Genomic DNA, 140189 nt, shown 5'->3' on the forward strand with positions numbered 1-140189 from the left:
AATGAGATTAACCCTATAAGAAAATGTCCAACATGTTATTCATTGTCCATATAACTTTATATCTGCTTAAGTAACAGTAATATGATAATTTTGTAGTGAGAAATACTATAAACCTTCTCACTTCTGATTGGTTCTAGTTTTTCAATCTCAATTTAGTGCCATTCTTAATAACATTTTAATGATTTTTCGAAGTTCTAAAATATGAAAAGTAATAGTATTATTATTTACCTATTAGCTAGTTATTTGGTGTTAATTTGTTTAATCATTGTTTAAACTAGTACATGCTTGCCACAATGATTTCGGCAAAAGCAAATCGACTATATATGGAAGATTAAAGACTGTCATTAATCTCTTCAGGCGAGGGGCTCGAAGAATAAATAATTATCATATCGACTTTTACATTATGTTTGGATGAAGTAATTTAATATTACTAAAGAATTTTAAAATTATGAAAATTGAAATGACGGGATTATAATTTTTAGAATTTGTGAATTTCCTTGTTTGGTTAACCTAAAAGAACATTATAATTGAATACAAAATTGTTATTTTTAAACTCTCAATCATAGAAATTAGGAAATGACATCTATTTACATAGAATTTAAACTTGAGAATTAGAGGTCTCAAATTCCAAGTTTTTTTTTTCACACAGAAATTCTAAATTTCTATATTTATGAATCCAAACAAGGCAATTGATGCATATCAATTTATAAATTCTGACTTTTACCCAAATTCAAAATTTATTTCTCTCATCCAAACATAGTGTTATCTTGTAGAATATTACATATAAATTTAAAAGAGTAATATTCTCTTAACAAATAGTGCGATTATATGCCACTTAGTACTATGAACTAATAGTAATTTTTTTTACTTGTAAGTGAGAGGTCTTAGGTTTATTTCTGGCTAAAAGTGAATTTAAACCACATTATTGTCATCATTTAGTGTAAATAATATCATGTGTTAAAAAAAAAAAAACAGTTCGATCACTATATCATTTAATTTAAGATCATGTCACATCTGTCACTCAGTTTTACGGTCTAGTGATATTTCTCTTCATTCGGAAGTGAGAGATCTTAGGTTCGAATCTCGTAGATGGCGAATTTGATACCAAATTAGGCTTCTTATGGTGTGGTTTAACTGAACTCTCCATCATTTTAGTATAAAAATATCGATGTACTTAAAAAAAAAAAATCATGTCACGTCCACGTTCAAATAAGAATCATCTGTGATGGTTTTTGCACGCATCAGACCTTATGATATATCAGTGTTTTAGTCTTTTGCTTCTGCTTTTCTGACAGAGGATTATAAAATTCAAGAATTCATCTCCACATGTAATGGAGAGTATTAGGTTCAACTAACGGGTTGAGTACTAAATTATTCCTGGTAAACTGTAAGGGTTAACCCAATTTCCTTCTCTAATATCGTTGTGAATAAAATTCAAATATAATTTTCTTATTTAAAATTTATCATCGTCAATACTAGGGTCTATAGTATTCTTTTTCAGTTACAAATGTAAGTTCTTAAATTCGTTTCATAAATAATAAGTTCGATACATATTATTATGGCAGTTTCATTGTGTGACTTAGATCAAATCCCTCCAACTTTTTAATGAAAAATATATTTGTATGCAAAATAAAACTAAAAAACTCTTTTTCACAAACAATTTGGCATTGTACCATATGCATATATACATATAAATATATATGCTTTCTCTGGCAAATGGCATCTCTAAATTTTCTCTGCAAAAGTGAAGAAAGAGAGGAAAAGAGAAAAAATTTTGCTCATTCGATGAATGGTAGTGGTAGTTCCGAAATCTATAAATTCTTATTGGTTGGTTAGCATCATAGCATGAACCTGATATGGGTTGAGATTGGGCTATATGATGTATGTATGTGTAAAGTGTCAAGTTTGGCCTCTAAAATAACAACAAACTCATTCAATTAATTAAAGAAATCCCAAACCCTAATGAACGTGTCAGTTACTTAATTTCGATGATAGTGTTTCCCAAAGGCAATATACCAAAAAGTTTGTCTGGAATATGATAATTAACTTACCTAACGATGTGGGTGTAAACTGGCACACGGTTTAAAAATAAAATGAAATACTAAGAAGACTCTATCAGAAGTGAGATTTTCTTCACGAATTCTCAATCACCTCATGTTTTTTGCATAATATTTTATGATATTGACATGAGAAATATTCAAAAATAAAATTTCAATTCTAATTTTACAGGAGGAATGCTAAGGGACTTTATCAAAAGTACCATGGACTCTCTGTCACTTGACAATTTAACATCAATTCTCATACTAACATTATGAAATATCGTTCCAAACTTATAAAGTGACAAAAGTCCCTTTGAGAGAGTCTTTCACATTGCTCTTCCTCTTTTTGTGGCAAACCAATAATTAGGGCATGCACCATGTCCACATATTTTGCTTTTTATAATAATCGAATGCCCTTTTATGCATGTCAATTGCACCTAATAGCACTACCGTTTGACAACCAGAAAAAAATTGCACCTAAAAGCTTGAAAGGGCTTGAAAGTTGGTATTGGTAATAATTCAGTCTATAAAAGTCTATGCTCGCTATTTGGAATTAAAAAAAGTTTAGGGTCATCATTTGCTAAGTAAGGTTTCTAGCCAAGGGATTTTAGTGAACCACTCAGGGATTTGGATCCTCTCCTAAGCCAATGGAAAGGATCCTCCTGACCAAGTATTGTAGACCGTTGAATTTTCATCCAACAATTATAATTATTATAACTTTAAAGGGACATCCCTGTTTGTAGCCGTAGGATAAAAAATTTAACGACCTACAATACTTGATCAGGAGGATCCTTTCCACTGGCTCATGAGAGGATCCAAATCCACCACTCAGTGCTAACACACTCGTTTTCTCATTTAGCACGTACATATTTATCTTTGTTATATAATTCTCGTTTCATTTGCTCAATCTAAATCCCAAGAAAAAGTGTACAGAATTTTTTATTTTTTTTTGGGTAAAAATCGCATCTTTTTCCTAAACCATATTTACCATAAAAATAAAAATTTAGTAGTAATACTATCAGCCCAACTTTTTCATCAAGTTTAGTTGAGTAATGTTACAGTTACTACATATTTGTACAATCTCTCTAATAGTAATAGAGGTAGGATCCATCAACATATGTGGATCTTGTACAATCTCTCTAGTAGATGTAGGACTCACCAACACATATGCGTCACATCTCTATCAGAGATGATACAAATAATTGTACAAATATGCAGTAAGAGTGCATTTTTAAGTTTATTTACTAAATGACGTGTTTGTATACATGTTAGAGTCTTATTTTGAAAATAAATCAAGTCTAAAATGAGTACTCCACATATGAATAAATACCATACTCACTCATCACTTGTGTAACAAAATTTGGTGTGTTTTACATAACTTTTTTTTTTGAATAACCGATATTGTCTACATTAAGGGGGTGACTTAAGCTTCACAAATGGTTAGTAATAATGTGATTCAAATTCACCTTTAATAAAAATCAGATCTAAAACTTTTCACTTCTTAATAAATAATAATATCATTAAATAAGTAACTTTAGATTAGAGAAAATAGATAGAAAAATGTATGGATTGCTTTTGCACGAGAGAGCATGTGTCAATGTCATTGGCTACCCCACCCTACCTTCTTTATGTTGTCATGACCATGTGCTATAGGATAGTAACGGAAATCCCTTTAATCATTATATGTGAAGGTAAGTTCTGACAACAACTGAGATATCTGGTGGGATGGAATGTTGTCAATTTTTGGTCTTTAAATGGTTGCCAACTCTCCATACCTCATTCAATACTTCTCAGCAGCTTTTGTTACTCTGTTATCTTGCTTGAGTAGTTTCTAAGGCAAAGGACAATGCTGGTACAAATTTAACAGTCTATCGCAGAAAAAGCTAGTTTGAAAGTACTTTTAAAATAATTGAAAATATTTTTTAATAAAATAGTTTTAGATCCAAAAGTATTTAAGCATCACTGCATCAGTTATGTGTTTCTTGTAGAGAGCAAGTGTTTTTCTCAAATTTACTTGTATTTTTACCAACGATTTGACTAAAAAATGTTTTCACTAATAACGTTTTCAATCATTTTAAAAACATTTCCAAACGAGTATCAAATTTATTAATAAATTAGAAAGCCCTAATAACGCAACAGTACGACTAGGGGTGGATTTTTTTGCCAAATTGCCGTGCCAACCGAATTGCCAACCGTGCCATACCGATTTTGTGCCAAATTTTTTGTACCAATCGATAATGGTACAGTATTGTACCGTACCGAAATTTCATGGTACGGTATTGGTAATGGATACCATTACCACGGTATTACCGTACCATACCGAAAATACAATATAATATATAATTTAGAAATTATATAATAGATAATTATATAACACATATTTATAATATTACAATAATTTGAAAATAAAACCCTACTTATATTAGCATTGTTGTTGGTGACTTTGATCTCTTGAAATTGTGGAAATCAAACACAAAAGAGTTCCTAATTCTTTCACAAATAGCCAAAATATCTTTGTAACCCCCACTTCTACTTTTGCTAGTGAAAATGCATTTAGCCTAGGGAGGAGGGTTGTGGACCCTTTAGGATATCCTTGACTCCTAAAATAATGGAGGCACTAGTGCGTACTAGTGGTTGGCTTAGGGTAGATGAAGTAAACTTCTACAAGGAACCAAAGGAAGATATGCTTCAATTTTACAAGGAAATGGAAGAAGAGAAAACAAGAAAGATATGCTTTAATTTTTTTAGTAAATTTGTTATTAAATGGTTTTCAACTTTAATTCTTCTTGCTATTAATTAATATGTTTTTTTTGTTTGTAATGTAGACTTGACACAAACTCAATCTTCTACAAGTTCAATGCCTTCCCCAAAAAGCTTTGACATCTTAAGCTTGAATAACTGATCAATGAATTCTCATTTTTGAAGTTTACTTCCAATTTTCATTTGGTTTGAAACTTTAATTTATATTTGGATTGTTAACTTCTATTTGTTTTGATTCGTAACTTCTATTTGGATTGTAAGCTTAATTTTCATGATGAATCTTGATGCATCATTTGAATTATTATGTGTGTGAATTGTGAATGATGAATAATAGATGAATTTAATCTATAATGTATGAGATAAAGGTACAAAAAAAAAGTTTTGCCCTTGAATTGGGTTAAAAAAACAAAAACAGATTTTGTTCCAAAACAAAATGGCAATTACCATTGCCATACCATGCCAACCGAACTTTGGTATACCGAAAGTTTGGTACGGTAATGGTAATAGATTTTACCAAACCGAAAGTTCGGTATGGTAATTGGTACAAGGGGTTTGGTACGGTAACCGTACCGAACCCACCCCTAGGTACGACAGAGGATCGAAAAATGTCAACTCCGAGAGCAAGAGTCCATAATTAAATGTTCTTGAGTATATTGCAGGGGCCAAAAGTGAGATTTGGCCGTATAAAATTATTTAAGAATATCAAACTTTCCTAAAATCTCCATCAATCGAATGTTAATTATTTAGACAGGGATGTCGACCGCGTTTATTGCAAACTAATGAGTCTTCTAGATCTTATTGTTCCTTTCAAATTCATATAAATCGACACGTCAAACCAAAATTAATTGCGAGTCCGAACAACCTGAAAAGTCGAGAACGTCAATTCATCAATTTATCTGAATCAAAGTCTAATTATATGAGGGAAAAAGAAAAGAAAGGCATGGGAGTCTAATTATATGATTGTAGATTAGGTTGATACCATTATATTATATGGTCTGATTAAAGTGGGCAACAACTGGCTGGTTACTCTTTGCAACTTTGTTGGTTGATTGTTCTGTTCTTGTTGGCCCTCTTGGGCTTCTTGTTCGGTACAATACGAACCCAATCGATCATTATGTAACAAGTCATGGCCCATTTGAAATTACAAAATATAAAGTGCCAAAAACCAAAAACTAAAAACCAAAAACCAAACTTGTAGAGCTGGGTACTTCATCGAAGTCAATAATGTGCGGCCATATGTGGTGGGGTGAGCATGGATTGAAGACTGATCTGATCTATAAGATTGTTTGGGACAGCATGCCCGAAGGTGATAACATGTTATCAAGTTGCATTATGTCATTTGTGTTAGGCAGTATTATTTCAAGGCGCCGTGAATCACATATTCATTTTCTCCTTCAGTACATCTTTGTTTATTTATAGTCTTTCGATTGAACACAATCAAAACAACATTTGAAGGAAAAATATATATGTACAAGAGTGTGCAAAAGAAAAAAAAAATTGTGTGAGGAATTTTGTTTTCTATATATTTCAAGTAGTGGCTTTAACTTGACACTTATTTGCATCGGGGCATAAGTAATTAGCTTTTTATTGAATCTTTCGAAATTGTTTGTTAATCAAATATGGATATCAACTAACTCTTGATCTACATATATTTTTTTTCCTATTTCTGGACCTCTTTCCCCTATCATAAACAAACTCGAATACGTTACAAATTACAATCAATGTTTGACACAACAATGAAAACTTTTCGAAGGATCATCATCTGGATTATGAGGCTCAAAATGAAAATGATCGACTGATTTTAAGCAAAGGTGCAACTAAAGCCAGAGTTTGGAAAACTCGACCTGATTTTGGCCTTGAGATTAGTGTTGGATTTTTGCTAATAAGATTAGTAATCAAGTGTGCCAAGTGGCAAGAATATATAAAGGAGTATGGTGAGGGGTGATTAATACCGGAAGGGGATCCTCACTGATCTACTTTGTCGGGATCCTGTTAATCCCCACATCCTAGCCGTTCATCGTACATCATGCGGCTAGTTTTCGTCAGGTATTATTTGTGTTTAATTTTAAATAAAAAAAGTCAAATGATTTCTGACCGCATGATGCACGATGAATGACTAGGATGTGATGATGCCTAGGATCCCAACAATTTGGATCCAGATGGGATCCAAATCCATTAATACCGGTCCAACCAACTTAGGGGCACGATTAGTGGAACGTATTGTATTTCGGATTGGTTAGGGTTTAATTATTAGAGTGGATAGGTTGAGCTTTTTGTCCACTATTTAGTGTAGATTATCTCAATTGGTTTAGGATTGTAGTAGATTTTCTGGTTTAAAGTTTCAATGTATATTTCATGTATGTTTGTACAAGAGTGAATTCGGGTATATATGAGAAAAGAGAGGGAAAAGAGATGGGAATGATGGCTGTAGCAAGCAGCCGACAAGAAAGAATAAGGCTTGTTGCCTACCTAATCTAAACCTTACACAAAGACATTACCCAAATCAGTCTCCTCCCTTAAATCAAGGGAAAGGTGATTTACATACCCTTATCCTAAAGATTACAATGAGCCTTACCCTAGAGATTTACCCTAGGGGTCACCTTGGTAGTAGACTCCATATGCAGCATCACACCAATTATATTGACATTTCAAAATGTCAAATAAAACAGAGAACGATCAATGGTGTAATCCGGGAAAGCGAAGCATATCAATTTAATAAATTGTTCCTTCCGTCTCCTTGTTGTCAAATGCTCTGTTAATTTGCCACTTCTGTTAAGTTGTTTTCGAACATTAGTACAATATTTGGAAAGAGAATCAAGATTAAAGTTTACAGAAGGATCATAAAAACAAATCGTGCATGTAAATTAAATGACGGAAACATGAGTTTTTTTTTTTTTTTTAATGGAAAATCAACTACTTGATCAAAAAACAGACGGTGGTTCCTGTGCTTTCTTCAGACTTGATTCTTGTCTATCGGAGATGTTAGAAGAAAAGATATCACAGTTAGTCAATAAATCTTGAAAAATTATGGATGATAAAGCTTGATTTTTGGTATGATTGAGAATATTAACTCTTAAATATATCGTATAATCCCAAGAATTTCGTGTGCTAGAGTTCGGCATGAGTCTTCAACCTAGCAAAAGACTCATGCCAGACTTTAACGTGTCTGGTCCCTTCTGCCTCCCAAGAATTTGGCATGAAATTACAAAAGAGCAAACAGAAAAGAATCTTAGTTCTAATAGATCCTTCGTGAGCTATAGAGCAAATCCCAAAACTTCATCTATAAATACTTTGTAGCAGGTTCATCATACAAGAAATTAAGAACAAGTAGGTAAAGGAAAAAGGCTGCTGTCTACAACCCAGCAGTGTTCCACAATTCAAATATATATTCAATCGACCGAAAGGCATATCATAGCATGCATTACCTTAGCTAGAGCTGGTGGATCAGATGAAGCAGCCTTTATTGTTCTGATTTGAAGCTTTCCTTCCGAAACAATTCGGTGAAATGCCACTGAAACAATATACACCAGTCTAGCTCAATGAAACTGACAAGAAAAAGAAAAGAGAGAGAGAGTTGCATGCATGAATTACCTTTATCGCCAGCCCGCCACTGGTAACCGTTTAGTCCTTCTAACACATACATGACGGTCATGCCATTTCTCCAGCAGACGTAGGTGAATCTCCACTCTCGTCCTGTGCTATCCCGCATTGCAATGGGGAGCCTCTATTTTCTCTTATTGCTGGAAAATGGGCCTGTGTCATTCACACAAACATATATATATATATATTAATCTTAATTTAATTACTAGCAACAGATAAATACTCAAGTACTGGTACTAGAAATCAAATACTGTACTACTTTTGAGAACCGGACTCACCTCTGCCGCTCTCTTTGGTATGATAAGACGTGCATTATTGCGATGAGTATCAGTTGCGGTTATTGTCTTTCAAACAAAAGAATAACCTCCGAGCTTGAACTTGGATTAGGTCAAGGACTCACAGATTCAAAAATATAAACATCAATTAAATATAAAATGTAGGGCGCTACATTGCGCTATTATTTGGACATACTAAACTAACACACTTTCTCTAATACAAGTGGGATCTACGTGAAATTGTAGGATCCACATCATTAGAGAGAACAAGCATGTCAGCTTTGTAAATAGTTTTATGGTAATATGTAATGATTGTTGCATGAAGTGATTTCAATTGCAGTTGAAATGAACTCAATGCAATGAAAGAAAAAACACTTATAACATACAAATTCATTCATTCAACATCTATACGACATATGACACAAAAAATTAGTGGATACTTTCCAGAGATTTCCGGGAGCTGCTGCTCATTGCTCGTCGTCCTTGGCAGATTTTGAGGATGTAAATGGCTCTCTGTAGAAGCATCCACTCGGGGTATTTGACTGCTTACATCCTCACCATCAGTTGCAGGTGCTGGTGCAGGTGCAGATGCAGGTGAAGTTGCAGATGCAGATGCAGGTGCAGGTGCAGGTGCAGGTGCAGGTGCAGGTGCAGGTGCAGGATATCTCCGGTTGCTCGCACCAGCAGCTGAAAAAAATAGAGGACTGGCATTTTCCTGAATCATTAACTTTTCCGCTACTTATTCAATTGTTTGGTTTATTGGTTGTTAGCATGTAGCAGGCCATAAACTCTAAGAGATGAACAAATATGCAGAAATTCACAAACTCCTACGCGCCACTTATCACTTCACCTGACTGAATGATAAATGCATTAAAACACTCTGAGCACCCGACTCCTCCGAAATCGAGTTCGGTGTACAAGTGGCGCGATATAACGCACCCACAATGCAGTGGCTGAATAAGGAAACAAATTATTAGTTCATTAGAAAAATAAAGGATAAATAAAGAAAATTATCTGGAGTTGAAGTCCTTAATTATGTAATTAATCAACCTCTAATAAAAATCTTGTTCATCGGCATGAGAAGCAGATGACCAAAAAATAATAAGTGTGAAGTTTGAAGCTCACCTTGCCACACAGAGTACAATTTACCCATCCATCATGGCCAATGTGAAAGGTTTCACAAAGTTTTCCATTCAAATAATCAGAACTAGATTTGCAAAGCATCTAGTTAGGGCTGGTTTGGTATTGCTGTGCTTTGAAAAAAAGCTGCTGTAAGAATAAGCGGCTGTGCTGTGAGAATAAGCGGCTGTGAAATAAAGCCAGTAGAGTGTTTGGTAAACTTTTTTGTGAAAGTGCTTTTGGAAAAAAAAGCAGGATGATAGTGTGTCTTTTCATTAAAGGAGCACTGTAGCTCCGTGTGCTTTGAAAAAACTGGCTTTTTTTCAAAGCAGCAAATAGCAGCTTCAGCTTTTCCTTTGATTTTCAGCTTATTCTCACAGCAGCTTCCAAAATAAGCCCTTTTTTTTCAGTTTACCAAACACAAAAATGACCCTCAGCTTTTTTTCACAGTGGCTTTTTTTAAAATCACCTCAATCCCAAACGGGGCCTTAGTAACCAAAAGCTATGAAGAATACTGAGATAATGATATAATTTACACTTTTAAGTACAACCAAGTAAATGCATACTAAAAATTAATGAAAAGGATGTTGATTAAGTGATCGAAGTAACCCAATATACTATATACCTGTTAGAAATTTTAAATGGCTGGTCAAGATAACTATATAATGCTCAATGATAACATAACCTAACTGGAAAAGCATATAACACTCAGAAATTCAAACACACACACAATTCAAACTGTCAAAATTAACCTTGTTAATTAGATTGAGAATCTGATTGCACGATACACACTAGTTACCTATTTTAAACCCCAATAAACCTTATAGAAGTAATTCTTGCACTTAATTATTGACAAAAAAAATTCTTGCACTTAATTGTATCTTCCAAAGAAGTTGTTTAGTGTTCTCCTTGTGATAATGTTTTTCTCGGTAAATATTGTGTAAAAGTTGTTCCTAACAATAAAAATACCTTATTAACAAGTGAGGCATTGTTGTCAGAGTATTAGATGGATTGAGTAAGACCTTTATTCACTAGTAGAAAAACATGTTTGCGCGACGGAGCAAATTTCGTCGCTCAAAGTATGTTTGTGCGACCCAAAACACAAAACGTCGCGCAAATGGCCTTTGCGCAACGGCACTTTGCGCGACGTAGTGTGGCGTCGCGCAAAACATCTTTGCACGACGTCTCAGTTTCTGCGTCGCGCAAAGATGTTTTGCGCGACGCCAACTTACGTCGCGCAAAATGTCATCGCTCAAAAGATGTTTGCGTGACGTTTTGTGCGTCGCGCAAGATCTTGGTGCCAAACAAAGAATATTGTACCACTTTTTTCCAACTTTGCACGACGCAGGTGCACTTGCGTCGCGCAAAACATCTTTGCGCGACGCAGTTGTACCTATGCCACGCAAAGTCCCTTTTTTTTTTTTTTTGGCCTTTTTGCTTATGGATACAAAATAAATAAATTAAAATCTACTTAGTAAATACATATACCATTGAATTTGATGGGAAACGCATTGTACGAAATTAGTTTCAACAATCCAACCGTCAAAAATCGCAAAGTCCTTTTTTTTTTCTTTTGCTTTTCTTTTGGGATTCTTGCATTGCCTTTTTCTTTTATGGTATCCACTTGTGTAAATGTTTTAAATCAACGATCAAATTAGTTCATTGTATTCATATAGGGTTAAAGAGTGTAGCTGTAAAAAATCATCAAAATCGGAGTTAAAATAACCATTAAATCATGATTTTTCGTTTATAGCCGTCCCGTTACTTAATCTTTGCCTGTTTATTTCTTGTGATTTTTGGCTTATGTGATCTCGAAGCATATACAAACAAGTTTGACGGTTGGATCTTTGAAATTAGTTTCGTACAATGCGTATCCCATCAAAACGTTAGTTTCACTAACACTTGGAGTTTATTTATACTTTGATTAAGTATAACATAAGATTTTGTGGTATCCACTTGTGTAAATATTTTAAATTGACGATCGAATGAGTTTATTGTATTCATATAGGATCAAGGAGTGTAACTGTAAAAAATCATCAAAATCGGAGTTAAAATAACCGTTAAATCGTGCTTTTTTCGTTTATAACCGTTGAAAGGTTTTATCTCGTTACTTGATCTCTGCATGTTTTTTTTTAAAGATTTTTGGCGTATGTGATCTCGAAACATATACAAACAAGTTTGATGGTTCGATCGTTGAAACTAATTGCGTATAATGTGTTTCCCATCAAATTCAATGGTATATGTATTTACTAAGTAGATTTTACATCTTTGCGCGACGCAGTTGTACCTACGTCGCGCAAATTCATCTTTTTTTTGTCCTTTTGCTTTTCTTTTGGTGTTCTTGCATTGCCTTTTTCTTTTGTCGTATTCACTTGTGTAAATGTTTTAAATTGACAATCGAATTAGTTCATTATATTCATATACGTTTAAAGAGTGTAGCTGTAAAAAATCATCAAAATCAGAGTTAAAACAACTGTTAAATCGTGATTTTTCGTTTGTAGTCGTCAAAAAGGTTTGTCCCATTACTTGATATCTGAATGTTTGTTTTTTTCGATTTTTGGCGTATGCGATCTCGAAGTATATACAAACAGGTTTGATGGTTGGATCGTTGAAATTAGTTTTGTACAATGCGTATCCCATCAAAACGATAGATTCCCTAACACTTGAGTTTATTAATACTTTCATCAAGTATAACATAAGATTTTGTGGTATCCACTATTTTAAATTGACGATCGAATTAGTTCGTTGTATTCATATAGGGTCAAGGAGGGTAGTTGTAAAAAATCATCAAAATCGGAGTTCAAATAGCCGTTAAATTGTGATTTTCGTTTATAAACAAGTATATACAAACAAGTTTGACGGTTCGATCGTTAAAACTAATTGCGTACAATGCGTTTCCCATCAAATTCAATGGTATATGTATTTACTAAGTAGATTTTGATTTATTTATTTTGTACCCATAAGCAAAAGGGAAAAAAAAGGGACTTTGCGCGACGTAGCTGCAACGGCGTCACGCAAAATAGCTTTGCGGGACGCATATGCACCTACGTCGCGCAAAGTCCTTTTTTTTTAGTTTTTTGTTTTTACTTTTCTTTTGGGGTTCTTGCATTGCCTTTTTCTTTTGTGGTATCCACTTGTGTAAATGTTTTAAATTGACGATCGAATTAGTTCATTGTATTCATATAGGGTTAAAGAGTGTAGCTGTAAAAAATCATCAAAATCAGAGTTAAAATAACCATTAAAACGTGATTTTTCGTTTCTAGCCGTCGAAAAGGTTTGTCCCGTTACTTGATATCTGAATGTTTTTTTTTTGCGATTTTTGGTCTATGTGATCTCAAAGTATATATAAACAAGTTTGACGGTTGGATTGTTGAAATTAGTTTCATACAATGCCTATCCCATCAAAACGATAGATTCCCCAACACTTGAGTTTATTAATACTTTCATCAAGTATAACATAAGATTTTGTGGTATCCACTTGTGATTTCAGCCTTTTGTGATGCCTCTTATGTGAAAAGTTAAAAGTATTTTGGAGGTAGGGGAGGGGTTTGGTGCTTGGGGCATGCTGTTTCAGAAATTGTCATGGTAGTTTGTCTGGAAAGCAATAGAAGAATTTTATAGGTGGAGCTTTTTCACATGAGTTCGCTTCAGTTTTCTCTGAGTTAAAGGATTGGTAGTCATGCTATTTTCTTTGACTGGAATGCTGTCATCTTTTACTACAACTTTTTTTTTCTTCCTTTGGAAAAGCAACAATTATTAAAAAAAAAAATGCAACCAGTGAACAATAAGTCCATCGGAATCCAGTTACAATAAAGGGGCATTTGGATGAGAGACTTTGAAGTTCCATTGAACCTAGGCTAAAATAGTTAGGAATGTGCTAAAAAAATATGTGTAAGGGAATTGAAAATGACTAAATGCTAAACATTTGAGAGAAGGTGTCATTTTGAAATTCATTTGTTTAGTCTCTTTGTAGTGCATTGTAGTGTTTGAGTATTTCACTTCTTGTAGTGCTTCTTTAAGAATAAAGTCTGAAGTTCTTCGGGACATTGAAAGTCCCTTGTCTTAACATAGCATAAGTAAATTAACAAAGATCTACAACAGCCACATAAATAAAAGCTATGAAAGTAATATCACCCTATAATTTATTAGTTTCAAATGCAAGAAAGGATTAGTTTCTAATGTTATAATTTTATGGTTCAAAAAGTGTATAGATGTTGCGGTTGATCACTCGTCGTCGGAGTGTTACCGCAATCCAAAGCAAGCAGATGAGGGCCCAGGGCGAGGAGATGAAGGCCTATGCCGGGCACATGAGAGACCTTGTACGAGCTATACAGATGTCTGACCTCCAAATCTTGCTACCAGTACCTGATCTTGCTACACTTTCGACCTCCGAGCCACTTCACCCTGCCGATGCCCAGTAGCCACTTCACCTAGAAGACTTTCATATATTATATAATTAATTATTGTTTGGATATTTTGTATGTACATTTTTATATATTATATAATTAAATACTTTTCTTTGGTTAATTAATTATTGTTCAGAATTTAATTGCAATATTATTAAAAATTAAAAAAATAATATTTTTGACCAACCAAAAAAGGGGTATATATATATAAATATAATCCACTTTGCGCGACGTAGCCTGCGTCGCGCAAAGAGGCCCAGGGACATGCGTCGTGCAAAGACTATTTGCGCGACGCAAGCTACGTTGTGCAAAGTGGATTTGCGCGACGCAGCCTAAGTCGTGCAAAGAGGCTTTGCGCGACGCATGTCCCTGGGTCGCGCAAAGACTCTTTGCGCGACGTAGCTTCTTCTTCGTCGCGCAAAGTCTTCCGTCACTGCTTGCCGCGACGGTTAAAGCGCGACGAAGGTTCGTTAGGCTAAGTTTTGCGCGACGTTTTTTGACTTTGCGCGACGAAGGACCTGCGTCGCGCAAAGTGTTTTTTGTACTAGTGATTCTAAGGGGGATCTTGCACCAAACCATTTCGAAATTTTAAAATCAACAACATTGTTTTTGGAGACTTTTAGGGGCAATTTGATAACCATATCGTTTTCAATTTTCACCTTTTTGAAAACTGAAAATTCAAACCTTATTTAATAACTACTTTCAGTTTTCGAAAATTGAAAGTAGTTACCATACAAGATTTCAAATTTCGTTTAAAAAAGAATGAAAACAAAAAGTAAAAACAAAATGGTTATTACGACACTGGATCAATCTTATCTCTAAGGCTTAGAAGTCGTGATCCCCTTTTGGTGGGATTTGATTACGGTTACTTAATACTACGGTCTAGTGATATTTCTCTTCACTTGTAAGTGAGTGGTCTTAGGTTCGATTCTTGCCAAAGGCGAATTTGACCACATTATTGCTAGCACATTATGAGGCTAATGGCGAAAGAGAAGGTAAAACTTAAAATGTGTTTTACGAGCCACTTAGTACTACGGTCTAGTGGTATTCCTCTTCACTTGTAAGTGAGAGGTCTTAGGTCCGATTCTCGTCAAAGGCGAATTCGACCACATTATTGCTAGCTCATTGTGAGACTAAGCTCACCCCCTCCCCCTTAGTGTAGATAATGTCGGTTGTTAAAAAAAAAAAAAAAAAAAACTCTCCCTCAAGTTGAAAAGTGAGTAGCATGAAGTCCCAACTTGTCTCGCAGTGCCACAAATTGATCTTTTCCCAAAACCTTTGTAAATACATTTGCTAATTGTAAGCACGTAGGTATATTTGAAGGACCAACCATTCCGGCTTGTAGTTTTTCTTGAACTATGTGGCAATTTATTTCAATGTGCTTCGTCGCTCATGAAAAATAGGATTTGCTGCAATGTATAAAGCCGCATGATTATCACAATACAATAGCGCATGAACTATCTGTGGGACTTTTAAATCTTGTAATATATAGCACAACCAAGTCAGCTCCAAACATGTATTAACCATAGATCGATATTCGACTTCAGTCGATGATCTATGAACATAACCAATGTTTCCTTGGATTTCCATGAGATGAGAGAATTTCCTAGAAAAAATACAATATCTTGTAACTGACATCCTTGTAGCACAACAGTTTCCTCAATCTGAACCACAACAGGTTTCCAAGATAAGATTGTTAGACGCAGCAAATAGCAAACCGACAAGATTGTTGGAGAAATAAAAGACACCGTAATATATGGAATTTACTGGGGTGACAAATTAAGAAAACAAAGATGAATTATAATATTTAGAGAGACATTCCACATTTGAGATTGTTATGGGGTTCACAATTGGGAATTTTATGTTTTAATGAATTATTGAGGTGCTTTTCCGGAAAAAAGTTCTTTACTGGGAGAAAAAATAAACTTCTTGAAAAAAACTGACGTCAAGTACTGATGTAGATTAGTTGGCCAGTGCATTTATGGAGTGTGAGGATAAATTGAACACTTAACATCAATCGGTAGCGCTCAATAAATTTAATAACATCTAGAGGGCATTTTTTTGGCTAATCATAACAGCCAGGGCCTTTTTTTAATTTCCGAATGTATGTGATCTAAAACCCACTTCTTCCTGGAAGGTGAGCAGATTAGACGTTTTTTGAATGAAACAAATATGCATAGTGTTTTCTCTATGTTTTTGTGCCTTTCACTTGTGAGATTGTTCAACTTTTGTTTCCAGGTCTTTGTGTTTGTAGGGTGGTACTAGAACAGGCTCTTCGGGGTTTTCAGATTTCTCCTCGCACTAGGTGATAACGAACACAAAATTTTAGTTCTCATTTCATTTTATTTCGTTTCTTTTTGCTGAGCCTTGCATCAGTTGGTAATCAAAGCTTCAGATGATTTTTGGGTTACCATGTAACTGCTGCCAATTTTTTTTGAAACTGATAATTTAGTTGATTGGAATTCTCTGTCAATTTATGATGAGTATGCTGAAGATTACATTGATGGGAGAGAAAATAGAAACTTCATAACGGACTTTTCCCAAATATACACTGCTGTCAGTTTTTGGGTTATCATGTCACTGCTGTCAGTTTTTTACAAAATCGATAATTTAGTTGATTGGAATGCTTTGCCAATTTATGATGAGTATGATGAAGATTACATTGATAGGGGAGAAAAAAGAAACTTCATAAAGGATTTTTTCCGAGTATGATGAATATACATCAATTCTCAATTGTTGTATGATGAAGATACAACAATTGAGATTGATCTTTTAATGAATCATTTAGGTACGTTTTCGATAAAAAAAAAGTCCTTTAATCTGTTGATGGGGGCGAAAACAAAAACTTCTTGAAAAAAAACAAACGTCCAAGTTCCACAACGCTGAAGATACACATGCCAAACTTCTGGGGAAAGCTCGAGCGGCCTTCAACTAAAGCATACTTGTGGATGCAAATTTCTTCCTCCTTGATCTTGGACAATTTTGCACGTACAAAACAATTAACACCTTAGGTTAAGGCCAAGAGCCTCACGCGCCCACGATGAATGGGGGGGGCTTTGGCCGAAGAACCTCCGATGCCAAAGTTAGAATTTAGAGAGAAAGAGTGTTTAGAGAATTTTGAGATTTTTGCCAAAATGTTGGAATTTCCTCCTTGGTGAAAATAGGTACCTATTTATAGGGCTAGGTAGGTTAACTTTAGGGAGAAAATGTGGCCGGCTACTAGGTGGGAATTTTAGGTTTTATTTTTTGGTTTAATTAGCCAATTAATTGGCTAATTAAATATGAAAGGAAATGTTTTGGTAATTATGGTATTGATTGGCTAATAAAAAGGAAGAAATGGTGGGAAAAGGTAGAAAAAAGGTAATGGATTAGGTTTTGAATGGGATAGCCGGCCCTTTAGTATTTTTAGGTTTGAGTGGATGTTTCAAATTGATAATTAAGGGATTGATTAGGTAATTAATCCCTTAATTAGTCAATTATTATGATTTTAGGAAATATGAAAGGAATAAGTATATTTTTTAGCTAAATAATGAAATGGGAAATATATGAATAAATTAGGTTTTAAGTTGATACCTATTTTGGGCACTTTTGACTTGGTTGAAAAATGATTGCCCACTGCTCGCGCGTAGGAATCCCGGTATGCCTCAAGGGTATTTTTGTCCTCTTATGTCCAAAAGTCCACGTGTCGCCTAGTGAATATTTTTGGCTCCACAAATGCCCCCACACCTGTTGGGCTGCTCGTAGGAAAGGGCAGCAGGTGTAGAGATCTTCTTGCTTTAGGAAACGTATGATTGCTTCTTATTTTGATGTTGATTCTCTCTTTAATTGGAAATTAGGCCCTTCTAGGAAAGGGAAATAAATTTCTCTCAAAGCCTATTTAAATCCACCTTAAGTGGGTTATTAAATCAACTTTGGAGAGCGATTTATTCTACCCTACAAGAGAGAGATGGCTTAGAGGATATTTGTTCCCTCTCCTTTAGCAATCTTCTACATCTTACCCGTGCAAAGGACCATCTTTCGTTGATTTCTTTGTCTTCTTCGTGGATGGTGCTACCGCGGGGCAGCCGTCGGGGTGGTGCGGCACGTCAGCTGGCATAGGCCAGGAGTTGACTCGGCATGGGTCGAGGAGGTATTGTGGCAGGGACCACTGCTTTAAGCTGCTCGACTTGGCTAGAACCAAGGGCAGCTTGTGTGGCTGGGGCCTCGGATTGAGGCACTGGGGCGCAGTGCTAGGCAAGTCACATGGCTTATGTCCTTTTAGGCTTTTGGACATGACGCGAGCTAGGCCGGTGATTGAGAGAAAATGAAGAGGTTGCGGTCCTCATGAGCTGCTAGAATGTTGGGTTGAACTTCCCTGCTAGGTACCACGAATGACATTGGCTACTTTAACTCTTTTCGTCAGGAGAAACGTGGGATGCTCCAAAAAAAAAGAGGTGAATAGGATCAAAGTGGATGCACTGGCTCGTCCAATCACCGTTGTGGATCCTGCTGCAACTGAAGGTGGGAGAATGGATCTTCTCTGCTTGCTCAAGAGATGCCGGCTGAGAAAAAACCAAAGACTTCTTTCGCTGCTCGAGCTGGTTTACCGACTACCTCCAGGCTTGTGATTGACTTGACTTTTTTCAAGGGGACGAAAAATGAGGCTGCTAGATCTGAGCATGTGGCGCCTGCCATGTCAAGAATGGCTAGTACGATTGCTGATAGGATTGTTCGGCATAAAGGTCTTGTCATGCCCTTAGTGCCGAATTTTGTACCAAGACGTCTGTTGGGAGCTAAGTCCAGTTCACCTTTGGAGAGGCTTGCTATTATGAAAAGTGAGAAGGTGGACTCTACTGTTAAAGTGGCGCCAAGGCCCATTCCTTAGCTGCTGAAACTGATTCGCCTGTTGGGAATGAGGAGACTGATCGCGTAGGCAGCTGTGAGAAATCCATTAAACCTGCTTCTGGGGAGGCTGCTGAGATCTATGTGCTTTTGAAACCAGATCTCTTGAAAACATGGATGCTTGTGCCAAGTTTGTTGATGGCGTCAGAAAGGTTGTTTGCCCAAGCTCGTTTGCGAAACATACGACTCAATATAGAAGGACCGCTCTGCTTGCTATGATGCAAATATAGCAAGGCTGCTAAGGAGATGGCAAATACTATGGCAGATTCTGAGCTCGTTGCTTTGAAGGGGTCTAATATTTATGCCCCCACTTCTCTCATATTCAAGATCTTAAGTTTGCAGTTTCTGAGCTTCGTTTCGTTGCTTATGCTAAAAATTGAGTGGATGAGCTGCAACGCATCCGTGTTAGTCTGCTTAAGAAGAATGAGCAGCTGAAGGGTGAGAAGGATGGGCTTGAGGTTTTAAGACCTTCTCCATTTCTCCGGAAGACTTGCTTGCTTTTACTTTTAAGGCTTCCATTGGTGAAGTAGTTGGAGAAGTTAGTGTCCAGGCTGGGGCAGCCGGGGGTGAAGCGTCGGATGATGCCGCTGCTAAGAGCGTTAATGCTGCTGAAGGTGTGGCGACCGAGTAGTCGCGGGATGTCCAAGCTGCTGTAGTGTAGTATTCTAGGTAGCCTTTAGGATTTTCTTTGTTTTTCCTTGTAGCTCTTGTTTTGCTTGAACTCCTTTGGCCTTTGCTAGTTATTTATAAACATGTTTTCCTTCGTTTTTCTTCATCTTCGCTTCTTTTGTTCATGCCCTAACCTTTAGACTTGATAGACCAGTGGCAGGCATGCTACTTTTTTATAAGCAGACAAGCTCGCGTAGCCTATGCAGCCGTAGGTGTTGGTGTAGAACTTTGCAAAGTTGTTAGCCATAGGGTTGGTAGCCGGATGCCTTACTTACAGAAGCAGACAAGTCCGCGTAACCACTAGGCTGTTAACCTTGACTTTTCAATTCTGTAGGTTGCGTAGCAAGTATCACAACACTTTAGGACTTGGTGTAGGTTGTTCCACGCTTGGCAGAGGTGAAGCTTATCGACTACGTAGCATGTTGGCAGTGGATAAAACTTCGTATATGCGCGCTAGCTTGTTTAACCTTTCACAAGAATGTGTGGTTGTATAAGTCTAGCGCTGCTTTACTGCTCGAAGGCCAAGCCGTAGGCAGTCTTCCGGAATCCGTAGGCTACCTTAGTGCACTCGGTAGCAGCTTTAGGGTTCCAGAGCAGCCGTCTATAGGGCGTACTGCGTAATGTGCCCCCTCCGTCTCTAGGGCCCAGTTCCCCGCGGATTAGGCCAAGAGACCCAAAATCCTTTAGTTAGCTAAGCCTTGAAAAATACCATTGTGGCTACTTCTAGGAATCCCGGCGCAAGTCATCGTGCATCTAGTTACACTAGGGCAGCCAGGCTCATCCACGTCTGGATATTCGGAGTGTAAAATTTATCCTCTCGTCTTGGAGAGCTAAACCATATGGGTGTCGGGGAATTGGTTTACCCTCTCGTACTGGAGAGCATGGTTGGTCCCTCGGGGGGCGCAATTCCTGCGATGAGTCCCTAAGAAGGGCGCAGTCTTCTTTTGAAGTGCATGAGTGATTAGTTGTTGTAAGCATGCAGCCGAGCCAAGTTGTGATTACTTCTAAATTCCTCATTGAAAAACGAGTGAAACGAACGAGAACTTAGCTGTAAGGTAGGAATTGCATAACAACTGGATAGTCCTCAGCTTGTGAGGTGGTGCCCGTCGACCTTTTTGAGCCTTCGGGCTTTTATGTAGTGGGAGGTCACACACGGTACTTCTTCAGATTGTAGGCGCTCCACTACTTTTCGATCATTTTATCGTTTCATGGTGACGAGGGTGTAATTACTCTTGCCGCCTACTCTGCTGATTTTGTACGGACCTTCTCTATGGGCAATGATGAAGGCTTTTCTTAGGACTAGATCTCTGGGCTGGAATTTCTGCTGGTAAGCTGCGATGCGAGTGAAGTCTACTCGCACTTCTCCTCTGCCAGATTTAAGCTTGTGGCCATCTCATTTCGGTTGCTCGTCTTTTGGTGGTGCGATATGCCCATAGACATCTAGGGAGTTCATCTGGCCATTTTCTTTTCTTACTAGTGGGGGATTTCCTGTGACAGTCGAGGATCATCTTGGTGGATACTTTGGCCTGCCTATTGCCTTGAGAATATCTTGGCGTAGACATGTGCTGCTTGATGCCATATTTTTGGAAGAATTTCACCAAATCTTTGCCCATGAATTGCGGGCCGTTGTCGGTGACGATGGATTAAAGGATGCCATATTGACAAATGATGTTCCTCCATATGAAACGCTCTATGTCCGTCTGAATCGTGGTCATCATGGGTTTTGTTTCTACCTATTTGGTGAAGTAATCGGTTGCCACGATCGTCATGCCTTTGCCCCTAATAGTCTGGCTGGTGATTAGCTGGGAATCGGAATAAATTGAAAGCTTTTCACCGCCAAGTCTTTTGTCATTCGAAGGCCTGCTAGTAGGGCTTTGTACTCTGCTTCGTTGTTAGATGCTTTGAAGCTTAGAGTGATCGCCTGCTCGAGCATTGAAACGTCTGGGGTGGCAAGAACCACGGCTGCTCACGAGCTTTTGTAGTTGGATGCGTCATCGACATGCAAACGCTAGAAATCTCCATTGAGGGAGCAGGTGTGGCTAAAGTGTGCTCAGCTGCCTTCGGGGCGCCGTTGGGCCGTTCTGTTGCGTTGTCAAGGCTAGGGTTGAAGGCGCGGTAGGGAGCCGTGGAGCTGGGGCCATGTTACATGTAGCAGGAGACGCTCAACTTCCAGTATTAGGCCACTCTAGAGTTAAATCTTCTGGGGCGACGAGAATAAAACTTGCTTTTGAGTGTTCCTTCTAGTGTTCGTCTGCCATTGGCGTGTCTTTTGGGCCGAGTTGTTGTGTTCGTTAGAAAACTTTGCATCTGCCAGGGTCTATGCCTTTATCGTCGCATGTTTGGATTAGGCGGAATAATGCGTCATGATGATGACTGCGTGCGTTTGAAGGTAAAACTTAAGCTTTTGAGTTACAACAACTATCGCCAAAGTTAGCTTTTGAATTTTTAATAGCATCGAGAAGAGCTTTTGAACTGTAGAATACAGGTAACTATAGAATACAGGTAGTCGGGCCCCCAGCTTTTCTCGCATGATGGTAGAGCTTATTGCTACTTTAGATACCATCAACATGCGAATAAGTCCTCCGTTGCTACTATGGAGGTGATGTCGGGTACTTCTTCAAGTCCTTGAATGTGCATTGGCGAGCCTCATCCCAGAGTGCATGCTTCTCTGCCAAAGCAAAAGAGTCTGCCAGAGTTAGATCTTCTTTCATGATCAATTTTCTGAATAGCGGGTGGTCTGTTGGAAGTCCTTTTTGGAAGGCTGCTCTAGCTATCGAGTCGTTGCATCCGACTATTTTTGCCTTCTCTACTTTGAACCTCCTCGCATAGTCGCGAAGCGACTCCTTTGGGTTCTTCTTGACGTCGAACAAATGGTCAGACTTCTTTTTTATCGAGCGATATGATGAATATTCTTTGGTGAAAACCAAAGAAAGTTCATAGAAATTTCAGATGGATTGTGGCGGCAGGGTGTAGAACCAATCTTGCGCCTCGCCTTGTAGAGTGGTGGCGAATATCTTGCACATGAGATCATCGTTGTTTCGATAAAGGATCATTGCGCTTCGGTAGCGCTTTAAGTGTCTCTCCGGGTCTTCATCCCCTTTGAAAGATGTGAAATGTGGCATGCTGAAATCGCGTGGAGGCTCTGCCTGCTCGATCTCGTCCGTGAAGGGTGACCTGCTTATGTTGGTCATGTTCCGTCGTAGTGCCTCGTCGGTGACCTCATTGCGTTGGAAATCATGCAATCGCTTGGTCAAAAGTCTCTATACTTTTTCCTGAATTTGCCTTTGTTGGGGTAGCGGAGCTCTCGGCTGCCCCCAGCCATGACTTGCTGGTCTAGGCTGCTCTTCCATGTGTTTGGCTCGTCTATGCCGCGGATGCAGTGCATATGGTGCGTTCCTAGCAGGCGAACGAGTTCTTCGCAAGTTGCTGGTTGAACTTGAGCTGGATTGAGTGACTGCTTCTCTCCGTCCATCGGGCTGCCTACTCCGATGTGAGGTGGATGATGCTCCTTGCGGGCTTAGCCGCAAATGAACACTTCGCCTGGAAGGCTGCTCATGTTAACTATCGGAGTGTGACCCTAACCATGAATGTATGCTCGTTTGTGGGCCTAGTCGAAAGTGCACGCTCCTCCACGCTCTAAGACGGGAGTATACGCTATCTCGGGGGCCCAATCGGGAGTGTATACTGCCTGAACGCTCCGTTCATGGCTGGTCAAGTGGCTGCTTACCGGGACGCTGCTTGAGAGGTTCTTTGTCTGCCCTTGTCCTACTTCGGAACATCTCGTCTGGGGCACGTTGCATCTCGGTGCGTTGCAAGAGCCGGTTCACCAAGGTCGTCTGCTGTGCGAGGACGCTTGTCAACTCTATGACCTGTCGTGACAAGTGTTGTTCTCCATTTGGGTTGGAAGAGCTTGGAAGGAATGTGTCTTCTTGGGCAATGGAAGGGTGGTAGACTCCGGGCGCGAGATTTGAGTTGGGAAATGTCAAATCCGTGAAAAAATATGGTGAGAATGTCCCCGGCTCGATGGTAGGTCCAGATGGTTAAGATAGTCTTGGGCCGACTTGGGTTGCTTGGAAAGCCACGGGAGCAGACTGGGCCGCATGAGCAGGCTGGGCCTCGAGAGCAAGATGGGCTGCGAGAGTAGGCTGCTCGGCGGAAGCAGGCTGGGCCACGGGAGTGGGCTGCTCGGCGGAAGCAGGCTGGGCCACGGGAGTGGGCTGCTCGGCTGGAACAGGCTGGACCACGGGAGTAGGCTGCTCGTCGAGAGCAGGCTGGGCCACGAGAGCAGGCTGGGCTGTGAGAGCAGGTTGGGCCACGAGAGTGGGCTGCTCGATTGGAGCAGGCTGCTCGGAGTGTGATGCACATGGGTGCGAGGTTTGGGCTTGGCTTGGCAACGCGTTGAATTCACGTTGGGCTTGGAGTGACATGGATTTGGTCGAGGCCTTGGTGCCGTGAGCCTTGGATGGCACGGCTCGGGCCGTGGTGAAGGCACCATGGACCTCGCCACGGGTGACTACCGAGGTAGCCACCGCGGTGGTTCCCATGGTGGAAACTCGTGGTGGTGGTGCCGCTCCACTTATTGTCGCATTTAGCCTCACGGATCTCCGCAATCCCATTTCTTGAATATTAGAATTTTCACTTGTGGAATTTTCTAAATTTCTAGCCATTATATTTTTCTTATACGTTTTATCAAAGAAACTTTGCAAGTAAAAAAAAAATCTAATAATAAGAACGTATGAAAAATATTCAAATGGACTAGAAAATAGAGAAAAAACCTTTTTGTGCGAGGGTCCTCTACGAGTATGGATTTCAACTCTCAATGAAAGCACTAATTTGTGGATGCAAATTTCTTCCTCCTTGATCTTGGACAATTTTGCACCTACAAAACAATTAACACCTTAGGTTAAGGCCAAGAGCCTCACGCGCCCACGATGAATGGGGGGGGCTTTGGCCGAAGAACCTCCGATGCCAAAGTTAGAATTTAGAGAGAAAGAGTGTTTAGAGAATTTTGAGATTTTTGCCAAAATGTTGGAATTTCCTCCTTGGTGAAAATAGGTACCTATTTATAGGGCTAGGTAGGTTAACTTTAGGCAGAAAATGTGGCCGGCTACTAGGTGGGAATTTTAGGTTTTATTTTTTGGTTTAATTAGCCAATTAATTGGCTAATTAAATATGAAAGGAAATGTTTTGGTAATTATGGTATTGATTGGCTAATAAAAAGGAAGAAATGGTGGGAAAAGGTAGAAAAAAGGTAATGGATTAGGTTTTGAATGGGATAGCCGGCCCTTTAGTATTTTTAGGTTTGAGTGGATGTTTCAAATTGATAATTAAGGGATTGATTAGGTAATTAATCCCTTAATTAGTCAATTATTATGATTTTAGGAAATATGAAAGGAATAAGTATATTATTTAGCTAATTGATTAGCTAAATAATGAAATGGGAAATATATGAATAAATTAGGTTTTAAGTTGATACCTATTTTGGGCACTTTTGACTTGGTTGAAAAATGATTGCCCACTGCTCGCGCGTAGGAATCCCGGTATGCCTCAAGGGTATTTTTGTCCTCTTATGTCCAAAAGTCCACGTGTCGCCTAGTGAATATTTTTTGCTCCACAATACTTGTACATGAAACCAATACAACGGGTAGCGACATTCTAGAGAATATCCCTTGTAGTTAGTCCTCTTGCTTGTAAGTCAGGCTTAAGGTAAAGCCTTGGAGCTAAAGGACTTCCAACTAACATGTCAACACCTTAAAGCCAGTAGTTGGATTCGGAGTAGAGCGACCAAAGATTTATATGGAAGACACCAACAATTCCGAGTTTGAAGATCAATGTCCTGTATCGAAAATCTAAGGTAGCATTGGCTTCACGGGATATGAAATTCCAGGAACCATAGCCGTTCCATTTAAGGATTACTCCATTCCACGGAAAACTGTAGCATTCCTGGTCAACTGTTTTGAACCTTTTCGGGAATGAGGATGGTGTTATCAGGACACCAATAGGCTAGGATACTATTTCTGGTGCAAAATTGGCTGATATAAACTACTTCTACTTGCTCAATATTCCATGCATGAACCTCAAATGTAATCCTTGGTTTTGTTCGAACCAATAGTTCTTGCATAAAGAAATGAAACATTTTCTTCAAATAATTTCATATATACCTAACCTAATGATCAAGGGCTAAAGACAGATTTGAAATGACCATACCATGCCCTAATAAGTCTCAAATTTTTTGTTTATTAAAAGTGATATTCCTTATATCTCTAAGCTACACTAAGAGCAGGTGAGGAATTTTAATTCAGAGCTCTATGGTTAAAGAGGAAACCCCTTCCACCATGACGATCCACCACTTGCATGCATCAAGCCTCAGCTTAGAAATCTTAGGTGATTACGCTAGCTGTTTTTATGTCAATCCATTAGAATAAATAATCCAAAATTATCACAAAAAGATCAACAATTTTTCTCCAAATTAAGAGTAAACAACGTTACAACATCATGACAATTAACAACCCAACATATCTAGCATCAAATCATGTTCAACCTGGAGACCACATATATCACCCTATCAAAAAGCACAGATCCAAAACTTTCAACCCATTCCCCTCCCCCAAACAAAAAAAAAATCTAATTTAACGAAACAGAACAAAAAAAGAACAAGAAAGAAAGCCTTTAGACAAACAGAAATGTAAAAGGAAGAATGGCCTCACCCGCATCTGATGCACAGAGCGGCGGTTGAGCCGTTTCTCAGCCGCCATCCCCTTATGAAATCCTCCGTCCTGCCCATGCAGAAAAAGCACCGACCAGAAAACGATGATGATGCCATTTGAGAGAGAGAGAGAAAGAGAGAGAGAGAGAGGTAAAGATGCAGTGAGAGCGAGAGTGACAGAAAGAGTGGTGAAAGATAAGGACAGTGAGTATATATATGAGTGAGAGCCATTTTAATGACAACAAGGGCGATACGAGGAGAATGGTAGGGTGTGGTCGCCCGGACAAGAGACGAAATTAAAGGGGCTTTGGTGTTTCGGGAGCCGTTGATATTCTAATGAGTTGAACGTGGCAGCGTTTGGGGTGCGGTGTTGGTGGGGGTGGGGTGTCCTCAAGTGTATCATCCATGTTTAAATCCCGCGCGCATGTGGGTGGTGATATTTCATTATTTCTTCCACAGTTTGTGGTGGTGATCTTTCCCCGCCATCGCTTGCGAGCTTGCTTTGACTGTTGCTGTGTGAACCAAATACGAAAAAGTTGAGGTAAAGGCAAAAAGTTTGAGACTCTGCTAAAATCCTCTAATGATTGAAAATATAGCCGAACAATTTTCTGGGTGCCCGCTCATATCTTTCAGTGTTTCATTTTAGCGTTCTATCTTTTGTATACTAATTATTGTTTGTGCAGATGAATTTGGCTATCAATCATTGCGGCAGTCATGGCATTATTTATTTCACTATTTCAAGCTGCAAGCATGGCAGTATTGTAACATAATTGTTTCTCAAATTTGTGTGTTGAAGGTAAAAAATATATGGTACCCACCAGAATGCTGAAGGGACCTGCTTCTAGTTGTACACCTCAGAATGCTTGCCAAGATCTGGCATCATTGGCAAATACTGATACAAGTAGCAGCTTCCCATTTATGACATTGGTAAATTCCATGGCAGGTAACAAGCCTTTCTCTTTCACAGCTCCGCTTAATATGGATTAACTTATCTTTCTATTGCATCTGTTTTTTTTTTTCTCTTCCAAAGAAGTGAACCAATGAACTTTCATATCTATAATGAAAGGGTCTAACTTCAAATGTAGAGACATAGGAGCTTTTTTAATTCCTTTGTCTTCTGGATACCGTATAGAATTTGTGAATATTTATACTCTTCAAACTGTGTGAAATTAGCTGTTATTCAGCGCACCGTGTTACTGTTGATATTTAGTTTATTCATTGCGATTCCATGAACTCTATAAACTTGCTTGTAACTGTGATAATTTTTTATGATATTTGTTTCAGCGGCGAATTTGATCTCCACAGACATGGCAAAGGCTAGCACGGAGAAAATAACGGTGAGAATGTGCTTCCTTATAGTTTTTTTAGTTCTGCTGTTTTATGATAATTGTTTAGATTTAACGATCCAAAAATTAAACATTTGTCTGTGTATTGGTCAAGCTATTATTAAAATTTGTATAAAAAAATTCCCAATTTTACCTATCATATATAATCTCAGGAATTAGAATTCACTTCCGAGTCAGGAAGGTGCTGTTTCAATGTATACCTTAGCTGATGGAGGCCCTGGAGAATGGTTTGGAGGATTCCTATTTTCTGCTGGACAGGAAGCTAATGAAGCTGTTCAAGACCAGCTATCAGCCCTCAGTTTCTCTAGGTTCACTCCCACAATCACGTCTTCATTCACATTTGTATTTTTGATGATTCAGTTGTTAGACCTACAACTTATTAGTCTTTGCCAAGGATCACAATTAACATTCACATATACATATATATATTTGAGGAGTCTGAGTATGATCATACCTGAGGACGTCATGATACAAGCAACAAAACAGCAACACATAGAGTCTTCTACTCACTGAGGAACCTGATATCAAAACCCTAGCGATAGTTCTAGATCTTGTTTTTGATGTAATCTTCCCGTGAGCAGGGACACCTCCTGTATAGGCTTATAAACCCAACTGCATCCCAACTATCGTGGGATCGTCTAACCCTAAAAAATCTCCACGTTTGTCAGTTGTTAAACCACAACTGAAGCGCGCATTTAGTGTCCTACAAATAAGGGATTTTATCCTTTAAATGGTTTTGACTTTAAATAATTAATTCCACGTATGATAGTCCTTATTATGCCCAATGATAATTCAATAGAGTCCTAACATTCTCCCACTTGAATTATCACTGATCATATCCTTTATCAACGTATTAATCCCTTAGTGATCACTTTTGTCAACACAACCATTAATCCCTTTGCATATCTGCCATAAATTATTTCAAAGAAATGAACCTTAGAAAATCTTATACATCAACTCGTACAAGCACCCTAAGATCACATCACCCAAAATAATTTATGCATGATATAATTACCGAAACAAATTCAAAACTTTGTTTCCATGCTCCCACTGATCAGAGCAGTCCACCATTGTCAAGCTTTTGTTTAGCTCCAATGGAATGCTTATAATACCAAGCACATTTAGTCCGAATCTTTCATCAGTCCACAACATTTCAATATATTGCATACATATATTTGTACATATATACAATAGCTGAAATGAAACCTCAACCATTAACATGGTCAAATTCAAGAGTACATGAATTCAAGCTTTATTTATTTCATTTTATTTTTATTTTTTTTAACAAAAGATGAAATCAAATGAAAGATAACCCTTACTTCCATACGGTAGCTGAATCAAAGGATTCAACCACGCCCATGTTTGCCACATGATTCTTGAAAACTCCCACTGCCAACGGTTTTGTAAGGGGATCAGCCAACATTAAAGTAGTGTCAATGTGTTCTATAGACACCATTCCCGCCTTCACCTTCTCCTTGACTGATTGATACTTGACATCCATTAATCGAGCTGCATAAGATTTCTTGTTGTTTTTAGAGAAGAACACAACAGCTTTATTGTCACAATATATTACAAGTGGCTTCGCAATTGTGTCAACTATCCTCATTTCTGAAATAAGATTCTTCAACATCATGGCTTGTTGGGTTGCTTCAAAACATGAAATATATTCTGCCTGCATTGTTGAAGTAGCCAAAGTTTTCTGCTTTGCACTTCTCCAAGAAATAGCACCTCCAGCCATTAGAAAAACATACCCACTCGTTGATCTTCGATCATCCTCACATCCCGCAAAATCTGAGTCACAATGACCAATCACTTCCAACCTTTCAATCCTACCATATACTAACATGTAGGATTTGGTCCTTTGCAAGTATCGAACAACCTTCTTGGCGGCAGTCCAATGATATTCCCCTGGGTTTGCTTGGAATCTCCCAAGCACACTAACTGCAAAAGCCAAATCCGGCCTCGTGCAAACTTGTGCATACATTAAACTTCCAACAAGTGAAGCATGGGGTCTGTTGGACATGCTTTGCTTTTCAATATCATTCTGAGGACATTGAGATTTGTTAAACTTGTCTCCTTTGCTCATTGGGGCTTCACCTTTTGCACAACTCTCCATATTGAATCTTTTCAGGACCTTTTCTATGTAAGATTTCTGCGAGATCCCTAGTAAGCACCTTTTCCTGTCCCTAATTATTTCTATTCCAAGCACGAAAGTAGCATCACCCATGTCTTTCATTTCGAAAGTATTTGACAGCAACCTTTTGGTATCTATCAGCAAGTTTAGATCATTACTTGCTAACAAAATATCATCGACATACAAGACAAGGAAAATAAACTTGGAACCACACACTTTGAGATACAAACAGTCATCGATTTTGTTCTCAACAAATCCAAAACCAGTGAATTTTTCATCAAACTTCATAAACCATTGTCTCGATGCTTGTTTCAACCCGTAGATCGATTTCCTTAGTTTGCATACCATGTGCTCATTGTTCTCTTTAACGAAACCAGGTGGTTGTACCATGTGAATATTTTCATCGAGAACTCCATTAAGGAACGCCGTTTTAACGTCCATTTGGTGAAGCTCAAGATCAAAATGTGCAACTAGGGCAAGAATGACTCGGAGTGAGTCTTTTGATGAAACTGGGGAGAATGTGTCCGAGTAATCCAAACCCTCCTTTTGTGTGTAACCCTTTGCAACCAGCCTCGCTTTATACCTTTCAACTGCCCCACTAGAGTCCCTTTTTGTCTTAAAAACCCATTTGCATCCTATGGGTTTTATATATTCGTCTCTTTCCACCAATTCCCAAACTTCATTGAAGTACATCGAATCCATTTCGTCCTTCATTGCAGCCTTCCAGTCATTAGCTTTATCACAATTAATTGCTTGATTGTACGTGATTGGATCATTGTCAATTCCTTCCTCATGCTCAACCTCTCCCACATATACTAAGTAGTCATTCGAGAATGGAGACCTTCTACTTCTTTGTGACTGCCTCCTTTGCACTGGAACTTGCTGCATGGTGATTTGTTGAGCATTATCTTGCATTTCTAATATTTGTGGCTGCACGTCTACCAATTCATGCTGATCCATGCAATCAACATGGCTTAGAATTCCCACGTCCCCAAAATCAATTGTGTCAGCATGCATTGGAGTTTCTTTGAAAGATGACGAACTAATCAAATCTTCTTCTTCAAAAACCACTTCTTTCAAACCTTCATTGCTAGATTGTTGATCTTCAATGAACCTAGCATTATTAGTTTCAAAAATCCTTGTGGATAAACTCGGTGAGAAGAATCTGTACCCTTTTGATTTTTCTGGAAAACCAATGAAATGGCAAGTCACTGTTCTTGAATCAAGCTTCCTTTCTGTTGGATTATACATTTTTGCCTCTGCCAAACAGCCCCACACATGAAGATGGTTGAGGCTTGGCTTCCTCGATGTCCACAACTCAAAAGGAGTTTTATTCACTGATTTGCTCGGTACACGGTTTGAAATATAGTTTGCCATCTTAAGTGCTTCTCCCCACAAGAACATTGGAAGATTGGTCCTGCTCATCATGCATCTTACCATTTCTTTCAAAGTTCTATTCCTTCTCTCGGCCACACCGTTTTGTTGTGGTGTGCCGGGAGTAGTGTACTGAGCTTGTATGCCATTTTCCTCCAAGTATCTTGCCATTGGACCTTTTGTTGCCCTTCCTCAGTGTACCTGCCATAATACTCTCCACCACGGTCCGACCTCAAAATTTTAATTGATGTTTCTAGTTGCTTTTCTACCTCATTTTGATATGTTTTAAAACAACTAGCCACTTCATTTTTCTCGGATATTAAGTAAACATAAGCATACCGAGAAAAATCATCAATAAAAGTCACAAAATAGACATTTTTGCAAATGGTTTTAGTGGGGAAAGGACCACAAACATCTGAATGAATTATTTCCAAGAGTTTTTTACTCCTTGTTGATCCAATTTTCTTTGTGTTTGTTAATTTACCCTTCCAACAATCAACACAGTTTTGCAGGTCAATAAAGTTTAACCTTGGCAGTATGTTCTCTTTAACTAGAAGTTCCAATCTCTTTTGACTTATGTGTCCGAGCCTCCTATGCCAAAGCATAGAGGACTTTTCATTAACCAAAGATCTTTTACTTTTAAGAACTGTTGACACTTGCATGCAATTTGGAATTGTAACAACATCACAATGTAATCTCCATAAATCATTTTCCAACAAACAAATACCAAGTAAAAGATTGAGATTACATTTCTTGAAAATCCTTATACTTTCATCGTCGCCAATGAAAGCATAACCAGTCTTTACAAGCTTGGAAGCTGAAATTAAATTTCTAGTTAAACTAGGAACATAAAGAACATCTAACAATTCTAATTCGAAATTAGTTGACAACTTGAGCTTTAGAGTGCCTATTGCCTCCACAGCCACTTTATTTCCATTTCCTACGTGAACTTCATAGACTTCATTTCTTGCAAATTCCCTTCTTGTGAATCCCTGCAATGAATTGGTAATATGCACCGAACAACCAGTGTCAAACCACCAAGAATTTGGAGGGACTTCAACAAGATTGATATTAACACAAACAAAAACATTTTCAGTTTTATTACCTGTTTTATTTCCCCACTTCTTACGTTTTGGACAGTCCCTTTTGAAATGACCATATTCCTTGCAAAAATAACACTTAACCTTTTCCATATCCACCCTAAAACCTTGAGGTCCCTTTGAGGAGAGAGTATTATTTCCAGCAGAGTGAGAAAAGTTAAAGGGTTTGCTTGGCTTACCAGAAAACACATCGTGCTTCTTTCCTTTGTCTGTGCTCACCACATTGACAACCTCTTGTTTTCCTCGTTTCATCCTTGCCTCCTCTTGGACACAGATTGAAATCAAATCATTCAAACTCCATTTTTCTTTCTGAGCATTGTAGGATGTCTTCAACTGCTCATAACTCTCAGGAAGAGAGTTAAGAGCCATATGAACCACAAAAGAGTCATCAATAGGCACTTCAAGATCACTGAGCTTTGCCGCTGCCTCCACCATTTTCAGTATGTGCTCCCTAACTGTGTGACTTTCATCAAATTTCAGAGTAGTCAGGATTGTCATGAGGTTTCCTATCTCTCCTTTCTCAGAGACCTTGAACTTTGCCTCAATGCCTTCAAGGAAATTCTTTGCTTTGTCACTGGCAGGTAGTCCCCCTCTCACAGCTTCCCCAATTGATCTTTTTATCACAAGTAATGCCATGCGATTAGCTTTTTCCCATTTTTCAAATTTCAACCTTTGAGCAGCTGTGCTAGTTGCATCCACTGGTGCTGGCTCATCTTCTCTAAGTGCCAAATAGTAGTCCATCAGTCCCAAAATAATCTCAACATCTTGTCTCCATTTTTTGTAATTTCCTCCATTGAGCGGCTCGATAGAGGAAAAATTCAGGGACATGGGATTCACTGAGGACGTCATTAATTTGTTAGTGAAACAAACAATGAAAATTGCATGCAGTACAAGGTAACACCTTTGGGCAAGAAACTCTTTACTACAAGTTTCATTGACATAGCTACTTAATTTAATATTAAACATCTTCATAACTCGAGTCTTTGGACAAGAATTAGATCAATTTAATATCAAAATAACCACTATGCCCTAATTCACTTAATCGAACCATTCATATATTCCCTTTTTGAAGAGAGCAGTATGTATGTTATGATAAATGAATTACAATGTCCTGCGACCTAATTCATGCAACAATGCTTGACAAAATCCCATTTTGATGTGATCTTCTAAGCATTTGTGCATCGGTGCAAAGTCTTGTTCCCTTAAAAATCTTCAACTGAGGATTATATGTGATATGTTTAAACTAAAAAACAGTTTTGAATCCAAGTAGACTAACCTTGCTCTGATACCAAATGTTAGACCTACAACTTATTAGTCTTTGCCAAGGATCACAATTAACATTCACATATACATATATATATTTGAGGAGTCTGAGTATGATCATACCTGAGGACGTCATGATACAAGCAACAAAACAGCAACACATAGAGTCTTCTACTCACTGAGGAACCTGATATCAAAACCCTAGCGATAGTTCTAGATCTTGTTTTTGATGTAATCTTCCCGTGAGCAGGGACACCTCCTGTATAGGCTTATAAACCCAACTGCATCCCAACTATCGTGGGATCGTCTAAGCCTAAAAAATCTCCACGTTTGTCAGTTGTTAAACCACAACTGAAGCACGCATTTAGTGTCCTACAAATAAGGGATTTTATCCTTTAAATGGTTTTGACTTTAAATAATTAATTCCACGTATGATAGTCCTTATTATGCCCAATGATAATTCAATAGAGTCCTTTCAGTGTCTTGGAATATGCACTGTTTCTCATTGCTTGTTCGTCTTTACAGTTTGGCAATTATTGTTGGGGCTGGGCTTGTGACCGGCCTTTCTCCTTGTACGCTTGACCCTAGGTTACATAGGTAAGCATATCTTTTATCTCATGGATATGGAGACAAATGAGGGGAAAGGGGCTGTCTTTGCGTGGAGATGGACGGTTGCTCTTTTGCATGTATCATGTGTAAAGATATGAATTTATTGGAATCATACAGGACCATTTGGCTCAGGGAAAAGCAAGGCAGGGGTGATAACTTGCTACTTTTGATTTCCTTTGTTACTCTCTCTCTCTCTCTCTCTCTCTCTCTCTGACAGATTGACACACACGCACGAACACATTTCTAACAACCGCATGATGTTAATGTTCCTTTTTGGTCAGGTTCTTGGGAATTCAATTGCGTTCTCATTAGGATTGGCAACTACCACTTGCACTCTTAGGCATAGGAGCGTCATTCGCTGGAAAGGCATATGGACAAACAGGGCAGGGGTTCCCTTTGACCGATTCAGGTTTAGCTATTATTATAGGCTTGAATTTGCTTGAGATATTCATTCATGTGCCAACGTTGTTCTATTCCGCCTAGAATGTGTATTGGATATTATCTATCACTTTGATTGACCAGGTCTTTCTGATTTTCTGCTAACCCTTATTCTATGCCATCATCTTATGGGTTGACGTTACAGGTAATTGAACTACAGCTCCCCTCATTTTTTAGCAATTTTGATCCCCGGGCTGCTGCTGCTGCTAATTTCCCTTCAAGTAATTACCCACCATAAATTTTTAGAATTTTGTGGTTTAGATAAAACTGGTTGTCCAAATGATCTTACAAGTTTCAACTTGGACGTATTAGGTGTGCAAGCATATCTAGATGGGCTTACATTTGCTTTAGCTGCCTCACCGTGCAGTACGCCAGTGCTGGCCACTCTGCTTGGATATGTTGCTACATCTAAGGTAAACTCAAATGTTTGACATTTCCCTTGAGCTTTCAGTTTTCTTCAGATTACTGATAGAAAAAGCAGTATTTTTACCTTTGTGAACGCTCTAATAGCCTGGGTTGTAGGAGGGTCATTCTACATTCCTTCAGTGTTGCTTATTGGTCTCAATCAATCATCTCCAGTATTTCATATATATATATATATATATATGTATGTATATTTCTTATTCATTCTGGTATCATCTTACAGCATGCAAATTCAAAACAGTTAGCAAAAATAATAATAATAATAACAGAGAGCATATCGGAGCGTTGGGAGTCATTTATCAAAAGTTGATGCTTTCAGTACTTTTTGTTTTTGTTAACTTGCTCTCAGTACTCTTTGCCAGCTCAAGTTTTCCCTTTCTGTAGTTTGTTTACATTGCAAATGTTATTAATTGAAGTTGGCAAACTTTATTGCAGAACCCCGTTAAAGGAGGCAGCTTACTTTTGACGTACACAAGTGGTTATGTTGCTCCTCTACTTCTCGCTGCTTCTTTTGCTGGAGCACTGCACGTAAGTTCCGTAGAAAAGAACCGGGACTGAAAGCTTCCGCCATATTTCTTTGTTGTTCTGTTCGTCTGCCCTCTGGTGACTGGCCTCATATTAAATATTTCATGACTTGTTGAAAATCTGCCTAGCAATGCTGGCAACTTTAAATCGTAGTTGTTTCTGTGTGAACCAGTGCATTCAATATTTTGTTTCAAATTCTTGATTAAACCGTAGTTGTTCACATTCCGCTTCAAAGTTTTGTTTTTCGTTTTCCTGAGCAAAACCCTTGCATATGCAGAGCCTGCTTTCATTTCGCAAATTTTCAGCATGGATCAATCCAATCAGGTAAGTTCTCAATACCTTAGTTTCCGCTTTTTAATTCTTCGAAACTTGTTAGTACATTTCAGTCCCCCGTGGAACAGAAAAGCATTCACCCCCATCATCGATGCCCTTCCTAATGAGCACTTGGCGATTCTCTGGCCATCGCAAGGCAACTAGGACATCGTATGAGCTATTTTCTCATTTCTCAACTACCTGAGAGGTCGCTGCACGGCTTTCACTAACATGTTTGAATTTTGTTGTCTTAACAGCGTGCAGTTTTGTTAGGAGGGGGTGTATATACTTTCTTGCATAGGCTTTTCCCAGTTACAATGGCAATGTAGAGATTTGCTTGATGAAAATAAACGTCGAAACACTTCCAGAATGGCAGCATTACGTTCTTCTTTGAACCCTGTCTGCTCGCAGTTTCACATGTACATGACGTAATAGATCTAGTTATGTGTAAATGTACGATGGCAAGAGTGAAAAGAATGTGAATCTTGTAAGGAAGAGACCCATCAGCATTCAACGTCATATTTGACCAAACCAGGTTTTTGTGTTTTGGTCGCAATCGACCAAACCAATGTCTCATTCGTTTAACTAACTTTTTGTTGTTATCTTTAGTGGCATTGCGGTTAGGTTCTGGATGTTAGCCATTAGCCAATGGTTCCGTACGCTGCAAGCTTGTCGACTCATTCTATTATTGCATTGGCCGATGGTAGCCATTTTCTTTTATTATTGACATAAATGAAAGTAAAAACAATACCTAAATAGTTCAGGTACGACATAAACATATTTTCTCCAATAACATAACCTTCATGTTAGGAATTGAAAGAATGACGTTCTCGAAGTTTTTTCTTAGAGTCTCTTTCAAAATCTTCCAAAATCTTCCTCTACCCAACCGGCCACAGTTTTCGGACATCATTAAAACTAGCCGTTGATTTTTACCCAACAAATTAACTCTGTATTTTCACCACCCCCTATCACTTTACCCAAACAAAAAATGGATAAATATATAAACAAAAAAATAATAATTAAACTAGTGAGATAATGGGGGCTGGGCCCCACGGCTAACCATCTCCTGGTACTGATTCAACGACTCCTGCCTCTGCAGCCTCATTTCCTCGTTAAACTTTTTTATGAACGCCTCCACTCGCCGGTTCAACTCGTCCTGACTCAGCGATGGCTCCTTCCTCAGTCGCCCCGACGCGGACGACCGAGCCAGCGACGGCGAGTTCCCGCTGCTCCGCTCCTGGAACGTCTCCGACTTGTTCACCTTCGACTTCGGAGGCGGCGTGTTCTCGTCATTCCTCCTCACGTGCGTCTCCCACGTGTCCGACTTCTTCAGGTGTCTCGTCAACGGCATCGACCGCCCGTCCGTTATCGTCCTCCATGTGCTCTCCAGCGTGTCGTGCCGTTTCGGCTTCGACACTCCCAGCGACTTCCCCCCTGCCAAAACAAACCCATTAATTTGCCATTTCCACATCGTGTGAAATTATACTTCTGCCCCCACGAGACGAGGTCAATTTCGACCTTTTCAACTCCGGAAATAAATTTGAAATTTACATGATAATTAAATAAAAAATAAAAAAAATCGGGCGGCGCTTTGACCACCGAAAGGTTAGGGGGTCCGGTCCGGCCACTCCAGTTCTTTCTTCCTATCCGAATATTCAAAAACGTATACGACAAGTCGTACAGAGGGGGGGGGGGGAGAGAGAGAGAATGGTACCTTCAGGGCTAGCTTTAACTGATTTTCTGTGACCGATACGAGCGGAAACCGGCGGTTTCTGATTCTCGTTCAACCAGAACTCCATAGAGCCCTTCCTTTGCAAACTCGTCTTTACAGGCGTCGATACCAAGGCGTTCTCATCGCCGCCGTCAATCGCCGCCCTATCTTCTCTGTTCTCCTTCTTCTTCACTGCCTCCGAGACCCAAACCTTCTCTTCCAGCACTACTCCTCCAGTCCCTCCTCCATACGAATCCGAAATCTTTGGTAGCACATTCGCATCGTAACCGTACTCGCTCAGAATCACGCCGTCGTACGCCGCGTAGTCGGATTGTATTTGTGTGGAGATCTTCTCCGTCGTCAGAGGAGGGACCATCACCAGCTCCGGCTCCGTTTCCGGATGAGAATCTTCGGGTTTTGGGTGGAGCTTGGAGGAGGCGACGATGCTGATGATGATACAGTTAATGAGTATGTAGAGATACGGCGGTCTGAGCCAGGAGATGGCGGAGCTCCAGAGAGAAGGAACTTGGGAGGTGACGGCGTCGGCGACCAATGGAGATGAGAGTTTCAGCCCAACGGCCATGGAGACCACGCCAGTGGAGATCAGCGCAACCTTAAGAGTGAGTAACCAGTTGTTGCTCGAGCTCGTCGACATTTTTTTTCCGGCGATTAATGTTGCGAATTGATCAGAATCTTTACCTTTTCCGGCTAGAGTTTTATTTAGGAAGTTTAAGTAATGAGTAAATGGGGGAGGAGGTGGGTTATATATAGCGGCGGAGGGGGGAGTGGGTTTTGCGATAAAACATGAGCCGTTGGATCAGGAGGTAGCGTTACCGTTTTGAAGAAGTGGAAATGATGTTATAAGAGGTGACACGTGAATGATGGTATAAGAGGTGACACGTGAATGATGATGCTTTAATAGTATACGTTCATTTCATTGTAAATCGTGCAATCAGTTTTCATTAAGAACTATTTATTTTCAATTTTAAATAAAAAATTTAAAATGATTTCTGATTACACGATAGACGATAAAAGAACACAACTAGAAGATCTCTGAAATCCTCACAAAGAGGATTCGAAAAGGATCCCCATTTGTAACACTTAGGCATATTACATGGCGTGTCTTAATTTAATAATATATAACATTAAATGTTGATAATAAAAAAAAAACCAGTTGGACTTTGGAACAATGTAAAATGTTAAGGTTGTAACATTCACAAGGTTGCTCTAGTCACCTAGTAAGGGTAGTATGTCAAGAGATAGAGATATGAAGCGAAAATCAGATGTAAGTGGTTCTTCCTAAGTTGGGCTACGTCCACGAAGGTAGATGAGTTCTCATTAATAGTGAAGAGTTTACATAGTATAAAGCCTTCAAGCATAATCATCATTACGATCTAGTGATATTCCTTTCCATTTGTAAGTTAGAAGTCTTTGGTTTGATTATCATCAAATACGAATTTAACCCCATTATTGTTAGCCCATTGTGAGGCTAAACTCACTCTCTTTCCCTCAGAGTAGATAATATCAATTCATAATGTCATTAGATGTAGGAAAATGGTCTCCTTTTATAGGTGAGGAGTCGCACGCTTTCGTCCCCGGTCAATATGAGACTCTAGGAGTTTTTATTTTGATATTGACACGTGTCACTGTCACGTTGTGATTGGTCTCTTAGTTGGAGAAAAACTATTGTGCTTTGATAGGTGTGCCTTAACGCGAATCCTTTAGCAGGTCCGTGAAGGTATGACCCTTCTCTCTACTGTCCCACTCTACTCTCTCTCGAATATTATTTACAACATAAATAAAATTCATCAAGGCTTCTTAGAACTATGGTCTAGTTGTATTCTTCTTTATTTGTAAGTGAAATGTTTTATGTTCGATTCTCGTCAAAGACGAATTTGAACCAATTATTATGGTTAATCTCAATGTGAAGCTTAGCCTACTCTCCCACCCTTTTAATGTAAATAATATCATTTGTTAAACAAAAACAAATTACTTCCAATGACGTTTGGTAGAAAAAGTTCGAAGTGTTCTTGAGTTTCTACTAAAAGCACTTATAACTAAAGCACTCATCAGCAGAATATTTCTCAAATAATTAGTTAAGCAAATTAAACTATTGATCTTGGAAATTTAAATGAGATTTTAGCTGCCATTTCTTGGATTAGGAACCTTCTCTCTCTCTTTCTGAAAAATACTGTCATTTCTTGGATGAGAAGCTCAGAAATCTCGTGTCTGTAAATAACCAGTTTCTACATCTCCGGATCATTCTGGCGTTGGGAGGTCGGACATTGTTCTTTTTTTTTCTTTTTCATTTATTTATTTATTTATCTATTTACTTAATTATCATTTAATCATAAAAAGTAAATCACAAAGGATACTAATTTTTTAATCTTTGTACAACATTAGAGAACTTTAGAGCATCTTCAAAGGAGATGTCAAATATAATATGTTAAAATTTTATTTAATGGCTGATGTGGCAAATCGAATACAAGTGCTAAATTCTTTTCTTTTCCAATGGATGTGTCAAATATTTATTTTATTATTTTATTAGACCTAGAGTTACATTAACTATTAAAAAATAATCAAAATTAGATTAAGTTTAGTGGGAAAAGGCTTTGTTGTTGTTGTTGTTGTTGTGGTTGTTAATGAGACCTATGCATTAAAAATTAAATTAAATATATTTGACTTCTTCTTTGTTTGCTGTCAAAAAAGGCAACTAGAAAGTAAGAAGTTAAATGACTTACATGACACATCATATATAACATATTAATTGGAGAACACTTAAATGTCTTTTAATCCTATTTGGCATATTTAACATCCCCTTTAAAGATGGTCTTACATGTATTGTCACGGACAGGAAGAATTGAATATTTACAAGGTACCGCTACCCCATCTCAACGGCTATATTTATATGAAAGTGACCGTTAACTCCGGCGGTGTGTTGAACATGCAGGATCCTAAATGTCCGGGCCATTGGGCACTGGGTAATGCCTTTACCCTTTTTTAATTAATCTTGAGCTTCCCGACATGTTTATCGTCATACTTAATTAACCGACCAAGATTAGGAGCTAATTAAAAAAGATTCCTCACTCACTCAATGACAGTAGGTAAATCGGGAGTTTTAATACAAGGGAAGGGTCAAATGTGGTACCATAACCAAATTTAGCATGCAACGAAAACCATTAGCCATGCAAGATGCATTAGGAAAAATTTGGACATATTGTCATTCGATGTTATCAATACTTGTGTTGTAAAATGAATGAATAGATATTTAGAAGCTTATCGTATAATATAATTCATGTATTGTTAGAGGCAGATCCTGAACTTTAATCTTGTAGGATCCCGGTGCAAAAGATTCATTTGCGCACAATACAAAATTTTGTCGTTCAAGTTTTTTTTTTTTTTATTGAGACATTTGGTTGAACACTTGGTGAGATATGTTATGCCTATATTTGTCGACAACTTCCAAGGCCTGATGACAAGGCTTGTCGAGCATCGCTGCCGAAGAGACATCATCGAACTGAGCATTTTCAAGATCCATACCAAATGGTTGGTTGAACACTTGGTGAGATATGTTATGCCTATATTTGTCGACGACTTCCAAGGCCTGATGACAAGGCTTGTCGAGCATCGCTGCCGAAGAGACATCATCGAACAGAGCATTTTCAAGATCCATACCAAATGGTTATTAAGGGTCATCCAGCAACTGTGTTCCCCTATATTTTCTGACTTCGATAAGGTCCGGGACCTAGGGGACCCCATCTTGGATCGGCCTCTGCGCATTGTAATACATGCTAGTACTTAGTAACAATGTATGACGATGTAGAGATTACGATAAGAAAATTTCTTACGTACGGAGTTTTTCACTTCTAGTTCTCACTTATGAAACGATCACTTATCAACATTGTGAGTCACACACAAGTTCTTTCCTACTAAATAAGACATGACAACACACACGAGTTCTCTTCTCAAAAGAGGGTCTGTTGCCTGACTGTAAATTTAGCAATGATGCCCAAATATGCAGATTAGAATTCTCTATCATCCTATTCTCATTCTCTTCCCTCCCTCCTCTCTCATTTTCCTTTTTATCTTTATCTTTCAATAAAAAATTAATGTAAAATGATGACGTGATTTAATCGTAACTATTTAAATAGAAAGAGAGACAATGAAAGAAAAATTAAGAGAGAAGAGAATCCTCCTCCTGTATACAGCCCCGGATTAGAATACATACAAAGTCAACGACCGAGTAAACACAGTGAACATGTGATTTGGGTTTACCAAAGCCAAAAAATGAAATGAAATACTAATAAATTACACGTGGGTTTGCCATGCCACGTTCTTGCGCTAACCCAGATTAATTAACAATCAAACTAACCATTTTCTTCAAACCTACACTACCAGTGAGCAACCGCATTCACGTTAAGGATAACGTTAGATAAATCACATTGTACTATAGCAAGTTAATTAGCGGTGGATCTAATTAGCTTATAATAAAACATTAATTCATGTGCTAAGATGGCCGACCAACCAATAAGCACCAAGCTAGCTTAATTATAACACACCTGTTAGTCTGAATCTTCTTAGTCTTAATGTTCTTGTTCATTTTTGTTTTTTCATTTGGATGAAAAGTCCAAATAACGAATATAATCTTGAGATGCATGTTTTATCAATTAGATAGGCAATGTGTGTACGTAAAGAGCCTTAATTTGTCTGTGGTCAATATAGGCATGCATGTTTTCCTAACAGAAACTTGCAATGCAATAGTACGACGCAAAATATTTAGCCCTAGCTAGCAAGAGATTTTTCAATGTGTCAGGAACACAGTCTCGTACATTAAGTGTCATGTTACAAATGGTTAGATACTTCTAAAAAAAATCAAACTCACTTGTATTATGACACTTGACATACCGGATTGTGTTCTGGTATATTAAAAAATTTCTCCTAGCTAGCTAGCTATCTATTGCTACCGCAACTATACACAAGTCAGAGACAATAATCAAGTTGCTTTTTTGAAGTCGACATGCCCTGCATATTAAGGCTGCATCCATATATATCCAAGAAAAATGGTCATAAAAGTCAATTGGATGGTATCATCCAAGAGATTGTCGAGCATGCAAAAGTCGATGTGATTTATATCGGCAAACTTCGTTGAATGTAATGGAGGAGGACTTTACAAGATGTAGGACGGAGTCGACTATAATAAGATAAGAGCAAATCCCATTGCAAAATGATTTTGAATATCGCGTAAATGTCCTCAAGTCAAAATTGTTTGACAAGTTACGCTAATCGAATCAATACGTTAAATTATCTGGCAAGAGAACATTATTAATTCACAATATCAACACGTTAAATTATTTGGCAAGAAAACATTATTAATTCATATACATGCCATGATATGATTTCCCTTAAAACTACAAGTCTCCAAATGAACTTTAAATTAGCTAGAGTGAGAAGATATATAAGCGTATAAAGTTTGTTTATGCTAAACCTTTGTAGACCATCTTCATGTTTGTGGCTAGATGACACGTTGAAACGTGAACAAAGATTAGAAGGGAAGAAGGGGAGAGTTTGTGGCCCTTATTGGGTGGTTGTGCCCACCTAATAGGCCGAAACAACTACAGGGATTATATAAACACTATCAACTACATGGTAGGAGAATTTGAATTTCAATTTTGCATGCATAGCGACATTTCAACAATTTTGTCCGACTATAATTTAGTCTAATGACATTTTTTATTTTATTAGTAGAATCTTAAGTTTGAATCTCATCAACTATTGTTTCAAACTATTTATACTTTTGCAAGTATAATTTGTAGGCGGTTCATGCATAAGTTAGGATATGTTTATAATTTGCTTTTGGAAAGGACACAAAACTAAAATCACCTTTCATTGCTTTTGCCAAAAAAAAAAAAAAGTGCTTAGATACACATAATTACGCTTGCTTGAGAAGACCATATGCTATTTCATGAAGCACTAGAGTTTTTACTAAAAAAAATCAATATTCTTTCATTGAAAATACTTTTAACATAAACACTTATAGAGAAGAAATGATTTTTACACAAACAATCCCAATCAGTCCTTAAACTTGTCAAATTAAAATCATATACGCGAAACTTCCCGCCGATGCCATCAGTGGTCCTACACTGGGAGGGTGCTTTTCATGGTTTGCCCCATTCCTCAGCCCCACACCAGGCTCTCCTGGATCTTATACAAAGAGAAATGCCAAGTAAGGAGTCTCTCTCTCTAAGAGCGAGGTTATATGAATTTTTTGATACCTTATATTTTTAGTACAATTATTATGTTAACATAATATAATACCATGTCAAAAACATAAAATTATAAAAAATTCATAAAAAATCTCAATTTAAAAAAAAAAAGGTCTTTTTAACGCTCCTAAGCAGAAAGCAAAGTATATGGAGCGCATTTGCAAGTTACTTGGCTCATCACCGTAAGTGGGCACCTCAAAACCCATGCTTGCAGTCGACACGTGATGGTTTTGTATTGGTCGATTGTGGCCTAATAAAATTGGACTCCTGGTTGGTACAAGTGAGTGAAAGATGAAGAATATTCGGGAGGGTTTGGAGCTGTAGCTGATGGCCTTGTACTATTACCGTCTCAATCAATCTACATGTGTTCTCGTGCCACCGTCCACTTGTTGGGTAATTGACACGTGTTCGTCATCTACTGGTACTGTATTTCTGGTTGGTTATCCAGTTAGAACAACTACCACTACAATGTCGGAAAAGGATCCTCACAGGATTCATTTCCTGAAGATCTGAGAGATCATGTGATCATAACCGTTCATCCTACATTATACAGTTAGTTTTTGTTAAGTACTATTTATATTTAATTTAAAGTTTAAAATTTAAAATGATTACTGATCGTAAAATGTACGATGAATGATAATGATCACAGGATCATTCGGATTTCCAGGCGAGTATCCTTTTCCTACAAAGTCTAACAACCATTGCAGGGGACTTCGATTTGGGGTTTTTTCTAAGTCCAAAATTTTGTACCTAATTGTGGTAAGGAAATTTCAAGAAGGTACCCAAAGGAGTAAAGCTGTTGGCTCACTTGGCCAAGTACACAAAAGCTCTTCTGATTGGCAGGGAACAACACATGCTGCCATGTGAATTCTGAGCTCATTTTTTACCACAAATTTTATTGTCGTCTTATAATGTGTCGTGTGATGAAAGAGATAATATGCGGGTTAGTTTTGGTGGCATACAAGAATTTCTCTCTAAAAAGCCATCAAAGTATCTTGAAAAAGAGCCACGTTAGAAAATTTTCTAAGAGGCTGAATTTCATTGGGACATGATGAACTGGTTCTCAATTACTTGATACAAAACCACAAGAGAAAGAATTATGCTAAAGAATGAAGGGGCATTTATGATTACAAATTGTCCATGAATTATTGTGGTTCTCACTCATGAGAAAACTTTTAGTAGGGTAGCCTGATCACGTAACTGGTAAGGCCACTCTCACAAAAGAATTGGTTATATCCTGTAATTTGATTTCATTCAACCCAACTCTTGTTTGACCCAGTATGAAAGATGCCCTAATTAGGTAATTCTATTGAAGTTTCTCTCATTAGTGTACGAAAAAAGACTTCAAACTACCATCACCTATCATGATTCTCTCATAAAAGCGCTGGATCCTAATCAGGCTACCTATAGAAGTTTCTCTTTAGGGTAGGCGAGGGTTCAAACCACCATCTTATCCTGATTGCAGCAACCTGAAATGATAAGCATCATTTCATTGCTTGTAGCAAAACCAAGAGGATTTGGAATACAACATTTTCCTAGTGTGCTTATCCGAAAATTGTATGGTCGTGTAATTGACCGTAAAATAGTGGACTTCAAAAGGAACTTGCTGAGAGTTTGGTTAGAACTTGCTGGTGTTGGGGCAGTCATCCATCCTTGTCACCCAAAAAATAAACAAAAAAACAGAACACACTAATAACGAAATGGTGGTGCTAATCCATACCCCTTTTTATGTCTCACACCCTTTCAATTTTCGACCGTCGGATCGAATGAATTAAAAAATATCAACAGACAAAAATTAACAAGGATGGTGGGAGATAAAAACTGGTAGCGAAAAACGGTAGCATTGTTCTTGAGGTTCCTTTAGTTAAAAAAATATTCATCCAAAGAACACAATAAAACTCGAAAGGAAATAGTTTTGATCAATCTAAACCCATCTTATTACTCAAAATAGCCCTAATCATACAAATGATCACCCATAGAAAAGCTAAATAGTGGTACTGCCTCTACAAACAGTTTACAACCCCAGTACAGGAGGAAGGTCGTCGTACCCAGTGCACAAGGCTCCCGCTTTACGCAGGGTCTGGGAGAGGTGAATGTCGGCTAACCTTACCCCCATTTTATGGAGAGGCTGCTCCCAAGTCTCGAACCCGAGACCTACCGCTCATGGGCGAAGGCACTTGCCAGTACAGGAGGAACGACGGGAAAAAAAAGTATTATCTTTCTGTAATTCGACTGTTTTTGTATGGTATAACAAGGCCGGGATTGCCAACCCCAAACACTCTTCACGGTTTTGCGAACATCAATTGTGTTAAAGATGAGAAATCATAATCTTTTCCTGACTGTGCTGAAGTTGAAGATAATACGGGAGATGGTGATTGAGTCTTGTTCGCCCCATCGTTTGTCACGCCATTAACTGGGGTAACTTGAGCCATACTGTAAAAGCTGCAAAAGAGAAGCAGTAGTATGGTGATTTCAGTACATATAAAGACCTGGTAAAAGGTGCATTATTATGCTAATGAAGTAAAACTATAAGTAGCATTAGCATGAAATGATGGATATTTGATGCTTTACGTTCCCCTTTCTCCAGTGTAAGCTCGTCCATTTGGTATAATAATCTAAGCCAATGTGTTTTAAGGATAGTGTTTGCAGACACATACATCCGGTATATTATTCCCCACAAAAAAAGGTGTGGTCCTGGATTCATAACGGAAATTGGGAAAAACAATTCATGGTAAATCTTAAGGTTTTGAGCTCAATGTTCACATCGTGCTCGTATCTCTTCCTTTATCTGTAGGTGTTGGGTTTTGGAGGGTGGGGTTTGACATGGCAGTTAACGATTCACCACCAATTCAGTTAGAGAGGAGCCTATTGCATAACAGCAGCAATCAAGGTTGTGAAATATGAACCACAAGGACCAAGATGTATACTAATATGTCCAAGAGCTCAATTTGCTTAAAATCCTTTTCCATTTGATTAACCATTTCAAGGTATACAAAAACACGGCTCAATAGCAGCTTAGAAAATCCCATCACATTTGTGCCAACTCAAAATAGATGCTAAATATGGAACACAGATTTATGACATACCTAGATGCTGAATACGGAACAGAGGTCCCCAGTGGATGTGCCTGTCCCATGGTCTTTGTCTGACTCTGATTCAAAAGGAAATATACAAAATGAATATTTCACTCGATGTTGATCAATGAAATAACATTCATAATGAACCCTTACTATGGACTCCACCTGTGAAACATTCTGTAGAGCAGCCTGCCCATCTACAGGCATCACCAATCCAGGAAACTGGTAGCCAACGTTTGGCCAACTTTGGGAGGGTAAATTGCTTCCACTGGACACAGGTTGTTGAATAATACCAGGAAACTTTTGATCCGCGCCAGATTTAGCTGCCGCGGCCATGAGAAGAGACTGTTGCTGAGCCAGCATTGCTAGTTGCTGCTGATGCATAGAGAAGGGTGACACCATGTTCGACTGCAGATATTCAAATTGTTAAATAATATAATGTGCATTTACAAACCATGTTATGCAATGGAACAAGAAAACGATAATTCAATTCAGTAAAAAACAAAGTAATATTTTAAAAGACCATTTTAATAATAATTATGGCTTATTTTAATTAAATAAATCAAACTTGTATAATGGATTATAGAGCAAAAGCCAGAACATTTTTGTCCAACTAACAAAAACAATCCATTTATCAAACCAATGATATATTTTCCAAACAAAAATTCTGATTTGCATGATAATCCAGCACATACCTTCTCAAAAAGACTCATAATATCATTTTTTAAGTCTTTCTGGGGTTTCTCTGAAACGGGTGTTAATGAAGGTGCATCTTTAAATAGATCCTCAATTCCTGATGAAGATTGGACATTGTTCTCTGCTGCCTTTGATGGACCAGTTTTCTCAGCTGTCGATGCCTTTTCAGCAGCTGCAGATTAAAGACAACCATATCTCTTAACCCCGATACAATGGAAAAAGGCCAGAACCAAACTTATATAGGATGATCCCAGTACAGGAAAACGTATTAGAATGATGGGAGGGGAGTAAAGACATACACTGAAAACCAGCCCAATCATTATCCTCAGCTGATGCTGCATCCGACCCATTCTCACTTGGACCATCCACTGAAAGCATGTTGAAAAGGTCAGTAGCATAATCAACTTTTGGAGGGGCAGGCGGAGCAGTATCAATGGCTTGTTTTGTTGCTTCAGCTGGCGGAACTGCTGGTTCTATTTTCTGAACATCTTGTGGTCTTGAGACATGTACAACCTGTTAAAATTTGGATACAACATGAATCCAAGCTTTTAGGTCTACGACTCTTTACAAAATAAACAAGGTAACAAATACTAAGGAAACAACTATAAAAAATAGGAAATGAGCCAATAAAAGTAAACTTAAGTACACAAATTTTTTACAGGAAAAATATTGAGAGAGAAGAGGATTAATAAAGACAAAGTGGATCAATTGATACACTTAAATAGAAAAGGTGAAAGCAACAAGGAACCACACAAGAAGCAAATTAAAAATGACCATGTAAAACATTTCACCAAAGAGATAGCAGCCTCACAATCCAAGTTTAGAATGAAGAGAATGACATTTTCTTAATTCAGATGACACCGACGCTCAAACCAAGCGAAAAACATCTCAAAAATAAAGAATCACCAGAAGGAAAGAAACACCCAACTCATGTAGCTATCTGAAAAGGTTTATACTACATTCTCAACACAGCCCAATGAAGGAAAAGGTGGTTGATACTGTCAAGTGCTCTTTTGCACATAGTACACCATTGAAGGGAAAACAACCATAAGGCCTTTTTCTCTGGAGGTACTTTAGCCTTCCATAGTAATGGGATCAAAAGCGAGGACAGTGTGATAAGAAACTCTAGAGGAATAAATAAATAAATCTACAACAAAAGGTGCCTGACAACTCCAGGAGCCAAGCCATCCTGGCTATATTCTCGAAGGGGAAAAGGAAATGCTGCCAATCGAAAAGAAGAGTGGAAATCTTGACAATTTCCTGATCTCTCATATCCCCGAAGAAATTGAAGTTACACCACAAAAGATGAAACAGAGGAAACATCCAAACTAGCTATTAATGTATTATGAGACACGGGAAGCCAGTATGGTCACGGAAAAGTGATGCAGAAGGAGGAATCCTCATAGCAGAAATATTCGCAGAAATGAATCTTCTCCCTACTACCCAATATGAAACACAGGTTAGAAAATAACTCAATATGTCTCTCTATGACACCTACTTGAACCTCTAACTACCACTTTAGTGCCCCGCCAAAATCAACACTCTTGATTACTGAATGCCAAAGACGGTTCTATATTTATATGACACCATTGATACTTGATTTTAGCATGCTTTCTGCATGCCAGCAATGGTATGACGAATTGCCGATCTGTTATCTCCAACATACCCAATGTTTTTGTCCATTCTAGGACCGATTATCAAACATAAGTTAGTTCAACAATGCTTTTTCTTTTTAAGGAAGATGATTCCATGAAAAGCAGGGTAACATAGTAGCACACCTTCTTAAATGAAACTTTTCATTTTAGTTTCCCTATTTCCCTTTTATTTATTGCCATGTTTGTTGCTCTAACTTGTTATTAACTCTCTTATTGAGAATATTTTCTGCCAATCATATCTTTTCTGGTTTCTTAAAAAATATAGTTCATACAAAACAATTGGTAATTCGATATAAATATCATTAACACCGAGTTTGCCAACCCGAACCACAATTAATCTATGATAAGAAATCAATAAGGCACAACGACATGAAAACAAACAGAAAAAAACATAAGCTATCAGGGAAACACCATATTAATTAAATACCTGTTCAGGACCTTTCGGAGGAACAGGAAGACTAATTCTTGCAGCAGGAACACTTTCTTTTGTACGAGTTGTTTGAATTTTCTTCCTTTCCTCAACCATCTTTTCAGAATTTCCAACATAACCATGCCCACTTTTCTCTCCAGGTTGAGGCCAATGTAAGTTAGTCCTTTCTTCCCATACTTTAGGAGGTGGCTTTGTTTGTCCGTCCCTAGGAATCCATCTCTTATCTTCATACCTGAAGAGAATGCCAGAAGCAATTTTAAAGAGTTTACCTAAATCAATATAATAAAACCTGGCGAAAGACAGTAACTATATCTCGACAAATAGATACTAGTTGTAAGGGATACCGTCAGACACGCACTTTGCACGAATAAAATTTTCAATTCCAACTCTGTCATAGTTTGGAGGTAGTTCTGCTTCCCAGTAACTATTTGACTTCTCATTTCCCATTGCTGTATAAAATAAAACAAAATTTAAGAAAATCAACACCAATCAACAGAGAAACAAGCTAGAGGCCCAGGTCCCAGGACCAGCTTACATTGAATAAAAGCAACCTGCTCTGGAAGCCATGTGTCCAAAGTAGCAGACCGCACCTGCAGCAAAAGTAAATAACACTCAGACGAGCCCATTGCAACTGCAGTACATGGGTTGTTCTTGGATTTTATATCAAATCCTGTTAATTTAAAAGATTAGTTGTTTAATGTTCTACCCTCATGATATTAAATTATTGTTTATTAGAAATCTTGTTAACCAAGGGGATTTTATGGGTTTTTAAAGGTTTTTTGGAGCCTCTCCATGTAAATATATAGATAAGAATGAAAGGCATGAAAATACATGACAGTGCTGTTTGCCACCAATAGGGGGCAGTTTTTGAAATAGAATTTCAGGATATTTTTCAATAAACCAAGAGGTAATATTATGTGGATCCATCCGTTATTGTAATTTGCTGGACCTTAATGTTACTGTCAAAAAATTTTAAAGAAACACACCAAGAGAAATTTTAAACAGCCCTAACATTTAGTTCACCAAATTCTTGTACATGAGTCACATATAAGATGAAAATCACCTTGGATATGTGTACCCCAAGACTTCTGTGGATCCCAGAACACTGCATGCATACAAAAATACCTAAATTCACGCTAGCCCATCTTGGACCCCTGTAAAGAAATCAATTCATCATTCAAAACTCATAATGTGATTAAGAGGCATAGCTGTTAAGAGCTAAATCATTTTTCATTCTCTATGATTGGTTATTCACCATCATGATATGAAAATCATCTCTTTCGGATGCTTACGTACTTGGCTTTGCAGTCAGCGCATTCTCTATTCTCTGGCAATTTAAGAAGTCCTTCCAGTATCTGCACATGTTTAAAAAAAAATTATAAATAAATCAAACCACTGAATATAATAAAAAAAGGGACAAAGGCAATACAAGATACTGATTCAGGAACTTTGAAATTGAACGGTACTTAAAGTGTGCAAATCACATAAAGAAAGTGTAAATATTTAAAGAGATGTCAACGAATAGTAGCACAAATACAGCATCAGGTGAGTTAACACTCAGTAGGATCATATTCATAATGTTCCAAACTCAAAGCAGAAAATGATTTTGAAATCACACATAAACAGAAATGACATAGATGCTTCGAAAGGATCTTCTTCAAAACTAATTTCTCCAAGCTTCGAAATTTACATATTAACTAATAACCGCATACACGGATAATTATAGATAACTGTCGATGAAGATTTAGACTAAACACCGTTCGATCATCATATTACCGCCCATTTCGATAGTTCATCACTAAAACCAAATTTCATACACTTTGGAAGAAGAAAAAGTACAGCTATCGGCGAATCGAAACAAATTCAGATAAATCGAATCATGACCCAGAACTATAGATCAAATCCCATCAAACCAATCAAATCCAACACATCAAGAATTGCCTTTCATATCCACAAATCCAAATTGAAATGTACAAAACTAATTAAATCCAATCAAACTCCGGCCATGCACAAATTCCCAAACATTTTCCTGTCAATTTCTCGGCAACCAAACACAAAAACAAAAATCAAATCCCACAATCGACAGCGAAGAATCCGAAAGAATATGCACGGAAATGAACAAGATCGGGGACAAATTTCGAATTCTGAAAAATGTACATAAATTGGAAAGGGGGAAAAAGATGAGACCTTTCTGTGCTTGGCGTTGAGCTCCTTGGTGACGTTGGCCTTTTCGTTCATGGTGACGCGACCGTACAACAGCAAAACTAGCAGACGCGACGAAAGACGAAGAGAAAAAGCAGCAGCAGCTCCGCGGGCGGACGAAGGTCAAATTGGTCTTTTTGCGCTCTTTCTCCCTCCCCTTTCTCTCTCTGGATTATTATGCAACCACGAAAGAGAAACGAAAGAAAGAGACGAGAGAGATCGAAGCACAGTCGCTCTTGACTTTGTTTTTGTGCCTTTGCTATTATCTCCCTGCTTTTTTCACCTTTTCACATTTCTTTGTTTTTTTCCTTTTCTTTTTATACCCAAAATTACATTGTGACTAGAGGTGGGGGAGACATCAATCTGGACTAAATCGATCAAAATTGATTTTACACTATTGTAAATCGAATTGACAATGAAAAATGTCTGCCAAGTCAAGTAATGTTTTTAGAAATTAACTTGGCTTCTCAACAATGTCACGTTTCTGCACAGTTATCGTCAAATCAAGCGTCATCGTCACACTTTAACAGAGCCCCTGACGCTTAGGCTACGGAAGAATGAATCTGAAAGCACAACATAACTTTAGATATGGAAGTGAGACGAAAATAACTAAGGTCATCTCCAACCGAAGGCTGACCAGATGGCTCGTTTTAGCCATCTGGCCCTCCAAGATATTAATATTTTAATGAACAGTACATGGTCACATTTGCCTCCGTCTCCAACCGAGGGCCAAAGGGTCTAGGGCTCGTTTTAGCCCTGTCACAAAAAAATCGTCTCCAATCGAAGGTCAAACATAATTTATTATTTAAAAACTACAACTTAAATTCAAATCCAATGACTACATAACGTTGGCTAGCCGTTGGATTTGAATTTTTTTTTTGCTATAAATAGGGTGGATATTGGGCTATAATTCACACAACTTTGAATTCAATCTCTTTCAATTCAATCACTTTTAATTCAATCTTTTTCAATTCAAGTTTGCAATGAATTCCAACAAATTTTGTGAAATAGAAGTTATAGGAAAAAATGGAATTTAAAAAAAATATATGAAACAAATTTTGTAAAATAAAAGTTATAGAAAAAAAATGAAAAATAAAAGTTATAGGAAAAATTTTGTAAATAAAAAATAATAATAAAACTGTGTAAAAAAAAAAAATCAAATGCAACGGCTATCTGACGTCAGCTAGCTGTTGCATTTAAATTTTAACTTAAGCATTCATGTCGGTTATAACCGACATGATTAATGTTTTTTCTGGCCAGTTCTTTGGACCTTTCAGATTCTGTGGGGCCCTCTCAGATTCCACGAGCCATCTGGCTTAGCCCTCGGTTGGAGACGATTTTCGGACTATTTTCGGCCCTCTGGCCCTCTAGACCCTTCGGTTGGAGATGGCCTAAGGGTAGCAAAAATACGAATTTCACAATATTTGAGAGTAGTAAAATGAGAATTAATGGGCCAACATCATGCCACGTCATCAGTTAATAGAAAATCTAACAACTACACTAACTAAAGTATTAAAGTGGCAAAAAAAATCAGACTTTAGGTATAAAAGTAATACAAAGAAAAGTAATTGTAGTAAACTGCGATTTTGATAAAACTTGATAATAATACAGTGAAAACTATCCCTAAACTCTTGAATGATGAAATTAAAAGAAACAAAGAAAGACGCGTTGAAGAAGTTGAAGCAGAAGAGCCAAACCTATTGAATGAGAAGGAGGAAGTGAAATTGTTGGCAGACAAAAGAATTTGCAAATGTCAATTGTTATTTGGAAGTGGGGTTGGGGGGAGCAGGTTTTTTGAGTGTTGAAGGTCGTGAGTTGTAATGGGTGGTCACAAAAGGTGGAAGAATTATTTGGTGGGAATCTATCCATCCATCCCACTAATAAAATCAAGCTGACCATGTGACCGGATTCCTTCCGGTGTACAAGAATTAAAATATCCAATTCTATCTCTATTGACATGTCTTCATCATTGATTTTTATTTCAAATTTGTATGATTGGTTAGTTTGATATTTCAAGCTATTCACCTTTTAACTCTGATGTTGAGCCCAAAAGGTTTTTAAACCAAATTTAGGATTCGTTTGATATCTTACTAAACAATTTTCGTCATCTTTACAATATTTTTTTTAAAGATCAATTGTTAAGAATGATTTTTATTAATACTTTAAAACTTGTTTGGTATAAAATTTAAAATTATTTTTAAGTAAAATTATAAAGAAAAAGAAGGCAACCGAGGAGCTGAAGAAGGTAAGAGAGAGAAAGAAAAGAGATTTGATCAGAGAATTTGGTGTGAGAGTAAAGAGAGGAGGGAGATAAGATGGGAATAGATCAGAAGAGAGGACGAATAGAAGAGAGAATCGAGATTAGAAAGGAGAGATAGGATGGTGAGAAAAAAAAAAGAGATAAAATAGATTGAAGTGGTATATTTCTTCACTTGTAAGTTGTAAGTAGATCTTAGATTTGATTTTCACTAAGGGCGAAGTTAGAACCACATTATTATGGCAATCTCATCTTAAAACTTGAAACTTAAAAAACAGTTATTAATTGGTTTTGAGCTCAATTTATGCAAATAATCCTACCATAACTGTTATTATTTTGTAGTCCTTTATTTTCAAATTGTTGATTATTTTATTTTTTTGTTGAAAAAACGAGGCTAAAAATCCAAAACAAAATTATTGAATAATAAATTTAGCCAAGACATTCTAAATCGATCTTCACAAACTAAATTAACAGCAGAAATTACTAAAATACAAATTGCTAAACCTAGCATTTTGCTGATATTTACATACAGGTTTAGTTGATATTAACAAACGACAACGCATTTTGATCAATCAATAAAATCAAAGAAAAACTAATGAAAATATCTTCAAATCTTTGTATTTTAATAAAAAATTATTAACTAACTTTATTTAATGATAAGAGACAAAATAATAAATAAAAAAACATAAAAAACACCACATGGGCTGGTTCACATACACCCCACCCCACACCTCATTTCCACTATGTTTTCTCTCCATTGTCAGCTATCATTAAAACATTATTATTATTATTTTCTTAGAATAAGAGAAAGACTTCAAATTGAATTACATTTTCCTAGTTTTATTTTTGTGGTATTGTTTCCCAATAGTAGTCAAGATGATGAGATATTTTTTAAAGTGCCCGAAACACAGAGTGATACACCATATCTCTATATAAGTTGTGAGTTTCTTGTGTTAAAAAATAAAATTCCCACCACTTACATAATAACACGTGGTGTATAAAGTTAAGATTGTTGGTGGAGAAGAAGAGGAAGCCGCATATGGGCGAACAATAGAAGAAAATTAAGTAATTGATGTAGAAAGTTAAGAAATTGAAGAGATACATAGAAAATTTGATGAGCATCGAAGAAAATTAGAAGAAGAAAATGTGTTTGGAAAGTGAGAATGTGCCAAGAAAATTCAAGAAGAGGAGAGAGAAGAATATAGTATCGTTAAATTTTATAAACAGTGTAGTACCGTTAAATTTTCTAAACAGTGTACTACCGTTAAATTTCATAAACAGTGTAGTACATTTAAGTTTTCTAAACAGTGTCGTAAGTTTTCATAAACAGTGTAGTAAGTTTCATAAATAGTGTCGTAAGTTTTCATAAACAATGTAGTAAGTTTCATAAACAGTGTAGTAAGTTTCATAAACAGTGTCGTAAGTTTTCATAAACAATGTAGTAAGTTTCATAAACAGTGTCGTAAATTTCATAAAGAGTGTAGTACCTTTAAGTTTCATAAATAGTATAAAAAATTTCATAAACAGTTTGTGTGAGGACACGTGGCTGTGCACGTCAATTTTTTTTTAATATTAAAATTATGTATTTTTCATTAAAATTTAAGATTTTTTGTCATTTTTATTAAAATTTACATTTTTTTATTATTAAAACTTAAGAATTTTTAATTAAATAAAATTATATCATGATTTTTTATTTAAATAAACTTAACCCATACATTTTTCTTTCTCTTCCCCAACGCGAAAAAGTCTGTTATTGCGTCTTTGTTTTAGGGTTTTGGGTTTTCATCTCGTTGTCCTACATCTTTTCCGAATCGTCATCTTGTTTGCTTCCCAAGATAATCAGTGAAATACGTTTCTAATCTACAGGGCAAACGGTGAGAAATTGGGGGTTTTCAATTGAATTTTCAATTTTGTGGGTTCGCCCAATACCCCAGATTTGCTTTCCAAAGAATATCGATTTCGAGGGATTTCTTGAAAATTGATCCATCAAAGAAATGAGTACGCTTGATGTGACCATGGGAGATGGCGGCGGCGCCCAACCGGAATCTCGATGGAAGCAAATGGGGCATGGGGAGAAGGAGGCGTCCGTGCACGAAGAAATGAAGAGAATGCAGAAGTTGCCTGCAAACAGCACTTACGTCACTCACCGGTTGCGGGTTCTCAACAAAATTCTCCAGCTTTTGTCCATTCAGGTGCACAAGCATTGAATTTTCAGTACTATATATAGCATAATTTAGCTGTTAACTTTAGCCTGCTATCCAATGGGTGTATTGTTTAGGCCAATGAGAATCAACTAAACCGAACACCCACACGAAAAATTCATTTAGGGTCCGTTTGATAACCATTTCATTTCGAGTTTTCGGTTTTCATTTTTTGTATTAGAGATGGAGGGAAAAGTATGTGGGAGAAATGAGGAATGCAGAAGGACGAAGAAGATTAAATGAAAACAAAAACTTGAACGTCGTTTTGGTTTTTAGTTTTGATTTTGTGGGTCAAAAGATGAAAACTAAAACCGATATGGTTATCAAATGGGCCCTTACTCGACTACTTTTTTGGTTAATTACTAGTTTGCTTTGCTATGCAATATGGAATTTTGTGTTTTGTATATGATTCTGGTTAGAGTTAGAAGACAAATGAATTTGATATCATCTTGCTCCATTGTATGCCAGAGAACCGCATCACAAGAACAGGAGTTGGAGTTGCTTTTCGCCGGGCTGTCTATGTGAACTCAACCTTTCATGGTAGTGGTCAGGTCCAGTTTATGTTATATCTTGTGGGGTTAGATATTGTAATTACTTTTGCAGTGGAGTATATGTAACGACTAGGGTTACCTTATGTGCAGTGTTCTGTTCGAAGCTGGTTGACAAATAGTTTAACTGTTTGTTGTGTTTGATGCGTCTAGAATGATGTATACACTGTTAAATCATGACTTTTACTAGCTCCTTATGTATTAAAAGGTCCTTTTGTTTTAAACCATTCACTTGAATCTCATACGTTTCATAGATTTTTCAGGGAGCCTCACGTTCTTCCCAATGAGGGATAGGGGTAAACTCTGCATGAAATTAGAAATGTAATCACGGTCTTGATGTAAAGACTGCTTTAAAAAATTGTTTAGGTTGTTCCGGCAAATATAGGCATGACTTTACTGTTCGTTCTAGGCAGAAAACCCTTATTCAAACTAGCAACTTTGCGTAGGAGCACACCCTGTTCTGCCATTGTGCTTTGTCTGGGGACCTTCTTATGTTTGTTAGAAGACATCCTCGTATTACGACCGTCCTTGCCTTTTTGGATCGCTTAATACTGTGTCCATATATGCTTATACCATTTGCATTGTATATTTGTTCTCAACCTCATGCAGTATTTGTAGAGCAGTTTCTGTTGATCTTCTGATTTTGTTAATCAACTGCACTGCAGAATCTCAAATCATGAATATATTGTATCTGTGTTTATAAGAAGACATGAGTTCAGGTCTTTTCCGTCACACACTGAAGATTGTACGCTTTTGGCACGCTAATACTCTTGACATGGTGGAAGTGTATGATAGTGATACTGGAGATTATATCATCAGGTTGGCATTTCCATTTCCCTTTCTTTTGGAGTTAATTACTTGGAGCAATCTTTGGTTTCATATGGATGCAATTCTCAGAGAGCAGAATCGGCGCGATGAACTTTTGACCTCTTTTCTTGACGTCCCCGATTTTTGTAACATCATCGTCATTTTTTCTGTGTTTCTCATAATATTCATCTTGTTACTTTATCCGTTGAGACTATACGTCTTAAACCATGCTTTATTTTTGTTTGTTCGGGAAATTAAAGTAGAAGTGCCTCCCTACTTTGAATAAAGCAAGTGGCCAAAAAGTGCTTTTTGTAAAAGCAGCTTAATCTCTTAAGCTATTACATGCACGAATATACTGTAACCATGTCGTTTCATTATAATGAATCAAACAATTTATATTATTCGTATGAAACGTCGCAAATCTCAAAGTATAATAATGGCTTTAAAACCGAGTCCCAAACTTCCTTCCCCAAAAGTAAGAATTCTTAAAGCGACCGAGACGAAAAGGAAAGCCTGAAGCCTTGAGCTACAGAAAAAAATGGGGATTTCCGATTACATCTCCGGGACAACCGATTCGCTGAAACGGAACGCTCCGGGTCTAACGGCCGTCAAAAACTTGTGCTCCACAGCTTACGGTTACGGGTCGGGTGCCGTTACCCAAATCGACAACGCCGTCAGGGGTAACTTGAACCAGTATTTGGGGGACGCGGAAGGCCGGGCCAAGATCGTCCGGTTCAGCTCCAGCATCGCTAAACACACAGCGTTGGAGAGCCTCAAAACCGTCCCAGGTTTTGTTTCCTCGTCATTTTCAAATTTTTTATTGTTTTGGAAAATTGATTATGTCGAGTTCTTGGGTAAGTATCTGAATACTGCTATAGATATGTTAAAAAATTTATTTATTTTTTGGTCAAACAATAAACTATATTATTTGGATAGTTGAGATTGACATAACTCTTGAACTTTATTTTTTGAGTTTTAAAATCGATGGAAATGGTTACTTACATTGTTTATTGTCAATTATTTTGGTTATTCGTAAAAAATATGTGGTAAATTGATGTATGTTTGTCAAATCAACCCCGTCATTTGAGCTGGTGGTTTCTTCAGCCTAGAAGATAATTGTGAAGGATGACCAAAATGACTGGGCGTGGACAATCTCAGAATCACTTCTATCGATTTTAAATTTCAGGGAATTTCAGTGACCATTTTGGCTAAGCCTTAAAAAATTGGGGGAAAAATCCATAAAGAATTTGCTGAAATTTACTTGACCGGTTTTCCTTGCGCCAATGTAGTTATGCGAAACCCGAATTCTTGGAAATTTACATATTCGTGCCCTAGTTACTCTACATTGTTGATTTTTTAACACGCTCAGTGTTTATGTCGTCTTAAACACGATGGATGTGCCGTTACAGTCATGTAACATTCCTCCACGCTTGTAAGTGGGGAGGTTTTAGGTTTGACTCACTGGAATGTGCCGCTAAACTGCAGTCATGTAGCATTCCTCCCCACCCACTGGGTCATTAGCCATAATTCATTATTTTGGATAATTTTTCATGCACGAGTTGGTGCGAGTAACGGTTCACAAATCCGTTTTGTTTATGTCCTTACTTATATAGAGTTGTGCCGATATAAGTAAACTTTTGTTCAAACTTTCGGAAGTTTGGGTTTGATGAAGCTTCAGAACTCTGGTGTAACATGTTGATTTGGGTTTCTTGACTAGTCTAGCTGCAGTTGTTATCGACTAATTTGCAGTTGGATGTGTAGGTTACAAAATTGTTAAGAGATCAATCAGTGACTTAAATGAGACCGATGAACAAGAAGTGAATGGGAAGGCAATGCAGGCTGATCTACGCAGATTGAAGAAAGAACTCAGTGAATACAGGAAAGTACATGAGCTAGAAGTGGATGTGAAGGCATTGCAGACCGATATACTCAGATTGGAGAAAGAACTCAGCGAATACAGGAAATCACACAAGCAAGTTCAGCTAGATAAGCCAAGTGCGGATTTGAAGTTACCAAACACAGCCAACATTCATTCAGTTGCAAATTGGAAACCAGAAGACGTGATCGGAGTCTTTATGATGAAGGAGGTCATGGGCAGGAAATTCTTGGATGATCTAATGGCTTTTCGCGGGGGACCTACAAAGAAGTAGAAAAGTGTCAGGTACTAAGTGGAGCGATGATCGTTATCTGTCATGAATATTTGCCTTGTTTGAAGCTTTGTGAATAGGTTTGCATGCTCTGTGTGATGATTCCCTCTGTGTGCTTCTGCATTCGTTTTGTAACTTTTGTTTGGGGTCTCGCCCTTGACTTGAGATGTGGTCCATTGGATGTGGCGCATTCGAGATGATATGTGCTGCTAATGTACTAGTAAGAAAGCAGCCTTTTGCATTTTCAAATCCAGTGGCCTTGTCTTGTTTGTAAATTGAGGGCACTGTCAAGTACGTTCATAAATTGAAGCTAACTGGTTCTATATCGCTGTTTAACGGTTCTCGTAAACTCCTACCCCAATAGATGTTTAAAAACCCTACTTGACTCGAACCCCAGGGCTAGCCAATTGGTAAGGGAGGAGAGATTTTTCATTGTACTGGGAACACGACTCGATACACAAAGTTGCGTAATACAATTGGACATAAATTTTTTTTTTCTTCAAGTTTTCAACTGTTTGTGTTATTACACTTGGTGTACCGGGCTGTGTTTCTGGCACATTGAGAAAAATTTCTTGTGAGAGGAGTGGAGGTAAATGATTGATAAAAATAGGGAATTACTATTGGCACTTTAAAAATCTCAATTAGCACTCCAAACTTTCTATAATTAGAAAGAAAAATACACTTGTGAGGAGTGTAGAATGAGATTTTTGGAGTGCTAATAATAATTCCCTAAAAATATCATAAGTGTACCAAAGAAAGAAAAAATGTTCTACTTACAAAAGTAACAGGATTGATAAGTTTTGCATACGTATATAGTACAATTAATAATATGGAATGTGGGAGAGAATCTGCAAAATGAGGTCACAACTTTGTGTTTAAAGACTTAGTTGTTGATTTTGGATCCAAAATATTGTTATCTGAAAATTGGTCTAAAATTTCTGAAAAACTAGCATTTTATGATTACATCAGCAATAATCCGGCAAGGGGGGTTATTCAGAGTGGGCTCAATAGACAACCGGGATGGAATAGCTGTTTGGTGGTTAGGACATCCTAGTTTTAGAGATAAAGAGGGGCGCGAACTTTTTGTACGTTGTACGCCTACTTTGTTTGGAAACACTGCCCTCATATTACAATATTTTTGTAAATGAAAATAAACTTTTGTAATACAAGGTTCTTATAAACAGATCTTTCTCCTCACGTCCGAAAGAAAATGTAACCAAATCAATTCATTGCGGTTCGGTTTTTATAAACGTATTTGTAATACAAGGTTCAGTTTTTATAAACATATTTGTTCTTGCCGTTGTTTCAAGAAAAGGCCTAGCATCAGAAAGTGATTTTTTAAAAGCACTTTGAATCTCAGAAAGTGCTTATCCAAGATTATAACAGTGCCATTTCATCCGGTGCTTTGCTTCCCCAAGCACCAAAGCCAGCAGATACTTTGCTTCAGTAACACTCACTGTTTAAGTTTTCAGTTCTCTTATAAAGGGCTTAGCCTTTCAAGGCAATCCTTTGCACATGTAAGTTACTTTTAATTGTCACTGGTTTTCGTTTTCTTTTCATAGAGGGCGCGGCATTTAGCGGAAGAAAGATTTTGGTGTTTTGGCAGTCAGTGAAGCCAGGTACACAATCTTTTTTTTTTTTTCTGAAAATTATCTAATAGTTTCTTTTATGTTACAAATTTTTGTATATGTTAGGAAATATTTAACCACAGTAGTTTCATCGAATTGCTTGTTGAAAAATATGTGGATCGAGACACCGTATATTCAGAGTAAAATTATCTTGCATTGTTCTGGTGATGTGTAGGAAAAGGCTTTGTTGGGAAAAGGCTTTGTTGTTGTTGTTGTTGTTCTGGTGATGTGTAGGAAGTAAAAATTCAGCTATGGGAATTCTGACGCGGATTTGTGAACGAATAATGTTCATATGGTATCTGATTAGGCGATGGATTAAGTATCAACAAAACTTTGAAGTTATTAATATGAACACTCTCAGAAGAATGTTGGAAGAGCTAATTAGCCAAACTGAATGTATAGTCGAAAAATTAGATGCCGAGCCTCTTGTTCCAGTTATACAACAAAGAGATGAAGTCTATGATTGGTTAGAGAACGCGGAAAGGATCAAAACTCAAATACTAACTATCGAAAAGCTCGGTGAAAGGAAATTTATCTCGCGTGTACATCTTGCAAAGCTCGTTGATGAAAAAATCGGAGAAGTTGAGGAGTTGCTGAAAAAGGGTTGTCTCTATAATGAGATTTGCACTAAGAAATCGTTTAAGTACGTGATTATCGGTGGTGGAGTTGCAGCTGGATACGCAGCAAGGGAGTTTGTCAAGCAAGGGCTCAAACCGGGTGAGTTAGCGATCATATCCAAAGAAGCCGTGGCACCTTATGAACGACCGGCACTTAGTAAGGCCTACCTGCTTCCTGAGGGAGCTGCAAGGCTTCCGGGGTTCCATGTCTGTGTCGGAAGTGGAGGTGAGAAGCTGCTTCCGGAGTGGTATGCGGAGAAAGGTATTGAGTTACTTCTCAGCACAGAAATAGTCGAAGCGGACCTTCATTCAAAGATCCTCACTAGTGAAACTGGGGGAATGTTTGAATTCGAAACTTTGATCATTGCAACTGGTTCCAGAGTTCTAAGGCTGACAGAATTCGGCGTGCAAGGAGCTGATGCGAAAAACATTTTCTACTTGAGGGAAATCAGTGACGCTGATAAACTTGTAGAGGCAATTAAAGCCAAGAAAAACGGAAAGGTAGTGATTATTGGAGGAGGATACATTGGTCTTGAAGTCGGAGCTGCTATGAGAATCAACAAATTTGATGTCACCATGGTGTCTCGGGATCCATGGTGCATGCCTCGGCTTTTCACTAAAGAGATAGCCGCTTTCTACGAGGGTTACTACGCCAATAAAGGAGTTAAAATTATCAAGGGCACCCCTGCAGTAAGCTTGGATGCTGACACAAACGGAGACGTAAAGGCAGTGAAACTCAAGGATGGCAGGGTGCTGCAAGCTGATATTGTTGTTGTTGGTGTCGGCGCAAAGCCTCTCACTGATTTGTTCAAAGGCCAAGTTGATGAAGAGAATGATGGGATCCGAACTGATGGAATGTTCGAAACAGATGTCCCTTATGTGTACGCCGTGGGGGACGTTGCTACTTTCCCTATGAAATTGTACAACGACATGAGAAGAGTCGAGCATGTCGACCACGCCAGAAAATCAGCTGAGCATGCTGTGAGAGCTATCAGGGCAAGTGAGGAAGGGAAGTGCATTGACGAGTACGACTATGTTCCGTACTTCTACTCGCGTGCCTTCAATCTTTCTTGGACATTTTACGGAGACAATGTGGGTGATCCGTTGCTGTTTGGAGACCGCGATCCGACGTCAAGAAAACCGAAGTTTGGAGCAGCATGGATCAAGGATGGGAGGATTGTGGGAACGTTTTTGGAGGGAGGGACAGATGAAGAAAACAAGGCTATTGCCAGAGTTGCAAGGGCACAACCTTCAGCTGTGCATTTGGATACGCTGGAAAGGGAGGGCTCTACCCTTGATATTTCCATGTTAACAAATTCCCACTTATAATTTGGGAAGTGAGTTTAATTGGTTACTGGAACTCTATATATTTATGTAATACCCTGTATAAAATTAAAAGATCGGTAATGTGTGTGCGTCCTGGATTTTATTTTTTTTTTCTTTTCATTTTCTTCACATTTCATTCTCTGTACATATTCCATGGATTGATTGAAAAAAAACAAAGTGATTTCATAATTTCATTGCTCTTTTTGTTGCTATTTACTAAAGTATGTGGCTTAAACCTAATATTTTTGTTATTGATAATGCGTGTGACCTAATAGATTGACGAGAAATGCTTTATCCACACTTAGCTACGCATTTTGCCACATCTCAACTAATAACACATTATCAGGTGTGTTATACTAAAGATTAACAATCTACGTAGCGTGCAAAAGCTGTTAATTTGGGTCCTAATTATGTTCTTTGTGAACTCAGATGTGTGAGTGTGTCAACATGCGACCAAAAGGCCAGTTGTATATTTTGATTTGTAGAGTATGGCGTGAACTTTGGTTGGAACAACATTAATAACGTAAAATAATAAGAATTTTTTTTAACAAACGATATTATCTACATTAAAAGAAATGATAGGTTTAGCCTCATAATATACTAGAAATAATGTTATGTACATCAAATTTGTGCATCAGATTATGTGGCATCAATCAAATTTGTACTTTAATTCAAGTTGAGATTTGATTAATAATTGTAGTAAAAAATATTTGGTGTCCATATAATTTAGTATACAAATTTAGCGTAGGTAGCACCAAATCCAAATAATAAATATCAAATAACATTTAAGGACGGGGAGATATTATTTTGGACAAAAAAAATAGTTGAATTCTTGGTAAACTTGAACATCCTTCATTTATTTGTAAATATAATAACACAGAAGTGCAGCATAAAGCTTTAGAAGCAAAAAGAACAACAGATCAAGTTTTAAAGACCTTGAGAGAAGAAAGAGAGTTTATAAGAAACCAGTTAGTCGTAACTCTAGATAAAGGTAGACTGTAGTTTATGATAGATTATCTTAATTTAGAAATTAGTGAACCTAAAAAAGAAAAAATAACTTTATACCAAAATAGTTTAGTGACTAGGTTTGCTTGCTCTGTGTGATGATTCCCTCTGTGTGCTTCTGCATCCGTTTTGTAACTTTTGTTTGGGGTCTCGCCCTAGATTTGAGATGTGGTGCATTCGAGATGATATGTGCTGCTAACGTACTAGTAAGAAGGCAGCCTTTTGCATTTTCAAATCCAGTGGCCTTGTCTTGTTTGTAAATTGAGGGCACTGTCAATTACGTTCATAAATTGAAGCTAACTGGTTCTATATCGCTGTTTAACGGTTCTCGTAAACTCCTACCCTAATAGATGTTTAAAAGCCCACTTGACTCGAACCCCAGGGCTAGCCAATTGGTAAGGGAGGAGCGATTTTCATTGTGCCGGGAACATGACTCTATACACAAAGTTGCGTAATACAATTGGGCAGAAATTTTTTTCTTCTTCAAGTTTTCAACCGTTTGTGTTGTTACACTTGGTGTACCGGGCTGTGTTTCTGGCACACTGAAAAATTTCTTGTGAGAGAGGAGTGGAGGTAAATGATTGATAAAAATAGGGAATTACTATTGGCACTCCAAAAATCTCAATTAGCACTCCAAACTTTCTATAATTAGAAAGAAAAATACACTTGTGAGGAGTGTAGAATGAGATTTTTGGAGTGCTAATTCCCTAAAAATATCATAAGTGTACCAAAGAAAGAAAAAATGTTCTACTTCTTACAAAAGTAACAGGATTGATAAGTTTTGCATACGTATATAGTACAATTAATAATATGGAATGTAAGAGAGAATCTGCAAAATGAGGTCACAACTTTGTGTTTAAAGACTTGGTTGTTGATTTTGGATCCAAAATATTGTTATCTGAAAATTGGTCTAAAATTTCTTAAAAACTGGTATTTTATGATTACATCGGCAATAATCCGGCAAGGGGGGTTATTCAGAGTGGGCTCAATAGACAACCAAGATGGAATAGCTGTTTGGTGGTTAGGACATCTTATTTTTAGAGATAAAGAGGGGTGCAAACTTTTTATACGTTGTACGCCTACTTTGTTTGGAAACACTGCCCTCATATTACAATATTTTTGTTAATGAAAATAAACTTTTGTTAATGGTTCAATAGATCTTTCTCCTCACGTCCAAAAGAAAATGTAACCAAATCAATTCATTGCAGTTCGGTTTTTATAAACGTATTTGTAATACAAGGTTCAGTTTTTATAAACATATTTGTTCTTGCCGTTGTTTCAAGAAAAGGCCTAGCATCAGAAATTGATTTTTTAAAAGGAAAACTAATGAAAAGTGTTTGAAAAGTTTGAGTTTTAATGATAAGGACAAAATAAAAGGTAAAGTGAATAGTAACAAGATTGACTTTTTAGTGTAAAAATATGGTTTTTCGTTAAAATGAACAGTACCGGATGATTTTCGTTAAAGTTCCCTTTTTTAAAAGCACTTCGAATCTCAGAAAGTGCTTATCCAAGATTATAACAGTGCCATTTCATCCGGTGCTTTGCTTCCCCACAAATAGTTGAATTCTTGGTAAACTTGTACGTAGGGGGTGAATTTTCAATTTTAATAGTTCGAGGGAACTTGGCCAAAATAATAATTTAGAGGATACTTTGAAATGGGTAGAAAGTTAAAGGGCTAATCAGAAAAATACCAAAAGTAAAATAAAATAAAAAGAAAAGATAAAATGCCCTCTTTAGTCTTCTTCCTACGGCGTTAGTTTCAGCTGACAATACTGAAACATAGGTTTTCCGAGAGCTCCATCAATCCGAAACGCATCCGATATATCGTCCATCACAGAAGCGTATCGGGTACCAAACGACACGTCGCTCGCTGCCGAAATGGCCGCCCTTAGAACTGAGAGACCCTCCTCTAAGCTGGAAGCGCACAAATCCAACCCCAACCGCCGAGAAAAAATTGGCGGCGGGCTTCTGAGCAACATCGCCAAATTCGCCATCGACTCCACCATCAACTACTCTTTCAAGGCCTTCCCTGGTTAGCTTTTCATCTGTCTCATAAATTTTGGGTTTTTTATTGCTTTAATGTAATCTACAATCCGGGTTAATTAACTTTGTTAATTATTTCAAAAGTACTGAGATTTTACAAGAACAGATGGTTCTTGTTAAACCCTAGAATCGGTCGATTCAGTTTCTTGTTTGAAATGACTGATACCCATGTCATTAAATTATAACTGCAGTTGCGGAAATGCATAAATTTTGAATCTTTATTAAATTTTAATTTGTGGGTTCTTTGAAAAATTCAATGAAAAGTTTGGAAAATTCAGAGAGGGTCGGATTGTTGTTTGGGTGTTGAATGCTGTGTGCAGTAATTTGACATATGGAAACAGCAGTCTAATAACTGAACATGAGTTCCTGTGGATGTAAAATCAGGGAAGCTTTGGATGACAAAAACCACAAACGAAATGGTTATCAAACGGGCTGCAATGTAAATACTGTGTACCTTGGTTCCACTAGTCAGTGATTGGACTTGATGTGCGAAACAATGTGAACAATCGAAAATTGAGGGATATGAAAATGCAGACTTGATAGCGATTTTAGGGAGCTAGGGAGGCTTATAGTTTTGTATAACTGTTGGTATCGGAGATTTTATTTGGAAGAGGATGTAAGGGCAATGATGGATTCGGTTTACAGGTTCAGCCTGTACTGCATTGCATCCCATTCCTTGCCTGCAAGGATGCACTGATGCTTTCTGTTAACTGCTATATCTGTTTTCCGTTCAGATTAGTTCTGAGCTATTGTACTTAACTACTATATCTGATGTGAGATAATATAAACAACAACAACAACAACAAAGCCTTTTCCCACTAGTGGGTGAGATAATATATGTTGATGAAAAACAGTTGTATCTTTATAGAACTGGTTCTTTGTGTTTATACTTCCATGTTTTCAGCTTGGCTAACGTTGTGGACGCATTCATCATTGTTTCTTTCTCCCTCTTTTCATTTCGTTTTCTGCCATTTTGATTGCTGCAGGTAGGAAGCAAGCGCATCAGATTGTGCGGGAAGGATTAAAGGACCATCCACCCCTTTCAGCATCACTTGACGACAAGAAGAAACCGGAAGATCTTAAGTTAGTGATGGAGGAAATGCACGCGAAAATGGAGCAGATGCAAGAAGACACGAATATTGTAAAGCAGCAACATAAGACATCAGCAGAGCATGTCGAAGGATCCGGGCATCCAAAGAAGATGGCGGATGAAGGTGTTCAGGGTTCGGATCTTCTGCAGAACAAGAAGAAAAAGATCTTCATTCGTTCGCGTCTTTAGAACGTGGTTTGGTGTTAATGATCACAACAGAAAGTAAACAATGTAAGAACTATAAAGTAAAACTAATTGTAAATAAAATAATGTGGATGTATTGCAAATAAATGAGGTTCAGAGTGAGTATAGCATTACTCAAATTATAGTGCAAAATTTTCGCCCAAAAAGGGGGACGCTAGAGTGACGGTGAATTGGAGCTCCTCTCTTTCAATTTGGTTCTAAGCCCTTCCATTCAAATGGACTGCGGTGGATTTTGGAAAAGCTGAATTATGCGGTCCACTATTGTACTTGTTTTGGCTGTGTTGTGCAGATCGTCATAGACCTGGGAAGGTGAACTTTTGGGAGGACCCAATGCACCCATCTAAATGGAAGGAAGAACAGGTGAGTTTTATATGAAGGTTTTGCTTGTTCGCTGTTGAGACTATCGATTACTTGTTTACTTGAGAAGTGTCGTGTTTTCGCACCATCATTCTTGCGGTGTCATGCTACATTCTCTAGCCTCGAAAATTCCATGTTTTGTCAATAAAAAAGTTGCACCTCCGGGGTGAAATAGAAATCTCGAAACAGCTCTCAGTCGCGTTGTGATGTTGAGGAACAAATTACTGGTGCTATGCACCATGCAGCGGTCTCAGATTCCACTCTAGGTGGATACGTTGGGGGATGTCGTCAAGTTGTCCGTTGAACTACCCGGTAAAAGGACACAAAATGGTCTGGTTCATACGAAAATAACTTTGGATTGCTCACAATAGCGTTGCCCGCGAGCGCGAACATATTGTTCATGATAGTCAAGACTCTTAACATCTTACGCCTTTGCTTCACTCGGCATTTTTTTCCCTTACAGTTTCTGCTCGTCTCTTTAGCTGGATTAAGTGCTTTCTCATACTCTATTACATGGCTGTATCTGGTATTTAGTGTCTTGGGGCCGCATCTGAACCGTCAATTCTTAACTCTATTCGGTGTTGAGAACTTGGCCACGTAAAATGATTCGCGTTGTATGAGTTGGGCGGATTGTTTATGTATGCTATCTATGCAGTGTATTGATGTTCTTTTCATCCGCTAGCAGTGTTTTCATTTGTTCACCTTCACGGAACAAGGCATTTGATTAGTTGTAGCTCTTGTTGGATGACTTGCATGTTTCTGAAACTTTGAAATAAGTTTGCAAAGAGTTGAAGTACGAAACGGAAGTTTTTCCCTATCTGCTTCCTTTGCTTGCAGAGAGTTGAAGAACGGCCACGCTAGCTTTTGGGGGACCTGAACATTTTACAATGAGGATGCACTTTTTTATGTTACAAGACATCGTAGTTTTCAGGCAGTTTCTGTTGTACATGCAACTTTGTAAGTACATGGAGCCCTTTCACCTTATCAAATGTTGGTTATAGCGGATGTGTTCCTTCCCACGCACCCAGGTATAAATGCTCCTCTACATTTTAGATTAGTTTAAACCAGAATATCGCTTGTACCGAAAAATAAAATGTTGGTTTATGGCTCATGCATTATCAACGCTACGACATAAAAATGTTCTTTCGGATCTTTCTAAAAACAACTATTTTGTTGTCTATTCTATATCCACTATTTTCAATTATCTAAGAGTAGTACCAAATCATATTCGAAGAATACTTAGCTTTTCTTCCAAGCAACCTCAGTCTGCATCTTTTACATCCGCTTCGATATCAACGACTGCCGTAGAAGAATGCTTCCCTGTAACCAGTGTCAACGCTCAGAAAACATATCGATTTGACGCATACACTACTATTGAAAAAGCCCTACGATTTATGGATTCATCGACGATTAGGAGTCTATTACACCCTTGGCCCTTAATGCAAGATAAAAACGCAAGGCAATGGTGACAAGAAAAATGCAGACGTTTAACGATCATCAAATGCAGGCTCTCAAAATATGATCACGAAGAGAAAATGGCAACAGGGTTTTCAGGGATAACCTCTTGTGGAACGGGTGAAGTCGTTGAATGCCTGCCCAAATGTCGTAGATTGTTTGGAGAATTTTATAGGGTCCATTACGAACTTGTCGTCCACCACTGAAATTAAACCACATCTTACAACATGAGGCAACATCAACACTATTTTCCCATCAAATACTAAAACAAAATTAAGGAGGTTTACAAAGATTTAGTATGAAAGCGCAAGAAAAATGCCCTATATATTCTATAACCACCAAGTTACTCAGATTTTAGGTATAAAAATCGGCAACACAATGTACACGGTCTACCAACGTATAAAGACTCCTTAAATGTAGCTACTAGTGGCGCCGTAGTGAAATGGCATTGGTCTACTTACAGTATAAAGCAGCATGAGGAATTTTTTGGAACTAAAGCAAACATAAACCCAATTTTTTTTTTACAACTACACATAAAACAGGAGTTCATCAACACGAAAAAACACATAATATTAGTCAGTAATGGTAACGTAAATAGACGGTCTGCAGAGTGCAGACAGCTACGAGGAAAAAAGCCGCAAGTGTAATTCGGAATTCAGAGAAGCAAGAAACCAAATTATGAGCGTATACCGGAAAAAGGTTGACTACAGTAAGGGCAGAGCTGCAAATCATCATTTAAAGTCGACCTGCAAAAGGTTGCATTACCCAAGTTAGGCCAATTTTCACTTGTAACAATCCTTACAAACTATATAAGTTAGCTGGTCTTACTTGAAAATCTGGAAATCGTTTCCACAGTTTGGGCACTGCAAGTACATGAAGAAAAACAATCATTCGAGGCAGAAGACTGCAGAGTAAGAATCAAAACGTCACATTTGATGAAAAAAAAACCCAGGATGTAACTCAAAAAGTACTTGATTAAGAGTCGATAACATTTTGAGTGGTTTTTATATGAACAAGTATCATTCAAGTACTCAATTTTTTTCAATTGTTATACATGTAACATGCATTTCTCTGATACTTCCCCCACGGGGAAGAATGAACTGATTACGATGCTGTATTTTGCATTCGAATCCTTCAAAACCATGTATCCATATCTACTGATGCAGCTCCCGCGATACAGTTATTTGAAATCAAGACATCCAATTACTGCAAATATTACTCAACTCCTAATGAACTAAATCATAAAGCCTTTTGGGTAAACCATCCATTCTTCATATATGCAGATTGATAAATGAACTCCAAACACAATCCAAAGCATTATGTAAGAGTAAGACCTACATATCTATTGATAAAAATTAATCGAAGCGGACATAACTAATACAAAATAAAAGGTATTAGCTCCTATCCTCAATTACTAGTCAACGTTTGCAAATGCATAGAGGGAAATGATCAAGTTGAGAACAGGGAAATTAAACCAACAACTTTTGAGTTGCGACTTCACGGCGAAACCGAGCAACAGAAATTCGATACGCAGTCGAAGAAAACTAAAAATTTGAAGTAGCTTACACTGTCTTGAACCATATCCCGCCCTGCCCACCACAGAAAAGCACCCACACCAACAATTGGTACAAGCACTGCAATCAGCTGCATATCAAAACCCATCAATTTCATTAGACATACACAAAACAGTAGTAACATACCCAGAAATGTTAGAGAGAGAGAGAGAGAGAGAGAGAGAGTACCCAAATGGAAACAATAGCATCCAAAAGCCAGCCAAGCTGACCAGTAAACGAAAGATAAGTCAATCCAATAGCTACAGCCAAATTACCCAGAAGTCTAGCAGTGGCTCCGTCATCTTTCCCACCACCACCGCCACCGCCTCCGCCGCCATTAAACCCACCAAACCCCTGATTCAACCTCACCACGACCTCCCTTTTCTTCTTCTTCTTCCTCTTCCACCCCTCATCTGTCACCAAAATCCCATCCCTGTCCCAATACGCCTGCAACCTGAACTTGCTCTGCTTCAAAAACCCAATATTTGCCCTCGACAGAGGAAAATATTTGATGGGTTTCTTGCATGTCCTATTGTGCAAACTGCTCAGCCTGAAAGACAGGGAATTTATGGAGATTTGAACGACGGTTGCCATGGAAATGATAGTAGCTTTTAAGAACAAACGACCCAATATCTCAAAACTCTGGTTTTGTACTTTTCATGGAGGATTTTATGGTGGTATTTGGATTTAGTAAGTGGGGAAAGACAATTTCTCCTTGGATTTGACTTCTCTACTTTCTCGTGTGTCGATTTCGTATTTCTACTTTCAGCACTGCACTTATTTGAACAATCATCCTGTTTCTTACTGGATGTGACTTATGTGGCAAACAGCAGTAGCCCGTATTAATTTCCACAATCTTTTTAATATTTATTTTTAATTGTGCGGAAATTGATTTTCTGGTACATTATAATTTTGGGAAATGATGTATGCATGTGTTCATACTCTAGCATGCAGATATAGCACATCACAGTACAATCAAGAATCTTGTACGAGGGAATGGCTTCTTAAGATTGAGAAGGTTTCTCTTCAAAATACTTTGTGACTGATTCGAAAAATTCGTGTTCATGATCATAATCGTTTATTTTATAAAATTATTCTGTAAAAATTGTCTCTCTAAAAAATCAATTTAAAATAAGATTGTTTAGTCAATCAAAAGATAGTATGTCCACATCTAGACTAATTTTATTGCTCGAGCTCGACATTAACATAGTTCACTGTCATGTAGCATCAGTTTCTATTGTCAGATGAGATGATAGAGAGCGGCAATGTTCGGTGAGAACAGTTTAAAAGGAGAAGTTAGAATTTTGAAATTAATTTTTTTTTTTAAACGAGGAAGTGAAATGTTTAAGAAAGTTTTTGGGTCATCTATAGTAGTACAAACTCTCTACGGTCTGATGATATTTTTCTTCACTTGTAAATGAAAGATTTTAGGTTCGATTCTCACCAAAAGTGAATTTGAACCACATTATTGTTAGCCCATTGTGAGGCTAATCTGATCCTTAGTGTAGATAATATCATTTGTTCTAAAAAAAAAAAAAAAAAAAAAAGAGGAAAACTTTCTAGATCATCGTCACATAGAATAAGGTAGACATGTTTGCCGTCGTTCCTGGTGAAATAACTACTGCATTGCAGAATTGAAGAAACATCAGTACATAAGATTGTAAACCACACTCACGCTTATGATCTCCGAGATCAATCTTTCTTCCTATCATATGCCTTAGTCGATATTTCAGCATCTCTGTATGGCTCGGCACTGTATGCATACTTCTGAACAACTGAAAAGAAAACCATCTCCACGCACACTAGTATGTTTTGAAGAGCTTCCTCAATATGCTCCACGTCTAGCCAGATATGATGAGATCGGATTATTTTCAGCGCTGCGAGAATATCAAGGACAATCCCCTGCAAAATCAGGTGAATTACTATGTCAAATCATACAACAACTTTCTTTCTAAAAGAACTCGTATATTTAACCAAGAAATAGCCCTTCTCCCAACTGAATCGATTACGCATTAACGAAATTGACATGTACTTGAAAATACACGTTATGGATGATTTTTAAAAGCAACCAATCACGGGAATATCAGTTTCGGTAATTGAGCAAAAAACTTGGTTATGTGCATGTTATAGTGAGGCTAGCAGAGAAAACAAATCGATGTATGTCTCAAGATTCAATGCAGATACAAAGGTATAGAATATGGTGTTGGGCATCTCACGAAACAAAGAGGAAACAGAGCCTTAGACATGGATACCGGTGTTAAAACCGGAGCAAGAATCCCAACAATCAGCATGGAAAAGAAAGTATTCATTCTCCTTAAATCATGACAAACTATATCTGGATAAATTCAAGACGATTTTGCTTGGCAATTGAATGATTTTACCGATCTGCTATATATTTCTGCTAGATAATCTAGAAGGAAGAATGCATATGCATACTGCAAGAATATTTCTTTAGGAGATTCTACGCAAGAAGCTTATCTGCTCATGATTCATGAGTCATGAACATTAAGACCGATCCAGTGGTAACTTTCATGCCCAACGGCTTCGGGAGTTTAAATTCCTAGTCAGAGTTCACAATATATACAAAACACTATATCCACAATGGCATTCTCAAACTTAACAACCCCCATTTGACATGAAAGGGCAGGCGAAATGATCATTACCTGCCAAAAGCAGAAGAAGACGATCCCTTTGATGCACAAGAATTTAGTGAGCGGTTTGTGTGGTGCCAGCTCTTTAGCAAACACATGGTAGAAGGCGATGAGAGAATACAAAGCCAGTGACACTGAAATGTTCAGAATTATAGTGAATGTCCAGCTAACCCAGCTGGGATATACACCAAGAAGTTGAAGAGTTATCATCAAGATGGAGCACACAGGGCGAATCACAACAAATTGCCATGTCCAGTACTTGAGAAGCTTCAAAGTATGATGGTTCAGACGAACAGTGCGAGGCTGCATTGTTCGATAGATACAAGTCAACATATACCTCAGTTAGTGAAGGTTAACAAAACTAAGGTAACTACAAATAAATCCAAGGAAAATTAGCTATACACGTGCATTTGCACACACTACAACTGGAAGATGGTGGAAAGACTAAGAATTTGGATATACTGCCAAAGATCTTTCTATTGTTCCCATCCCAAAGAGAATATGAGTTCGTTAAGCATAAAATTGAAGTCGTGGGATCAGAAAACATTCTCAATTATCATTAGTTAAATGAACTAAAACAACGAGAATCCGAGAAGAAAATTCGTTTACCATAAAAAGAGTCATTGGAAATGAATGGTGAATCTCCCGTCCTTTGATTTCATCTGGCACGATGTTTTTACTTATGGATATGTTCAAGTAGCTGTACAGCAAAGCCAAAAACTTGGCTATTACCTGCACATGTATGATGAACTCAAGAAACTCAGCACCAATAATATGCTAACACAACCTCAAATCTTACTTTTTTCTTCGTTATACAAGATGAACTACTACATCTCCCAATGTCGAAATATTACCAAAGCCTCGTAGCATTCTTTGATCGAGTCCAAGACCGTGAACGAAACTTTGCTTCCCTGGTAATCCAACAAGCCCACAAAGGAATCAATGGCATATAAGGGGGCCATAAGTATGATGATTACGATGGCCTTTTGCTCCTTTGGCTTATTCCAGCAGAAAAAATGCTCTGAGAGAAGCTGCAGTGAGAAATGCGTTGTAACCATCATACAGAAAGTGGAACCCAGAAGAACAAGTTGTGCAGGATTTGCCATTTTTCTCTGGTTTTTGGGTCTTTAACCACAAAATTGCTGATTCAAGAAGCACCTGCAAAAGGATTCGGATTCAAGAAAAGCACAAAATCCATTTCACAAATCACAAAACCCAATTCGAAAATCATAAACTTGTGACGAGCCAAGTGAGAAAATTTTCAAAATTTTCAGAATCCCAATTTTAATCAGGCGACAAAGAGACAGTCCAACACATAGCACAAAACATATAAAAAAAGTAAGCTAAGTCAACTGTGAAGTAATGCTAAAGGTAGAAGAATGAATGGACCGACTGGCTGTTTGGTTGCAGAGAAAAACGCTTGCTTCTTCCGCTGCGAAATTTTCTAGCGTTTCTGGAGAGCTATGAGAAAATACGCGACCGGTTTGTTGGTAGGTCGGACTGAGATTATTGGGCGCTGAAAGATGGAAGCGATTGGAGCTCTTTGAACTTCCAACGATTGCAGAAATTTAGCTGAAGAAACGAGCTGAAGAAACGAGATGGTACATTTAACTTAGATTTATAAAACATACGGTTAGACGTCAATCAGCGGGGATAGCTCAGTTGGGAGAGCGTCAGACTGAAGATCTGAAGGTCAGGTGTTCGATCCACCTTCACCGCATTTTAGTCTTCTTTTTAAGTCCATTTCTGCTTTTTATTTTTCCCACTACCATTTTTATATATTCATTTTAATTTTTTTAATATTAGAGATAAATTAAAATCTGTTAATGTCATGCATCTTTTGTTTGTATTTTTGAATTCATTTTAATTTTTTTAATATTAGAGATAAATGAAAATCTGTCAATGTCATGCATCTTTTGTGTGTATTTTTTAATTTTGAATATTTAAAACTTAGGTGATTTTCGATCTGATATCTTTCGACAAAAAATTAATACAGTAATATAACAATGTAAATAGTATGTAAAGCGCATTAGATCTTCATGAATGATGTAGAAGCAGTTGATGAAGTCGTCTTGTTTAGCCGGCAAAAATATACAACTCCTGAAATTCAATGCTATGTCTTCATCATGGTCTCCAAAATCGATTGTATCTCATAATCAAGTCCATAACTAAACAAAAAATACTACCATAATCAACATAGTTATCAAATCCTTCCACTTGCAAACATTGCATCATGGCTAGGGCTTGTAAGACCATCTCCAACCAAAGGAGGGGCAGATGGCTCTTTTTAGCCCTCTGGCCCTCCAAGAAATTAAGGTCATCTCCAACCGAAGGGTCTAGAGGGCCAGAGGGCCGAAAATAGCCTGAAAACCGTCTCCAACGGAGGGTTATGCCAGAGGGCTCGTGGGCCCCACAGAATCTGAAAGGGCCAGAAATTCTAGCATTCCTATCGGTTATATTCGACAAGAATTCTAGGCCAAATTTCAAAAGCAACGGCTAGCTGACGTTAGCTAGTCGTTATTTTTTTTACACAATTTTTTTTCCTATAACTTCTATTTTTTTCTATAACTTCTATTTTACAAAATTTGTTTTATATTTTTTCTAAATTATATTTTTTTCCTATAACTTCTATTTTACAAAATTTGTTTTATATTTTTTTCTAAATTATATTTTTTTTCCTATAAATTCTATTTTACAAAATTTGTTTCATATATTTTTTTTAAATTCTATTTTTTTTCTATAACTTCCTAAGCCATTATACAACATTAAATTAAATTCAATAACATGAAACAATATTAAACAATATGAAACAACATTAAGTTGTATTTGAATTTAAGTTGTAGTTTTTAAATAATAAATTATGTTTGGCCTTATGACCCTTGGTTGGAGACGGTTTTTTGTGACAGGGCTAAAACGAGCCCTATGGCCATTTGGCCATCGGTTGAAGATAGAGAAAAATATGGCCTTGTATTGTTCATTAAAATATTAATTTCTTGGAAGGCCAGATGGCTAAAACGAGCCGCCAGCCTTCGGTTGGAGATGACCTAATATTTTAATGAACAGTGCAGGGCCATATTTCTTACCATCTCCAACCGAGGGTCAAATAGCTCGTTTTAGCCATGTCACAAAAAATCGTCCCCATCCGAGGGCCAAACATAATTTATTATTTAAATTTAAAAACTACAACAACTAAAATTTAAAAACTACAACTAAAATTAAAAAAAAAAGAAAAAAAAGAGAGGAAGTAGGTGGGAGAGTCCCACATCGGTTGTAGGAGAGGAAGTATAAAAAAAAATGGAAGTGGGTGGGAGTCCCACATTGGTTGTGGGAGAGATTTGAGTAAGCTTTAAAGCTTATAAAAAGAACACCCAAACATACTTTATGGGCCAATAATTAAATATTTTCAAAAAAATTTGGCCCAAATTTTTTTTTCTTCAAATAATGGTAATTGACGTCAGCTAGCTATTGGTTTCAAATTTATGGCCCAGCTCGGGGTTAGCTGGTTGGCTTTTTTGGGCCAGCCGGTTGGCCCTTTGGCCTAGCTTTCGGCTGAAGACGGTTTTCGGGTTATTCTCAGCCTTTTGACCATCTGAATCCTTCGGTTGGAGATGGTCTAAATCTCCGAAAGTAGGACAGAAGGTTCTCATTTAGAGGTGCACATTTTGCAGATGAGTGGTTATTTGGCAAGAAAATATGGAGGCAGTAGCAAAGCCGCTAAATTTGCTAGTATCATTAGCGAGACGTGTCAATTAGTCAATCATTCAATCATTCTTGCACATGATTTGCACGTATTCAAAGATTATTCGACGATTTCTGTATAGATATATGTTCGACGAATTGTACAGTTTTCAAAAATTTAAGTAAAGAATGTAAATGCTTCACCAAATGTAAAATTTTCACTTTTCGCTCGGGCATTGTCGCTCGAGAGACAAAAATCAATGCACAATATAAAGGCCAAAAGTGATACATTTAACTAATTTCCAAGGTACCCTTTCTTCAAGCTAAAAGTGACTGATTTTCTTGCATCGATCCAAATCAAAGAAACCATATGGAGAAGAAACTAATTTCCAAGATGCTGCGTAGTATCTCGATTCCAGGAAGCCAAGCTGACAACAGCAGTAACAGAAATACGCAAAATTTAGTGTCACAATTTTGAAATCAAGTAGTTTGATTTACTTTTGAATTTAGAGGAGAGTGATACTAGTATATTACGGTCATTAGATGCAAGAAACTCCCGCGTATAACATAAAAACAAGGTCTGACATACCTTATGTAAAAAATTGAAGTGAGATTGATGCCGCTTCTTTTGTGTTTTTGAACAACTGCGGTGAGGATATTTCTTGAGACTGCCATAACTGTACAGTTTAAATGTAATTTCTTGTATGGCAAACAGAAATTCTTGGTGTTCCTGGAAACGTTCCACTTTACAACTCTGCTACCGTCGTTGCAACGTTTGGTTCTACATTATATGGCTTTTAAAACCTCTCCAAGAACTAGTCCCCACTGAGTCCAATGGGAGCCACCCTGTATTAAAAATCCAACAAAACGAATACTTAAGAAGCAATAACAGTCTTGATTAAATATACCAGAGTCTGCATTTCTAACGCTTCAAACTTGCCCACTGCAGAATAGAAGGTCAAGTCTCAACAAGAAAAAGAGACGATAAAAAACAATCGCATACCTGGCAAAACACAGCAAATGGCTCTCTCAGTGGTCCATCGCATGAAAGCTCACTTGTACTCCCATCGATGAAGGTTCCATCAGCAAAGATCACCTGGTACATGACAACTAAAGGCGATTGAAAATTAAAGCCTAACTGCGAATTTTCAAGTAACCTTTCAAATTCAAGATAAATTGAACAGTTGAACTTGTTAATGCAAGATCTGAAACCACTCTCCACGTAAGTGCACAGAATGAGACGATGTCACAGTTGATAAAGATTTCAATAATGCTCTTATGCATGCTTAGCTTTCTAGATACAATGAAACTAGAAAGAAGTAGCATTGCCTTCTAAACTTTTCACATAGGAAAATTGTCAAGTGGAAACTAACATATAGGACCTACTTTCCAGATGAATGCCAATAGCATGTCCTTCGAAACTGCCACAAACACGGATTTCCCTCTCCAAGAACACTATAATTTTTCTTTTATATGAATTGAAATCACAGGAATTTGAAGTTAGTGCAAGCTTGAATGAGGCAGTAGTTAATGAATACGCATAAAACTATCATTGTTAATCTAGCATCCAACCCAATATCATTTGATAATGAGTGAAGAAGGTTATAAAAATTATATTGAGGGGCGAGACTTGGAATTTAATGTTCTCAAAACTTCCACTAACGTGCAGCCAAACTAGGCCTTGAATCTTCCGCTCTAATACCATGTTTAAGTGGAGCATCTAATAAAAACCAATTCAGACCAGAAAAGGAAAAAAGAAGAAAGAAAAAACCCAAACCAATTCACAATGGATCATACCCCAAAACTTTTATATACTCAACCATCCTCATTTGCACTTAAGATTAACAGGCTTTTCATCCACAATTTTCATTTCATGAAAACCAGACTCATAGGTTTGGTTTAGGATTAGGAGCAGTGCATATTAATAGTAGTTGCTTCTGCTGCCTGCTTCCAGGGTTGTAATGTAAGAGATGCAAAACAAATTCTGAGAAGTTATGTAAATGAAATGTAAGAGTAAATGCGGCCAGACCTCTGATGCATATCCAGGAGTTGCACCAGCCACTGGTTTGGTAAATGAACCCACTGGGGAGTTTCTCTGTACAGCCTCGCAGAAAGCAAGAAGGCGCTCACGGCTTCCAAGCTGTACGGCCTGAAAAGAATTACAAGAGTATCTGAGATGCTCTTGCTTGTAGCAGGGCATATTTCTCAACTAACATTGTCAATCCGCTAATCAAAACTGTACAACCAGAATAACATTATCATCCTACATGTACGAATAACATTCTAGAAATTAGAATAAAAGAAATAAACAGCAGCTTGCAGATACACAACTTTGTTGACCCCAGACGATGTGACTGTTCAGGCAGACCTAAATTTCTTAACCACCAATATAATGTTTTGAAGGTTCGCTTGGCATTTATAAAGAGGGCAAAATAAGCTCTAAATACCTGGACTGTGTCATGACGAGGAATACGAGGAAGTGGCTGCACCTTATACCCTCTGGCTGCCATAACTTCAGCTACCACTAAAGTGCCCTAAGGTATAGGAAAGCAGGGAAAAGAATTTCAGTTCAAAGTTGAAGTAATGACAAATAAAATGTAAACTAGGAAATGCAGATTCCAATACCTTGATAGCCTCGCCTACCATTTGAGGTGAAAGGAACAAACCCTGGAAAAATGATCGCATAATGTCACCAGGAGTTGCGCCACAATCAACTCCAAGGCCAGGTGCAGACAGACGAGCTGATGCTGCTTTTACCCATTTTTCTCTCCCTGCAACATATCCACCACATGGTGCTATAGTCCCACCAGGATTTTTTATCAAACTGCCCGCAATCAAATCTGCACCCTGAACACCAATAATGACATTTTATTGCCTTTCATCATAAGGAATAGAGAAGGGTACATAAAATATGCACATACCACCATTGGAGGTTCAATGCTTTCCACAAATTCACCATAACAGTTATCCACCATGACCAAGCAGTTAGGATTCTGCGTCTGGAATGGATAAATACAAATGGAACAACAGTAAACTTTCCAATACAAAGGGAAAAATGATTGCCAAGAGTTAACAATAATATGTTTGATATATATCCCTTTCAGGCTACTCCAGAATAATAATTTGAACTTATATATATTAACAACAGTGGAAGTGTAGAAAATCTTTATACACCCCAGTATTCTGGCTACTCAAGGTGAAAACAACACCATTTTGTTAAAATGTCATGCTATCTAATATAGAATGACACCACTTTTAATCTGATCATGATACCTATTGTCACTCAGACCGTGATTAATGCAGATATTCACTTCCATGACACAATCTGGTTACAAAGCCAGTTCCATGAAATTCATAATGGGATAGTCAGGAAACTTACCTTAATTATCTTAATTGCTCGCCCTATCTCATCTACACTTAAACTCCGACGCCATGAATAACCACATGACCTCTGTATGAGCGCACATTTTGTTTCAGGTCTCAAAGCATGGATAAGTACATCCCAGTTAAGGCCGCCATCTTCAGCAAGCTAAAATGACATCAGATATGAGATAGTTCAAAAAGCACACCAAGAAATCTAAACAAAAATCTTTCAATGTAACTAGTTACATACTGGAACTTCTCGGTATTTCACTCCAAAATCTGTCAGGGACCCCATCCCATGAGAGTCTCTCTTTCCAATAACTTCCTCCAAGGTGTCATAGGGAGGACCAGCAACTGCCAAAAGCTGACATGTAGATTAGTTGAAAGTCTAAACATATTCCAAGGAAAAAGGTGGACAAAGAACAATTATATAGCTGCAGATAATTTTTCAACACGGAGTGCATCTGCATCAAATTAACAGCTCACCTCATCCCCTGGCCTTAGAAAAGCAAATAAAGCACATGTTATAGCATGAGTTCCTGAAAAAAACTGAATGTATTGGAGAAGAGGATTAACAAAGCATTGTATAAAACCCCATAAAGCAAACACACCACACTATATATGGCAAACCTGTGAGCGAACTATAGCAGATTCAGCCCCAACAATTTCAGCAAAAGCTTGGTCCAGCGCTTCACGTCCCCCAGCTTCATCATGACCATAACCAGTGCATCCAGCAAAGTGCTGATTATAGACAGATGACAATGGCCATGATACCATAAACGAGAAAGTTAATCATCTTATAATTATCAGTGAAGGGTAAGAATTTGATGAAGTCAAGAGTTTATAGAGAATTTTTCGACTTTTTTACAGAATTAGCGCATTGGTTACATATGGAAAGAAAACAGTAAGGCACCATTGTTTCAATTCATGTATTATAACAACTATTATAACAAAAAAAGTCTTTTGAACAAAGAACAAATCTAGACACGCTTCTACTTACAAACATAGGCAGAAAAAAATATGCACATAAACAAACAATGGAATGAGATGTATAGATAGCTGCTGCTAGTAACATGTTGATCCACTCTATGCATTCTTCCTTCTCAAGGATTACATGAACCATCTTCGACATTATATCCGAATTAAACAAAAAACTACTTACATGTGATCCAACTCGAGCATTCTGGAAAGCTTTAAGAACACGGGTGGTATTGCGTGCAACCAAATTATCCACGGCTCTGAACTCTGAATACAACGAGTCCACTGCGTCCGAAACCTGCATTGCACAGAAATGAAAGCACTTGGGCTCTTATCACAATGAAGCTTTTAGTGCTTAAACCAAACATCCAGCCTTCCAAGCTCCACATAATTACGAGCATGGTAATTGCGCAAGTTAAGAAAGCAATTAAGGGTAATATGTAATTGCAACAGAAATTAAGGAAATATTAATGAATGGAAGATGGGTTAGTTTAGTTGCTCTGAAATTCATGGAAACATAAATAACAGCAAAAATTTAAAAAGGGTTAATCTTTCTCTACCATTACCAAATTTTCTAAGCAACCAAACAGTAAACTGACAGGCAAAGTAACTGAACTTTTGAGAGAACACGAGCAGCAATAAAAGCTAAATACTTAGAATTTTGATTTCTAATAAATTCCTGCAAAGCAGAAAACTACCCATCAAACATGAACTTGAAGCAATATATATACCTCTGGAACAAAAGGAGAGTCTTTCGGATGAAAATGGTGATTGGTAGGGACTGAGAGTGGAGAGCTTGAGCGAGTAGTAGCCCTGGGTACAGAAGCTCTGGGAGCGAGCGTAGGATAAGCAGACGTGCCGCAGGATAAGGCCCACATCGTCAAGTCCTTTGAAGGAGACGCCTGGTGCAGTTTCTTTGCGCACGTTTGGACTTTTGAGCGCTTGTGGATTTATCATCAAATAAAAGGATTTGGATTCCATCCTATTCCTTCGTTACGAGGCATAAATTATTTTAAATTTTTTATTTAAAATTAAATATAAACAGTACTCGATAATTTATAATCGCACAATGTACATATGAATCCTCTTCAGTTGTAAATAAGAAATCTTAAGTTCGATTCTTGACAAAGACGAATTTCAACCACATTATTGCTAGTCCATTGTGAGATTTAACTTACTCTTTACCCCCGTAATATAAATAATCATTTGTTCAAAAAATAAATATAAGATACCCAAATTTTTTTAGGGCCCCTTCAAATTTGGGAGCTCTATACGAATGTACATTTTACTCCCCCCTTAACGCCGCCTCTTAGTAGTGCTGAATATGAAGGTGCTATTGTTACTATTTTATTCTGATATCTCCCAATGTTTGATTATTTTTCGTTTCTTCGGAGTGACAAACTGGTACCTCTTGTTCAGTTTTTTGTTTGATCTTCAGGTGATATGAAGAAGAAAACATCCTAAGATTTAGGAGAACATTTGGTGTCTGAGACTGTAGTTCATAGTTGTATGTCGCAGGAGGACAGTGAGAGGGAGGGCTGAAGAAACATATAAAGATGCTCCATGCCCATAAGCATTTTAGTGCAGTCTGCCAACCAAAATTGTTGCCACTAATATTTTTTTGGATGGAGAAATTGTTGCTACTTTTTTAGTTTATCTTTTTCTTCATGCAAAATTGTTACTTTTTTTTTTTTGGAAAATTATTGCTACATTTAAATCTGAGCTTAGGATTCATGTTATATTGGCGTGATTTATGTATGTAGGTTTGTTGTTGCTTAAATTAACTACACTCACTTCAATTTTATTTTGCGTTTGAAAGTAAATCCAAACTGAGGCAACAACTGCAACAACTATAAAAGATAAAAAATAAAAACCTAAGAAAACCCACACTAAGAGAACTCGACACAAAATAACGTTTTGAAGTACTTAAAAAATATTTTTCAGGAACGTGTAATGTCTGTGATAAAAGAAATGTCTCTTATTTTAACGGTAATTTGGTGTGTGTTGATAAAAAATAACTTTGGGTACCGTAGTCGCGATAAATAATGTGAACTCCATATTAAATAATTCCCCGTGATGTTAAGATGCAAAAATGCAAAACAACATAACGATTAGGTGGTTAAGGGTAAAACAAATAGCTTAGGTGGTAATCGCACAAAAATGAAAAACTCCATGCATTTTTGTTAAATTTAATAACGAGTGCTAAGAGGCTAGTTGTAAAAATAAGTCTTAGCAACCTTAATTTTATGTTGACGAAGTCAATGAGCGCATTTTTTTTCCTTGTAGTCAATTTGTGTAACTGGCAATATTACTCAGTGACAAAATTGTTATTGATGAGTAACAAGACAATCTTAAATCTGAGTTCTTGTAATTAGTTTCTATCTTCGACTTGCATGTATAAATTTACTATATGCAAACTCATGAATTTTTTGAAAGTTACTAAATATAAATTGTAATACTTGTTAGTAAATAATAGTTATAATTGAGTCTAGTATCGTGGACTTATAATTGAACAAAGTGTTAACGTAATAATTGTACAAAGCAGTTGAGCTTGACCCTAAATCCACAAGACGCTCCCTACTCACAATGACTAGATAGCAAGTAAAAGTTAGAGTACTTGTTAACAATAATAGTTACTGGGTGACATCAACTAAATGGAATTATGAAACACATATATAGTAAACAATTGTTATATATATATATATATATATATATATATATATATATATATAATAGTGTAACCCCTATCCATACCAACACTTAGCGCTTATGCTAAAATCAAATCAAGTAACGTTTATTTATCTCACTTTAGACGGCCAACCTAGTATACTAGGTAATAGCGTATTTCTTTGCATTTTCTTAGTTGGTCAATGACATTTTTTTTTTCTTTGAAATTCTTCGTCGGCATTGATTACTGTGTTATTTTTTACCTTCTATTCTTTGTTTACAATTAAATTTGAATTTTAATCAGAAGTGCTCAATCGCATAGTACTACTAAATAAAAGTCACACGTGATGAGAAATGATTGGGAGGATTTCAATCTTTATTTCCATATCACATTTTTCATTTTCTTTAGATGTATTTAATATGTATAACTTAGCCACGTAGCTGGTGTATCAGTCTGTGAGAAGTAGACGAGTGAATCCTCTTTTCATTTGTCCATTAATGCACACTTTGAAAAGTGTGTAAATTTGTTGTACTATTCTGGCCGTGAGAGCAAATATTGGCCAGTCTTGCATGTTGCGGTTTATTCTTAGATTTGAATTTAATTATAATTCTTTATATGTGAAAGGGGGCTTTAGTTCTTCTCTCCATTCATGTATTTAGGCTCTTTTTGAGAATCAACAATAAGTGAGATTTAGAGTGAGGAAAGACAAATATTTTATATAGATTTTTACACCCAAACAACCTTGAAGTGAAGCTTAGACATCAGATATATATGCTCAAAATGGCCCGAGGTAACTGTAATCTATTCAAGATCTTCTTTTATATATTGTTTAGAATCATTCATGAAGATCAAATGTCATGCATGTTTAATGATATATGTAATCTGCTGTGATATGTTAAGGGAAATGATTTTCATACCCTCATTTTCTTCTTTTGAACATTCTTGTTTATGTATATCCATTAATTTTTTATTTATTCATTCAATCCAATAGTAAAAATAAACTGAGGTGTGTAAGTAAAGCAAAGGGGTGTGAAAAATCGCATCTTTGTTGATCTATGGTCGTTTTTTGATGCACATGCCTTTGAACTGACCAGTTTTTTTTTTTTTTTTTTTTCCAATTTTTTACTATTTTATTTATAGGATCCGGATTAGATCTAAGAGCTTTATATGAGGTTTATGAATTTATATAACTTTTGTTAAGAAACAGACTTTAATTGATCTATTTTCCTAACCACTATTGTATTTCGTTTAGTTGTGTTTTTTGTCTATATTTTAGTGTTAATTTTCCAAAACCTTACCCAAATAATTCAAACTTAGTGCATTTTAATTGAATAATTATTTGAATTTTTTTTAATAATTATCGTATATGAGATTAGAACTTATGATAAGGCCTGGTTTGGTACTGAGGTGATTCTGAAAAAAGCTAGGAGTTTTTTTTGTGTTTGGTAAACATTCAGCTTCAGTTTTTTTTTCATAGTTTTGGTGAAAAAAAGCAAAAAACAAGAGGCTGCAAAACTCAACTTTGAAAAACCGATTTTTTTTCACATCTGTTTTACATAAAAGTTTACCAAACACTATAATACTGCTTTTTTTTTTTTTTTCAAAAAGCATTTTTACAAAAAAGTTTACCAAACACTCTACAACTTTATTTCACAGCCGCTTATTCTCACAGCACAGCAGAAATAGTTTTTTTTTCAAAGCACAGTAATACCAAATCAGCCCTAAATCTAATGGGTTTTACCAATAAAATTTACAACGCAACTTACAACAAAAGCACTTTAATTTTTGTTCTGTTTGGGTGGGATAATTAAAAGTGTGTACTTGTCCTGTTAGATTTTTTTCCCTATAAGTACTTCTGCATAGCTTCGCAGGAATACTTGAGTTTTATGTGCACTTCAAAACATTTCTTTTCATTATAAGTGCACTTTTCATATACACACCTCATCTTTTGGTAGAAAAGAAAAGACATATCTATAGTATAATGCCACATTTTTGCTCACCATTCTTAAGTGATGGTAATGCTTATCATCCTATTTAACACAATTGGATGAGTTTAAATTTTAAAATTTGTGTTTATTCACTACATAGATCTCTACATTGTAATAAATATGGTGGTAAGAATCACCATTGCTTGAGTGTGATGAGCAAAAATATTTCCATATTATAATTTGAAGTATATACATAAAATTGTCCTAATCCTAATCAATGGTCCTTAATTATTTGCTCTTATTCCGTATTTATTAGTAATTAACTCAAGTTGCTTTTGTTTAGACTTCACAGTTCATGATTAGGATAGGCACAATCACTCATAAAAAATTACATAAGTGACATTAAAGAAACATGCATATTGTTTAGACCTTTAAAATGGAACTTAAAATACATCGAACCTCACATATTTTGGTTATTTTGAGTAGAAAAATAAGTGCATATCAACAAAATGTGTAAGTGTACGTATATATACCAGAAAAGTTTCGTAATAAATTTTGAAAAGTGTTATTCTTCACACACTTCAATTTTTACTTCTCACACTTTTGAAATGTTTGCCATTGATATTTGTCAATTTATTCGATCCGACAGTCGAAAATTGAGAAGGGTGTGTCAGAAGTAAAAATGAGTGTATGTATAATACTACCCTAAATTATATTCAGGTAATTAGTGGTACCAATCAAGTACCATCAAAGGCTAGTTGATGAATCACCACAAGGTGGCCTAATGGTTGGAAATGAATTTTAGACCCGTATTCCACAAGGTACATCCTGAGTTTGATTCATGACGCTCATGAATAACATAATGGTGGCTAGGGATGGCCGAATGCCTTTGTGAGTCTTTTTGACCCCTAAAAGGGTGGATTGCAATGACGAAGCTCCAACTGATCCTTTTTAAGAAGAAAAAAGCTAGCTGATGAAGAAAGCAAACTGCATGTCTAAACAAAAGCGTTCCGTTTTTAGAAAAACCTCGCACTTCTAACGTGGAAACTGATTTTTATACACTCAATTCTACGGTCAAGAAATATAGAGAATGTGTAGGGAGAGAAAATAGTGTGAATAATTTTTTTGATCAATTGTCAAACATGTATCCACCATAGCCACCCCACCTTTTCTCTCTCTCATCATTTCCACGTTTTTCTGCCTCTGCATGGTTGTTTAGGTGTCATTGACGAGTGCATTTCGGCTTCATTACAACATAAGAAGGTTTCAAACACATTAAACCCGCGATAAAAATTCTCACTTCATGTCTTTGTGCTATTTCTAATGAGTTGTCATTAATTAAGTTGATTAATTTCGATACGTATTGATCCAGATCATCTTTTCTAATTATTTTCATCGGACTGGTGCTTTTATTTTTTTGAGTCACAGGTGCAACGAGATCCAGAAATTCATCTGCAGCTGCAAGAAGAGGTATCGAGATCAGACATGAAAATACAGAAATCATGTTCACGGACGAAGATATTAAACCAGTCGAGAACTTATATGGACTTGAGCGAGGTCCAAATTATATTGAAGTCGTTTGTGGCTGTACGAGCAAGAAGTACGGCGATTCTGTTGGAAAGCTGAGAATTTCCTCCACAGGACAGTTTTCGATTACTTGCCAATGTCTGTCACCATCTTGCAACGAAGGTACTCACTCTAATTTATCGAACTCCCTGATATGGTATCGGTCCATCGGAGAGGTGCTTGTTTTAAACCTCAAATCTGCATTTCCCACTTCATTTTTAATTTGTAAGTTGCACACACACACACAGCCCTACATTATTTTTTCGATCAGTTTGCACTTCTCTATCTCTGGACGGGGAACGATGAAGCTGCATGTCATGAAGCTAACTTTGATACACATTGTTGGCTTATTTCTTGAGAACTAAGCAAGCTTTATGTGCAATTAACGCAGTCGGGGTCTTACAAGAGAGGGGGAAGTTGACACCAGAGGAATTCGAGAAGCATTCTAAAGAAGGGGGACCCAGAAAATGGAAGAGCAACATCTGGGTTACGATGGACGAAGATGGTCAGAAAGTACCACTGTGGAAAACTGGGCTGATGAAATTCTACAGACATGCCTCAAACGAAGGCCAGTTAGGTTCTACCATTCGGCGACGATGGAACATTCACAGGGATGAACTGCTGCGCTGCTTCAAGTGCAAGAAAGAACGCAGGTTTCGCCTGCGGACTAAAGAAGAGTGCAGAGCCTTCCATAACGCCTCAAGGAATAGAAGGTGGAAATGTGCTGATCATCCTTATGACAAGTCAGTTCCTCTCCTCATTATCCGTTTTAAATTTTTATGAAGTGAACATTCAGTTTAATGTATTGTGTCTTTTGCAGATTAAAAATCTAACATCATAACATGTTTGATTGTCGGTTGTTATATCACTTTTCGGAAACTCTAATCGTGCTGCTAATTAAATTAGGGTTTGCAATATCACTTAGTAAACCTTATTTATTTATTTTGCATGATAAAGAATAAAGTGTGGTGATGAAGAAGAGCGTGAAACTCGGAAGAGCTGCAGGAGTTGCCCTCGAGCTTCGGCTTGCCAGGGTTGCACTTCGTGCGTGTGTTTAGGGTGTCTCAATTGCCGCTACTCGGACTGCAACTGCCGCACCTGTGTTGATTTCATGCACAACGCCAAACCCTAATTAAACTCATCCCTCCTTGTATTAGCTTTAATTACCTCCTTTTGCTTCGATTTCAGAACAAGGTTATGGCTTATTTCTTCCTCCTCCTACTATCCATGTTCGTTTGATGAGATTATGTTACATATTGTTTTTAGTACTTCTACTGCATGTTTACTTGGAATCGGAAAAGTCATGAATCATAGAATGCAATGAAAGAATAGATTTTGAGATCAACTAGCCCCCCTATTTGATATGATTTCGTGTATTAGATTAGAGATTTAATTATGTGTATAAATGTCTGCTTAAACACATGAAAGTCAAGAATCAGAATAACTTCGATACTATACTCATGCAAGTAAAATTGTGGATGAAGAGAACCCAATACTAAGTTGGGAGGGTACCACAAGGGTGGTTTGTACTAGTGCCCATGTTTAGAATTAGAAAATAGACACAAATTCCAAGAAAACTTGAGAAACTAGACACAAATTCCTCTAAACTTTGCCACCAATAACAAATTTGCGCCATCGCACTTTTCGAGTAGAACGCACAACGGTTTAGTAACCTCTCAAACACCCGATGAAATAAGAACAAGCTCATCAATGCATCAATACACATGCTATATAGAAACGAGGAAGATAAATAAGAGAGTATGCTTATTCAGGATGAAATATGAACAAAGACAAAGAACTTGACATTCAAAAATATTCGATTAACTTTCAATGTCTATCGATATTCTGTTCCCTATTAATATGGGAAGGTGTACAAGATCTTCAACCTAATCAAAATTTCATACCTGCATGAATGGTTGATGAGTCTTCAGTCAACCCACTACCTGAATCAAGGTCAGACTAAAACATGTTCTACAGATATGCATAAAATGAGTTTTCACAGTTCGACTCCAAGAGATCAATTTCTCTTAAACCAAATGAATTGCATAAATGGCTCAATGATATACAGAAGTGTGCACCTGAACATGAAACTCCAAACGATGCACAAAAGTCTTTGAAACTGCAAGCAACCTACTGCCGCCCGGCGGACATGCGATTCCTTCCCCTTCCTCTTCGAGCATTACCAATGCTAACTGCCAAGGAGTTACCTACAGTTCCTATGGCACTAGGTCCCATCAGCTTCAAGCCGAAAACTTTCACCAAGTACGATAGCCTACTTTCATCTCCTCCTGTCACCAGTTCTAACCCACATGCTTGCTCACGAGATATAAATGTGTAAAGCTGCAATGGTATGGTTAAGGCATTTTGGGAGCTGCTTGTTAGCTCTTGTTTATAACTGTTTTCACTACTCCCAACACCAACTCTCATAAATCCTATTGATTTTGGGTCTTCTATTGAAGGATCAAATACACATGAAAAGTTCCCAAATTCCAAATCGGGCTTCTCAAATAGATCTTCCAGCATATCAGTGCTTGATCCAACATTCTTTTGTATGACTTTCCTCAAATAGTTTTGACTACGTCTTGTGGCACGATATATGCACGAAGCCTCTCTTAGGCCACTCAGAAAGGCCCCATGCATGGTAGCTGGATGTTGCCTGGTTGTGGCCTCACCTGCAAAGAACAGCCGGTTTCCCACACTTTCTGCGAGCAAATCATAGTCACTGCCAGATGACTGTACTCTAACATGAGAATATGAACCATAGGAAAGGGGATCACCACCCCACCTTGTACAAATGGTTTGAATTGGATTAGGTACATCAATGCCCTTAGGAGTATATATACCTGAAGTGGGAGTGAAAATTGAAAACTAAAATCTATAAGACACGAAGGAAGATCTAGATGGAAGCTTTGCAAACTTACCCAAAAAATGATGACACAGAAAAATGAAAAGAAGGGAACCACAAATCAATCATTTACTGATAAAAACATACCTCTGAGGACGCTTAAAACTCGATGGAGCAATATTGATGGCTCTGTGCACTCAAATGTCTCTGCAGCTTCTCCCGCCACCAGTGCAATAAGAACTGGACCTCCAGATACAGTATGGTATCCATAGAACAAAAAGAACTCTCCACGTTGATGGCTATGTTCATTGAGACATCCAAAAGTATCTAGTTCTTCACCCCAGAAAACATGAGGAAAAACCATAGCTACTTTGTTCAGCAGACCAAATCCCAACCTTTCAATTGCTGCGAGCTTTCTTTGGGGCAACTCGGGTTCAAATCTGATGGAACCCTTTTTCAGAACTCCAAGAGGAACAGTGCATAGGACCATGTCCCCTCGAAACACTTGGTCCCCTGCAATAACTTCAACCCCTTCATCTCCATACCTAATAGTATTGACAGTCTTTCCATAGAATATGGGAACTCTTTCACACAGTGCTCTGATCAATCTCCCATTACCTCCAGCAAGAAAACAGTGGTCCCCACCCATTTCATAAGGATCATCCTGATCCCAGTAGGCAGCTGAGAGATTTGATAGACATCCAGCATTTGCATATTCCAAATTTGCAAGATGCCAATCAAGAAGTTGCTTCTCGTCAGTGCTTCTAGCAACAGAATACAACTGCCTCAGTTTCTCCAAAACTGAACCCAGAGATATATCATTTCCAAACCCACCCATTGTCTGTCGGAGTTCCATGACTTTGTCAAGCAACTTATTAAAGATGATTTCAATGTTAGAGTCAATGTCCTTATTAACAGGTGTCCCATCAGGTTTGTACAAAGGACACTTATCTCTGACCTTATGAAGCGGAATAGAAAGTTGCCTCGCCAGAACTCCAAGTGGGTTAGCATGGATGCCAGTAATGACACTGCCGCCAAGATCCACAGCAGAAAACTTTCCATCCTTCCCCATCTTTTGGGTGTAGACTCTTCCACCTGGTCGATTCCTACCTTCTAAAACAGCCACCTTGAAACCCAATTGCATAAGCTGCCTTGCAGCCGCTAGTCCAGCAAGTCCCGCACCAACAATGATGACAGACCCTTCAGTTACCTCCTCTGGCATATTAGCCATAAATGCTGGTGCAACCCCAAAATTGATGTATCCATTATACAAAAGAAAATCATAAGCTGAAGATATCAAATGCTCATAATCACCACTCACAGTTTCTTTAATCTGCCCTTTTGAAAGCCACACTCGCACATTACTCCGCCATCTTACTAAAATATGATTTCTCACAACAATGTAATCATTCTGCTGCTTCCCACCCAACTCGGTGACCACCCCAGCTTGTTTTTCCTCCTCAAGCAGCTCATCAATGGGGAACCCGAGGGACAGTGCTATCATGGCCTCTGTTTCAGTCTCTTTCTCCAAATCCACCTTTGTTCCCTTCCTTTTCTTAAAAGTACCACCTAAATGCTTCTCTATTATATCATCCATCAAATTCTCATCATAATTGCGCAAACTTGCTTTCTTCCTCAGAGACCGCTTAGAAACAGAACCATCTGAACCCGGTGTCTCCATTGCCCTAGACCGTGCCCTCTCCACGACAACTTCTTAACCCAAATCAAGTAATCAGCTCAAAAACAAATAAAAAACACAACACCCCATATTGGCATTTCATTTCAAGCAATTCCCTCACGACCCATTAACAGCATGTTTTCGGATTCTCGAATTGAGACATTGATTATCTTTACACACAAATTGAACAGCAAACTCACATATATCAATCCATATCCTCAAATCCCATGTTGTTTCTAACCCCAACTACGGATTTCAACCAAGAAAGTCACTGTTAATATCACTCAGACTGACAGTACGAGCTACAATTAATTTAAATACGAGTCCTAATTTCCCCAATTTTGTACCCAAAATTCAATTCAGCAGTGGGTGTAAAATACATTAGAAGTTTGTGTAAATGTTTAGGGAAATTGAAAGTGAAGGGCGACTCACCTGGTTGGACCGAGTTGAATCGGAAACGGGACGATTTGGAAGGGTTTGTCCAGTAGGAGTTAGGGTTTTTCTGGTGCGAGCATACGAAACGAGTTAACCGAATTGGGGGATTGGAGGGAAATAAAGGGGCGGTGGGCTTAGAGAAGGATGATCAACGCCGGACTTGCAAAAGAGGAGATCCACTCACGAATCGTTTGGGCCTGGACTTGTAGACAAGTTAATAGTTTTAATTAACTTTGTTCAAAAAAAAAAAACAAAAACATAGTTTTAACCAACTGAAATCCAAGTCACTTTTTATGCTCATTTATTTTCTTTACTGTTGTAGGGTAAAATCCGCCATTTCGGTGTTACAAGCTGTTGACCCTAAAAACTACCAAGCCTACGTGGCGCACATGCCGAGAATTTAATAAGCTAACTATGTCATTCGGTTGTGTGCAGGGCATGCCAACTCGACGGCCGAGCTCGGCTGGTGATTAAAATGAGTTGATGTTGCATTGAGCGCGCTGCTGACTTCTTGATCTTGCGACTGCGGTCGAGGAAGAAACACGTCTCGGCCTTTGGGTTCTAGAGCCTGAAGACAAAGCTGCTAGTTCTGCGAAGTTCAATATCAAATTTGGCTTTCAATGTGCCAAATGTAGTAACTTGTAACACCTCACTTCGCCGAGAAGGCTAATGAGATGACATCTGCCAATAAGGATTCAAAAATCCTTATCGACCAAGACTTGAATAGATAACCAGTCGGCCATGTCGCAGTGCTGTTTATCCAAACTGAAGGTGCTTCACGGTCGGCTGATTCTACGGCGACAGTGTTGTTTATCCAAACTGAAGATGTTCGCCGGTTGCCTTCACAATGTTGTTTATCCAAATTGAAGATGTGTTGGCGAAAAAGAAAATAAAAATCTCAAGATGTTTGAGAGGTTTTGCGTAGAGCGAGGGTTTGCGCAGGGCAATTTGTGTGTTGAATTGGAGATCCCTCTTCCGTTGCTATTGCATCTGTATTTATAGGACTGATGTACTTGCTTGGCACGGCTTGATTCTCGAGTAGAGTCCTATTTCAAAATCCCATGTATCCAACGTGACTTAATCTTTAAAGGATTGCATTTGATCTCTGGTGACGTGGCTTCACCACTTGCTTTCCTCCATCCATCTTCACAGCACCAACCCGAGAAGCATGCATTAAAAACCCACCTCATCATCACATCACCAAAAAACCTATGTTCTTAGGCTTGATCTAAATAATATTAAATTGATTTCATCTCATAATTTCATCACCATAACCTTTATCCATCATCATATCCTTCTGCCGAAGACCATGCATGCATGATGACTTCTTCACCAACTTAAACTCTAAAAAGTAACTTTAACTGATGAAATATAATCACCGTATCCCTTACATACAACCACGTACACCAATCCCATCCATGAATTCCAAGTCAATTTGAATTGTACCATCCACTTTTATATCATAACTAGGACTTTGGTTTTAATAATAATCGGCCACGTAGGAGATTGCATCATAATATTATTTCTCAATACTAACTAAAAATCATTTCAACCACTTTATCATCCAACAGCCTAAAATCCTGCTCATTCAACGGCCTCGATTGCACGGACTGATGATGTAAAAACGGGTCCAAACACAAGCACACCAAAATTGGATTTCCTATAAGTACCTATAAACAAAATTTATTTCTTAAAATAAATCGTTAATTAGTACTATGATGAGGAAAAACATCTGATTAACCTTTTATAATACTATTCTTGCAATTGATTCCTTAATGTTAGTGAACCTAACAGATATCCAAGGTTGAAAATGTTAAGTAGTTATTTGTAATGTTTTAAAAGGTTAAGATCAATTTAAAATCACCCTAGTGGTTGGGTAGTTATACGAACTTAATCCTTGAATTTAAAACCTTCTTAGGCCATTCTTTGAGGAAGGACTTACATGAAACGGGTTAACTATGTCACATACCTAATAATACATTGCCAAGTGCAAGTTTTCTCCACATGGTATTATATTATTGAATTGAGGCGCAAGGTAACGATGAATCCGTTTCATGTAAGTTGCTCTCTACTTGAGGAATGCCTATCCTGAGATATTAAAAGATGGACTCAATTAGGAGGATCCCTAAATAAACAAATGCTTATGTTGTGACCCTAAATCCGTGAGGTTATTATTGTCAGAATATGTAGTATAGATTCATTGCCAGGTTGCTAACAAAGAACATTACTCTTAACAAATAACATAAACAAGGTGTTAGTTTTAGGGTGTTGGGATTTTATCCATGCGTCCAGGATTTGAAAATTCTTCCTTCCTAAATTATTGTAATAATTTCAAACCCCCCCTTCCTTTATTATTAAAAAAAATACGAACAAGGTAAAATATTGTTTAAGTTCACAAGATAGTTTCCCCATTGAGTTTTTAATTCAGACCAAAATCTCAACTGGGTTAGTCAATTTCCTCGTCGCTGCCTCCCATCATGGAGGAAATCGTTCAAATTTACAAGCTGGTCAATTTCCTAGTCTTTATGCAAAATTTGTATTGGGATTTTGATTTTCGATTTCTCTGCAACCCATGTATGATTTGCTCTAGAAAGCCATGAATTTTTCAATTATTTTCATACTGCTAGAAGTGATCGTTGTGGCTGGCAGGTGTCAGGTTTTTTTTTTTTTTGAAGTAAATTAAAAAAGGCAAAATAAATAGTAGTATGTGGAAGACTTAGTCCAATACTACATCAAATGTTTTACTATTTTTATACTTTTACACTAAAAATTAGGATAATCCTGTGTTTGTTCCCTACCTGGACTAGTTTTAATGGTATTAAGAGGGACTCACCTCAACAAAACAGCTCGCTAGCTGGTTTTAGCGAATCTCCCCCCGCAAAGCATAGGATTGCTAAGACCATCTCAACTGGGTTCACGTTCATCTGTTTCGCTTCATCAAGTGACTTCTCGATCTGACTACACAACTTAGATTTGCGTTTCACAATCTGGGTATCTTCCAAAGGCATTGCCTTGGGCTTATCGGCCTCGATTCCAGACGGCATGGCCTTAGGGTGTGACTTTACCTTTGCTCAATGATTAATTGGGGTTTTAAATCCTTTTAAATTGTTTTGATTAGTTTTAGTTTGTGGGTTTCTTGTTCTTTGATCGATGGTGTTTTTACTTTTTTGGGTTTTCAATTTTGTGCAGTGGCTATTCATCTGAGAGCTACTGGTGATGCTCTTGTACTCTAGCAAGCCAAATTCAAGCTTTGCCTTTTGTGGTTACATACTTACAGTATGTATATAAATCTTGGAAATATCTTGCTACTTAGAATTCGAACAAGTTTAGAATTTTGATTGTGATTGATGGAGCTGTGTGAAAATATTAGCCTTTTAAAATTTGATTATATTCTTCAGATGGTTGGCTATTCATTATGCCGATCGTCGAAAAATTTGTTCTTTATTTGTAGTTTTGAATCATTGGGGGTAATTGGAATTAATTTGGAAGGCTAGGAATTGAACTAGAACTAGAAGTTAGTCCAGCTTCTAGTCCGACACTGCACCAAACGTTTCACTAAGTTAATCCAGCTTAGTCTAGTCTAAGCCAGTCCAGCTTAGTCCCTGAAGCTAGTCCAGTGCAACAAACGCACCCTTAGTTCCTAAAGCTTGTTCAATCTAAAATAATTCGGTGCAACAAACACTCCTTAATGGGTTATGTAAGTAACATATAAAGAAAGGTTGAATAGACATTTGATTCCTGGTCAGTTTGAAATTTGTATTCATCCATTTGTGTATCTTTTGTGGCAAATTTTTGAGTAGAAATATCTTCTACATTGTCCAATATTGGTCACCATCAAAATATTGCCTGATTTTATAAGGCTTTGTCCTTATTAGAATGTGATTGGAGTATTTGACCTTGGAGAGTAAAATTGAGTTCAACCTTAAGTTTTGAGCTTTGGTGGGATATGCTAATTAATTGATAATTAATATATAATTAATTATAAAAATGAGCTCTTGGGCTCGGGCTCTAATAATTAAATTCCTTAATTATTCATTTTTAATGAATTTCAAATTTAATTAATGAATTAATTAATTTTTATATCAATAGACTCATCTTTTCAGATGAAGTCTGAAGCGATGAAAGAACGCCAAAGAGCAAAACACCAATTTGAGAAGATGTCTCACAAAAGACGCATCTCATATTCATACCTGTTGCGAACATGCATAAATCAATTATATATACATCAATCTGCATGACATTTAGAACACAGAAAAATCAAATTCTTCTTTTACAATCCCAAACCTTTTTACTAAGAGAACCACAAAGAAATTCGCCAGAAGTGTAGTTTTTCAGTGCCAGAATATTGATTTAGATCTTTGAATCCTGGTGAAGCAGACGTCTATAGAACTACAAGCACAGAGTAGGGACAAAATTCTATTTCAAGGACATTGCGGTACACAAGCCTTGATCTTTAGTTTGTCTGTTTAATATTATTTCGTTTTGTTCATACTCTGTTAAATTATTTATTTACATTTATTATTTATTAGCATATATAAATTTATCATTGATTATTGATATTTATCCAACATCTTTGAAGTAAAAGAGATAGAAAATTTCATACATTTGAAGAGCATTCAAAGTAGGGGTGGGTTCAAAAAATTGAAAACCGAAAAAAACCGAACCAAACACCGAACCGAGACCGAAAAAACCAAGCCAAACGAAAAAACCGAACCGAACCGAATTCTTTTGGTTCGGTTTCGGTTTCAGTGGTCCAGAAACCGAACCGAACCGAATTAATTAAATTAATTTTTTTAATTTTTTTTAATTTAATTATCTATTTTGGGTATTATTTTCTAAACCCAATTTGTAAGTCCAAATATGCTAAGCCCAATATGTTGCTAAACTTCAAGCCCAAAATATAGAAAAAAAGCTTTACTCTAAACCCTAGCCTATTATTTATTCCCTTTCTTTTCTTTGACCCTAGCCGCACTCACCATCTCTCCATCTTCCCTCTCTTTCATTTCTCTCTTCTGCACGCCAGCCACACCTTCATTGAATGACCTTTTATGTTTCCTCATCCTCCATTTCCAGTCCATCACATGTTTCCCGCACCTTCATTGAATGACCTTTTACTTGTCCTCATCCTCCATTTCCAAACCATCACACGTTTCCTTCAACCACCATTGTTGTATGCAATTCCTCAATTTCCTCTTAAATGCTAACCCACTAAGCTCAACCCAAAGACTCTCTCTGTCTTTCACTTCCAACTTTCTGTATTAATTTGTATGTACAATTCTTACATGTTTAGCTGACTCTAATGGATTATTCGCTTGCTTTCTTTTCTGGGTTAGTTTGTTTTCGAGATTTCGTTGCTGTTCTTGTGAAAGTTTGCGACTTTGATCGGATTCGGCATCTATGTATTTTGTGGATTTCATAATTGTTGACTGAATGCTGTTGGGAGGGGCCTATGTGATCTGAATCTTTTTCGGATCATGACCTCGAAGCAGCCTTTTCTGATCCCATCTCCAAGAACCCTCAATATCCAGATTAAAAAAAAAAAATTCAGGGAAAAAACCGAACCGGACTGAAACCAAACAAAAAAAAACCGAAACCAAAAAAAACCGAAGAAAAACCAAACCGAACAGTAACTTCGGTTTGGTTTCCGGTTTCGGCAAAAAACCGAACCGAACGGAACTGAACCTACCCCTAATTCAAAGTATTATCAAAGTTTCCAACAAAAGAAAGAATTTTTTTTTTCTTTCTCAAAGTTACAAGATGTTGGTTTACATGTAACAACATTGGCAGGAGCGAATGTGCTCCTCACTATGCGTTCAATGGTGGAGGCAGCATGGAGTCTGTTGTCCACGACTCTAACAACTTTAAAACTCCTATATATATTTGTACGTGTATTGCATTTGACTGTATAAATATCTAGGGCAAACTAAATTACAACTTCCTCCTACTACTTTTTTTTGTCATACATGCCTTCTTTTTCTTTTTCTTATGTACGACTCTATTGTGCGTACCAAAATCTTAATGAAATGCCTCAGTTGACAAGCATTTACATATCATAGTAGTTGTTGACATATGTTTCCATAAGCCTTTAGCAGATGTTGAAAAGAATTGACAAGTACCCCATTATTTGAAAATCATATCTCTGCCTATATGCGTCAAAATTCAAATATCTATTCTCGTAATTTAAATTAGCATAAAACTTCACACCATCATTGGTAATAAAAATAAAAACTAAAAAATAATAAATAATAAAAAAATAAAAAACTTTTCTCAAAGTCTTACAGCTCTGGTCCTAGCCTACTACATTTCTCTGACACTCTGCAATCATCCTTGATAATTTTTTTTACGATTAAGTTGTAGCTGTTAGCTCGGTTAAAGACTGGTTTGGTATTGCTGTGCTTTGAAAAAAAACTGCTGTGAGAATAAGCGGTTGTGCTGTGAGAATAAGCGGCTGTGAAATAAATCAGCAGAGTGTTTGGTAAACTTTTTTGTAAAAGTGCTTTTGGAAAAAACAGCAGTCTGATAATGAATATTTTTATTAAAAGAGCACTGTAACTCTGTGTGCTTTGAAAAAAAACCAGTTTTCCAAAGCTGCAAATAGCAGCTTCAGCTTTTTCCTTTGATTTCAGCTTATTCTCACAGCAGCTTCCAAAATAAGCCATTTTTTTTCAGTTTACCAAACACCTAAAACCCTTACAGCTTTTTTTCATGAACGTTTTTTTTTTAAGCATCTCACTCCCAAACCACCCCTAAGTCGTACTCATTGATTTAAGGGATGTTGTCACCATAGACCAGTCACTACTAGGAATCTAGTAGGGGGATGGGGTCGGTAGGGACCACCGAACAGGCAGTGAGGATCCCTGGAAACCCTGAGAAGCCACAATAAAGTAATACCTAAATATATGACACGGTTTAATCCGTGCCTAATATCCATTCTAAAGATAGGAAAACTAATGAAAAAGACTTTAAAAATTTGAGTTTTAACGATAAGGATAAAATAAAGGGTAAAGTGAATAGTACCAGGTTTGACTTTTTAGTATAAAAACGTGGTTTTTCATTAAATAAACAGTACCGTGGGCTTTTCGTTAAAACTCTCTTAAAAGATTGGTAAATTAAAATACAATGGAAAGAAATTATTATATAAACAGAAGTAGTGAGGTTGCACAACACAATAATTCAAGAAACTTCCACCGTCTACAACTTTGCATTGTCCAAAACTAAAATCTTATTGATAGCACAGTTTTTTTATTTTAAAGAAAAAAAGGGATGCAACACGAGAATTTTCCATGAGGTTACCACTAGCACAATCAATTGGAATTAATTGACAAAACACAATAAATAACACATTCTAATTAAGATTCTAGCAAATATTTCTCGAGAAGTTGAACGTAAGAAGTTACAGGCTGCATTGCAATCTCGCTGCTATTAACTTCTTCTTTCTCAGTCTCGTATACCACTTTCATATCAACCAATGTCTCCTGCTCTCCGATTTTCTTCAGTTGGAAAAATGTTGTCAATGCCGAAAAATTGCGCAGTGTTAGCGCCGGGCCTTTTATGACTTGTAAAGCATATCGATAATGAGACTCATCAAGTTCCACAATCTTTTCTGTCTGTGCTCCATCGGACCCTACACGATCTGACATTTTTTTTTGAATTAACAGCAGGGTGTCAATTTGAAAACCTACGCCAACTTTTCCTTAGCCACAAGGCCAAAAGGAGTTGGAAAACCTATATACGATTGTTCGATTTAATTAGGGTACTCATGGACAGTGTTAAATGACAAACTAAGTGTGCGAATGACAATTGTTGGAAATTATATATTATAATTAATATTATAATAATTAATTTTTATATGAATGAAAAATAAAAGTTATGTATCATAGTTGAATTCAAATTCATGAGTTGCGTCTGTTCGTTGGAACTTTAGGCAATGGTTACAATGTTTCAAAAGGGAGTGGCTTGAGTTCTATATAAACTCAAACATCCCACATATCTAATAGATCGATGAGAAGAGTTTTTCTCTAAGGTCTTTTATTCTTGGTTAGTCAAATTCCAAGTATTGTCTTGAGAGTACAGAGTATATAAAGTTCGTCAGGGACCGAAAATTGAAGTGCTTTGACTTCAAATTATAGATTGTTGAATCCTAGGAGACGGACGCCTACCGAACTACAAGCACAAGAGTAGGGGTGAAATTTTGTCTTTAAGACATTGTATTTATGCAAGTCTCAATCTCCAAGTTTGTCAGTTTTTCTAATTTTCTCTCTAGTTGTTTATATTAATCTCATATATAATTGATGTTGTGAATTTCTTTATGATTATTTTGATTGGAATTATACTGTTATTTTTCATATTTTCTAATATTGCTCCAACACAATTTCAAACTGAGTGTGCGAATGACAATTTCCGGTTATTAACGAATAAAAGGAATGAATAGATGCATCAATAAGGAATTCTATAGGATCATGTATTTGTGGTTTTGCACTCAATTATATATAAAAGTGTTAAGCTGGAGTACTCACAAGTGGCAAGGTTGAAGCGCAGAACGGAACCAAGGCCACCATCTCCTTCAATCACATCGATACTGCGGACACTAGACATTATCTTTGGTATGACAGTAACTGCATCCAAAGCCATAGCTTTCCACAGGGCTTCAACTGCAACGCCAACTGTTATCTGATCTTGTTTCGTTTTGACAACCATGGCTAAGCTCTCCGATCGAACCCGGAAATTTTCAGATATGGAGCAATTTGAAATATAATGTGATCGAGGCTCATGGTAAGACTAATTATTTATAAAAGTTGAAAGGCATCGTTTATTCAACAAGTCCAAACAATTCCCCCTTGTTTGGACAAAAAAAAAAAAAAAAAGGTCCAAACAATTCAAGAGATGAGGAGCAACTTTCATTCATTTTTTTTTATATATAATAATGTATTTACAATAAAGAGCGGAAGATTTTGGCTAAGTGACACAATATCAATATCAACTTATCGTCAATAAGAGTTTAATTTAATAAGATATTGTAAAAAAATTATAATTGGAAAGAAATATGCTAAATGACATTTGGTTCAAGCTAAACTACAGATATTGAACGAAAATGGTCCCAACTGCTCAGTGAATCCTATTGGTTTCACTAATATTAAACATAAACATTCGGAGGGTTAGCCTATGATATTGCAATTATTGTACCATGCTGATGTTATGATATTGTAATGATTATACCATTCAAATGTTACGATAGAGTAATGATTGTACCACAACTGTTATGATATTGTAATTATTGTACCAAGTCGGGATTTACATCATTTTTATCTTTTTGTCTTTCTGTTAGCATGATGTCTATAATAATATATTCATAAAAAATGTAAAGGCTACACCATAAAACAAATTGGTAATATATAAAATAGTCCAACCTCTTATAAGCCATTGCAAGGTTTCTCTTTTTACCAATATATGACTCTTTTACCTTCATATCCTCATACGCTCCCTCATGTAAGACAAATTTTTAAACCAAACACGTGGACAACATGAATTGGATGATGTGGAGCCAGTGGCGTAGTCAGAATTTTTAAATAATAAGGTCATAATATCCACCAAAAAAGCTTTATTGGGCCATTTCGTCGAGCACCTAGTAGGCACTTGTCTGTCTACATATGCTGAAAGTTTATGCCAACATAGTCGACTACTGTTATTTGTAGAGGCTTGTCAAGGATGAATGCATGATACTGTGGAGAATCTTGAAGATTGCCAAAGTTTTCAACTAAGGTATTTCACCGAGCACATGATGTGCACAATAGAGTCGCACACAAGAAGAAAGAAAACGAAGACAAATATGATAGAAGAAATTAAAAGAAGTAGGAGGAGATTGTAATTTAGTTTGTCTTGGCTGTTTATAAGGGTCAAATACAATGTACAACCAATGACCCCTTGCTAGCTCGCCACTATGTAAGCATGTGTGACTGTTGGGCTACACACGTGGATCAACCTGCTTTGATATCCAATAACCAAGATCGCTCACTCCCTGATGCTTGAATTGATGGTTTTTCTCCTTTACATATTTGCAACAACAATTGCTTCCCTTCTCCATCGCACATCAGATGCTCCCCTTATCCTGTCACCGAATTAGTCAATTTCCTTGTTGGATTTTTAATCCAGACCAAAATCTCAAGCGGATTAGTCAATTTCCTCGTCGCCACAACCCAGCATGGAGGAAATCTTGCAAATTTACGAGCTGGTCAATTTCCTGGTCTTGGAGCAAAATTTGTATTTGGGATATTGATTTTTAGTTTCTCTACAACCTAGGTATGACTTGCCCGAAAGCCATGAATTTTTCAATCATCTTCATACTGCTAAAAGTGATCGTGGTGGCTGCGATTTGTGTGAGAGAAAAGTGATCATGGTGGATGGTAGATTTCCGTTTTTTTTTTAAAGTAAAAGGCAAAATAAATTATAGTATGTGACTTAGTCCAGCACTGCACCATACGCTTCACTATTTTTATATTACTTAATTCAAGCCAAACTAGTCTAACTCAGGGTTGGTTTGGTATTGCTATGCTTTGAAAAAAAAATGTTTCAGCTGTGCTGTGAGAATAAGCTCATTTTTGCTGCTTTACGTTTTCAGCTTTATTTTTCACCCCAAAACTGTGAAAATAAGCTGTTTTTAAGTGTTTACCAAATACCTTTTTGAGCTCAGTTTTTTTTATACCCACTTTATATAGAAGCACCTTAGTACCAAACCAGTACTTAGTCCCTAAAGCTAGTCCAGTTTAAAATAATCCGGTTGAATAAACACACTCTTATGGGTTATGTAAGCAACAAATAAAGAAAGGTTGAATATGCATTTGATTCCTGGTCTTTTCAGTTTGAAATTTGTATGCATGCTTTTGTGTATCTTTGAAGTAAAAGAGATGAAATTTCCTCCATTTGTCGAGCATTCAAAGTTTTCTCAAAGTTTCCAACAAAAGGAAAAAAAAATAAAAAAATGTTTTCTCAAAGTTAATTAGTGTCCATGTAACAACATTGGCGAGATGGAATGCGCTCCTCATTAGGCATTCAGTGGCGGAGGCAGTATGAGGTCTTGTCCATGACCCAACAACTTCAAACGTTCTTATATTTGTATATGTATTGTATTTGACTTGATTAATATCTAGGACAAACTAAATTATAACTTCCTCCTACTTCTTCTCTATGTTTTTGTGTCATCCCTCCTTTTCTCTCCTATTACGTGCCACTCTATTATGTGTACCAAATGCTCGATGAAATGCCTCAGGTGACAAGCCTTAGCAATCTTCAACATTGCAGTTTCTTGTAGCCACCTTTGACAAGCCCTTACATGTTATAGTAGTTGTCATAAGCCTTTAATAGATGTCGACAAGAATCGACATATTTCTACTAGGTGCTCGATGAAATGGTCCAATAAAAATCTTTTTAGTCGAAATTATGATTCTATTATTTGAAAATCCTGGCTCCACCACTATATATATGCGCCTAAGTTCAAATATTTATTATCGTAATTTAAATTAGCTTAAAACTTTACAGTATCACTGGTATAAAAAAATAAAAATAAAAACTTTTCTCAGAGTCTTACAACTCTGGTTCCTAGCCTTCTACATTTCTTTGATACTCTGTAATCATCCCTGACAAAAAAATTTAGGGGCGTTTTGATAGAGGCGCCTCATTTTTCAATTTTGTTGATTAACATCTATTCCTTTTAAGAATTTGATTAAACATTTTTTTGTACATTTTTATTAGAGGTACGTTTGATTACCTATAATATTGGTACATTTGGATAGAGGTACGTTTGATTGTCCATAATTTTTTTGACGATATTATTTACACTGGGGGGGGTGGACTTAACCTCATAATAGGCTAGCAATAATATGGTTCAAATTTCCCTCTCTCATTTACAAGTGAAAAGGAATACCAGTATACCGTAGTACTAAATGACAAATTTACCATAAGTTTTAAATATATATATTTTTAATAACTATATGTAAAATTTTAACAAATTAATGAAAGTTTCTTATGAAAGTATTAATGACTTTTCTTAATGAAGGAAAATACGAATTAAATTTAATAACATAAATAAAAAGTTAGATAATGAGGAATTAGTTAAATTAATATTTTTAATAAAGCCACAAATTACAATTCCTAGGTTGTAGGAAATTAGTTGTTAGCTGGCTTAAATGGATTAATGTTAAATAAATAGAAAATGCTGAGTTAGCAACTTAGCAAAGCATTTTAATCAAATTTTCTAAAGAAACAAATGTTTTGTCTAAATAAGTTGAAAAAAATGTAGGAGATTCTAATTACTCTTTTTCTTTATGATTAAGTTGTAGCTGTTAGCTCGGCTAAGTTGTACTATTGATTTAAGGGATGCTGGCACCATACACCAGTAACTACTAGGAATCTGAATACGGGACACGGTTTAATCCGTGGCTAATATCCATCAAAAGATTCAATTTAAATTCCGTGAAAAGAAATTATTATATAAACAGAAGCAGTGAGGTTGCACAACACAATAATTCAAGAAACTTCCACTGTCTATTATTTTTCATCGTCCAAAATTAAAACCTTATTGCTAACACAATTTTTTTTTTTTTTTTTTTAAGAAAAGGAGAGGATGTAACATGAGGACTTCTCAAGAGATCACCACTAGCACAATTAATTGGGATTAATTGGCAAAACACAATAATGATAACATTGTAATTAAGATTCTAACAAATATTTCTCCAGAAGTTGAATGTAAGAAGTTACAGGCTGCATTGCAATCTCGCCGCTATTAGCTTCTTCTTTTTCAGTCTCGTATTCCACTTTCATATCAACCAATGTCTCCTGCTCTCCCATTTTCCTCAGTTGGAAAAATGATGTCAATGCCGAAAAATTGCGCAGTGTTAGCGCCGGGCCTTTCACGACTTGTAAAGCATATCGATACTGAGATTCATCAAGTTCCACAATCTTTTCCGTCTGTACTCGATTGGACTCTACACTATCTGACATTTTTTTTCGAATCAATAACATCAGGGTGTCAATTTAAAAACATACGCCAACTTTTCCTTAGCCACAAGGCCATAAAGAGTTGAAAATCAATATGCGACTGTTCAATTTAATTGGGCACTCATGGACGGAGTGTCAACAACAAACTGAGCGTGTGAATAACATTTTTTGTTTATTAACGAATAAAAGGATTGAATAGATGCATCAATAAGAAATTCTGTAGGATCATGTATTTGTGGTTTTGCACTCAATTATATATAAAAGTGAAAGTGATTAAACTGGAGTACTCACAAGTGGCAAGGTTGAAGAGCAGAACGGAACCAAGGCCACCATCTCCTTCAATCACATCAATACTGCGGACTATATTAGACATTATCTTTGGTATGACAATAACTGCATCCAAAGCCATAGCTTTCCACAGGGCTTCAACTGCAACACCAACTGTTATCTGATCTTGTTTCGTTTTGACAACCATGGCTAAGCTCTCCGATGGAACCCGGAATTTTTCAGATATGGAGCGATTTGAAATATAATGTGATCGAGGTAAATGAGTGAGATTACTTATTTATAGGAGTTGAGAGGCATATTTGATTCAATAAGTCCAAACAATTCAGGAGCTGAGGAGCAATTTTATTCATTTTTAATACAATAATGTATTTACACGAAAGAGCAGGGAATTTTAGCCAAGTGATACAATATCAACTCGTTGTCCAAGAGAACTAAATATAATATATATATTGTAATGTATAAGTGGAGAGAAATAACACTACACTTGTTGAGTGGTTTTTTTTTTTGTTGGTAATGGTAACAAAAAGTTTGGGGGAGGGAAGCCTACCCCATCTCAGTGCCAGAGCATTAACACAAGCCAGACTTACAAAGGGGTTCTTAGCACTTGTAGTTTTTACAGATTGCTCATCAAGAGGGATTGCTGGCAGCATGACTCAAATCTAGACTTGATTTAACAAAGAGAACGATTATTACCAACTTAACCAACTTTCGTTGGCATTCAGTTCAAGCTAAACTATACATATTGTATGAAAACGGTCCAACTTCTTAGTGAATGATTTCACTAATATCAAACATAAACATTCGGGGGGTTAGATTAGATATTGCAATTATTGTACCATGTAAATGTTATAATATTGTGATGATTGTACCACAAATGTTATGATATTGCCAAGTTTATATATATACTCATATTCGACTTATTTGAATTCTCTGATGTCCTTAATTATGGTCGTTGGCATTTGGCAGCATATGGGTGCAGTTAGGATTTACATCATTTTTTTTTATCTTGTATGTTCGTGCTTCGTTAATTGGAGAGAATGGAAAAATAGGAAAATTAAAAAACAAACTACTTTGGTGTCTCAAGGATTCATCAAAAATATTTAGACTAAAACACCTCTAAAAAAAAAATCTAAAATTGATAGAATTTGATACATATAAAAGCGCAAGGGCAATTTTGTTAGAAAAATTAAAGTTTGTTAATAAAAGATAATAAAGAAAAAAATAGGGGAACATGCTGATCAAACTCCTCCTCCATTTTAGTTTTAGAAGAGAGATAATAAAAAACCAACATGGGAAAAGAGGGGTAGAAAAAACTGTTTGCAGTTGCCGGCAGTTTTAAACTCTCCACTTTGAATCAAATTTGTTGTTTAGCAGATCTCGCTCCCATATTTGTCTGCAACTAAACCGTAAGCCGACCTCCGCTCCCGCCGATCCACCGCCACCTCTGTTGGATTTGTGACCAAGTGGACAACACGCCAAAATACCTTTCGGCTAATAAAATAGAATAAGGAAAAGGAGGACATCATTATGATGTCTAGTCATTGATTTGTGGCTTTTACAAAAGCAAAGAAAGGTGGCCTTTTGTTTATATTAAGGCATTTGGTTATGCCTTTGGAAAAGAGAGAGTGGGAACGGCAGATTAGAGAGAAGAAAGAGAAGGGTTGTTGTTATCTATCCTTCCATTTTGTTTGTAATCCCCTTTTGTTAGTAATCACTCAATCAAAGATATTTGTGCTACATTTTGTGGCTTTTGGGAGAGAAGGAATTTGGTATATGTGTTTCCATCTTCTCCATTTGTTCTTTGTGAGAGTGAGAGCTATTGGGTGTATGTGAGATTTGGGTTTGAGAGTTAAAACTCTATTTGTAATCTCCTTTTGATATTAGTGGAATTTCCTCGCCGTCTCGGAACTAGACGTAGGCTTACGCCGAACCAGTATAAATCCTTGTGTCTTTTGGATTATTTGTCTTGTCATATTTTGCCGTTGTAGTTTATTGGTTTCATATTTGACGCTTCCGCACAACAACCTCCACCTCCACCTCCGATCCTTCTTCCTCCCTTTCAATTCTAACCCTACCCTAATTTAAATTATTTAATGTGTTGTGTTGTTCACTTAATTTTGATTTAATTTAAGTTTTGTCTTCCGGGTTTTGTCAAGAACCTTGCTGGCTATGTCACGAATTTACAACAAGATTGTTCTACAATGGGCGGCTAGGAGATTCCTTAATTTTCTTTTCTTAATCACGGTTTCGTTTAATTTGTATTGGTTTTTTTCTTAATTTTAAGTTTACTTCTAAATCCAAAAGTTAATAATTTATTTTTATTTTTGTTTTGGTTCTCCCAGTCGCCCCTAAAGTGGGTAGTTATGCTTGCAGATTTATGACGAAGGAGAAGATGGACGTGGTGTCATTTTTGAAACTGATATGAGTCGTTACCATTTGGTTTCTCTCTTTCTCCACCACTCATAAACAAAGTTGTCTCAGTCTCTCAGGTATTTTGTATTCTGTTTTTAACTTTTTTTTTCTTCTCTTTTGTCTTCTTAGTGTTTGATTTCTTTTCCCCTTTTATCTTGCGGTTTACTAGGGAGTTGATCCATTTTGTTAATCCATTTTTTTATTTACCTTTTCTCTTATATCTTGCATTTTGATTTTGAAACAGATACAAACATATTGCAGGAAGCGGGTGGAAAGGTTAATGAAGACGAGCACGACCTAACTTGCGAAAAGTGGAGGAAGAGATAGGCGAAGCGGCATATTCTTGCTTGATTAGCGGATTTAACAGGTAGCTTTTTATATTTGTCTTACTTTGTTTATCAAAGTTTTGCTTCCATTTGGATTAATTGTACGTTTCTTCCTAAATTTTACCTATGTTTTAATTTTTTTTAATATAGACAAATTTATTGAATTAGATGATATATTATGTAATGCAAACTGCCAACCAGATTAAAAGGAAATTCATCGCTCTCCCAGAATTATCACAAAGTTTTAATCCATAATGTGTAATTTCTTTACCGATTTCATTTTCCTCCTTCACATATTCAAAAATGGATTCAAATGTCTCCCGTTGGGGAGGCCCTGAATCGGAGTTCTTTGTAGGGTTTTGTTTCAAGCAATTGGACGGTTAATGTATTTTATTTTGTAGGGTTTTGTTTCAAGCATCTGGACGGCTAGATGCATTGGGGTAGAAGCACGAAAAACAAACCATGAAGCACGAAGCAATTCTTGAATAGACTAACGTATGTAATTATATTTGAAAAGAATTTGTAGTTTGATTGCAAACAATGTGAAGCAGCAAAAAAGAATTTGTAGTTTCATGAGGAACCATTACACTATGTTTGGATAAGGGAAATAAACTTGGAATTTGGTAAAAGTCAGAATATATAAATTGACATACACCAATTTCTTTGTTTGTAAACATAGAAATTTAGAATTTCCGCGTGAAAAATAAAACTTGGAATTTGGGACCTCCAATTCCCTAGTTTAAATTTCATGAAAATATGTGTCATTTTCCAATTTCTATGATTGAGAGTTTAAAAATAACAAATTCCGTATTCAATTCCATTGTTCTTTAGGTTAACCAAACAAGAAAATTCACAAATTCTAAAAAATAAAATCCCGTCATTTCAATTTCCATCATTTTAAATTTCTTTAATAATTTTAAATTTCTTCATCCAAACATAGTATTAATCACCAAGGATTTGAAGCAGCAAAAAAGGATACGGAATGCACCAAAGCATCTCGAGGACTTTTATTGCAAACAATGTGAGCTTTTCTTCGTTGGTTGATGTATGTTATTTTTTATTGGCTAGCTTTTTCATGTAATTTTGTTGTTCTATGTATTCAATTGGGGTGGTTTTTCCTTTTATTTACAGGCTATATGATTTGGTTTGTATCATCGTTAGTTTTAATAGGCATAAGAGACCTATGACTGGCGTTCTACCATTTTTTTTTAATAATCTTAATTATGCTTTTACGTGTAGAATATAATACGAGAGGAAGATAAATGTGAAAAATTGCTACCAGTAGAAAATAAAAGAAGAAATCAATAGAGAAATTTCACATTATGGATTCATCTAAAGTAAAAATAGAGGGACTTAGAGCTAGATTACAAATAAACATCGAATATTTAAAAGATTTTAGGGTCACGCAGCGCCAGTAATAAATAAAAGCCAAACAAAGGAATAAATCAATAGATAAATTACACATTATGTATTAATCTAAAGTAAAAGATAGAGGGATTTTGAGCAAGAAACTCTGTATGTCACGCGTAGCGCGTGTGATATAAAAAAGGACTTTCGCACGAGCAAGACATGAAGAATACGTATGAATTGTTTTTGTAGTAAAGATGTCCTTACGTATGCATAGATGTGAAAGGAAAAAAACCCTAAATGCCGCGCGTAGCGCGCCGTGATGTTAAAAAGGCTTTTTGCAAAGCGCGTGCACAAAAGCTAGTAAACAATAACGGGTGAGAAAAAAATATATTGTTGGATTCACAAGAAAATATGTATTATGGGACGAAATTATTTTCTTGTCTAAATTGATTGTATTAATTTTCTTGATCTTGTCGTTTGCAAAGTTTCAAATTTGCTATAAATATTGTGAAAAATTCATTTCATATACATATAGAACAATACTTGGCTACTCAAAGATGAGTAGGAGCTCCTACTTAAAACTCTTAGTGTTTTAATCACAGAGCTTTGTGCTTATGATCAAAACCGTTCATACTATGAATCACACTATAAAGATCATCTCTGCAAAAAATAAATTAAAACTAAGGTCGTTTAGTCAATCTATTGTAACAAATACATAGACGGTCCATAATGCTTTTACCAATACTGTTCATTTGTTTTTAAATAGTTTGATGACTAAACGACCTTAATTTTAATTTATTTTTTGCAGAGCCGATCTTTATAGGGTGATTTATAATATCAACGATTCTGATTATAAACACGAAGTTCTGTAAATTGACAATGAACAATTTTGAGAAATTTTGAGTAGAAGTTCCTACTCATCTTTGAGTAGTCTTCATACATATATATCAGTGGTTAGGTGCATCATTGAATACATTTCCTTTTAATGTTATATATTCCTTGCATGGTGAATACAGATGCTAATTGATATGTGATCAATATTTTAGCAATAATGCCGTCAAATTTTTTAATTTAACTAAAAACAAAGAAATACTACAGAATCACTAAGAATGCTACATAACTTGAGAAAATTACATCTCGTCAGACTTATTACCATAATTAAATTACAGCTATCATATTCATACAGAACTAACCCTACTCTAATAGGCAACGAATCCAAAACCTTAACTTACAAGAAAAACCTAAATACAAATATCCTTAAATTATTAAACCTACAGGCTAAGTAATTAAAATTTCCAACACCTCCTCGTCAAACTCATGGTGATCATGAGTTTGCCAACAATAAAATCAACCGGCAAATACGTGCGGATTCCGTTAGGTGGAAAGAGAACACGAACAACAACCAATCAAGCAATTCTAGCGAGCAAACAAGTAATCAGTCTACAGCAACCAGCAAGTGTGCAAGATGATTCCATACGGCGGACAAATGGACAACAATCAATGGCAAACAACAATGTCAGATAACAAACAAGCAGCAGATTCAGTAGACAAATCTTGGGAGTATGGAAAGAAAGCATATGAATGTTCTTCATCACTAAACAAACGAGATTCAAATATACCAACTGCAATAACAAACAAACAAACGATCCAATTATATCTGCGTAAACATTGTCAGGAATACTAGCAACATCACTCGAGCTGTCACTAGTCCAAGCGCGAGTGATCGTTGTAGTGATGAGCAGCAGACTTCATCCTGAATTCACCTATGTGAGCCTAAAACTAACCATGGGCTTAATAAAAACCGTAGGTCCAACACCTTGTAAATCTTTTGTTTTTCTTTCACAACACTGTTGACAAATCTCTATGAGAACCTCGTCCATAACATGTGATGTGATGGATGAACCAACACTTAAATCACTTTAATAATGATAGACTTGTTGTGCTGGGATAGGACCAAACCTCTATGGAACAAACTCTTGATAACCCACAGGAAATATATCAAATGAAATGCAAGAATAAAATATTAAAGACACCAAGATTTTAACGAGGTTCCTCAACAGTTAGTGTAACTGGAGTACGTCCTCGGAGCAGTAGGAGCTCACCCAATAATCTACTATCAACCAAATGAGAGTTTACAAAGTGTTGGCAATCTCACAACCCAAAATCCCAATACACCCAATAACTCTCACTCACCAAAGAAACAAATAGAGAGGGAAATATAGTGCATAATTTCCTCTCTATACAAAACTCAAAGCTAATACACATATACAACTTTGATTGAGTGAGTACCAACAAAGAAAGAAAATCACCTTTCTTTCTTCTCTTCAAAATGGGGATGCAGCACCTCTGTTTTTTTTGCTCTCTATTTTTTGCTGCGTTTTTCTGCTCTATGGCTGCCTTACAACCCTTAATCAAAAGCAGCAATTGCTTCTCATTAAAACCCTCAGCCGTGGCTTTTCTTAGGCCAAATAAAAAAAACAAATTTTCTCCAACATCATAATTGCCATCATCACAAAGCAAGGAACAACATAATTGATGTCTCCTTTTTTCCTTTTTTTATTAGCCAAAAGATATCTAGTAATTTAGCCCTTTTTCTTTTACTTTGTTTAATAGCCGAAAGGTAATGCTGAGTTGGCCACTTGGCCACAATTCAACAAGACTTATAGTCAGTGCTAACAGCAAAGCACCTAAAATAGCTCCCCTCCTTGTGACTGTGTACTACGCGTACGACACACAAATCATCACATAACCCTTCTTTCATTTGGTTGTCATAGCATTTATTTAACAATGAGCTTTCAAATCCTTGCGTCTAAGCTGGATGAAGGTCGCTGTCCTTGATTTCCAGCTACTAGCAACGTCAGTATCATCACTATCATGTAGCATTGCAAGAACTTCAACAATATAATGATCAAGAAACGGTCTTCGCATCATCGTCTATCTCAAAAGTCATTACAAAGAAGTCGAATAAATTTGTTTCAGTTGAATACATTTGCATAACTGGCTCTTACAAAAATGGTTTTCAATGTGTGACATAGGAATTGTAACATTCTGCCACGCTTTCATATCCAATCCCATTGTAGCACACACACTATTGACACTGGCTCGATCGATAGCCCGAGGGAAGGTTTCCTTCATTTGACTTTGGTTATTCTTGACCTAAGTTTAATGCTAACACTTTTTTTCACGCCGTTATCCCTTAAACTAACCTAAAAGCGATAAATTTTACGATGTACCCGGAACATGGAATAATGTACAACACATGTCATTATACAAGTGGAGAGAAGTTTTATTTTTCAAGTGTCAATACATTAGCAACTACCAGGAGACATCACAATATTCTTCTATTAAGTACACAAAAGTACACAATATTCTCCTATTAAGTGGAGGGAAATTTTCCGTTTTTCTAGACACACTTCTTGGAATTTTATCAACATTCTATAATCTATCACGACTTGTTCTCCATGTACTCTCAATACATTAGCAACTACCAGGAGACATCACAATATTCTCCTATTAAGTACACAAAAGTTTGTTAATTTTGATGCATGAACTGTTTACCAGGTTCAGCATATGCCTACTTGTCCCTTGATTTAATTTTAAACCCATACAAAGTAGCATTCAGTTGAGTGCATGTCGTGTGCTTGACTTCACGAACAAATCATATTCTATAGTGTGAAATTGGCCAATCGGGCACGTTGCAAGAATATATATAACTCCATTGATGGTTGTACACCGAAAGTACTAGCAATTAACAAATAAACAAATAAGCTAGAGGCAGACAATGCAGTATTCACGGCCATTTTATCGGGTGCAAAAATATGTATATTATGAACCAAACCGTGTCATTATCGTGAGAGACCTTTTCCAGTTGACATTGATTCACGAAAAAAAACTTCTTGTGTGACGGGTTCTCAAGAGTCCACTACTACATTTAAATCAAGATTGATATTGTATCAACAATTAGGTCCCATACCCTAATGAATTATTAACTTTTCAATTGTAATTAAGTTATTATTGTACTCTTTTTACATGAGATTCTTTGCACCGTTCTTTTGACTAGCATTGGGGCAAACTTCACCAAAAATTCATATATAACCAGATCCGAAAACAAAAGGTAAAAGAACAAAAAAACTCGTAAAGTCAATAGCTGTTTCTCTAATTCACAATCACCAACCCCAAAGCATTGACCAAGATTAACAATTCCGCAAAGCATTGAAGGGAACCACGTTCATATCACTAAACTTTAGAATTTATAATACTAAAAAATAATAGTAAACTCCCACTTGATAGATTCTGTAATTATATAACAAGATCAACCAGAAAAGGAGAAGTTAAGCTGGCAATATATATCAACATTTCATTGGTGAGTTGAAGGACAAAGAAAAGAAGCAATGGAGTCCTTAGGCAGCAAACGTGTTTTGATCGTTCTGGTAATCCTAGTATCCGCTGCTGTTCTGGTACAATGTAAGACAGATCTTAAGGTTTGCTACAGCAAGAAAAGCCCGTGCTTTCTCAAGCAGGTATACTGCCCGAAGGAATGTCCATCCTCTTCACCGACAGACAAAACCGCTAAAATATGTTATCTGAACTGTGACTCACCTATATGCAAAGCTGAGTGCAAAGGTAAGCCTACTACTTTAATGTGTTTACATACCTACGTTAAAATTATTGCTGACAAGGGTTTTTCTTTGTTGTTGCTGGTAACCGTAGGTCGCAAGCCTAATTGTGAAGGCCCCGGATCAGCATGCATGGACCCTCGCTTCATCGGTGGAGATGGCATTGTCTTTTACTTCCACGGCAAGAAAAATGAGTATTTCAGCTTAGTTTCTGACCCCAACCTCCAAATCAACGCCCGGTTCATCGGTCTTCGCCCTGAAGGCAGAACCAGGGACTACACTTGGATTCAGGCCCTTGGACTCCTCTTTGACTCTAACAGCTTCTCCCTAGAGGCCAGCCAAGCATCGGCATGGGATAATCAAATCGACCACTTGAAATTTATTTACAATGGAGAGGAGCTAATCATCCCAGAGTCTCAGCTCTCCGTGTGGCAATCTCCGGAAAATGCCATTAGAGTAGAGAGAACATCGAGCAAGAACAGTGTTTTGGTCACTCTCCCGGAAGTTGCTGAAATTTCAGTAAATGTGGTGCCTGTGACAAAGGAAGATGATAGGATCCACAATTATCGGATACCATCAGATGACTGTTTTGCACATCTGGAAGTACAGTTCAGATTCTATGGCTTATCCTCAAACGTTGAGGGAGTGCTTGGAAGGACTTACCAGCCAGATTTCAAGAACCCGGCAAAGCCAGGAGTAGCTATGCCAGTTGTGGGAGGGGAAAACAAGTACAGAACAACATCACTTGTCTCCGCAGATTGCGCTGCTTGTGTTTTCACTAAATCCGGGAAGATGGATCAAACAGATTTAAGGGTGATGGATCACGGAAATCTTGACTGCACTGGTAATTCCTTCGGTGGGAATGGAATAGTTTGCAGGAAGTAATTGATATTATTACAAGCTCATGGAATAAGTGAAGATATTAACTTCTCAGATGATAATTTAAACTTGTGTATCAACTCATATGTTAATTAATACACATAATGCTGATAATATCTGTAATGCCAATCTTCTTGCACTCCTAACATTTGACGATGCACTTTACAAACCTTGCGCCCAAGCTGGATGAAAGTGTCTTTTATCCTTTTAATCCTGCTACTAGCATTAGCATCAACCTAATGTAGCATTACAATAATTTCATCGCAAGATATTGGAATTGTAACATTCCACCACGCTTTTATACCCAAAGCCTGATAACACTAGAGCAGTAAGCTAAAGAATTGCAACTCAAAAGAAAGATGAACTCAGATGAAAAGAAAGAAAGAAAATTATGAAAGCTTGTTATATTTCTAACAACTCAATTACACTGTTCTCTTACACAGTTTATATTGCTAAGTGAGCTTTCTTACACTCTAAGAAAGTAGTTATAACCACTCTAACAGATTGCCACATCAGCTAATACTGTTAGCTAATATCCTAACTAACAGATAAAGCCACATCAGCTGATTGATCTTTAGTGGGAATGTAACTGACTTCCAAGTCTCCTTCTTGGACTCTCTCTTTGACAAAGTGATAGTAGTGTCTAGGTGCTTAATTCGAGAATGGAACATAGGATTGGCACTCAAGACAATGGCTGACATGTTATCACAGCGAATAATAGGAGGATTGGGTAAGAACAGCTACCAATGTATATTTACAAGAAACATAATTTGATATTGGTGATGTTGATGATCCCCTTTCATACACTCAGGCCATGGAAAGTTCTCAATTGACTTTACGGCAGAATGCAATGAAGGAAGAGCTAGATTCAATGTTCAAAAACAATGTTTGGACACTTGTGGAGTCTAGTTCTCAAATTAAACCTATAGGTTGCAAGTGGGTGTATAAAACCAAAAGAGATGCTCTTGGTCGAATTGAGAGGTATAAAACCCGGTTAGTTGCAAAGGGTTTTACTCAGAGAGAAGGTATTGATTATAATGATACTTTTTCTCCAGTGTCTTCTAAGGATTCAATGAGAGTTGTCATGTCTTTGGTTGCTTATTTTGATTTGGAGTTGCACCAAATGGATGTGAAAACTGCTTTTCTTAATCGATTCTTAGCAGAGTGTATTTACATGAAGCAACCTACTGGATTTGTTGAAAGGGTTTAGGAATATATGGTTCAATAAGTCCATATATGGGTTGAAGCAAGCTTCTAGACAATGGTATTTGAAATTTGATCAGATTGTTTCTTCTCAGGGTTTTAAAGAAAACTAATTGGATGATTGCATTTACATTAAGTTTTTTGGTACACAATTTATCCTTTTGGTGCTTTATGTTGATGATATCCTTCTAGCAAGTTCTTGTCCTCAATTGTTACAAAGTACTAAAAGGATGCTAAGTGAGAGTTTTGATATGAAGGATCTAGGAGATTGCTTGGTTTATCACAAAAGGGTTACATCGACAGAGTGTTGCTTCGATTTAATATGGAAAGTTGTAACTGTGGTCAAGTTCCAGTCAACAAGGGAGATAAGTTTTCAAGGAGTTAATGTCCAAAGACTAATTTGGAGATTGAGAAAATGCAATCTAAACCTTATGCTTCTCTGGTGGGAAGCCTCATGTATGCAACAATTTGTACACATCGGCCAAATATTGCTTATATTGTAGGCATGCTGGGAAGGTTTCAAGCAAATCTAGGAGATGCACATTGGATAACTGCAAAGAAAGTTCTAAGATATTTGCAAAGGACTAAAAGTTTCATGTTGGTTTATGGCAGATGTGATTCTTTGGAAATTGAAGGGTATATAGATTCAGATTTGGCTGGTGATGTGGATAATAGGAAGTTAACAGGTGGTTATATCTTCATGCTAAATGGAGGTGCAGTTTCTTGGAAGAGTGCAAAGCAAACTGTTATTGTCACTTTGACTATAGAGGCTGAGTTTGTGGCTTGTTTTGAAGGAATGAAGCAAGCTGCTTGGTTGAGAAATTTTATGTCAGACTTAAAGATCATAAATTCGGTACAAAAAACTTGTGAGAATGTATTGTGATAATAACTCAGATGTGTTCTTTGCAAAGAATAATAGAAGAACTTCAACTTCTAGGCTCATGTATGTAAAATTTCTCAAAGTCCAAGAACAGGTTAAGAAGGGACTGATTGAGGTACAACATATTAGTACAACTCAGATGCTGGCTGATCCTTTAACTAAAGCTTTACCTATTGGAGAGTTTAAGTTACATGTTGCTCGTATGGGGTTGCTTGAAAGCTTTGATCAGTGGGAGTAGTCACTTATCTTATCAAGAGCTGAGAATTGCTGCTGCAAGGATTAAAAGTTCTAGAATTCCTGATGCAATTAGAATGGTGTTTAGGTTAAATTGTTTTCTGTTTTTAGCTAGCCTTGGTAGTTTATTTTGTGTTTCAATAAATGTTTGTGTGTTCGAGCTCAATACTTCAATTGTGAAGTTTTGCAGCTTCGCAAGATAGTTTGAATTTTACGATTGGATTCTTCTGTTACTTTGTAAACAATCTGTCTGTTTAAAGCTGATCATTATGAATTGTTCTTTTAATTAGTATTGGCTGATTTGCTCTCTTTTGTGATTCATGGATCTTTTGAAAAGTGGGATCAATTTAGTGTTTGATCATGAGTTATATTTGCAAATTGGGTACATGTGAACTTTGAATTAATACTGCAATTTTGTTGTGTGGTTTATAATTCTTGGTTTTGGTATTTTGAAATGTAGAGGAGCATTGGTCATGATGATTAATTCTTGATTAAGTTTATGTGATCACTTCTTAAGATTGGTGATATCATGTCTAACATAGGTTTCATGTTCAAGTGGGAGAATGTAAGAATATGAACATGAGGCAGGATGTTTTGGAGTTGGTATTAGAGTCCAATTGGTATAAGAAAAACCTTATAAGAGTTGATGAGCTATTCCTTGTCGATTAAGGAGTTAGTTTCATGTTAACACTGATATAGGAAATAGAAGCAGTTTCCTATATGGATTCTAATAGGGAATCATTATTATAACATGAGAATGGTTATATATATATATATATATATATATACAGGGAGCTTAAGGGGAGGGATCCCCATTTTTTTAAAAAAAATGGGGACACGCTCCCCACCGTTAGATTGACTTTAATGAAATTGTGTGGTTGAGATTAAAACACAGGCCACAGAATCTCAACCACATGATTTCATTAAAGTCAAATCTAACAGTGGGGAGCGTATCCCCATTTTTTTGAAAAAATGGGGATCCCTCCCCTTAAGCAATTCCTATATATATATATATATATATATATATATATATATATATATATATATATATGTGTGTTGATTTATGCTCTCATAGATTATCACTCATATCAAAACTAAGCCCTATTCTTAGTTTCGAGTAAACTACAATCTGACAGAGAAGAATCACAGTTCGTTGGTGTTGGTTTTCTGCATTCACTTCAATCACATCAATACTGCGGACTATACTAGACATTACCTTTGGTATGACAGTAACTGCATCCAAAGCCATAGCTTTCCACAGGACTTCAACTGCAACGCCAACTGTCTTTAGATCCTGCTTCGATTTGACAACCATGTCTAAAGCTTTTTGATCGAAATCGATTTTTTTTTTCAGATATGGAGCAATGTGAAATATAATGTGATCGACGTACGAGAGTGAGATTACTTATTTATAGAAGTTGAGAGGTATGTTTTATTCAGTAAGTCCAAACAATTCGGGAGTTGAGGAGCAATTTTTTTATTTTATTTTATATAATAATGTATTTACGCTAAAAAGTAGGAGATTTTAGCTAAGTGACAAAATATGAACTCGTTGTCCAAGAGAATTCCATCTAATAATATTACAATGAAAATTATAGTTTGAAACATCGTAACATTGTATGCTGAGTGGCATTCAATTCTATTTAAACAACAGATATTGTACTAAAATGGTCAGCATTTTAGCCAAAATCGTAATTGAGATTGACATAACTCCTCATTTGGTTCATGAGATTTGAAATCGATAAAAGCGGTTCCTGAGTTTGTTCACCGTCAATCATTTTGTTCGTTCCGTAAAAATCTCTGATAATAAGGACCAAAATAATAGAAATAACCTCAATTTAATAATCATGGGCCAAAATGATTTGACAAAAGTTGAGGGTATTTTGTCATTTTCTTTTTATTTAACGGATCTTTTTTCAAGGAAAGACCAACATTATTGACGATAAATAAACTCAAGAAAAATTTCTTTTGATTCTAAATATTAGAGATCAAAGTGTGGAGTTATATCAATCTCAAAGACAATTTTAGGTAAAAAAAACAAAACAAAATAATCCAACTTGTAACATCCCACATCGACCAACGGAGAGGGGGTGATGTGCCTTATATGTACATGTCCACCTCCATATAGCACAAGGCCTTTTTGAGACTCACTGGCTTCAGATTCCATTGGAACTCCAAAGTTAAGTGAGTTTGGGCGAGAGAATTCCTAGGATGGGTGACCCATTGGGAAGTTCTCGTGTGAGTTCCCAGAAACAAAATCGTGAGGGATTGACCGAGGCCCAAAGCGGACAATATCGTACTACGGTGGAGCTGGGACTGGGATGTGACATAATGGTATCAGAGTCACTCTGCCGTGTGGTGCGAGTGTGCCAACGAGGACGTCGGGCCCCTAAGGAGGGTGGATTGTAACATCCCATATTGCCGTATGGTGCGAGTGTCTCAACGAGGACGTCGGGCCCCAAATGAAGGTGGATTGTAACATCCCACATCAACCAATGGAGAGGGGGTAATGTGCCTTATATGTACATGCCCACTTCCATATAGCACAAGGCTTTTTTGGGACTCACTGGCTTCAGATTCTATTGGAACTTCGAAGTTAAGCGAGTTCGGGCGAGAGAATTCTTAGGATGAGTGACCCATTGGGAAGTTCTCGTGTGAGTTCCCAGAAACAAAATCGTGAGGGAGTGACCGGCTTCCTAAGCGAACAATATCGTGTTACGGCGGAGCCGGGACTAGGATGTGACAGAATGGTATCATAGCCACTCTGCCGTGTGGTGCAAGTGTGCCAATAAGGACGTCGGGCCCCAAATGAAGGTGGATTGTAACATCCCACATCAACCAACGAAGAGGGGGTAATGTGCCTTATATGTACATGCCCACTTCCATATAGCACGAGGCCTTTTGGGGACTCATTGGCTTCAGATTCCATTGGAACTTCAAAGTTAAGCGAGTTTGGGCAAGAGCATTCCCAGGATGGATGACCCACTGGGAAGTTCTCGTGTGAGTTCTCAGAAACAAAACCGTGAGGGCGTGATCGGGGCCCAAAGTGGATAATATCGTTCTACCGCGAAGCCGAGACTGGGATGTGACACAACTGCTCAGTGAATCTTGTTGATTTCACTAATATTTAACGTAAACATTCGGAAGGTTAGATATGATATTGCAATTATTGTACCATGCAAATGTTATGATATTGTTGACCCTAAAAGCTACCAAGCTTACGTGGCGCGCAGACTGAGTAACTAATGAGCTAACTACGTCATTCGGTTGATGTCGGTCGTGCCAACTCATCGGCCGATGAGTAAAATGTGTTGATGTTGCATTGAGATCACGGCTGACTTCTCGATCTTGCGATTGCGACCGAGGAAATAACACTCTCGGCCTTCAGATGCTAAAGCCTGAAGACAATGTTGCTAATTCTATGAAGTGCAATATCAAATTTGGCTTTCAATGTGCTAAATGTAGTAACTTGTAACACCTCACTTCACCAAGAAGGCTAATGAGATGACCTCTGCCAATAAGGATTCGAAAATCCTTCTCGACCGAGACTTGGATAGATAACCAGTTGGCCATGTCGTATTGTTGTTTATCCAAACTGAAGGTGCTTCACGGTCGATTGATTATATGGCAACAGTGCTGTTTATCTAAACTGAAGATATGTTGGCGAAAAAGGAAAATAAAAATCTCAAGGTTGTTGAGAGATTTCACGTAGAGCGAGGGTTTGCGCAGAGAAGTTTGTGTGTTGAATTGGAGGTCCCTTTTAATTGTCTGCCGCTTGATATTTATAGAGATCTACAGGCCCAAGTTGCGAAAACCATTCCTAATTGCACTGTGACTCTGAGTCTTTATTGGTTCCTAACCCCACGTCTTATCAAAACTTGTTGTCATCTTGCTACCTGATGCAACCTTATTTTTAACTAATAACCTTTATCCATTATCATCATAACCTTTATCCATCATCATAACCTTCTGCCAAAGACCACATGCATGCATGATGACCTATTCACCAACTTAAACTCTAAAAAGTAACTTTAACTGATGAAATATAATCACCACATCCCTTATACACAACCACGTGCACCAATCCCATCCATGAATTCCAAGTCAACTTGAATTGTACCACCCACTTCTATATCAGAAATAGGACTTTGGTTTTAATAATAATCGTCCACGTAGGAGATTGCATGCACCTGGGGCCTGATAAGATGAGCCTATTCAAATATCCTCGCCGCTTCTCTGAAGATGGATCAGATCATCTTTTTCCAAAACAACCAACTGGATATATCAAATATTAGGTTTAAATATCCAAGTTATTATTAAGAGATAATATTATGATTAAAATTACAATATCATTTCTCAATAATAACTAAAAAATCATTTCCACCACTTTATCATCCAATGGTCTAAAACTCTGCTCATTCAACAAACTCGATTACTCGGGCCTATAATGTAAAAACGGGTCCAAACAGATATTGAAATGATTGTACCACAAATGTTATGATATTGTGATTATTGTACCAAGTTGAAATATATACTCACATTCAAGTTATTTGAATTCTTTGATGTCCTTAATAATGGTCTCGTTGGCATTTGGCAGCATATGGGTGCAGTTAGGATTTACAGCATTTTTATCTTTTTATGTTTCTTGTATGTTCATGCTTCGTTAATTGGAGGGACCTGGATGGTTTGTCATCCCCCATCTCATACCCTTCCCATCTTTTACTATTTTTGTGGTCACGGTTAAGTCACGTCAATATCAATATAAAATGTTGACGTGACTTAACCGTGACCACAGAAATAGTAGGGGATGGGAAGGGTATGGGATGGGGGAGAACAGACAATCCAGGTCCTAATTGGAGAGAATGGAAAAGATTGGAAAGGAAAAAACAGTTAACATAAACAATGATGGGTGAGAAAAATATATATATTGTCGGATTCACAAGAAAATATGTATTATGGGACGAAATTGTTTCTTGTCTAAAATTGATTGTATTAATTTTCTTGATCTTATCGGTTGCAAGTTTCAACTACTTAGAGATTTTTTTTGCTATGAATATTGTGAAAATTTCATTTCATTTACATATATATATATAGAGAGGTGGTTATGTGCATCATGAATATATATTCCGTTTAATGTTATATATTCCTTGCATCGTGAATACAAATCCTAATTGATACGTGGTCAATATTTTAGCAATAATGACATCAATTTTTTTGTTTAATTAACTAAAAACAAAAAAAAAAAAAACCACAGAATCACTAAGAATTACCGGAATTGAAATACGTGCAGTTTGCCAACAATAAAATCTACCGCAAACGCATGCGGATTCCGTTAGGCGGAAAGAGCACACGAACAACAACCAATCAAGCAATTCTAGCGAGCGAGCAAACAAGTAATCAATCTACAGCAACCAGCAAGTGAGCAAGATGGTTCCATACGGCGGACAAATGGACAACAATCAATGGCAAACAAAAACGTCAAATAACAAACAAGCGGAAAATTCAGTAGACAAATTTTGGGAGTATGGAAAGAAAGCATATGAATGTTCTTCATCACTAAACAAACAAGATTCACATATGCCAACTGCAATAACAAAAAAACAAACGATCTAATTATCACTACATAAACAACGTCGGGAATTCTAACATCACTCGAATAACCACTAATCCAAGCACCAGCAATCGTTGTTGTGGTGGGCAGCAGACTCCGTCCTGAATTCACCCACGTGGGACTCAAACCAACCATGGGCTTAACAATAAAACGTAGGTCCAACAACTTGTAATTCCATTTTTCTACCACAACACTGTTCACAAAGCCTTATGAGAACCTCGTCCATAACATGTGATGGATAAACCAACACTTCAATCGCATTAATAATTACAGACTAATAGTCAGTGCTAAAAGCAAAGCACCTAAAATAGCTCCCCTCCTTGTGACTCTGTACTACGCGTACGACACACCAATCCTCACATAACCCTTATTTCATTTGATTTTCATAGCATTTATTTAACAATGAGCTTTCAAATCCTTTGCGTCTAAGCTGGATAAAAGTCTCTGTTCTTTATTTCCAGCTACTAGCAACGGCAGCATCATCACTGCATGTAGCATTGCAGGAACTTCAACTATATAATGATAAAAAAAGGGTCTTCACCGCGTCATCGTCTATCACGAAAGTCATTACAAAGAAGTCGAATAAATTTGTTTCAGTCGAATACATTTGTAGAACTTGCCCTTTACAAAAATGGTTTTCAATGTGTGTGACACAGGAATTGTAACATTCTGCCACACTTTCATATCCAATTCCACTGTAGCACACGCACTATCGACACTGGCCCGAGGGAAGGTTTCCTTCCTTTGATTTTGGTTATAATGAAAGGAAATCAAACTCTTGACCTAAGTTTAATGCTCACACTTTTTTTCACGCACCGTTATCCCTTGGACTAACTTAAAGACGACAAATTTTTCAACATACTCGGAACATAGAATAATACATAACAACTCATTAAATAAGTGGAGGGAGGTTTTATTTTTCGAGTGTCCCTCAACTTGTATAATGGCATGTGGTGTACCACCTCGTATTCCGGACACATTGAAAAATCTCTCTTCCAAAGGCTAAGGCTCCCTTGACCTAATATGTTCAAATTTTCCGTTTTTCTAGACATGCTCCTTGGAATTTTATCAACAATTCTATAATCTATCACGACTTGTTCTCCATGTACTCTAAATAGATTAGCAACTACCAGGAGACATCACAATATTCTCCTATTAAGTGCACAAAAGTTTGTTAATTTTGATGCCATGAACTGTTTACCAGGTTCACCATATGCCTAATTGTCCCTTGATTTAATTTTAAACCCATACAAAGTAGTATTCAGTTGAATGCACGTCGTGTGCTTGACTTCACGAACAAATCATATTCTATTGTGAAATTGGCCGATGGGGCAAGTTGCAAGAATATATATAACTCCAGTGATGGTTGTACACCGAAAGTACTAGCAATAAACAAATAAGATAAAGGCAGACAATGCAGTATTCACGGCTATATCGGGTGCAAAAATATGTACATTATAAACCAAACTGTGTCATTATCATGAGAGACCTTTTCCAGTTGACATTGATTTACTAAACAAACTTGTTGCATGACGGGGTTCTCAAGAGTTCACTACTACATGGAAATCAAGATCGATATTGTACCAACTTAGGTCTCATACCCTGATGAATTATCAAATTTTCAATTGTAATTAAGTTATATATATGTACTCTTTCAACGTGAGATTTTTTGAATCGTTCTTTTAGCTTGTATCGAGCCAAACTTCACCAACAAATTCATATATAACCAGATCCGAAAACAAAAGGGAAAAATAATAAAAAACTCGTAATGTCAATAGCTATTTCTCTAATTCACAATCACCAACCCCAAATCATTGACCAAGATTAACAATTCCGCAAAGCATTGAAGGGAACCACGTTCATCTCACCAAACTTAGAATGTATACTACTAGTAGATAATAGTAAACTCCCACTTGATAGATTCTGTAATTATATAAGAAGATCGACCAGAAGGAGAAGTTAATCTGGCTATATATATCAACATTTCATTGGTGAGTTGAAGGAGAAAGAAAAGAAGCAATGGAGTCCTTAGGCAGCAAACGTGTTTTGATCGTTCTGGTAATCCTAGTATCTGCTGCTGTTCTGGTACAATGTAAGACAGATCTTAAGGTTTGCTACAGCAAGAAAAGCCCGTGCTTTCTCAAGCAGGTATACTGCCCGAAGGAATGTCCATCCTCTTCACCGACAGACAAAACCGCTAAAATATGTTATCTGAACTGTGACTCACCTATATGCAAAGCTGAGTGCAAAGGTAAGCCTACTACTTTAATGTGTTTACATACCTACGTTAAAATTGTTGCTGACAAGGGTTTTTGTTGAAGTATGTGGTTTTCATTATATCAACAAGCATCCAAAGGTTACACAAAATATATAGAAGAGTTTGAGTGAGTTGCAAACTGCACTCAACACTCACGACAGCCAACATAGGATGCCACACTAATCTCCTTAAATCATGCAAGACAGCTAATTAAGACATAGGGAGCCACACTAATCAGCCACACTAATCTCCTTAAATCATGCAAAGCAGCCGACATAGGGCCACACTAATCTTCCTTGAAATGAGGAGATAAGACCCTTACACAAGATGATAAGATCAAGAAGAAAAATAGACAGCTATTAACTAGATAAAACCCTAATGAAGAGTAGTCATAAGTAACCGGAGGTCCTTCCTTCAATACTCCCCCTCAAGCTGGATCCAAAAGGTTGATGGATCCAAGCTTGCCAAGGAGAAGCTGAAATTGATGAGAGGCCAAGGATTTGGTGAATAGGTCCGCAAGTTGATCCGAGCTCCTTACAAAATGCGTTTGGATAACCTGAGATTGAACTTGTGTACGAACATAGTGACAATCGACTTCAATGTGCTTGGTTCTCTCGTGAAAAACTGGGTTGGAAGCAATGTGCATTGCAGCCTGATTGTCACATAAAAGAGACATGGATTGATGATTGAAAACACCTAAGTCACACAGTAAACCTTTGAGCCAAATTAGTTCACACGCAGTAGATGCCATGGCCCGATATTCTGCCTCAGCACTGGATCTTGCAACGACAGTCTGTTTTTTGCTTTTCCATGAGACAAGGTTGCCTCCCACAAACGTGCAATATCCCGTTGTAGACTTACGATCAATGGAATTGCCAGCCCAATATGCATCACAATAACCTGTAATCTGAGTGCTTGCATTGTTCTTCATGATTATACCACGTCCCACAGAACCTTTTAGATACCGAAGTATCCTTTTGACCAGGTTAAAGTGTTCCATCGTGGGAGAGTGCATAAATTGGCTAACAATACTGATAGCATACGTAATGTCGGTCCTTGTGATGGTCAGATATATCAACTTACCAACCAACAGCTGATAATAGCTTATGTTCGGAAGAGGTTGACCCTCTAAGCTGAGCTTAAGTTTAATGTCGAGAGGTGTAGGGACCGGTTTAGCATCACTCATGTTTGCTTCCTTAAGGAGATCAAGAACATATTTGCGCTGGTTAAGGAATAAGCCCTTATGAGAGGTAGCCATTTCGATGCCAAGGAAGTATCTCAGTACACCAAGATCTTTTATTGCAAAACGTTGCTGAAGAGAATGCTTGAGTTCTTTGATTTCTTCAAGGTTATCTCCGGTGATGATCAAGTCATCAACATACACAAGAACAACCAATGTACCAGCGGTGCCTGAGCGTACAAATAAAGAAGAGTCCGCATTGCTTCTTCCAAAATCAACACTGATAAGGACTGAACTAAGCTTAGCATACCAGGCTCTCGGTGATTGTTTAAGGCCATAAATTGATTTGTGCAGTTTACACACAACATCCTGTTTATGACTTTGAGAGTGACCCGGTGGTAATCTCATGTAGACGTCTTCTTTAAGCTCACCATGTAAGAAGGCATTTTTTACATCCATTTGATATATAGGCCATCCTTTGTTGACAGCCACGGACAAGAGTACACGCACTGTGTTCATCTTTGCAACCGGGGCAAAGGTTTCCTTATAATCCACATCAAATGTTTGAGTGAAGCCCCGGGCCACTAATCGTCCTTGTGTCTTTCTATAGACCCATCCGAGTTGAATTTAATCTTGTATATCCACCTGCAGCCTACTATTTTCTTTCCTTTGGGCAGTGGCACAATGCTCCAGGTTTTATGTTGATCGAGTGCAAGCAATTCATCCTGCATGGCTTGCTTCCACACCTGTGATTGGTTAGCTTCTTGAAATGATTGAGGCTCTTCATGTGCAGATATATTACTCAAATAGGCAGTATAATTAGGTGACAACTTTTGGTAAGAACAGTAGTTGGATAAGGGGTGCTTGGGCTTGTACGTAACAAAATCTTGCAGTCTTGCTGGTGGGTGCTTCTCACGAGTTGGATTTCGTCGAGGTATGATAGGAAGAGACTCTTCTGAGGATTCTTCAGGATGAATACTGCGTAGAGCTTCATCTTCCACAGGCATGTTGTTGTCGTCATATGGAGCCGGTGGATTTGGGGCCATAAGATCCATCGTGTGAGGTTGATCACCCACATTGTTGGGTATCTCAGTCCTTGGCAGTGGAAACATGTCCAAGTTAATCTCCCCCTGACTTGTACTATCCAAAGACTTACTGTAATAAGAATTAGTTTCATGAAATTGAACATCCTTTGAAACAATTAATCTCTTAAGTTGTGGATTGTAACACTTATACCCTTTTTGTGTGGACGAGTAGCCAAGGAAAATGCATTTAGTTGCCCTAGGATCAAGTTTGTCTCGATGTAAGGGCTGAACATGAACAAAACAGATGCATCCAAAGACTTTAAGGTGAGACAAGTCCACCTTTCTGTTCTTGACTATCTCTATTGGAGATTTGAACCCCAAAACCCTACTAGGTAACCTGTTGATCAGGTAAGATGCTGTCATGACGCTTTGAGACCAAAAACGTTTTGGTACATTCATTTGTAACATCAATGCCCTAGTTTTTTCAAGGAGATCACGGTTTTTCCTCTCGGCAACACCATTTTGTTGGGGTGTGCCAACACAACTAGTTTGATGTATGATGCCATTGTTACTCAAATATTGAGTCATGACTTGGGACATGTATTCGGTGCCATTATCAAACCTTAGGGTTTTGATTTGAGAAAAAAAGTGATTTTTAACAAGGTTGTGAAAGTCCTTAAACACTTCCATCACCTCACTTTTTGATTTTAAAAAATATAACCAGGTGGTTCTTGAATAATCATCAACAAAAGTTATGAAATATTTATAACCATCAAAAGATTCACTTGTTGATCCCCATATATCAGTGTGTACAAGCTCAAAAAGGTGAAAAACTCTAGACATCGAAGACCCTAGAGGTAGTCTTGTTGCCTTTGACAAATGGCAAGTTTCACAGTGGGTTGATTCTTTGCCTAAATCAGGAAATAAGGTGGACAAGATAGGTTGAGATGGATGGGCTAGTCGCTGGTGCCACAATGAGGCCTCTTGAATGGAGGTATGGATGGACTTTGACTTGGCATGAAACCCACAGGAAGAGTTTTTCGATATGTAATAGAGACCATCACTGTAAAACCCCTCACCAATCGTCCTCTTGGTTATACAATCCTGAAAAATGACAGTTTTTGGTGAAAAAATGGCCAAACAATTTAAGGAATTTGTGATTCTTCCCACTGAGAGAAGTTGAAAAGGAAAAGATGGGACATATAGGGCCATAGACTCTATTTGATCTGATATCAGGTGAATTTTTCCCTTTCTTACAATCCTAGCACCTTCACCATTAGCAATAGATACATGTGAAGGATTATGTAGTTTCTCAAATTTATGTAACTTTGACATTTGATTTGTCATATGGTCTATGGTACCAGAATCTACAACCCAAAAATCATGTAACTCATTTATTTTAAGAGCAGTTTGGAAAGCAGTTATAATACCTTTCAAGTCTGTCTGAGGTACACAATCAGCATCAGCTAAAAAACCTGCAAATTTGCCCATCAATGCAGTAGTACTTCCATCTTCATGGTCAACAGATCCCTCATCTCTTTCCTTCTTTTGTTGGAGATACGCTGCGAACTCATTTAACAGGGTGGCAGGATTTGCAGTAAACTGTTGATAGGTATCAAAACTGTTGATAGATGAAGATGTTGCAGTGTTGGCACGAGGGTATGCTCGACTTGTCTTTGGTGCGGATTTATCCTTCATGAAGTCAGATTTGAGTTCTGGATGTAGGATCCAGCACTTGTCTCTCACATGCCCGATGTTGTCACAATGTAGACACTTCAAATGAGGGTTTTTCCCTTTATACCTTTTTTCATTTGTCAGGTAAGCCCTAGCTTCTGTCACGTTGGTTTTTATACCATTGTTCATGACTTTTCTCCTTACTTCCTCACGTTGGATAGTTGCACAGACACTAGTGAAGGATGGTAGCTCCGGGTTCATGAGAATGTGACTTCTCAAATCCTCATATTCTGAGCTTAAGCTAGACAATAATTGAAAATTTTTATCTTCTTCAGTTCTTTTAAGGAGCACTGAGGAATCAGTTGTGTGAGGTCTGTACACATCTAACTCATTCCACATGCTTCTCAAGGAACCAAGATGTTGAACAAAGCTTTTACCTTCTTGCTGTATATTGGAGATATCCTTCTTGAGTTGAAAGATGCGAGTTGCATTGTTTTGATTGCCATACATCTCCTTCACGGTGGTCCAAAGAGTGAGAGACGACTCAGAATAGCTGAAGATTTCAGCAACCTTCCTTTCCATAGAATTTAACAACCATGACATGACCAATTGATCTTTACATAGCCACCTTCCAAATTCTGGAGAAGAAGCATATGGTGCAGGTTGACTGCCATTGATGAAACCTAGTTTGGATCTTCCACCGAGAGCAAGACTGACAGCCATTGCCCATGGCAAATAATTAAACTCATTCAATAACACTGAACCAAGACGTTGGTTTGGATTGATATCCATTTCAGACGCGCTTATAGAAGAAGAAGCAATGATGCTTACATCTTCTAGACTTCCATCTGCCATTGTTTTTGAAAAAAATAAACACAGCAGTTTCGATATACAGAACAGGCTCAGAATGATGCCCGCTCTGATACCATGTTGAAGTTTGTGGTTTTCATTATATCAACAAGCATCCAAAGGTTACACAAAATATATAGAAGAGTTTGAGTGAGTTGCAAATTGCACTCAACACTCACGACAGCCAGCATAGGATGCCACACTAATCTCCTTAAATCATGCAAGACAGCTAATTGAGACATAGGGAGCCACACTAATCAGCCACACTAATCTCCTTAAATCATGCAAAGCAGCCGACATAGGGCCTCACTAATCTTCCTTGAAATGAGGAGATAAGACCCTTACACAAGATGATAAGATCAAGAAAAAAAATAGACAGCTATTAACTAGATAAAACCCTAATGAAGAGTAGTCATAAGTAACCGGAGGTCCTTCATTCAATAGTTTTTCTTTGTTGTTTCTGGTAACCGTAGGTCGCAAACCTAATTGTGAAGGCCCCGGATCAGCATGCATGGACCCTCGCTTCATCGGTGGAGATGGCATTGTCTTTTACTTCCACGGCAAGAAAAATGAGTATTTCAGCTTAGTTTCTGACCCCCAACCTCCAAATCAACGCCCGGTTCATCGGTCTTCGCCCTGAAGGCAGAACCAGGGACTACACTTGGATTCAGGCCCTTGGACTCCTCTTTGACTCTAACAGCTTCTCCCTAGAGGCCAGCCAAGCATCGGCATGGGATAATCAAATCGACCACTTGAAATTTATTTACAATGGAGAGAAGCTAATCATCCCAGAGTCTCAGCTCTCCATGTGGCAATCTCCAGAAAATGCCATTAGAGTAGAGAGAACATCGAGCAAGAACAGTGTTCTGGTCACTCTCCCGGAAGTTGCTGAAATTTCAGTAAATGTGGTGCCTGTGACAAAGGAAGATGATAGGATCCACAATTATCAGATACCATCAGATGACTGTTTTGCACATCTGGAAGTACAGTTCAGATTCTATGGATTATCCTCAAATGTGGAGGGAGTGCTTGGAAGGACTTACCAGCCAGATTTCAAGAACCCGGCAAAGCCAGGAGTAGCTATGCCAGTTGTGGGAGGGGAAAACAAGTACAGAACAACATCACTTGTCTCCGCAGATTGCGCTGCTTGTGTTTTCACTAAATCCGGGAAGATGGATCAAACAAGTTTAAGGGTGATGGATTACGGAAATCTTGACTGCACTGGTAATTCCTTCAGTGGGAATGGAATAGTTTGCAGGAAGTAATTGATATTATCATAAGCTCAAGGAATAAGTGAAGATATTAACTTCTCAGATGATAATTTAAACTTGTGTATCAACTCATATGTTAATTAATACACATAATGCTGATAATATCTGTAATGCCAATCTTCTTGCACTCCTAACATTTGACGATGCGCTTTACAAACCTTGCGCCCAAGCTGGATGAAAGTGTCTTTTATCCTTTTAATCCTGCTACTAGCATTAGCATCATCGTAATGTAGCATTACCATAATTTCATCGCAAGATATTGGAATTGTAACATTCCACCACGCTTTTATACCCAAAGCCTGATAACACTAGTGCAGTAAGCTGAAGAATTGCAGAAATATCAAACTCAAAAGAAAGATGAACTCAGATGAAAAGAAGAAAGAGGATTATGAAAGCTTGTTATATTTCTAACAACTCAATTACACTGTTCTCTTACACAGTTTATATAGCACAGTGAGCTTTCTTACACTCTAAGAAAGTAGTTATAACCACTCTAACAGACTGCCACATCAGCTAATACTGTTAGCTAATATCCTAACTAACAGATAAAGCCACATCAGCTGATTGATCTTCAGTGGGAATATAACTGACTTCCAAGTCTCCTTATTGGACTCTCTTTTTGACAAAGTGATAGCAGTGTCTAGGCGCTTAATTCGAGAATGGAACACAGGATTGGCACTCAAGACAATGGCTGACATGTTATCACAGTGAATGATAGGAGGATTGGGTAAGAACAGCTCCAAATCCTTCAACATATACCTAATCCAAGCAATGTCAGCTGTAGTGTGAGCTAAAGCCTTGTATTTTCCAAGGTCATTTTAAGTCAAACATTCCAAACAGCTCTTGAATAACTTATGAACTATTACAAAATTTGATCCTGTCAATATGGTATGATCATCTAGTAGAAAATTAGAAGAATAATATATGTCCCATCCTTCTCCATGAACAAACTTGTATCAGACGTGGAAGCATGAAACCCATAGCACACATATGACTTGTAAACTTGGAGTTCCAATTTGTTGAAATAGAAAATAGCACTCAACCTCACAGAATAGGTGATGTTGCATACTCAAAAAGAGCTTTAAAACTCTCTACAATATTGTTCACTAGTGAAACGGCCGATGAGCAACATATGCAACGGATTTGTAGTTAGTGGTTAACCGTGCTTACTCTTGCACCTAAGATTTTGTGTTTGAATCATCTTTGGCTAGAATGGCTTCCGCTGTGGATTATCAACCTTCATTACTGAAATGGGTACTCTACAACAATGAATTACTTCTACCAAAAAGGGGTCTATAACTTCTATTCAAGCAGTTATGTACCTACGGACAATTTGACCGATCCTACTCCGGCCACAACATTTTCACATTTAGATGCTACTACCGTACCATTAAGAGGATTAGCTGCCAAAAATATCTATCCAACAGTAAATCCTTTGGATTCAACATATATAAAAAAATGGTGAGCACCTTATGAATGTTTAGCCATGTCGGTTTCTGGTCTAATACCTTAGGCTTTTGACTTATAAAGTACAAAAAAGTATGCTAGATTCAGTGTTTTAAAAGACGCGCCTCGGGGCACCTAGGCGGCCTTGGAGGCGGGGCTTTGGCAATTTTGCCTCTGTTTTCTTGGATTGGGTGGAAACTCGCCTAGGCTTTGTCAGGGCGTGCCTGAGGTGTTGACTAGGCATTCCTGTGATCCAAAATCTTGCTTGAAATTTGAAATTTTCTAGAAAACTCTATGCTCTATAACTATGTTGCAGCGGCGTCTTCACGAAGAAGACAACCACGTGAGGAAGAGAAAGGTTTTTTTATTTTTTATAAAGACTTGGCTCAAAACGATGTCGTTTTGTCCGAGTTTAATTTTTTATTATTTTTTATAATTACTGTAGTCCTTCTTCTCTGCCAATTCTATGTTACCCAATATCCCATTTTCTTTGTATATTTCACCAACCAATACCCGTTTCTCTTTGCTATTCCATCCCCAATTCCATGATTCCCTTTGCTCAATTTGTTTCAAAATTCTCCAAACCACCATAATTTGTTTCAAAATTCAAGTTTTTTAGTATTCTAATCTTAATATATAATTCTATACACAATATATATTAAATTATTTAGATCTCATGAGGCTTCGCCTCACACCTCACGCCTAGGCGGGGCTATCCATGGAACGCTTCGCCTACACCTCCGCCTTTTAATACATTGGCTAGATTTGAATGCATGTGTTTTGCTTGATTTCGGGAACAAATTATATTCTAGAAAGCAACTGGCCAATGAGGCAAGTTTGAAGAATATACGACTCCATCTCCATTGATGGTTGTACGCAGAAATGCAGTTTGCACAGCCATTTTATCGGGTGCAAAATAGGTGGATTACTTCACATGAGTAAACCAAACCATGTTATTGTTATGAGAACATTCTAGTCCTCCACACCACACAACCTATTTATTTCAGGAATTATTCATTAAAAATAGTCTATTTATTTGTTGTAATTAATTGACTAAACAATCTTGGTTTTAATTGATGTTTTTGTAGAGATTTCTTTACATAATGATTTATAATATGAACGATTCAGATTATAAACACGAAATTCGAATCGGCCACTAAGTGAATTGAAGAGGAACTCCTCATTAATCTTGAGGAGCCAAGCATTGTTTTTTAATTCGTAGCTTAGATCATTCAATCACTAGAAAACTTATTGTATCACGGATTCAACAAATATTCAATACTAAGTTTAAACCATGCACCCAAGACCGGTCTTGAAGATATGCAAATTGTGCTACCACACAGAACCCTGAAAATTCGTTTGGTGCATGTATATATGATATGACTAAGCATATTAGCACAAAACAGCAACTTGATAGTTGTTTTTTTTCCTCTCAAAACTTATTTTGTTGTCAGTCGAATATTAGGCACTAATGGAAGATAATTTAGTATAATAAGGTTTGAATGGTTTAGTTGTTTTAATTTGACCAATTTAGGCCCTTATTTTGGAACCACAGCCGTATTACTGTATGCTTTTTTCCTTTCATTATTTACTTTGCAAAGCATCAAAGTTTTTGAATGTTATGTTAAACTACTTTAACATGTAAAGATCATAAACCTCAAATTTGTTAACTGATAAAATTTGTTAACTGATTAAGTTTGATTATTATGTTTTCATGTATGACCATGTCTTCCAGTGATTGACAAAACTTTGTCTTTTTTCTTCGTATTTATATGTAGTAAGGTTCACTTTTATATCTTTGCACACGATTTCTTAAAACTCAGGGCCTTATACGTACCAACATTGTTCTCAAATTAACCATAAACATGATATGTGAGGTTTTATCATAAAACGCCTATGAAAAATTAATGAATCATTGAAACTGTGAATTATTGGTGTGCAATTTGAATGTTGGATCATGCGCAATATTCCCTTTGGCTTGCATTGAGCCAAACTTCACCAGCAATGCTTGTATCAGCTTCAAAACAGTTCGGAAAAACAAAAGGAAAAAGAAAAAAGAATCAAAAACTCATATTGTCATTAGCTATGTCTTTAATCACAATCATATAACCAAACTTATCCAAAGCATTTGAAGAGAATCACGTTTAAATCACCAAACTTAGAACGAATTAATGTATACTTGAACAGGATAATATACCAAAACTCCCACTTGATAGCATCTGTAAACAAAGAAATTCTTGGGCTATATATGCATCAACCTTTCATTGCTGAGGCATTGAAGGGGAAAGAAAAGAAGCCATGGTTTTCTTAGGTAGCAAAAGGGTTTTGATCCTTCTGGTAGTCCTTGTATCTGCTGCTGTTCTGGTGCAGAGTATGCAACCTCCAAACCGTAACCAACCTTTGAAACCTTCAGACGCAAATCAACCTCTGAATCCTCCAAATAGTAAGCAACCTCTGAATGCTCCAAATGGTAAGCAACCTCTGAATCCTTTAGACGGTAATCAACCTCTGAATCCTCCACATGGTAATCAACCTTTGAATCCTCCAAATGCTAAGCAACCTCCAAATCCTCCAAACGCTAAGCAACCTCCAAATCCTCCAAATCCTCCAAATGCTAACCATCCCCCAGATGTTAAAGTTTGCTCTGGCAAGAAAAGTCCGTGCTTTGGGAAGCAAGTACATTGCCCAAAGGAATGTCCATCCACTTCACCGACAGACAAAATGGCTAAAATGTGCTATCTCAACTGTGACTCTCCTATATGCAAAGCTGAGTGCAAAAGTAAGGCTACTATAGTTATGTGTTTACAATGTTTTCACTCTGTTTTCTTTTATTTAGAATGCACCTAGGTAACTTAAAATCATTGCTGACAATGTTCTTTTATTGTTGATGGTAATCGCAGGTCCCAAGCCCAACTGCAAAGGCCCTGGATCAGCATGCCTGGACCCTCGCTTCATTGGTGGAGACGGCGTTGTCTTTTACTTCCATGGCAAGAAAAATGAGTACTTCAACTTAGTTTCTGATCCCAACCTCCAAATCAACTCCCGCTTCATTGGTGTGCGCCCTGAAGGCCGAACCAGGGACAACACTTGGATTCAGGCCCTTGGACTCCTCTTTGACTCTAACAGCTTCTCCCTAGAGGCCAGCAAAGCATCAGTATGGGATGATGAAATCGACCACTTGAAATTCACTTACAATGGAGAGGAGCTAGTCATCCCAGAATACCATCTCTCCGCGTGGGAATCTCCGGAATATGACATTATAGTGAAGAGAACATCGAGCAAGAACAGTGTTCTGGTCACTCTCCCGGAAGTTGCTGAAATTTCAGTAAATGTGGTTCCTGTGACAAAGGAAGATGATAGGATCCACAATTATCAGATACCGTCAGATGACTGTTTTGCTCACCTGGAAGTACAGTTCAGATTCTATGACTTATCCTCAAACGTTGAAGGAGTGCTCGGAAGGACTTACCAGCCAGATTTCAAGAACCCGGCAAAGCCAGGAGTAGCTATGCCAGTGGTGGGAGGTGAAGACAAGTACAGAACAACATCACTCTTCTCTGCAGATTGCACTGCTTGTGTTTTCACTCAACCCGGTAAGCTGGATCAGACAGATTCAAGGCTGATGGATTACGGAATGCTTGACTGCACTGGTAATTCCTTCGGTGGGAATGGAATAGTTTGCAGGAAATAATTGATAGTCACAAGCTCATGGAATAAGTGAATGTTTTAAACTTCTCGGATGATAATTTAAAGTTGTGTGGTCAAGAGTTTTGGAACATAATCCACCTCTAAGTGTTAATTTCGTTTTTCATTTGTGTGAACTGTGAATTTCCAGAATTTCTTTCTTCAGACAATTTGGCTAAATGTAGCCGTTTAATTTAAATTTTGTACTCGCGTAATAATGAAAGTGTGCAGTTTATCGAATAAATTTTAGTTTCATGCTTATCACAACGAACTACCTTCAAAAAGTGAAACTCACTCGCAATCTCATATCATGCATGCTAATTCAGATGCAGCAATGCAGATGAATAGCGTTCATAGTTCCTAATGAGGTATCGCTAACTTGCGACCCAAGGCTGCTCTTGCAGATCTCGAATTCTCTATTCCAAGAACTCAAATCTTAAGGGAAAATCCGAAAATGTACCTGAACGGTTTAGAAGGTATTCTACTCGTGGACAATTAGTGCACAACTCAACTATAAGCTGATATAGCCAGTGGCATTTAACATTTGTTTCCAAACATAAAATTTCATTTTCTATACCACTATATAAACAAAGTCCTGCCTCTCAAGACCTAAAACAAGATTATTTGAATTGTTTTCTTCCCCTTTTTAGACCTGATCAGCAAACCCAACAAAAAATCCTTGTCCATTACATAACTAGAAGAATTTAACCAGATTTCCCAACAGTTTTATGTGAGTATTGCATATTGTTTTGTGGCCATTTCATAGATAATCTTTCAGGATGGGTTCCGTGTTTTCTCCAGGAACAAGATTCTGATAACAAAGTGGAAATAAGTAACAGAATATCAGAAAGACTTAATCGAAGGAAAGGAAATATTTATTACGAGCAGTGTGTTAAAAGCGTGAGGCGTGGGCAAGGCGTCCGAGGGATAGCCCAGCCTAGGCGTGAGGCATGAGGCGAAGCCTCACGGCATCTAAATTTTTTAATATATACACTAAGCGTACACATATATTATATTAAAAAAAAAATTATTAACCAATAATCATCTTAAGCACACACATATATAGACATATATTAAAAAAAAGGTCGTACCAGTACACAAGGCTCCTGCTTTACGCAGGGTCTGGGAGAGGTGAATGTCGGCTAGCCTTACCCCCATTTATGGAGAGACTGCTCCCAAGATATAGACATATATTATATATATGTATATAATAGAGAATGAAAAGCACAATGAGCACACATATAACAATGCACGCAGACAGCACACACATCCATTATATATAAAAAAAATCAGAAAAAAAAAGAAGGAAAAGAGACGATAATGCAAGGAAGAGGTATGAGACAACTAAAACCCTACCTAAAATTTGGGTTTGGGAGTTAAAAAAATAAAAATAAAAAAAGCCCTAAGGCGCACCTTCCGCCGCCTAGGCGGCTCCGGCGAAGCCTTACACCCACTCCCTCAAAACAGAGGCAGCAACCCTCAAGCCCAGACTCAGAGGGCGCCTAGGCTCGCCCTGAGGCGAGCCTTTTGAAACATTGCTTACGAGTGAGAAATAGGCTACTGATGTCACAAACTCTTCTTATTTTATTTTTCTTATGAACAATGAGAATATATGCGAATACAATGACATCAATTATAATTTAGAAGCATGGGAAGCTCTGAAAACCCAGATGCATTTATATATCAAGACAACAACAAAATCCTTTGGCACCTCACCTGCAATTTCTGATGGATTCTGATTGGCATCCACCATAACTATATTACAAATAAATCGTGATAGAAATATTGACGTAGTAAACTAGAATAATGAACTACGAAAGAACTTTTTCCCTCACTGCGGCCAGGATGACCGATATCTTTTAAGGGGAAATTAAGGAACAAGATTCAGATAGGCAAAGGATCTGTCACCTCATCTTCCGCGAGGATTAACAAGCTGAGAAAACACAGCACTTGTGGCAGCATTTTCTGTGTCATCTGTGCCGGAGTGTCCCCCGTCAACCATGCTCACACTGTTATCAAATGGCTCTCCTTGGGTTAATTGGATACCAGGTATGTGGTTTGTGCTGTTATCGTCAGGTTCCATGAGTGCAGATGATGTCTCCTCGAGCTGAAGAGCATATTCAAGATTCCACAAGACATCTCCCATTGATGGCCTGTCAACACCATACTCAGCAAGGCACTTCTCAGCTGTCTCCCCGAACTTCTTAAGAGAAGCTGGATTTACCTTCCCCGCCAGATTAGGGTCCATGATTTGGTCTAGCATGCCCTTCTTCTGCCATGTCATCGCCCACTCTGCTATGTTGACCTGCTCCCTTGGAAGAACAGGATTTAAAGCTGGTCTTGTGCACAGAACTTCCATTAGAACTACCCCGAACGAATACACATCAGATTTCTCCGTGAGCTGTTGCCTTCGGAAGTATTCAGGATCAAGGTAACCAAAACTACCCTTAACAGCTGTACTGACATGGGTCTGATCTAGAGCTGGACCTGCTTTTGAGAGGCCAAAATCAGCAACTTTGGCTACAAAGTTCTCATCCAAGAGAATGTTGGTTGTCTTCACATCTCGGTGAATTATGCTTTGAGCTGCACCAGTGTGGAGATAATGGAGCCCTCTTGCAGCCCCAATGCAAATTTCAAGGCGTAGCTTCCATGAGAGTGTTGGCAGGTCTGTTCCATACAAATGGCTCCTGAGGGGTCCATTGGCCATGTATTCATAGACAAGAATCATTTCTGACCTTTCATCACAGTAGCCAATAAGAGACACAAGGTGGCGGTGGCGGAGCTTGGATAACATTTCAATCTCAGTTCGGAATTCAGCAAGACCTTGTTCAGATCTGGGGTTTCCCCTTTTGACAGCTACTTTAGTCCCATCTTCAAGTGTTCCCTTGTAAACCCTGCCAAAACCACCAACCCCAAGAAGTGCCTTCTCATCGAACTTATTGGTTGCATCCAGGATCTCCTGGAACATGAAGA

At 37.4% G+C, this 140189-nt stretch overlaps 16 protein-coding genes, 3 long non-coding RNA genes, 1 other non-coding gene and 2 pseudogenes across 27 annotated transcripts in view; 11 read left to right on the forward strand and 11 right to left on the reverse strand.

Annotated features, from left to right (window-relative positions):
• Nucleotides 1–7161: 7161 nt before the first annotated feature.
• LOC108173110 (B3 domain-containing transcription factor VAL3-like) lies at nt 7162–8756 on the reverse strand. The gene is made up of 4 exons (XM_029100529.2): nt 8678–8756; nt 8391–8552; nt 8225–8310; nt 7162–7568 (listed from the first exon to the last, which is right to left on the reverse strand). Exons 2-4 carry the CDS (start codon nt 8506–8508, stop codon nt 7512–7514), a joined length of 261 nt encoding a protein of 86 aa, XP_028956362.1. The 5' UTR covers nt 8509–8552; nt 8678–8756; the 3' UTR covers nt 7162–7511.
• Nucleotides 8757–18733: 9977 nt separating this feature from the next.
• LOC103430962 (cytochrome c-type biogenesis ccda-like chloroplastic protein) lies at nt 18734–36432 on the forward strand (annotated as a pseudogene).
• A 327-nt stretch (nt 36433–36759) lies between these two features.
• On the reverse strand, nt 36760–38631 carry LOC103430179 (uncharacterized). Its single transcript, XM_008368316.4, has 2 exons — nt 37694–38631; nt 36760–37413 (listed from the first exon to the last, which is right to left on the reverse strand). The coding sequence occupies exons 1-2, from the start codon at nt 38343–38345 to the stop codon at nt 37004–37006; spliced, it is 1062 nt and encodes a 353-aa protein (XP_008366538.2). The 5' UTR covers nt 38346–38631; the 3' UTR covers nt 36760–37003.
• Nucleotides 38632–45866: 7235 nt separating this feature from the next.
• LOC103430170 (ADP-ribosylation factor GTPase-activating protein AGD5) lies at nt 45867–52304 on the reverse strand. Of its 4 annotated transcripts, XR_011578832.1 has the most exons (12): nt 51999–52301; nt 51108–51166; nt 50875–50965; nt 50347–50401; nt 50170–50260; nt 49809–50043; nt 48026–48239; nt 47726–47898; nt 47184–47438; nt 47040–47104; nt 46134–46395; nt 45867–45975 (listed from the first exon to the last, which is right to left on the reverse strand). XR_011578832.1 is itself a non-coding variant. In XM_008368307.4 (11 exons), the coding sequence occupies exons 1-11, from the start codon at nt 52047–52049 to the stop codon at nt 46236–46238; spliced, it is 1437 nt and encodes a 478-aa protein (XP_008366529.1). In that variant the 5' UTR covers nt 52050–52304; the 3' UTR covers nt 45867–46235. The 4 variants fall into 4 exon arrangements, 3 of the variants coding, with proteins under 3 accessions (XP_008366529.1, XP_070674537.1, XP_070674536.1); XM_008368307.4 differs by having other exon boundaries at nt 45867–46395; nt 47196–47438; nt 51999–52304; XM_070818436.1 differs by having other exon boundaries at nt 45867–46395; nt 47040–47098; nt 47196–47438.
• Nucleotides 52305–55990: 3686 nt separating this feature from the next.
• Nucleotides 55991–57246, forward strand: LOC103430154 (uncharacterized). Its single transcript, XM_008368290.4, has 2 exons — nt 55991–56462; nt 56940–57246. Exons 1-2 carry the CDS (start codon nt 56265–56267, stop codon nt 56994–56996), a joined length of 255 nt encoding a protein of 84 aa, XP_008366512.1. The 5' UTR covers nt 55991–56264; the 3' UTR covers nt 56997–57246.
• A 975-nt stretch (nt 57247–58221) lies between these two features.
• On the forward strand, nt 58222–60296 carry LOC103430128 (uncharacterized). Its single transcript, XM_008368262.4, has 2 exons — nt 58222–58614; nt 59588–60296. Exons 1-2 carry the CDS (start codon nt 58365–58367, stop codon nt 59974–59976), a joined length of 639 nt encoding a protein of 212 aa, XP_008366484.1. The 5' UTR covers nt 58222–58364; the 3' UTR covers nt 59977–60296.
• Nucleotides 60297–61484: 1188 nt separating this feature from the next.
• LOC103430138 (monodehydroascorbate reductase, seedling isozyme-like) lies at nt 61485–63738 on the forward strand. 2 transcript variants are annotated; one of them, XM_008368279.4, is made up of 2 exons: nt 61485–61592; nt 61777–63738. In XM_008368279.4, exon 2 carries the CDS (start codon nt 61853–61855, stop codon nt 63545–63547), a length of 1695 nt encoding a protein of 564 aa, XP_008366501.1. In that variant the 5' UTR covers nt 61485–61592; nt 61777–61852; the 3' UTR covers nt 63548–63738. The 2 variants fall into 2 exon arrangements, with proteins under 2 accessions (XP_008366501.1, XP_008366493.1); XM_008368271.4 differs by having other exon boundaries at nt 61491–61592; nt 61836–63738.
• A 2509-nt stretch (nt 63739–66247) lies between these two features.
• Nucleotides 66248–68018, forward strand: LOC103430121 (uncharacterized). The gene is made up of 2 exons (XM_008368256.4): nt 66248–66581; nt 67579–68018. The coding sequence occupies exons 1-2, from the start codon at nt 66428–66430 to the stop codon at nt 67869–67871; spliced, it is 447 nt and encodes a 148-aa protein (XP_008366478.1). The 5' UTR covers nt 66248–66427; the 3' UTR covers nt 67872–68018.
• Nucleotides 68019–69319: 1301 nt separating this feature from the next.
• LOC103430110 (uncharacterized) lies at nt 69320–72085 on the reverse strand. The gene is made up of 6 exons (XM_008368246.3): nt 71441–72085; nt 71265–71342; nt 70527–70561; nt 70389–70444; nt 69805–69900; nt 69320–69563 (listed from the first exon to the last, which is right to left on the reverse strand). The coding sequence occupies exons 1-6, from the start codon at nt 71843–71845 to the stop codon at nt 69505–69507; spliced, it is 729 nt and encodes a 242-aa protein (XP_008366468.1). The 5' UTR covers nt 71846–72085; the 3' UTR covers nt 69320–69504.
• Nucleotides 72086–72795: 710 nt separating this feature from the next.
• LOC103430101 (uncharacterized) lies at nt 72796–75529 on the reverse strand. Its single transcript, XM_008368235.4, has 5 exons — nt 75296–75529; nt 74757–75060; nt 74512–74634; nt 73915–74205; nt 72796–73153 (listed from the first exon to the last, which is right to left on the reverse strand). The coding sequence occupies exons 2-5, from the start codon at nt 75006–75008 to the stop codon at nt 72944–72946; spliced, it is 876 nt and encodes a 291-aa protein (XP_008366457.1). The 5' UTR covers nt 75009–75060; nt 75296–75529; the 3' UTR covers nt 72796–72943.
• A 20-nt stretch (nt 75530–75549) lies between these two features.
• Nucleotides 75550–75622, forward strand: TRNAF-GAA (transfer RNA phenylalanine (anticodon GAA)). Its single transcript has one exon. It is a non-coding gene; the product is annotated as a tRNA-Phe (tRNA).
• A 2061-nt stretch (nt 75623–77683) lies between these two features.
• On the reverse strand, nt 77684–82867 carry LOC103430093 (uncharacterized). Of its 2 annotated transcripts, none has more exons than XM_017331354.3 (13): nt 82653–82867; nt 82106–82219; nt 81574–81684; nt 81430–81492; nt 81194–81307; nt 80960–81109; nt 80502–80579; nt 80206–80427; nt 80028–80114; nt 79610–79729; nt 78584–78676; nt 78170–78426; nt 77684–78008 (listed from the first exon to the last, which is right to left on the reverse strand). In XM_017331354.3, exons 1-12 carry the CDS (start codon nt 82797–82799, stop codon nt 78367–78369), a joined length of 1359 nt encoding a protein of 452 aa, XP_017186843.1. In that variant the 5' UTR covers nt 82800–82867; the 3' UTR covers nt 77684–78008; nt 78170–78366. The 2 variants fall into 2 exon arrangements, with proteins under 2 accessions (XP_017186843.1, XP_017186846.1); XM_017331357.3 differs by having other exon boundaries at nt 78584–78690.
• A 4786-nt stretch (nt 82868–87653) lies between these two features.
• LOC103430207 (uncharacterized) lies at nt 87654–94134 on the forward strand. 3 transcript variants are annotated; one of them, XR_011578835.1, is made up of 4 exons: nt 87654–87780; nt 87946–88206; nt 88475–88826; nt 89041–89428. It is a non-coding gene; the product is annotated as an uncharacterized lncRNA (long non-coding RNA). The 3 variants fall into 3 exon arrangements; XR_011578834.1 differs by lacking the exon at nt 87654–87780 and adding an exon at nt 93477–94134 and having other exon boundaries at nt 87793–88206; nt 89041–89277; XR_011578833.1 differs by lacking the exon at nt 87654–87780 and having other exon boundaries at nt 87793–88206.
• LOC103430220 (lysine-specific histone demethylase 1 homolog 2) lies at nt 89883–92609 on the reverse strand. Its single transcript, XM_017331399.3, has 2 exons — nt 91076–92609; nt 89883–90926 (listed from the first exon to the last, which is right to left on the reverse strand). The coding sequence occupies exons 1-2, from the start codon at nt 92607–92609 to the stop codon at nt 90214–90216; spliced, it is 2247 nt and encodes a 748-aa protein (XP_017186888.1). The 3' UTR covers nt 89883–90213.
• A 6122-nt stretch (nt 94135–100256) lies between the features above and the next one.
• Nucleotides 100257–101886, reverse strand: LOC139194269 (phytohormone-binding protein CSBP-like). Its single transcript, XM_070818602.1, has 2 exons — nt 101558–101886; nt 100257–100674 (listed from the first exon to the last, which is right to left on the reverse strand). The coding sequence occupies exons 1-2, from the start codon at nt 101736–101738 to the stop codon at nt 100391–100393; spliced, it is 465 nt and encodes a 154-aa protein (XP_070674703.1). The 5' UTR covers nt 101739–101886; the 3' UTR covers nt 100257–100390.
• Nucleotides 101887–105559: 3673 nt separating this feature from the next.
• Nucleotides 105560–106615, reverse strand: LOC103430188 (phytohormone-binding protein CSBP-like). The gene is made up of 2 exons (XM_008368326.4): nt 106323–106615; nt 105560–106027 (listed from the first exon to the last, which is right to left on the reverse strand). The coding sequence occupies exons 1-2, from the start codon at nt 106504–106506 to the stop codon at nt 105744–105746; spliced, it is 468 nt and encodes a 155-aa protein (XP_008366548.3). The 5' UTR covers nt 106507–106615; the 3' UTR covers nt 105560–105743.
• A 1140-nt stretch (nt 106616–107755) lies between these two features.
• Nucleotides 107756–109780, forward strand: LOC103430238 (uncharacterized). The gene is made up of 3 exons (XR_528724.4): nt 107756–108808; nt 108976–109098; nt 109459–109780. It is a non-coding gene; the product is annotated as an uncharacterized lncRNA (long non-coding RNA).
• A 4946-nt stretch (nt 109781–114726) lies between these two features.
• LOC103430228 (uncharacterized) lies at nt 114727–116031 on the forward strand. The gene is made up of 2 exons (XM_008368366.3): nt 114727–115030; nt 115118–116031. The coding sequence occupies exons 1-2, from the start codon at nt 114799–114801 to the stop codon at nt 115906–115908; spliced, it is 1023 nt and encodes a 340-aa protein (XP_008366588.1). The 5' UTR covers nt 114727–114798; the 3' UTR covers nt 115909–116031.
• A 9776-nt stretch (nt 116032–125807) lies between these two features.
• Nucleotides 125808–132203, forward strand: LOC103427348 (uncharacterized; annotated as a pseudogene).
• Nucleotides 132204–135580: 3377 nt separating this feature from the next.
• Nucleotides 135581–137139, reverse strand: LOC139194515 (uncharacterized). Its single transcript, XR_011579447.1, has 3 exons — nt 137002–137139; nt 136756–136870; nt 135581–136665 (listed from the first exon to the last, which is right to left on the reverse strand). It is a non-coding gene; the product is annotated as an uncharacterized lncRNA (long non-coding RNA).
• LOC114824027 (uncharacterized) lies at nt 135831–137482 on the forward strand. Its single transcript, XM_029100213.2, has 2 exons — nt 135831–136311; nt 136433–137482. The coding sequence occupies exons 1-2, from the start codon at nt 135831–135833 to the stop codon at nt 137221–137223; spliced, it is 1272 nt and encodes a 423-aa protein (XP_028956046.1). The 3' UTR covers nt 137224–137482.
• A 1388-nt stretch (nt 137483–138870) lies between these two features.
• The window catches only part of LOC103427681 (receptor-like protein kinase THESEUS 1), a 3703-nt gene continuing 2384 nt past the window's right edge, over nt 138871–140189 (reverse strand). Inside the window, exon 1 of the mRNA XM_008365749.4 lies at nt 138871–140189. This exon is cut by the window's right edge and continues 2384 nt beyond it. Within this exon, the coding sequence (XP_008363971.3) occupies nt 139126–140189 (1064 nt within the window). The 3' untranslated portion in view covers nt 138871–139125.

Source organism: Malus domestica, chromosome 03 (genome assembly GCF_042453785.1).
Source record: "Malus domestica chromosome 03, GDT2T_hap1".
NCBI classification, from domain to species: Eukaryota; Viridiplantae; Streptophyta; class Magnoliopsida; order Rosales; family Rosaceae; genus Malus; species Malus domestica.

Coding starts and splice junctions, on each gene's coding strand:
- LOC108173110 (XM_029100529.2), bottom strand. CDS start 8,508: ATGCGGGATAGCACAGGACGAGAGTGGAGATTCACCTACGTCTGCTGG. Junction 8,311..8,390: donor GTGGCGGGCTGGCGATAAAG/GTAATTCATGCA, acceptor ATATTGTTTCAG/TGGCATTTCACCGAATTGTT. Junction 7,569..8,224: donor ATCCACCAGCTCTAGCTAAG/GTAATGCATGCT, acceptor ACAACTTAACAG/AAGTGGCAAATTAACAGAGC.
- LOC103430179 (XM_008368316.4), bottom strand. CDS start 38,345: ATGTCGACGAGCTCGAGCAACAACTGGTTACTCACTCTTAAGGTTGCG. Junction 37,414..37,693: donor AGTTAAAGCTAGCCCTGAAG/GTACCATTCTCT, acceptor TTGTTTTGGCAG/GGGGGAAGTCGCTGGGAGTG.
- LOC103430170 (XM_070818435.1), bottom strand. CDS start 52,049: ATGAACGAAAAGGCCAACGTCACCAAGGAGCTCAACGCCAAGCACAGA. Junction 50,402..50,874: donor TTGGGGTACACATATCCAAG/GTGATTTTCATC, acceptor CTTTTGCTGCAG/GTGCGGTCTGCTACTTTGGA. Junction 50,044..50,169: donor GAAAATTTTATTCGTGCAAA/GTGCGTGTCTGA, acceptor CATTCTCTTCAG/GTATGAAGATAAGAGATGGA.
- LOC103430154 (XM_008368290.4), top strand. CDS start 56,265: ATGAGTACGCTTGATGTGACCATGGGAGATGGCGGCGGCGCCCAACCG. Junction 56,463..56,939: donor TCCAGCTTTTGTCCATTCAG/GTGCACAAGCAT, acceptor ATTGTATGCCAG/AGAACCGCATCACAAGAACA.
- LOC103430128 (XM_008368262.4), top strand. CDS start 58,365: ATGGGGATTTCCGATTACATCTCCGGGACAACCGATTCGCTGAAACGG. Junction 58,615..59,587: donor GAGCCTCAAAACCGTCCCAG/GTTTTGTTTCCT, acceptor TTGGATGTGTAG/GTTACAAAATTGTTAAGAGA.
- LOC103430138 (XM_008368279.4), top strand. CDS start 61,853: ATGGGAATTCTGACGCGGATTTGTGAACGAATAATGTTCATATGGTAT.
- LOC103430121 (XM_008368256.4), top strand. CDS start 66,428: ATGGCCGCCCTTAGAACTGAGAGACCCTCCTCTAAGCTGGAAGCGCAC. Junction 66,582..67,578: donor CTCTTTCAAGGCCTTCCCTG/GTTAGCTTTTCA, acceptor TGATTGCTGCAG/GTAGGAAGCAAGCGCATCAG.
- LOC103430110 (XM_008368246.3), bottom strand. CDS start 71,845: ATGGCAACCGTCGTTCAAATCTCCATAAATTCCCTGTCTTTCAGGCTG. Junction 70,562..71,264: donor GGGATATGGTTCAAGACAGT/GTAAGCTACTTC, acceptor ATGTACTTGCAG/TGCCCAAACTGTGGAAACGA. Junction 69,564..69,804: donor CTTCACCCGTTCCACAAGAG/GTTATCCCTGAA, acceptor CACTGGTTACAG/GGAAGCATTCTTCTACGGCA.
- LOC103430101 (XM_008368235.4), bottom strand. CDS start 75,008: ATGGCAAATCCTGCACAACTTGTTCTTCTGGGTTCCACTTTCTGTATG. Junction 74,635..74,756: donor AAGAATGCTACGAGGCTTTG/GTAATATTTCGA, acceptor ATACATGTGCAG/GTAATAGCCAAGTTTTTGGC. Junction 73,154..73,914: donor TCTTCTTCTGCTTTTGGCAG/GTAATGATCATT, acceptor CTGATTTTGCAG/GGGATTGTCCTTGATATTCT.
- LOC103430093 (XM_017331354.3), bottom strand. CDS start 82,799: ATGTGGGCCTTATCCTGCGGCACGTCTGCTTATCCTACGCTCGCTCCC. Junction 80,580..80,959: donor GAGCAATTAAGATAATTAAG/GTAAGTTTCCTG, acceptor TATCCATTCCAG/ACGCAGAATCCTAACTGCTT. Junction 78,427..78,583: donor CATTTGCTGTGTTTTGCCAG/GTATGCGATTGT, acceptor TTTTTAATACAG/GGTGGCTCCCATTGGACTCA.
- LOC103430220 (XM_017331399.3), bottom strand. CDS start 92,609: ATGGAGACACCGGGTTCAGATGGTTCTGTTTCTAAGCGGTCTCTGAGG. Junction 90,927..91,075: donor AGTTTTAAGCGTCCTCAGAG/GTATGTTTTTAT, acceptor CTCCCACTTCAG/GTATATATACTCCTAAGGGC.
- LOC139194269 (XM_070818602.1), bottom strand. CDS start 101,738: ATGGTTGTCAAAACGAAACAAGATCAGATAACAGTTGGCGTTGCAGTT. Junction 100,675..101,557: donor GCGCTTCAACCTTGCCACTT/GTGAGTACTCCA, acceptor AAAAAATGTCAG/ATCGTGTAGGGTCCGATGGA.
- LOC103430188 (XM_008368326.4), bottom strand. CDS start 106,506: ATGGTTGTCAAAACGAAACAAGATCAGATAACAGTTGGTGTTGCAGTT. Junction 106,028..106,322: donor GCTCTTCAACCTTGCCACTT/GTGAGTACTCCA, acceptor AAAAAATGTCAG/ATAGTGTAGAGTCCAATCGA.
- LOC103430228 (XM_008368366.3), top strand. CDS start 114,799: ATGGAGTCCTTAGGCAGCAAACGTGTTTTGATCGTTCTGGTAATCCTA. Junction 115,031..115,117: donor ATGCAAAGCTGAGTGCAAAG/GTAAGCCTACTA, acceptor TGGTAACCGTAG/GTCGCAAGCCTAATTGTGAA.
- LOC114824027 (XM_029100213.2), top strand. CDS start 135,831: ATGGTTTTCTTAGGTAGCAAAAGGGTTTTGATCCTTCTGGTAGTCCTT. Junction 136,312..136,432: donor ATGCAAAGCTGAGTGCAAAA/GTAAGGCTACTA, acceptor TGGTAATCGCAG/GTCCCAAGCCCAACTGCAAA.